Source organism: Natrix helvetica (genome assembly GCF_964273705.1).
Source record: "Natrix helvetica genome assembly, chromosome: 15".
NCBI lineage: Eukaryota > Metazoa > Chordata > Lepidosauria > Squamata > Natricidae > Natrix > Natrix helvetica.
Genome location: NC_138565.1, coordinates 1,698,218 through 1,835,749, shown reverse-complemented (window position 1 = coordinate 1,835,749; position 137,532 = coordinate 1,698,218). Strand labels below are relative to the sequence as shown.

The window sequence follows — 137,532 nt, the reverse complement described above, 5'->3', positions numbered from 1 at the left end:
GCAGGTTTGCTAAATGTCCGTTTTGCAGGACTTCCGTTTTGGTCGTGTAAACTGGCTCTGCCAACGGTTGGCCATCATCTGATGCTGGGTGGAAATCCAGGTGAATTCCGAACCTGGCCCACCACATCTGCCCTGTTTAGATACAACTGGCGGTTGTGTAGAAAACAAATGAGTTCCTTACTATGGACCCAGAGAGAGAGAGAGAGAGAGAGAGAGAAAGAAGAAGGGTAAGCTCTAAAAGGAAAGAAAATGTCTCACGAAGAATTTATTTTTTAAAGTTGCTGCTGAGGCTGGAAAATCGGGGAAGGCAACGGTTTATTTATTTATTGAATTTATTTGCCTATGTGGTCGACACAGCTTTTGAATAACCATTGTCTCCATCCCCAATGGAAATGTTGAAGGGGTCTACGGCTGACAAGGGGCCCCCTCCTGCTTATAAAAGCGCTCTGGGGTACGATGCAGATTGAATCTGGAAGTCTGATGGGAAAGAACCAACTTAGGATAGGATTTCCTGCTTGAGGAGGGGGGTTGGACTAGAAGACCTCCAAGGTCCCTCCCGACTCCGTTATTCTGTCTGGGAAGCTGCCTCTTGTTGTGGAAAGGACAAGGCCGGGGCAGATGGCCCAACGGTCCAGCAGCACCTTGCTCTGAAAGCTGGCATGCTGAAAATGCTGTCTGTGCCAAGTCTACAGTTGACCCATTGTGTTTTTAGGAACGTCCCAACAGGACAAGCGAGTTTTCACGCTCTGTCGGGAACCCAAGCCAAATTCCTTCAGGAAGAGGCTCGGTTGTCCTTCGCGTGCTGGCGGGGAGTAGGGAGGAGGCCAGGATGGTGGCCGGAGAGGGCTGGGTTGCATCCTGCTGGACAGGCCCCAAAATACTCGCTTCTACCCTCCAGATCCACAGGCGGTGTTTCCATCAGACCTGGCATTAGGAGAACCTGGAGTGGTGCTGCCCTCTGCTGGGTGTTCCCTGCAAAACGCAGGCGGTGCTCACGCAGGGAGGGAGGGGGCAAGCGCAGGATTCCCCCCCCCCCTTTCCTCCCTCCTTTTTTTGAAAATCAAGAGCCTGGTTCCTGGACTTCAAAAGCGGGAGCCAAGAAAGCCCGATGTCGTTTGGGGACGAGGGATGGCAACCTTCAAGCACTGGGGGCAACCGCAACTCGCCTCCGCCTGGTCAGGGGTTAGGGGAATTATAGTCCAAAATGGCAGTTTGGGTAGTGGCTGAGACAACCAGGATCCAGGTCCCAAACCTCCAATCCTGGGTGCTCTTGGGATGACTTTAGGCTACTGACTGACCAGTATGTATGTGGGGGTTTATTTCAGATATCTAGGCTGACATTTGCATCTTAGGACTCTTGGGAAAACAGTGGAAAAGAAGGGGACCCCCAAACACCATCAAGTGGAGGGGAATGCCAGCCCACCTTTTCCCTGGGCTGACATAGACCCCTCCCATCAACCCATCCCAAGATCCATGCGTGTAGAGCTCTTTGGAGGCTAGGAAGGCCAGGGCGGTGCGAATTGGGAATCCGAATCCTTGCCTTGAGCCCTGCAGGGGGAAACGACGGAAACTCCTAAGTGGCATGTTCTCACAGCCGCCCTCCCTGGAGGAAAGATGTGAGCGACACACTGGTGGGATTAAAAGCCTCTTGTTCTGACCTCGGCTTCCCCCAAAAAGCAGGAGGCAGAGTCCTGATCCTGGCAAAACCCCTTTTATTAAACGAATGTGAATTCCTTGACCTTCAGCAAAGGCCTAGCAAACAGTCCTTCAAAGGAATATTTAGGACCACAGACCTTATCTAGCTTGGAAAGCTGCCAGGTAAATATTTCCCAAATGACGTGCTGTGAAAGGAAAAACTGGGCACAGTCTCTGAGATTCACTGAAATGAATCTAACAACTGAATAAACGAATTGTTTCCTGCAAAAGCCCCCTCCCCTTTCGCTCGTCTTTTATTTCCTATGGGAGGGGGCATTCACCGTCCACCTGTGGCTTTACTCCCCCAAGGCTCATGGAATGCTGTTCCCTTCCCACCAAAGGTGGTCCCTATTTCTCTACTTGCATTTTTTACGTGCTTTCGAACTTCTAGGTTGGCAGAAGCTGGGACAAGTCACGGGAGTTCACTCTGTGAACCATTCTGATCGACAGGCCACCGGGCCCCAATGTTTGAGGAAACAATTGGACAGTTCCTGGGTCTGGTTTGAAACTTCATTCCCAGACTTGGCTGAAGGGAAAGCAGCCAGAAGATCAACGTTCATCCTTTGATGTTGATTTCCCTTTTTGAGCCCCCTCCCCAAAAAGGAAGAGTTGAACTGACCCACGAAGCCCCCTGTCTTGCTAGCCAATGTGCCAGCTCTGGCTTGGGTGCACGGTTGAAGAAGTTGCTAAAATCCATCGGGCAACGAACCTATGGAGTTGGCAATCGGGCTGAACCGATGCTCCACAGGAGAGGGCAGGAGACGGGGGGTGAAACTGAGCTGGGGGAAGCAAAAGGCACATTGCGGGGTCCTGAACCTTCCTTTAGAGGTCAGGGGGCATTTTTGCTCCCACGTAACACCTCTGCCGCATTGTTTCAGGTGTTTCTCATCAGGCCTCCAACATCTGCACCATAATTTATTCCTTTGAGCTGAAGCCTAGAACGTGTTGGGAACGTTGAGGCTGGCACACATTTGCCCAGCCACATAAATCTTTTAAAATCTTTAACAGAATGCCCAGACAATGCTTACAACGGAGGAGATCAAAGTATGACTGTGTGAGGTTTTTTTTTACGGCGTGTATGTGTGCAGGAAGACGGTGATCTAGAAGGAAAGCAGAACTTATCAAAGAGATCAAGTGCTAGAATTAACTTATGTCCACAGGGGAACTTAAACTGCTGTCTGGGTCAAAGGCAGCATGTTGAAAGCACAGGAACCCCCCCTCCCCAAGCCCTCCCCCTCCCCAAAAGACAGCACCAAGAAGAAAAGAATTTGGGATTACATTTATCATCCTGGAAACATGAGTGGTTTTACATTCATACATTCAACCGTTTCCCCCCTCTGTATTTGGCAAAACTCTTCAACAAGGGCAGGAGATGCTTGGGAAACACTGGCCAGCTCCCCCCCTCCCCACAGCTGCCCTCACCCACCCACCCACCCACCCACCCCGTTTTCCTTCCCCCTCCAGCTTGCTCTTTCTTACAGCAGGTTTTGTGAGGTCGCTTGTGGCAAGAGAAGATGTTTTGATGCCTGGACCAAGGAAGATCTTGTCCCTCCTTCTGAAACTCTCCCCCCTCCCTCCCAGGAGGGCTATGAGGCTGGGGGCTGCCGTGGCCGATGAGAACAGGGCAGCCGCCTCATTCCGGACCCTCAGCACCACAATCAACACTCCACCATTGCAAGCGGTGTGTTCCATTGCCCACCCATTCTCGATATTATTCTTATTTTTTTTAAGGTGGCTGTGAAGAATGCTTCCCGTGCATTTTCTCCTGCCTTTTCTCTCCCGTTGGAGGAAAGAGGAACGCAGAGAGAAGATGGATAGCTGCCTTCCGATTCAGAAGTTAAGGCCTCTTTTTTGGTCCTGGGGGGCAGGGAAGGACACAGCTGGGGGCCGGAACGCAGCCATTAGCTTCCCAGGCTGGCAATGGCAGGATTCGCACCCCTAAAACTATAACTTGCCTTGTGGGCGGCTTCCAGAAAGCCTTTGTGTGTTTGTGTGTGTGTGTGTGTGTGTGTTGCAGATCCAACTGTGGCATTTGTGTTTTTGCTCTCTGTTATTGGCAGCATCAGGAAATATTCAGTCTGTGCTACAAGCACGGGAGAAAGGATGGTTTGTGTCTGGAGGTGGTTGTGAAGCTGCCATCTTGCCTCCCAACTGGGGAATTGCTTGACACAGGGTGCAATCCTAGTCTTTCCTTCCTTCCTTCCTTCCTTCCCTCCTTCCTTCCTTCCTTCCTTCCTTCCTTCCTTCCTTCCTTCCTTCCTTCCTTCATGGTCTCTCTCTCTCTTTCTGTCTCTCTTTCTCTTTCTCTCTCTCTCTCTCTTTCTCTTTCTCTCCTTCCTTCCTGTGTGGCAACTATTGTCACAGTTCCAACCCTTTGGCCAGCTCCTTCATGCTCGTCTGCCCAGCATTTACTTCGAAGGCCTCGTTTCTAATCATTTTGGGTGGGGGCTCTCCCCTCCCCTGGTCCTTTTGGCAACATATTCTGGACTATTCCCCTCCTCTTTTCGTGGTCAACAGCCAGGTGGTTGTCATCCTTTGAGGCTCTGCGTGAACCAGTCACCTGAAATGCAAGTCCTTTTTCCGAGGTTGTGAAATGGTCAAACGGCTCCTGGCTGGTGGGTGTTTTTATCCCCCTCTGGTATCAATGGGGGTTTGGGCTGGTGGTGGGTGGGAGCTATCACAGCCTCTGCTCACCTGGGATGGCCTTCACCCTAGGTGTGAGCATCTCCGATTTGGCTACTTGGGCCAAATTCTCTGCAGAATCTCTCTTTCTTTGGACCCAATAAAACAGTGTTTCTCAAACTTGGCGACTTTAAGTCCTGTGGACTTCAACTCCCAGAATCCCCCAGCCAGCATAGCTGGCTGGGGAATTCTGGGAGTTGAAGTCCACAGGACTTAAAGTCGCCAAGTTTGAGAAACACTGCAATAAAATCTCTCTCTCTTTTTTTGTAAGCACCAGCTTCTCTCCTCATTCTCTCGCCTCCCCCCATCTCCTCCCGTAGAACCACAGAAGTTGAGCTGATCAAAGAGAGTTCTGGGAAGTAACGGGTTTCTTTATCTCCAAAATCCTGGCGTGTCCCCCTCTGCACCAAACTGGCTGATTCAGGAGGACTCCGTTTCTGTCCTACACACTTATGGAGATCCACCTGCACGATGGAAATCGTTGCTCAACTGGAGCGAGCTTTCTCTTCAGAAACCAAATGGTGGACCCTCCTGGGTTTGTTTGTTTGTTTTGGGATTATCTAGGCCACGTGCAAATGACCTGTCCTGTCCTCTTTACCCCTGAAATACCTTGACGTCCTTCAAGCCTTGGGAGAAGTTTCTGGCAGGTCTGTTTGTTCAGCCGTTGGGGCAGAGGTCCTCTCCAGGTGGGAGCGAAGAGGGCGAGAATGTTTCCCGATGGACGTTTGCTGCTTACGATGGAATCGCTGTACGGAAACCAGAACAACCAGGCCAAGAAGTTGGGTGAAACTTCTTAGGAGCCTTCGGGTGGTATCTGGAGGAAGACGCCTGCTTCTGGAGGTGGGAGACTTCCAGGTGGAGGCAGCAGTTTCAGGGCCCAACTTCTGCAGGTGACTTTAATGGATCCATTTCAGGATTTCTGCCTTGCGGAGTGTCCAACCACGGCCTGTCCCTCAAGTGTCTTTAGGCGTGAGCAACACAGCTCCCCTTCCGGTCAAGCTCATCTTCAGACAGGCTGATGTGCAGGCAGGTTTCATCGATGCTCAAGAAGGCTCGTGAGGCATCCCAGTTCTCAGCTGCTTCCACCCACGGATGGCCTTCTGTTGGGCGCCCAAGACTCTCCTGGCCTTGGGTTTTGGCACGGGCCCTAGACGTCTGGCTTCCTCCCAGTGTCCTGGCTTCAGATTCAGGCCTAGAGAAGAGGCCTGGGCTTCTGTGCACCGAGGGTTCAGGGGCGGCCCTGCAAGACGCCCCAATCTTCTCTGTCTCCGAGCAGGGAGAAATGGTTTTACTTGACCTCCTCCGCAGGGATGGTGGAGGTGGGTTCAGCTTGGGGATGAACATCTGCAACCTGTCAAGTGAGAATGGAAAGCGGGTCAGAGTCAAGACCAGTCATGGTTGGGCGTGGAACCTCAACCGGAGAAGGAAGCCATTTGTAGTTGGGTTGGGTTGGGTCAAGCAGAGCAGAACCAGACCAACTTACCTTTCCTTCAGCATCACAGCGTCTGGACCACTGCAAGTGGGTTGTGTGCTTCCGTTGGAGGCTCTGCACTCTTCCGCCTCAGATCCCTCCACGCTGCGGAGACCGTCAGGCGCTTCTAGGACTGCCAGATGTTCCTCTTTCTCCAGCCTGCTGGACAGTCCGCTCCCCAACCCCAAATTGGTCAGATTCTGGTGGGATTCATAAGAAGCCAGATGCGTCGTGGGGCTTCCCACTAGGCTGGCTGGTGTTGAGGTGGAAGACAAGTTGATTTCCAGACTGTAGCGGTCCTTCAGGCTGAGGGACAGAGGATGCTCCGAGCTCAGGCTCTGCAGAGAACGATCGACTGGAGACGAAGGAGGAAGGCCTGGTTCAGAGACACCTGGAGCCCGGGAGGTTTTGTGCCATATTGTAAGAAGGCGTTACTCTGGGATAACCAGGTTTGTTCTGACCCGATCTCTGGTGGCTTCCCTTCCTTGCACTTCTGCTCCCACCCATCTTTCTTCCTTCCGCCTCCTGAGCCCCTCAGTGCTCTTGCTCCCAAGGAGCAGGTGGCAAGGGAGACCCCGCCGCCTCACCTGCACCCATCCCTTGCTCACCTGGATGCCCCATCTGCACCTTGATCTCCAGCTCCTTCAGTTGCCTCACCAGCAAGGAGACGTGTTGAAGGAGGTCGCGGTTGGTCAGGAGCAGCTGGTGGACACGCGCCTGGGCCTCCATGCGGGCCGTGCTCTCGGCGGACAACTGGTCCTCCAGGAGCTGCACCTGTTGGGAACAGGATGTGCATCTTGCGTGCCGGGCATCTCCTTGCTGCCCCAGCAGACCATGCCCAGAGGCGGCAGGTTCTAATCAGGGACGTCTGATTAGAACCTGGAGCTCGCTTTGCAGTTTGGACAGGTGGAAGTTTTATATACTGTCTGCCGTGACGTCCACGTCAGGAGGACGCTCGAACGCAGGAGTCCCTGCAGACTCTGCTCCGACCGCCCTTGGGGGACCCCGGTTGGACTGGCAGCTCCCACAGAACCACTGTTGCCAGTAGTTCCACAAGCCAACCGGGTGGGCTGCCTGGAAGCCTCCTTCAGGGGGGACCCAAGGGAATTGCGGTTATAACTGAGGAGCAGAGCTTTTCCAGAGGAAAAAGAGGATGGGTGCCCAGGCCTGGGAACTTTTGCACCCAGGACAGAGAAGGCTTACCTGTGCGACAGCCACCTGTGTCTGCTGTTGCTGCTGGAAGAGCTGGTGTTGGAGCAGCTGCAGGCAGTGCTGGGAGGCGAGTGGGGTGGTCGAGGCAGAGGAAGAGGGGCTCCCTGTGCTGCCGAGGGGCTGGGCACAGGAGGGCCGGAGGCTACCATTCTCCTTTTCCTGGAAGCCAAAAGAGACCGGAAATAGGGGCTGCTCCTTTCTCTCCTCCACCTTCCCAGGAAGCCCCACGGATCCAGCTTTCCTGATTCCTTTTCATGGCTGTCCTCAAGGAGTCACCCACCTGGCTCTCCCTCGCCTTGGGGCTGAGCCCATTTTTCAGCTCTCCCAGGTCAGGCACGGAGAAAGGCAGCTCACAGACCCCGCAGCCGGGCAGGCACACGCTTACTGACCCGGCCAAGCCAAGGTCTCGGTCAGCCAAGGCTGGTTCCAGTGGTTGGAGACCTTTGGGGAACACAACCAAGGCAGAAAAAGTAAGACCCAGCTGGCATTCTGCCTTTGGGGAACTATGGATCGCCTTGAAACGGGGGGCGGGGGGGGACTGTCTTTAAGCTAATTGGTTCTCCAGAGAACCCCTTCCCAGCCTAGGAAAGAGCAGGAGGAGGAACCTGGAGTAGATTCGGACTGGGTTACTTTGAAACTCCCTACAAAAGAGAACTGGACTGCTTATCTACCCTTCATCTAGACAGGTTGACCTTGGGTAACAAGCTAACTTAGGTGTGTCTCGACTTATCTGCTGCAGGCAATTTAATTTCTGGATGGATCAAAGGGCATCCTGCAGCCATTGGAATTTTCTTTTTGTTTGCAGTGGGAGAGGCCTGGCAGACATTATTTTCCCATCTCTAATCCTCCATTTTTAGGAAGCCCAAGATGATGAGATGAGTCCCCTTTACCTTCTCCAGATTTACGGTCCAGGGAAGGTGCCCTCAATGCCTCACCTTCTATCTGAGCGTCATCGGCAGAGTTGTTGCTGGCCCCGTCTGCTTCACCATCTGCATTTTGGAGGGCATGCTGTAGGCTCAATTTATGGCACACCTCGAAAGCTTGGCCCACCGTCCGCACCACACGCATCGCCTGGGTCTGCGGGGAGATAATCGGGTTAGCCGGAGCCACGACTTGGCACCAGGTAGCCCAGCTTGGCCCAGCTTGGCTTGCCTTCTTCTTGGACTTGAAAACGTTGCAGCGAAAGGAGTTATTGGTGCCGTCCCGGGCGATGTAGCTGAAGATCTTGAGGTCTTGGGAGTCATGGGAGACATAGAAGATCCTGAGGGAAGGTGGGACCAGAGAGAGGGGTACAAAATCATCTTAAGGCAAATCTCATCTCCTCCGTGCTCCACCTTGGCAACCTCAAAATGTGAGGACTTTAACTCATCATCAGTGGTTGGGGAATCCTGGCAGTTGAATTCTACCCGACTTCAAGCTGCCATGGTTGAGAGCAACTCAACAACTCAACATTCATAAACTCTAGCACAGTATGGTCCCTTATCCTCCAGAGCAGGGGTCCCCAAACGTGGCAACTTTAAGACTTGTGGACTTCAACTTCCAGAATTCTGGGAGTTGAAGTCCACAAGTCTTAAAGTTGCCAAGTTTGAAGACCTCTGCTCCAGAGTTTCTGGAGGGGTTGATGCCTGGTCTTCCTGGATGTGGATGGCTGAAACCACAGATATCCTTGAATCAGGGAATATAACACCCAACGATTCAATGGTCCCTTACAGATGTGTGCAATTCCTTCCTTCCCCATGGAAGATGGAGGCAGATGTATAGGCGTGGCTGTTTGGTCCCAAATTAAGTGTTGTGTTGTTACAGATAGTCCTCAACTTATGGCAGTGTCATGCCTGCAAGTCATCTTTTCTTTTTGGACTTCAAGCCTGCCAGATTTTCTACTGTGGGAAAATGGGATGGGGGATTAGATGGAATTGGGTGATATGTAGCCATAATAACCTTCTTCTTCTTAGAAAGCCAAGGTCATCTTTGTCTCTGCACCTGGCCGGAACTGGATGGGTGGAAGCTGCCAGCGTGGCAGTGGGAGATTGGACCATGGGGTGGACTTGTGGGTATTGGGGCAAGACCTTGAACTTTCAACTGGGTGGGGAAACCGGGAAGCTTTCAGATTCGGGTTTTCCCAGATGTGCCAACATGGCTCTCTTCATAAATTGGAACTTTGAGGAACTTCTAGCCTTGGAGTGTTATTTATTTGAGGATGCCATTTGGAACCCTGGCCGACAGTTTGTTCAGTGACTGCTGCAGTGGCACTAAAAAATAGGGACTTAGGCCTGGGCACCGCGATGGGCACGGAGAGGCAAAAGAAGAAGGGCGTTGTTGCCGGAGGCTCACCGATAGACGGGGTCGTGCATCACCATGACTTTGCCTTCATCCCAGGTCCATTCCTTCCTCTGGAAAGGAGATTGAGAGGAGAGGCAGCGTTAGCAGGGCCAACTGCTTTGGGCTTGGAAGCCAGGCAGCAGCCATTATTCTCCGGGAGCCGAGGGGGCAAGAGACCCCCTTGGCAAGATGGGATGATGGGAGCCCATGTAAGAGCCAAGTGTGGGCTTTGCTTCCTCCTCTGCCAAGGGAGACAGGGGTCAGCTGACAAACCAGAGGTCCAGGGTCTCTCTTGGAAGAAGGGAATTCCCTGAAATTCGCCCTTCCCACCCCAGCAGTCTGGATGCCCCCGGGGCTCTGCCCCTCTGATCCCTGGGCTCCCCAAGGCCAGGCCACCCACCTTTGGCTTCTTCCTCAGCAACACCTTCACCCCGTCCACCGAGACCACGATGTTCACTTTCCTCTTCTTCACGTTCTTCGCCTTAAACTCATACTGGGGGGGGGGAGAGAGAGAGAGAATTGCCATCAACCGCCTGGGCACAGGGAAATCCTCGGATTGCGGCCTTAAGCAGGACCAGGAGATTTCCATTTGCTAAGCGAGGCTCCTGTGAAGAGATGCGCCAGCCCTGCCTCCCCCCCCCTCTCTCCATTTTACGACTTTCTTTGCCACGAGTGCTAAACAAATCTCTGCCGTCCTCAAGTGAATCATGCAGTCCTTAAGTGAATCCTGACTCCCCCTGCCCCCCCCCAATCACTTTGCTCTTTGGAAGTCAGTCGGGCAGCGTTCCTGAAAGTTGGCGTGTGGCTAAATTTCTCATCACTCGGTAAAAATCTACTTCTCTGGATTTCAACCTCAGGAAATCTCTGCAATAAACACCAGCAAAGGCAACTCCGAAGAAGGTCACATCCTGGCTTAGCATGCTGGGCAAACCAGCCAGCTTCCATGCTGTGAGGTTGCTTCCTTATTCCGCAGGCACCCCAGTGCCCACACTTTGCTGGCAGCTCTGCACATGCGCACGCTGGGAACAGGCTCCAGCTGTTCCTCTGCGCCACTGAAGTCTGACTCCGAAGGCAGCTGATAACTGTCAGACGGCCCTGGCCTCCTCTCTGCCTCCGACACAGAGCCCTCACCCGAGCCTTCCCCAGGCTCCAGGACTGGCCTAGGTTCCTCCCCACTGTCCGAATCGGCTGCCTACTCCACTGGCCACTGACACGGGCCACAACACCTCTGTTTTTAGCTTTACTTCTTTTTCCTTTTCTAAACTATTTACTGCTACAAAGAGGAAGACAAATATCACCAAAGAAAAACACATCCATACACGGAAGACCCTGGGCGTGAGCTCTTTGGCGGAAGGAGAGGTTTGAAAGGTGTATGTGGAGGGGAGGGGTCTGGCAGGTGGGCTGCGGGTTTTCCTTTGCTCCTAAACGAGGGGGATTTTAGGGGAGCCCCCTGCCTCATTAGGGCTCCAAGTCACGTCTGCTCCGGCTCTACTCCCTTGCTCAGCCCTGTTTCAAAGTCGTCCTATTGATTTTAGTATTTAGTATCTTTGTATTCAGGGCAGTTTGTTGGTTGGGGGAATGGAGAAAAGCAGACCGTAAATAAATCAAGAACTGCAGTGAGATTCAAAGGGGAAAAAGCCTCCTGGAAATCCTGCTTTTCACAAGTAAGGTCGTTGCCTCGGCTGGCACCAGGATGGCACATTGTTGGCAAAGTCCGTGGTGGAGATGCAGAGAACGGCTGTGCCAGACGGAGGACGTGATTTGGAGGGTGGGTGGCGTCGCCAGGAAAGAGGAGGGGGAGAACTCTGCGGGAACAGGCGCCCTCTCTTCCCCTCTGCTTCCTATTCCAGGCCAGTCAGAAGAGCTGCTACGGCGGACATGAAGTCAGGAGATGTGGCTTTGGGGTTTGCGGGGAGAAGGAGGCTTAATTTCGGCTCAGAAAGCTTGACGACTCCAGGCGGCTCATAATAATCCGAAGGGAGTCTTAAAAACACATTCAAATTCAGGCTTAGCTTGGCTTTAATGACAGCGTGGCCCTGGCATAAGCAGCTCTTCTCCGCCACATTTGCATTCCGCCCGATTCTTCCCCTTTTTCCTTTCCTGGTCTGTTCTTCTCCTCCAAGGGAGGGTTTCACTCAGAAAACCTCCGCCTTTGATCTGTGCTCTGCAGGCTTCCCAGCCTTCCCAGTTTTGTGGGGGTGGCACAGCATCTGCACCAGGAGAAAAAATGTTTAGCCTCGTGGCTGGGCATGTATTCCTCCCCCCCCCCCAGCCCGTTCCCTTGACAGCTTCTGCCAAAGGTCTTTGCAAAAGATTGGCTTGAAAGCGGGGAAATCACGGATTTGTTCGGCCGTTCGGTGGCACGTCCAAAGAGTGGGTGCCATCGATCGTGCAACCACATAACACCCGGGTTTTTGAAGGCAGTAATGGAATGCGGTGGCTCAGGGGCTAAGACGCTGAGCTTGTCGATCAGAAAGGTCAGCAGTCCGGCAGTTCGAATCCCCAGCGCCGCGTAACGGAGTGAGCTCCCGTGACTTGTCCCAGCTTCTGCCAACCTAGCCGTTCGAAAGCACGTAAAAATGCAAGTAGAAAAATAGGGACCCCCTTTGGTGGGAAGGGAACAGCGTTCCATGCTCCTTTGGCGTTGAATCATACCGGTCATATGACCACGGAGACGTCTTCGGACAGCGCCGGCTCTTCGGCTTTGAAACGGAGATGAGCAGCGCCCCCTAGAGTCGGGAACAACTAGCACATACATATGAGGGGAAGGGGAACCAACCTGAAGGCAGTGGAGACTGCGCTTACAGGATCCAATCTGGGTTGGTCCCCGGGACCAGAAGTTTTGTCTTCTGAGCTTTCGTAGGCAGCTGTATTGGCACTTTGAGGCTGGCTGCAGGAATCGTTTTGGTCTTGTGTTATAGGAAGGTAGTTGGGGACGGTTGCATTCTCTCCCATCCTTTGGCCTGTTCCGCTTCCCCCTCTCCAGGCTTAATCGTTGGTTTCTGTGTGGGTGGCATCTCAACTGGAGTTTGGTTTGCATTCTTTTTCACCCCTCCTCAAGTATTACTTCTGGCAAAACAGGTTCTTCCCCACAGAACGCACAAGAGAGAGAGATTAAAATTCTTGATTTCGCTCTCCCTACAGTGAAAAGTCTGTTCTTCTGTTTCTTCAGCTCAGCCGGAAGGTGATGTATGAATCAAGGGAGGAAGCACAAGCCATAATAAATCTGCTGGTTGAAAGATTCATAGGGCACCTTCTGCCTGCTAGGAAAGCCGGCCAGATGCCTCCGACAGAATCACAGGATAAGGAGACACTCGGGCTGAAGATCTCTTCCATGGTCATCATCGTTGTCTTCCTCCTCCTCCTCCCTGAGGATCCAGGGAGGAAAGGAGAGCAACCCTCCATCTGAAACATAGGCCACAGTTCCCCACCTCCTCCCGCCCTTCCCTCCATTCCCTGCCTTTCCTTGCCTCTGTCTTCCTTCTGTTCGAGAGACAACCGTGGGCTCGGGAGCGAAGACAGCGGGAGCCTGGCCAAGCAGAAGGTGGCATGTCTGCTTCTTGGAGAGGAAGGCGGGAGTGGCATTTGAAGGAGGGGAGGGATTTGGGAACAAGAGAACATCGTGTCTTCCACCCCACCCTCCCTTCTGACAGAAAAGGCTTCTGAGAGTCTTGGGGCGTGGGAAGGGGGCGCAGGGAAGAGGCAAGAGAGGAGGGGCGGGGTGGGGTCTGCCCCGACTCACCCGGATTCTTCTCATGGCAGCCACAATCTCCATACGGCTGTTGGGTCTTGGCACATCCAAGCTTCCAATGTACTACAAGGGGAGAGAGAGAGGGATGCCATTTACCCCAGTGCAAACATGCTTGATTTTTAAAAACAGCAAGAAATACCATTTTTAAGCATGAAATTCCACCCCGAATCTCGTCCCCTCATCTGCTTCTGCATTTGGGCTCAGAAAACTTTTTGCCAAAGCCCAGGAAGGGGCTTTGGTGCCCTTAGGGGGCCCTTCTCTTCCCTCAGGATTTGCCAGGCAACTGGGCTTTGGCGCCTCAGTCCCCAATTTTGCTTGCCACTCAAGAGCAGAATTCCAAGGTCCCGCAGAAGAGCTGGGCTCCAATTATTTTCCCCCACCAGCCTGACCATTGATGGGTCGTGTAGTGCTGCATATTACGGGAGCGGCACAGGAAGGGCAAACTCAGAAATGAGCCATTGCAAAACGCTTCCGCTGTGCTAAAACCAAGAGATCCCTGGCCTGCCGGCTTGCAAATCATCAGGATGGGAACAAAATTCAAAGAGATAATGAACGATTAAAAAATGAAAGAAAAAGAAAGATGAGCAGTTTGCTCCACGTTTGAGGCAATTAACAAAGCTTGGATGCTTCCAAATGTAAACAACTAATAATTGACACCTGCAAGTGGTAAATTCAGACGCTATTTTTAAATCCTCTCCCCTCAAATGGTTCTAATTAAAGACCAAAAAGAGCTACATGCCAGGAAATCTGCTTCTTTTTTCCCCCCTTTTCTTTCCTTCATCTCTGGAGTGCTAACTCGGTGTATTTTTATCTCCTGAAGGTTTAAAATGGGGAGCACATCCAGGCCTCCCTGGTGATGTTTTGCTGAGTCCCCCCCCCCTTCCCCGTCTCTTGGGCTTCTTGTAGCTGTAGGCCCTCCTTGGCCATTTGACCACTGAGAAATGAGGGGCTTGGGCGCTTTTCTTTTTGTTGGGAACAGAGGCAGGGAGGGTCAGTGGGATTCCCAGGATTTAAGGGCAGTGTTTGTTTGTTTGTTTGTCTTTTAAAGGAATTTAGGAAGTGAGAGGCTGAAAAGATTGAGCCTGACATTTAAAGCATCTCTCCCTCCCTCCCTCCCTCCCTCCCTCCCTCTCTCTCTCTCTCTCTCTCTCTCTCTCTCTCTCTCTCTCACACACACACACACACACACACGTGCCCACTCCCTCTGCCCTCCAAAATGGCCACTACTCCCCCTTTCTGTCCTTCGGCTCACTACAGAAGACCATCCAGGCAGAAAACCATATTTTTATTTTTAATGTTGCCTTTGCTATGTTTGTGTTGTATTTGTGCTGATAAATAAATAAAGGGAGACTAGTATAGATCGATTTCAAGCTATTTAGCTCTCATCAGCTAGCCATACCCTTACTGGGATTCGAACCTGGGCTGTATTACATATTAGACAGATGTATTAACCACTAAGCCACAGGCTCTCCTCCATATTTGGTTATACCAGGGGTTGTAACACAAATACATTCCTATTTCCCTGGCTCAGCTGGTAAGGGAGGAGAGCTTGTGGCTTAGTGGTTAATACATCTGCCTAATATGTAATACAGCCCAGGTTCGAATCCCAGTAAGGGTATGGCTAGCTGATGAGAGCTAAATAGCTTGAAATAGATCTATACTAGTCTCCCTTTATTTATTTATCAGCACAAATACAACACATAAATATATAAATATATATTTAAATTTCCCCCTGGATATATAGATTCTACGGTGTTTAATTTTTGCAGTAGATTTTTCTCGTCAGAGAATCCACTCCCTTTCCATTTGAGCTGATGAAGAGATCTGTGCCAACAGGAAGCCTCCACATTTTTGTTTCAGCCAAAGAGCCAAGCAAGTGCCCAGATCCAAGGCAGCTGACCTCCTCATGCAGCAAATAAGTGAAAGAGGTCAATTTTGCAAGGGTGAGGTGGGGGAGGAGGCGGTTTCCCCTCCCATTTAGGCTGCTAATTAATTCCGTGGGAAACTGTCCAACTCATTTAAACTCTGAAATCTAAGGACATTAGAATAATGGTTTTAAAAAGCATCCAGCAGGACAAACCAGTTTATGCAAAGCCAGAGCAAGCCTATGGGGTGGACCCGTTTGGTTTTCTCTGACCCCTTCCTGGTCCCTAAAATTTCTTGGCTCCACCCCAGGGGAGTAAGACCAACATTGGCTAGTCCAGGGGTGGGTGGGTGGGTGGGGCCCCTTAACCAGGTTTTTGCCCTTATACATCCTCCTCCTGGGAAGGGCAAGATAAGGAGGGGAGGGAGGAATGTGGCACGTTTTCCAATCTGACCAGAGCATCATGGGGGTGGTTTTTTTGCCACACCTAGGCATGGAGGCTCGGAGGGAAGTGGCTGCTAGAGAACCTGATGCCCAGAGGGTAGACTGTGGCTGCAGAGGGAGGCTGGCTTTCTTTCTTTCTTTCTTTCTTTCTTTCTTTCTTTCTTTCTTTCTTTCTTTCTTTCTCTCTTTCTTTCTTTCTTTCTTCTTTCTTTTTGGCCATTTTTTTATTACATACCATTTTAAGTATACATTCACATCATCGTTATTATTCTTCACATCTTATACATTTATTATTCCATTTAATAGGTTATAGCATACAGTTTGGGTTGCTTTATTTACCATCTTTTCCACTTGTTGTAACACCACTTCTTTTCTCCCTCCCTCCCTTCTCCCTTCCTTCCTCCTCTCCTTCCCCTTCCTTCTTTCCTTACCTTTCTCCTACTCTTCCTCTTCCCCTTCCACCCTCCTCTCTTTCTCTTTCTCTCCCTTCCCCCCTCCTCTCCTTCCCTCTTTCTTCTTTCCCTCCTCTTCCTCCCATTCAGAGAGGCGCCATTTCAAACTCCGCTGCCTTTGCGGCGCAGCAGTGACCAAGCAACTTTGCCCCCTCCTCACCCGGCTTTCGCCAGATGCAGCCGGCCGGCTAGCTGCCCGCAGGCGGATCCAGCTAAGTGCCAGGCCAGCTGGCCGCGGCCCGAGAGACGGTGCCCTGCGGCCGGAGCTCCCCTCCCTTGGCCCCGGCTGCCAGGACTCGGAGTGGACCGAGCTGCGCCGGCGGGACGATCCAGGCGCGGCCGGGAAGGAGTCGGGCGGTGGCAGGGCTGCCCAGGCGGGATGCCCTCCCCGATGCCAGTCGCTCACCTTGGCCTGGAAGTGGATGCCGTGCTGGAAGGCTTCCTCGTTGTGCAACGGGAGCCGCGCGTCGCCAGTCTCCTCCACCAGGTTGTAGCGGTTCTGGAGCTTCCCGGGCATCTTGCGGCGGCGGACGAGGCTCCCCAAGGCTTGCCCGGCGCCAACGCATCGCCGCCCCGGCTCTGCCCTGCCCGGCCAGCCGCTCTGCCGTTCCCGCGCGCCCCGGCAGCGGCGGGCTGTGCTAGGAACGCGGCGCTCGGCCGGCCAGGAGACAGGGCGAGCCAGGCGGCAGTGGCTCCTCCCGGGGGCCGCCCGTGTGATGCGCTACGTCGGGGCGGAGCGAGGCGGGAAGGGGGAGAGGCGGCCGGACCCCGGGAAGACGCTGGGGGCGCCCCTTTCCGCCAGTGCGGAGACCCCAGGGCGCGGCGCTGTCCAAGGTACCAGCCCAGGGGGTCCTCGTCCCACCCCGGCTGGGGGTCTCAAGGAGAACTAGAGGGGGGGGCGAGCAAGACCTCAGCCTCCCCCCATGACCTTTCTGGGGTACGTCCTTTCCCCCCCACTCTTTGCCTCTTACAGTGATTTTTTTTTCAGTGAAATGTTTTAAAAGCAGCTCAAAATTACAGTTAAACTTTCCATTGGAAAATGGAAAAAATTCCCTCAGAGGGAGAGGTAATTAAAAAAAATGGACTGTGCAGAAATGATCAGATTAACGTTTGGCAATTAAAGAGAAGGAAGAATCAGGGCATTATAAGAGATGGGGGAAAACTTTAAAAAAAAATTAAAAAACGCTTGCTCCTGGGGAGGAAAGCTATGGCAAATCTAGACAGCAGACTAAAAAGCAGAGACATCACCCTGCCAACATCAATGCATACAGTCAAGGCTATGGTTTTTCCAGTTGCAAAGGATGGCTGTGAAGGTTGGACCATAAGGAAGGCTGAGCACCAAAGAATGGAGGCCTTTGAACTCTGGTGCTGGAGAAGAAGACTCCTGCATTGAGTCCCTTGGACTGCAAGGCCATCCAAGCAGTCAGTCCTAGAGGAGATCAACCCTGGCTGCTCTTTAGAAGGCCGGATCCTGAAGAGGAAACTCAAAGACTTTGGCCACCTAATGAGAAGGAAGAAGGACTCCCTGGAGAAGAGCCTCATGCTGGGAACGATGGAGGGCAAAAGAAGAAGAAGGGGACGGCAGAGGAGGAGGCGGCTGGATGGAGTCAGTGAAGCAGTTGGCATGAGCGTAAATGGACTCCAGAGGATGAGAGAGGACAGGAAGGCCTGGAGGAACTTTGTCCATGGGGTCGCAACTAACCACCACAAAATTTACAATTTCTGTTTCAGACAAGAAGTTTTTTCTTTCAGGATAGGAAGTCAAAAGTAAGTGACCCCCCCCCTTTAATACCACCCACCCCCCATGTTGGGGGCCTCAGAGCTCATCCTCTCATTGCTTTTCCCCAGGAATGGACCCAGGCTGTGTATCCAGAAGCCCCTCCCCCAGGCTTCCCCGTTAAACTTGTTTGTTGTAATACACAAACTGAGCTCATGAGTTTGCACATCCCTCCTGAGAGTGTCTCTCACTTTGTGGTCGATTGTGTCATAAACCTCAACTCCTCTGACCAGAAGTTGAATTCCTCTTTTCTCTTGTTCCTTCTTTCATTTCTCAACTCCTTCCTGGGGGGCCTCACGGATGAAAAGGGGGCCTTCAATGAAAACGCCCTCACAATTCTGCTAGAAATTTCCCCTCTTGGACCCCTTACTTGTAGGTCAGTCCTGGGGAGCCAAGAAACATCCAGAACAATTTTGCATGGAAACTAACATTTTCCTCCTTTTCATTTTAGCCCTTGGAAGTGAAAATTGTCTTGACCAGAGAGGGTTGTTGTTGTTTTCCCATCCAAGCATTTTTGCTTTAATTGTGGGTCTGTTGAATCTGCAAAACCAACCCAGGAAGTATAATTTCCTGGGTTATAATTTATAATGACCTATAATTTAAAGTACATCACATGTTGTTTATGTTTTCTACAGGTGTGAGACTTAATGTGTTTAGTCTAGTTTAGTTAGACTTAAAAGTTCAGCGGTTCGAATCCCTAGCGCCGCGTAACGGAGTGAGCTCCCGTTATTTGTCCTAGCTTCTGCCAACTTAGCAGTTTGAAAGGACGTAAAAAAGGCAAGTAGAAAAATAGGCACCACCTTTGGTGGGAAGGGAACAGCGTTCCGTGCGTCTTCGGCGTTGAGTCATGCCAGCCACATGACCACGGAGACGTCTTTGGACACTTCTGGCTCTTTGGCTTTGAAACAGAGATGAGTACTGCCCCCTAGAGTCGGGAACGACTGGCACAGATGTGCGAGGGGAACCTTTACCTTTAGATACAATACCGACACAAAACTATCAGGGGCGGCCTTTGCAAGACACAATTAGCCTGATTTCGGAATTAAGCCAGGCATGGAATTTGCACCCTTACCACTAATCAAGCTTGTTGTGCAAACAAAGCTGGGGACTCTTGAGCTGACCTGGGAAAGCAGGGTGAAGGCAGCTTAGAGGAAAGGGCAGTTTCTCTCTTTTGCCCTCCCTCCAGCCTGATTCTGGTTTCACACAATGCCCTGCTTCTTCCCTGCCGTGGAGGCTTTTCCGGGTTCCGGTTTGACCCTCCTTGTTAATTATTGGAGGGCGGGGGAGGGAACGAGAGAGCTGGGGAAGGCCCAGCCGTTTGGGTGTCTCTGCTGCAGCACCATCTACAGGGCTTCCCGGCTCCTGGAGCCGCTTCCAGGCCTGACAGATAATTCACAGGGATGGTGGGAATATCTTTATTGGTGAATTGAATTTCTCTCTCCCTTGGGTGTGCAAGTGGAAGCCCCTAAACCCTGTTGCCTGCAGAGGTGGGTGGGTGGCTCAGTGTGACGGGTCCAAGGCCCAGATGCGAGAGGTGCCGTTGACCCCTTGCCAAGCACGTTGCAAGCTGGCCCCTTCCCAAGATGCGGGCTTGGGGGTTGAAGAGAAGGGGAGATGATAGCCACTGAAAGAAAAGAATATGGATGCCCAAACTAAGTTGCAGAAAATATGACATTGACAACAGAGTGGTCAATGCCAGGAATACTCTACCCGACTGTTGTTACACCCTGAAACCCCCATAACATCAACCTTAAACTGTCTACCGTGGACCTCACCCCATTCCTAAGGGGTCCATAAAGGGGGCCTGCATAAGCGCACCTACCGTCCCTGTCCGACTGTCCCCATTTATTTGTACCCATTTCCTGTGTTCATGTCCATGTTTATACTTACCCCTGTTATCTTGTACATGTGTGACAAACTACATAAAATGAATGAATAAATAAAGTAAGTTGTCCGGTGTGGGTGAGTGGGACCTTCTAAGCAGAGAACAGAGATGGGGCTGAGATTGTGGTCCACGTGCGAAATGCCCCCACCTTCACTAAACAAACTGGGTGGTTGAGGCCAGGCCTTCTCCCAGCTTAATCTCCAACAAAAGTTGGGGGGGGGAGAAGAAGGGGGAGCAACCCCTTTGGAGCTGCCGCACCGTCTGTTACCCCCCCTTCTCAGGGAGATGGTGGCCACCTCAGTCGTGCCAAGGGCGACAAGGGGCAATGCCAGCACCCCCACTAGGGTCTCTGCCCCTCGCCCACTGCACGGCCAAGAGCGGGCTCGGACAGAACCCCCGGTCGTCTTGCGAGGCTGCGGGCATCGGGGCGAGGACATTTCGGGAGCCGAAACTGCTGCCACAACCGAGGGCAAAGCGGCTGCCCCAGCTGCGAGCCCAAAGCGGGGCGAGCGGGCGGAGCGCGGGGCGGCGCGTTCGCCTCGTCCGGGCAACCAAGGGCGACGCCGGCCGGGGCGCGGGGCAGCTCCGGGGAGCATGCTCAGTCCCTGCCGGCGCCCGGTGGCGACGGGAGCGCAACGGCCGCAGGAGAAGCCGGAGCCGTGAGAGCCGCTGGGATGGAGCCGCCGCCGCCCGCAGCCCAAGCCGCCGCCCCCGCCCGCGCCCTCCGGGGAGCCCGGGCCGCGTCCTCGCCACGGAGAGGCCCGAGCGCAGCGCAGCGGGGTCCGGCCGCGGGGCGAGGAGGAGGAGGCGGCGGGGGCAGCGCGCAGGAGCCACCCGGCGGGGTCGCGCCCGCAATCCCGCCCCGCTCCCGCCCGCGCCCCCGCCGCAGCGCCAGCTCGGTGACGGTGGACAGCTCCAAGGCGCGCACCTCGCTCGAGGCGCTCAAGCTCAGCCTGCGCGCCCTGCGCTGGAAGGAGGTAGGCGCCGCGCAGAGGCGGAGGAGCGCAGGGAGCGCGGGCCGCTGGCCTTTGCCTTCCCCGGGAGGACGGGAGTGCAGAGGGAGGGTCTCCTCGGAAGGGGCTCGTCGGAGCGCTCCTGCGCCCTGGGCTGCTTTGCCTGCGATGGGAGCGGTAGTCCCCATCCTCTGGAGGGGCTACTTGGGGAAGGCTCTCCCCCTCCCCGCTGAAGCCTTCAGGGACCCTCCCCCTCCATCCCTGCTGCTCCCATCCCTCCTTTTCCTTCCCAGCGTCCACGGAGCTCTTTGTGACATCACGGGGTGGTGCCAAGAAGGCCTTGGTGATGTTGGCAACCAGGGCTGCAGGCAAGGCTTGGCACAGGGCTGGTGGGGGGAGGGGGGTTCCTGGGCTTCTTTGGCTGAGTGCCCTCTGCCCAGGCGACCTTGTGGTCATGCCAAGAACTCAACCATTAGAGCAGCGCATGGCCGGAATCCCAGCAGGTGTCAGTCTCGCCCAGTCAGTGGACTCTTTTGGGTGGGTGGGCTTGGCTTCAAACGAGGGCTGCTTTTTGAGCCCCAGTAGCTGGCTCTAAGGGGGACATGGTGAATCAGTGGCTAAGCTTGTCAATCAGAAAGGTCGGCGGTTCGAATCCCTAGCACCGCGTAACGGAGTGAGCTCCTGTGACTTGTCCCAGCTTCTGCCAACCTAGCAGTTCGAAAGCGTGTAGAAAATGCAAGTAGAAAAATAGGGACCACCTTTGGTGTGAAGGGAACAGCACTCCTGCTGGCCACATGACCACAGAGACGTCTTTGGACAGCGCTGGCTCTTTGGCTTTGAAACGGAGATGAGCAGCGCCCTCTAGAGTCAGGAACGACTAGTATGCATGTGTGAGGGAAACCTTTGCCTTTAGCTGGCCCTGGGTTGCCCAGATTCCCCAATCCTGTCCTTTTCGTCTTTCCTTAAAAGGGGCCTTCCAGGGAGCCAGCCACAGCCTTTCTCAGAATCCCTCAATGGAGCCCCGAGAGAAAGAAAAATGGAGGTTTGGGGGTTCAAGCACTCCTAGACCCAAAGCAGACAGGCTGCTTCACCCAATTTCCCCAAGCTCTTTAGGAAGGGGGGGGGGAGAATAATAATCCAGGTGTCATTAGGCAGAATCAGAAAACCCGAGCCGCAATATCAGCATTTGGCAGTGAAGAATCCTGGCCCTTGCCAGCCAAAACTCCTTTCTGTAATGTTGGAGAGCGAAGCAGAGATAAATCTGGCTAAAGCAGGATTTTGTGCTAGCACGATGGGTGAGGGACTGGAGAGGTGCCAGGAAAAGAAGACAGGGTGTCTTTGTGCTAATCCCAGAGGTGGCACTTCTGAGAAGTTCTCCCCCCCCCCCCCGAACAAATCCAAACCCTTTTTGCAACAAGGTGACACCTTCATTCTCCACTGGGTTTTGCAGGGTCTTATCAAGGAATTAGCATAATTAGCTCAGAGACACACACCCCCCCTACTGCTTAACTCTCAGATCCAGGGCTCTGTGGCCAGGAGGGGGGGCTCGTGCCTTGTGGAAGGCAACTTGTCAGCATCACTTGCACAAATTCTCCCTTGACCCCATGTGTTACTTTGAGAAACTCATTTCTTTTTATTTTTTATTTTATTTTGTCAAGTATGCATTAAATAACAGATATAAGTATAGACATGATTGTGAATGCATGAAATGAATACGAATACAAGGGAATGTTAGGACAGGGACGGTAGGTCTCTCTTTTTGTCTGGGTGTGTTTGCGCTTTTACCATGGAAGGAAGAAGGAAAATAATCTCTGTGTGCCCAACTCACAAATCAAAGAGAGTAGGAACCAAGATAGGGAAAACAAAGAAAGGCCAATCCTGTGGAGCTGCACCCCTGCAGATAGAGGACTCTTCACCACACTCATCTGTTTTCCAGGCCCCCTCCCCGCCCCCGGGCCAGGGTCTTTTCCCTGGCAGCCTCTCCCAACTTGGTGTCCTTCAGGTGTGTTGAGGTACTGACTTCCGTGCCCATTGGGAAGGATGGGAGGTGGGGCTGAACACAGTTGGAAGGCAGCATGTTGGAGGCACGAGACACCCCCCCCCCCAATTGCATTCCAGTTGCCCATGGAGCAGAGGAAGATTTAACAGATTAACAGAGTTGGAAGGGATCACACAGATCATCTAGTCCAACCCCATGCCCAAGCAGCAGACCGTACATTTGCCTCTACCTAGGATTGAACTCACAACCTCCTGATCGTGAGGTGATAGCTCCACCTCTAGGCCACAGAGAATATTGGGAGCAGAGTTGCGCTGTTCCTGGAGCATCTCCCCTGCCCACCCAGCCCACCCCCCAGTCTCAAGGCATCAGGCAGCGAGTCACAGATCCCCCTTCTCTGTGGCTGCTGTTGTCAGTTGTGGGTGTCACCGTTCCCCATTAAGCAGGGGAGAATGAAAGCCTGCCCAATTAGTGTGTTAATGAATTGTTTTCTCTCTCTCTTTCCTGGCTGTTGATGAAACTGAGGTTTTTGATGCTTTTCTTTCATTAGGAAAAGAAAGGAAGGAGAGGAACAATGTCACAGCAATCTCTCTGAAATAACTCCCTCTTCCTTACACCATCTTTGCCCAAGAAGAGGTTATTGTCTTTGGGGAGCCAAGAACTTGGTCCTTAACACCAATGAGACCAAGGAGCTTATAGTGGACTATAGAAGGAATGGATCAGATGCCCAGCCCTTGCTTATCCATGGAGACTGAGTGGAGCAACAGTTTTCAGTTTCTGGGTATTGTCATAAAAAGAGGACCTGACCTGGGCCGCTCACATTGCAGCCCTGGTCAAAAGGGCCCAGGAGAGATGATACTACTTGGGCAACCTTTTTTTAAACTATTACCATCTGGCAGGCGGTACAGGACAATAAAAACAAGGGCAAATAGGCTGAAAAACAGCTTCTATCCCAGGGCAGTAACCATATTGAATTCTACGGTACAGTGCAAGATGAATGCAATATTGGGCTTTCAATTGTATAGCATGTGAAGGATGTGTGTTTGTGTTTTTATTTCTATAGGTCTAATGTACACTGAAGATGTCATTTAATTTCATTGGTACAGTGTGCAATGACAATAAAGTAAACTAAACTAAGAATTTTGCCTGTACGCCCAGGGGACTCTGGCTAAATGGTCTCTTTTTGTCCCCTTCTCTTCTGCCGACTTCAGTTTCCATTTGGCCGCCGCTTGCCCTGCGACATCTACTGGCACGCTGTCTCCTTTCACGACAATGTCATTTATTCGGGACAAGTCAACAAATTTCCAGGTAACTGACTTGGGACGAGAACTGGGGTTGGTTTTTGTCTTTGCAAAAATGATGCAAGAATGCCCAGCCCGCCCTTGGCTGTCGCTGGGATTTTCTGCAAACGCTGCAGAGTTCCAATGTCTGTTGGCCTCCCTTAGCCTGTGATCAGCTCCTTCATCAAAAATAGGAATGTTTAATCTAGTCTAAACATAATTTAGTATTTAGTCTAGTCAAAAATAGTCTAAAAGCCAATTGTCAGCCGTTCTCTCACAACCCTTGACTTACGCCTGCGATGAACTTCCTGCTGATGGTTTTCAAGAGGGGAGGGAGTATTTCTTATAATGTTTTAAATACCAATGCAGGAAAATATTTGCAGCTCAGGGTCGAACTGTGGGGTTCTTGGTGCTCTCTCTGCTTGGCTGTTTTCTTGAAGACATTTCATGACCCAACTAGGTAACATCATCAGTGCTAAAAGGGATTTTCTGAGAGGAGGAGGAGAAGGAGAACTGTGGGGTCCTTGGTGCTCTCTCTGCTTGGCTGTTTTCTTGAAGACATTTCATGACCCAACTAAGTAACATCATCCGTGCTGGAAGGGAGTGGGCGAGCGCTAGAACAGAGAGTAAACACCACTCCCTTCTAGCATTGATGATGTTACCTAGTTGGGTCATGAAACGTCTGCAAGAAAACAGCCAGGCTCAGAGACATCAAGAGCACCTGTCAATGTTTTAAATGCACATCACTGAATTGTGTCCCCCTCTCTAGTCTTTTGGTTCTTAGTTTTGGTGGTGGAAGCATATTTTAATGGAACAAACCGGAACACTATGGTTGCGGAGTTGATTTCTGGGTGAAAGCCATGCCTCAATAAATCACGGGCTCTAATAAACATTTGCTGTTACTTGGTTTTGCTGAAAAAAACCTAATCATTCCTCAGTGGACAGTCAAAGTCATCCTGTCTCTTCATTCTGCCAAGAGAGATTTCTCCGATGGGCCATTTTATTTTAAGCACTGAGGAATTTAAGACAACCTTTCCTTGAAATTGGGGCTATTAAACTTCTTAATGCTCCCTGATTTACCATTAATCTCTTCCTGAATCCCGCTAAGGAAGAGCCACGATTCTGGCTCGTCGCTGTTCCTTCCTCTGCTTTATTGTGCTATACAAGTATCTATAAAAAGTCCTTCCCTGGCATCCAATTGGCAAAAAAAAAGCAGCTCCTTCCAAGTGTAATTAAATTTGGGGGCTGTTTTCTCCCCTGGCTGCGAAGTGTGAGCCACTCGGTCTGAAGAAAACCTTCAGCAGAGAACAAGTCCCATTCTTGGGTACTTTGAAAAGCAGGGGAATATTTGAATATCACACAGACCGATCAATAAATGATAAATTGGGCTGTGCGCGTTTCCACCCTGGTGGCACAAAACTTGCAAATTAAGAAGCTCATTCTGCTGCGAAAGTTTAATCCCTGTTAAGTAGGTTTGGGACTCTTGCGTCAGAGAAATAAAATAGCTCTCCTACCCAATATGACGGGAGGGGCTGCAGCTCCACGACAGGAAACTTTTAACATCCAATATGTTTAATTTGTCATCATTAAGTCGATCAGCTTAATAGATCCTTTGGGCAGTTGGTGAGGCTACTTAGACAGGCCAACGATCGATAAAATAGTAAAATGGAATGAATAGGTTGGGCAGCAAGGAAGGGTCATCCGAGGATAGAGAAGCCCCAATCCATCTGTAAGGTAGAGATGGGAATGGTCCCTTGGAGGAGAGCATCTTGGCTCGCAGGGCCGTCTTCTCTGGCCCTTGGCTGGGCATCCTGGGCTGAGACACCTCAGTGGGCCTCTGCCCCTTGCCCATGCTTCCTCCTCTCCCCCACCAGGCATGACCGAAATGGCACGGAAGGTCAACCTGAGTCGTGCCATGAGGACGATGCAGGAGCTTTTCCCCGAAGAGTATAACTTCTACCCCCGTTCTTGGATTCTACCGGAGGAGTTCGTCATCTTTCTCACTGAGGTAGGTGAGGGTTGTTGTTTTTTTTTTTGACCTGGGTGCAAAGGGAAGGAGGCATTTTTCACCCGTAGGGATTAATGCCAGGGCACTGGGAGCCAGACTGGCTTGCTCTCTTCCTCTGGGCCCTCATATGACCCACACAAGTCATAGAAACCCTGCTCAGCTGTTGGGTTTCCTGGAGGAAGGTTTGCAAGGGTGGGGGGAGATGCACATGAAAGGAGTTTAAACCTGGATTGGGGCAAGCATGGGGCTGCTGGACTCCATTTTGGAATCGGGGAGCTGCTGCTGAAGCAGGAGACTCTCTCTAGTTCAGAAGAATGGGTGAGGGGCTTTAGGGTCTGGCATTCAAGCATCTGGACCAGCGTCTCCCAACCTCGGCCACTTCAAGAGGTATGTCAGGGTTCCAAATAGTATCCAAAAGTAAATCAGAACCCGAGGCAAAGGATTCTTCAAAGTTCCAATGTATTAAGAGAGCCATGTTGGCACATTTGGGAAAACCCGAAACTGAAAGCTTCCCGGTTTTCCCCACCCAGTTGAAAGTTCAAGATCTTGCCCCCACACCCACAAGTCCAATCTCCCACTGCCACACTGGCAGTTTCCACCCATCCAGCTCCGGTCAGATGCAGAGGTGCAGAGACAAAGGATGACCTTGGCTTTCTAGAAAGGATGTTGTTATGGCTACATAGCATCTAATTCCGTATAATCCCCCCCCTCCCGTTTTCCCACCATAGAAAATGCATCACAGAATATTAGAAAGTGTGGCAGGTCAAAGATCCAAAAAGGTGCTTTTTCCAAAGGCAACTGGACTTTTCCTTGAAGATGTTTCGCTTCTCATCCAAGAAGCTTCTTTGGCTCTTGCTGGATGAGAAGAAGCACAACGTCTTCAAGGAAAAACAAAGCAAGTCCAGTTTCCTCTTGGAAAAAGCTCCTCTGGGACATCAGGCACGGAGATCTTAGGCTGCCTAAGAAGGGGGTTAAATGGGATTTGCCCCAAAGCGGATTAAAACATAAGATTTGAGGGGGAGGGGAGGCCTGGAAGTGGGTAAAGGTTTTGCTCTCCTCTTCCTCCTGCTTCCCTGGCCAGGTCAACCTGATGAAGGAGAACAACCCCCGGTGGAAGCCCACCTTCATCGTGAAGCCGGACGGGGGCTGCCAGGGGGACGGGATCTACCTGGTAAAGGAGCCCACGGAGATCCGGCTGGTCGGCAACCTGCAGAGCCGGCCGGCCGTGGTCCAGGAGTACATGGCCAAGCCCTTCTTGATCGACAAGCTGAAGTTTGACATCCGCCTGTACGTCCTGCTCAAGTCCCTGGATCCCCTGGAGGTCCACGTGGCCAAGGACGGTCTGTGCCGCTTCTGCACGGAGGCCTACCAGGAGCCGGCCCTGAAGAACCTCCACCAGGTCTACATGCACCTGACCAACTATTCCCTCAACATCCACAGCAGGAATTTTGTCCACTCGGACAGCGGCAACACCGGCAGCAAACGGACGTTCTCCAGCATCCTGGCCAAGCTGGCTTACAGCGGCGTCAACATCCGGAAAGTTTGGTCCGATATCATTTCCTTGGTCATCAAGACCGTCCTCGCCATCGTGCCTGAGCTGAAGGTCTTTCACCAGTCCGATATCCCCGCGGGAAAACCGGGGCCTTCCTGCTTCCAGGTGAGCCTCCAAGGGAGGCCGTGCCAAACCCACTAGGCGCCCCGAGTGCAGTCTATGAACTGTAGAGGTTCCTATCGATGTACTCAAGTCATCTTCCTCGGGGGTTGTGATGGAGAACCTTTTCGGCACCGAGGGTCCAAACCGAAACGTGCCTGTAGGTGCTCCCCAGCCAGCTGCTCTTCGGGTTTCCAGCACAAAGTCTTCACGAGGCCCAGAGCACCAGAAGAACAGATGGGTGGTGAGCGCAGGCCTGTTTTTTGACCATTTTCCAGCTGTTTTCAAGGCCATTTTCCAGCCGTTTTCAAGGCCGTTTTCCCATTTTCTGGGCCGTTTTCAGGCCATTTTCCAGCTGTTTTCCAGCCTTTTTCTGGGCAGAAAACATGGGTTAGGGTTAGTGTGCTGGAGTGCCAGAAAAATGACAGGAAAACAGCCCATAAAATGGCTCAAAACCCAGCCTGTTTTGGGTGCATTTTTGTCCCATTTTGGGAGCCGTTTTTGGGGCATTTTCTTGGGCACAAAGACCAGCCAAGCAATCATAAGAGCATCTGATGATGGCTCTGCATTCCACCTCTGGCACCCATGCTATACGTTCGCCATCATGGCCCTAGGGTAACTCTGGGCACCTTGCAATATCAAAAAATAGAAGTATGTAAATAAAATACTACCAAAGTATAAAAATACAATTGCTGAAAGATGGGGAGGGAGGGAGGGAGTAGGGTAAGCGGGAGGGCAGGTGGGATATGATGTTCATCTATCAATCACCCCTCCCCCCAGGTGAAGCCCCTCCTTTGGACCCCCAGGCCAGCTGGCAGAACAGGCAAATCTTTTGCCTCTTGCAGAAGGTGGGGGTTGAGTGGCCCTTACTAAGTTGTGGGTCAGGTGGGAGGGCCACTGCTTTCCTTAGCTCTCTCAGCCTTAGGGGGTCTGAGGTTGTTGTGCAAACTGACTTGTGCTGCACAAGTTTGGGAAGGTGGGGGTCTGCCCCTTTGTGTTTTCTGCCCGCAGAGCAAAGAGTTGCAACCAGGAGGAAAACTAGCTGTCAGGGTTCCAAATAGCATCCAAAATTGAATCAGAGTCCAAGGCAAAGGATTCCTCAAAGTTCCCATTTATTAAGAGAGCCATGTTGGAACATCTGGGGAAACCCGAATCTGAAAGCTTCCGGGTTTTCCCCACCCAGTTCAAGATCTTGCCCCCAAACCCACAAGTCCATCCCATGCTCCAATCTCCCACTGCCACGCTGGTATCTTCCACCCATCCAGTTCAGGAGAGTTGCAGAGACAAAGGATGACCTTGGCTTTCTAGAAAGAATTTTGTTATGGCTGCATAGCATCTAACTCCATACGATCCACCCTCAGTGCCCAGATCTTTGGGGGGAACACTCCCGCAGGACCCCTTGCCTTCTGGGAGTCAAGCTGAGCAAAAGGCCAGGGATTTGGGATGGTCCTTTCCACCGTCTCAGGTCCCTTCCGGGTGTTGCACTCTTGGGAGTCCGAAGGGGAGCTTGGAAATGGTTTCACTCTGTTCTTTGGTTTCTGGGAAAGATCGGTGCCTCCCTCTCTCCTCTTCCCAAGATTTTAGGATTTGACATCCTGTTGATGAAGAACCTGAAGCCCATTTTGCTGGAGGTCAACGCCAATCCAAGTATGAAGATCGAACACGAACAAGAGGTGAGCATCAGGTCCGGCCACCTTCCAGCCTCTTTCTCTTCCTGGGAGGATAGCTGGGCTCCACACTGCTAGCTGCCCCCTCCCTCAAATAGCCCTGGAGAAGAACAGTAACTCACACTCAGAGGGTTAATATTGTGGTTGTTTATTATTAATTGTGTAAAACAATATATTCCCCTTCTTCAGCTGTCCCCACGCCCACCCCCACCCCCGAGTCCCCAGTCCTGCTTCTGACAATGCCACTCAGGTGAAAAGTCTGGAGAAGTTGTCACCTTCCCGGCTTCTTTGAGGGCAGAGCCGGGCGTGGGAATTACGGCCTCACTTAATATTGCTTGTATTATATGAATCAGCATTCAACTAAGGGGGCTGTTATGTGTGCCTGTGTTGTTGTTTTTTCTATTTCTTTTTAAGGCACTTTTTCCTTTTTAAATATATTTTTATTATTTTCATATAAATATATTGAACACTGTGTGATTGTCACTTGCCATAAAAACCAAAGTGGAAAACAGATAACATATATGCTACTTACACAGTGCTAATCTTGCACAATTGTTGTTGGCCATCACATTCATTCGAAGACAATGATGCATAGATAGTATCTCATTGCAGGCACACCTAACCTATATATTTTTTTGTATTCCGACTTCCACCTCATGCTTCTAACCATTGATATAATCTGTTCCATGTGTCGTAATATTCCGTCTCTCCTTTAATGTCAGTCTATCCATTTCTGCACAGACTCTTATTCTTTTTAATGTCTGTGGTTTCTTTTATTTTTATTTTGTCTTTTTAGTATTTTGACCTTTGCGTTCAGGAAAAAAGTCCTAAATAAAAAAACCTCCGGCTTGAAGGAGAAAGCTTTTGAGAGTGTCTGCTGTGATCAGCTTCTCTTCTGGATTTTCAAGGTTTCTCCGGGAGTCACGCAATACATCCCCAGTCCGGTTGATGAAGAAGTCAAGGTGGCCGTTATCCGTGACACCCTCCGATTGGTGGATCCCCACAAGAAGAAGAAAAAGAAGCAGAAGCAGCAGAAGCAGCAGGAGGAAGAGGAGGAGGAGGAGGAGGAGGAGCTGACAGAACAGCCTTTGTAAGTGCGATCTGATTCCCAGTGTGGAGCCTTCACCACTTAAGCATTGGGGCTCCCAAAGCTTTGGGGCAGAGACGCTGAAACCTTTGCCCTCCAGCTTGCAATCTTGGCCACATTGCGTTTTCTTTCGGTTGCACCCCGCCAAGCATTATGTCGCCCTAGTCTTTCCTTACCCCCAAAGAGGGCAGAAAAGTTGGGCTTTGCCAAGAAAGAACAGGACACCTCACTCACTCTGGGGGCAAAGTCATTGGAATGCTGCATTATGTCACCCTAGGGATTTTCTCACCCCATAGAGGGCAAAAAAGTCAGGAGAGAGGCTTGGGAGGGGTGTGTAGAAAGGATCTGGCAGTGCTTCCCTGATGATTCTCACTCATTTGGGGGGATGGCACTCTAGCCAAAGTAGCCTCTGGTCAGAGCTTGACATGACAGGTCAGGTGGTGCTGGCAGGCAGGAGCAGGCAAGCGGACTGGGGTCCTGGACCACCAGGCAGCTCCTGGGAAGGTCGTAGGGACATTATGATGAAGTCGCCCTTCATTCAGCCACCTGTTTTTGGAAGACACCTGGTTGCTACCTGCGTTGCTCCCCTTGAGGGAAGCCAGCTTTGGCGTCCTTGACTAAGACAGCAGCGTCCTTGAGTTAAGGAGCTCGCCTTATTAGGGGGGGGTCAGAATGCAGCGTTCTGTGGCCCTAGACCTTTCCTGCCCCCTGGCTGGCATGGTGCCAGGCGAGAAGGCAAAAAGGCCAGGCTTTCGTTAGAAAGGAGAGACGATGCCATGCAGTTTGGAAGCATTGTGTTCCCCCATCCTCTGCCTGCCACAGGTCTTGCGATGTGCAAGGAGTCGCCATTGATGCCCCTCACAGGGTGGCAAAAATCTTCACATGCCATTCTGGCACCGGCATGCCCTTTGTTCTCCAAATTTAGGGCCATTCCCTAAAGCCGGGAAGCCAGGAGACATCCATCTCCCAGTAGAAACCCATCTGTGTTTTTTTCCCCTCTGTTTTCGAAGACTGCTGAGAAGCAAGCTGGCCGCCCTTGCAGACAAAAGCAATCACACTTAAATATTTACAACCAGCTGCCAATAGGAAGCCTCTCAGTGGTGGAGAGGAGACACACAAACAGAGGCACATAACACAACACAGCCCGTTTCAGGACTGTGGAGAATCTCCTGTGATTTATTTTCCGATCACCAATAACCGAGGTGGGGAGGCTGGCAGGAGGTGGCTGGTCCTGCTGTCAGGATTAAAGCAGCTAAATTAAGGCCATCTTTCTTTCATTTTAAAAAACACATTTTATTTTAAAGACGTACACACATTGACAAAAACATACACCAAGTCTACAAACAACATCGGAACTGTACGTCCCTTCTTACAGCAGATTTCTATCGGTGTATCTTTACAAATATTATTTCCCTCTCAATATATTCTAATTTTACGCTAGTGATCTTTTTATTTGTGAATGCCCCAACACTGGAAGTCTTTAAGAAGATGTTGGATAGCTATTTGTCTGAAACGGTATAGGGTTTCCTGCCTATGCAGGGGGTTGGACTAGAAGACCTCCAAGGTCCCTTCCAACTCTACTATTGTATTGTATTGTATTGTATTGTATTTCTTACTCTTTTGCTTAACAGTCTATATTTGGTCATTCGTATCAGACAGTCGTCATTCTTCTTCTAATATATATATATATCTTTTTCTACTTCTGTATATCCTACTTTTCCTACATTCTTATCACTGTTTCTTAATTCTTCTATAAAGCAAATTACCTTTCCCAAATTCTTATTTCCTAGTTCTATCATCTAACCACTTGCACCATTTACCCCCCAAAGTAAAAATAATCTGTTTCCTCCTTTCCTTGAATTTCCTTGGTCAATTTCTCCATCTCTGCACATGACCTGCCTTTGGCTGGTATCAACCTTCATCAAGGAGCAAAATATACTCCACCCTGCAGATCTCACATTTTCATTGCACATGGGATGTTTGAGCTGTGGGGATGCGTGTGACATGGTCATAGGAAAGCATTTCCCAAAGCCCCCGAGGGCAGGAGAAGAAGCAACAATGGATGGAAACTCATCAAGGAGAGAAGCAACCTGGAACTATGGAGAAATTCCCTGGCCGTGGAACTTTTAGGAGTCAATATTGCACCACTGACTTCCAGAAAGACCCTTAGAAGGGGATTTCCACCAGCCGCCTCCCAACCATCTCCCCTACTGTTGAACACAGTGTGTTAGTGAGCTAGAACCTTCATGTTCAAGAGCAGTTTACCTTTGAAGGCAAGGAGGGCTGTTCTTGCTTCCCCAAATCTCCATTGGACGGTTTAGAGAGCAATTTAAAACTCCTGCCTGATTCTTTCAGAGTTATTCGGTGAGTCATTGACTCCAGCAAGATGGAAAAGTGGGCAGGGGGCCAAAGATAGCTGGGTTTGCTTGGGTTTTAGCATTTGTTTGATTAAAACAAATGTCCCCCCCACCCCATTTATTGCCGAGAATGAACCCCCCTCTCCTGCTTTGGCAGGGTTTCATCGCTTCTGCGGTTTCTCTCCCTGACGTTTGCAGAGCTCAGATGGCCCAAAGCAAGCCATAAAACCAAACTTGTCTTTTCGTCTTCGTTTAGACACTAAAGCTGATAACGATGCCCCTGCCTCTTCCATTTCAAGCGTAATTTATTCCATGGGTCTGAGCAGGGAGGGTGTGTGTGGGGTGGGGGGGCTGCCCCTTGCCATCCATGAGCTGAATCATCTTGGGGCTCCTGTGGGGGGTCCATCAGCTCAACCCCAGGATGATGATTTTGCTCCTGGTTTGCAGCTCAGTGGGAATGGGTCAGAAACCAGGGTGGCTCCCGCTCCAGGGGATCGGCCCTCCCTGCCTGCCCAGGAAGGTCCTTGGCTAGATTAGAAGGATTTTGAAAGAGATCCATGGATCCGCTAAGGGGAGTTGACTCTGTCAACCGCTTAGAGAGGGCTGGAAAGCATTATCAAGCGGTATATAAGTCTAAGCGCTATTGCTATTGCTCACATTCACCTTTTGGGAGGTCAGTTGTAACTTTAATGGTCATTAAGTGACCAGTCCTAAGTCGAGGATTGCCTATCGGTCAATAAGCCCTCCCTGAAACTCTCCTCCTCTGTCCGGAGGGCTCTGGACCTCCGCGGAGAGCAGAATCTCCTGCCTGGGAAGAGGGCCGCTCGCCGACGGCTTTGGGGCTTATCCGCTGCTCTCCGGGTCCCTAGGTCCCGGCTGTAAATCTCCTCGCTCAGCCTTTAATTAGCAGCTGGAACTGTAGCCGAGGGAGCGAAGGGAGCAGCACATTAGCATAAAGATTAAGTGCCCTAAGAAGGAACAGAGAGGATCTGGTGCAGATAGCAGGGAAGCATTAATAAATTAGTAATCATGTATAAAAGATAAGCCATCCTTGGGATGTTGAAACGCTGGGCTCAAATTGAAATTTTTGCTCTCTCCGTGGCGATGATGCTTCCCAGATAGGCAGCCTTTCCTTCTTCCTCCCAAGCCGGTTCATCATTTCTCCAGGCTGATCCCGCCTGGGTGAAAGGCGCAGAATTAGGGAAATAAACGTGTGGAAATCAAGCTTTTTAAGCTAGGTCGCCCCGAGAAGGCTTCTAGCTTGCCAGTTGCATCATGGATGCAAGACTCGACCTTCTCTGAGGCTGCTCTCTGCCTCCACTTCCCAGCCTTGGTGGCTTCTTCTCTTGCTGGTCTTGGTGGTTTCCTAAAATGGGGCTGCAATTTGGCAAAATCTAGAGCAGGGGTCTCCAACTGTGGCCACTTTAAGCCTGGAGGACTTCAACTCCCAGAATTCAAAGCAAAGCTGGCTGGGGAATTCTGGGAGTTGAAGCCCGCCAGGCTTAAAGTGGCCAAGGTTGGAGTCCCCTGATGTAGAGAGTTGGGGGCTCCCTGCCTGCCACAAATGTGGAGGGTGGGATTTCTGTTGGCCCTGGTGGTCTTGTTGGGCCCCTCCGACTCTGGGGGTCATTTGATCATCCATTTGCTATTGATTTTACCATCAAGGTTTGAGCATGAACAAAGAGTGCAGAATTTTAGGAAGTGGCTTTTAAAAGGTGGAATTCAGTGTAAAAAGAGAACTGATGGGCACCTGGCACGATGATGCCCGGAACTGTATGCCAGTCCGCACAGGACTTTTCGTGCCCTTTGGGTGACGGAGATGGGCACCCAGGAAGATTCCATGCCTCTTCATTTGGGGCTGTTGCCTTGTTTTCACTGCTGGGGTCCCACGGGGCAGAGGAGGCTCGCCCTGGCACCTCCAGCTCCACATTGCATGAATATCCTTCCCTTTGGGGTCTCCCTCTTGAACTGCAGAGCTGAACCCGTGGAACTGCCAGCCCAGGAGAAGGAGACCTTCTTCCAGGAGGAGCTGGAGAACAAGCCCGAGCTGGGGGAGAGCCCCCCGCCGGAAGCCAAGCTCCCCACCGCCTGCCTGAAGGAAGTCTTCCCCAAGTACGCCAAGCAATTCAGCTACCTGCGGCTGGTGGAAAGGATTGCCGCCCTCTTCATCCGCTTCCTGGGGGTGAAGGGGACCACCAAGCTGGGGCCCACCGGCTTCCGGATGTTTATAAGGTGAGGGGAGGGGGTTTCCAGGCAGAGCAAATGAGAGCCCTCCATCCAGTGGTGAAATTCAATTTTTTTAACCAACAGTTCTGTGGGCGTGGCTTGGTGGGCGTGCAAAATCCCCATTCCCTCCCCACTCTGGGGCCAACCAGAGGTGGCATTTGCCAGTTCTCCGAACTACTCAAAATTTCCGCTACCGGCTCTCTAGAACCTGTCAGAACCTGCTGGATTTCACCCCTGCTTCCATCCCATAGTAAAATTCCTCTTCCTCCCCCCCCCCCCCCCAGGAACAGCAAGATCAGCAACAGCTGCTTCAGTATGGCTGCGGGAGACATTCTGTACATCGACATCACCCGCCGGGGGATCGGACCCAGTGTGGATCAGCGGGAGGCTGGTGAGTCCAGCTGGACAAAGCAAGCTCCCTCTGACCGGTTCCTCCCCCCATGGGAGACGGAGACCAAGCAGAGACTGGGCCCGGACCCCGCCTGGCCATGCCAGGATCTGTCCTTCCCCCACCGGGGGGGGGGTTAGCCGTAACCCCCACCTTTGTCCCCCCACCCTTGGCCCCAGCAGCTGCTGTGCAAAGGGAAGGGAAGGCATGCCAAGGTCCGTCCTCTTGGTCTTCAAAGTTGGTAGGGGGTCAGCGATTGGGGGCCACCCTTGCAATCATCTCCCATAATCCCCAGCCATCCTTCCCAGGTCCTGGAAAGCTGGCCTGACTGCCCCTTTCCTTTGGCCTTTGAGACTTGGACCTCCGGGTTTCCTCGACCCTGATGAGGCATGGATTGCAAAGACCATCGGGCTGTCCGGGGTGGGGTGGAGGGGAAGGGGGAGAAGAGGAGGTGTTGGAGCCAGACAAAGCCAGACATGGGAAACAGAGGCCAAGGAGCCCCCAGATCTCAGCCCTGGAGGGAATCACCTTGGGGGGGAGGAGGGGGGCTTGGCAGCCACTGGGCCAGGTGAGCAGAAGGGCAGTTTTCGGGTTTTGCGAGTCCTGCCGAGTGAAATGAACACGCAATTAGCGGGAGAGGAAGTGTCGTTTCCCCCGCCGTTTATGGCTTCGGATGAGACCCACCATCTGCTCCATTGTTCAGTCTGGAGGAGCTCCTGGATTTCTTTTGTTTGGTCCCGTTTTTTCCTTCCCCGAGTTCGGTTGGGCTTGCGTCTTAAATTGCTGTGGGTGAGCAGAATCCGTGGTGGTTGTGGGATGTTGCCAGCACAGATTTCTTGTGGGTGTGTATTTTTGTTTTGCTGACGGAAGTGACATTAAGGAGAAGAGGCGAAGGAGCGCTGAGGAGCAGAATTCGGTTTCTTCACCCACTCGGGGGCCTTCCTCCGAACCAAAATAACTGGAGGGGGGGTTTCTTCTTCCTCTTTTGGGTCACCTGCTTTCGGTTCCCCACCTCAAAATTCTCCGCAGGTGTCTGGTGCAAGTACCGACTGGGTCCTCCCTGTGGAGCCTCTGAGCTCAGGGACCGTGGCTCACCTGCTGGGACTCTTGAGGACTAGAAGAGAAGCTCTATCTCTCTGCAGCAGGTAGATTTTCTCCACCCTGCAAAAAAAAAAAAACCACAACGTTTGCAGGTGTTATTTGATTCCTCTGGAGTTAAAATAGGGAAAACTGGACACCTACCTTTAAAAGAAGGGACACGGTGGCTCAGTGGCTAAGACACTGAGCTTGTCGATCAGAAAGGTTGGCAGTTCGGCGGTTCGAATCCCTACCGCCGTGTAATGGAGTGAGCTCCCGTTACTTGTCCCAGCTTCTGCCAACCTAGCAGTTCGAAAGCACATAAAAATGCAAGTAAAAAAACAGGGACCACCTTTGGTGAGAAGGGAACAGCGTTCCGTGCACCTTCGGCGTTGAGTCATGCCGGCCACATGACCACGGAGACGTCTTCGGACAGCTTTGGGCTTTGAAACGGAGATGAGCACCGCCCCCTAGAGTCAGGAACGACTAGCACCTATGTGCAAGGGGAACCTTTACCTTACCTTTAAAACACCTGCTTGGGGGTGAGAAAGATAAAAGACAGTGCGTAGTGACATAGGCACAAGGTGGCATCCCTGGCCTGTCAGTGAAAGCCTCCAAGCCTTGCAACGAACTCAATAGAGGTCCATCCTGCCCAGCCAGCAGCTGGTCATCTGTTCTGACCATCCTTCTGGGCCTGGATACAGATTCTCTCTCTGCTAAGCATCCCTAAATATTAGCCTGATATTTGGATACCCAAATTGCAATGCAAAATCCTCATCAAAATCATTTTCTCCCCCGCTGGCCTCAGTGGGCACAATTGGCGTGGCCGCCCCCTCCCACCTTTAAAGAGCAAACGTTCAGGTTTTTCCGTTGATCGATTTGGAATGATTTTGTCTCATCTCTGCTTTGGGGAAAGAAGAAACAGAAGGGGAAAACGCCGAAGAAATGCAGAGTGTGGGAAAGAAGCTGCTTGCGTGGACGCAGGGAATGAAAATTAAGATGAGGAATTTAGGCAGCGCTAAGGGGAAGCCGAGCCAAAGAGCGAGGTGAAAGAAGGCACGCTGTCAATCATCGCAATGCTAATAATAATAATGAGGATGAGGAGGATGGCGAAGGTGCTCGAGACCCCGGCAGTAAGAAATAATCCACAGCCGAGGGTGAAGTCCAATGAGAAAAGCAGAGTTTGGATGGATGCGCAGAATAATATCCATTTGGGGGGGGGAAGCCTTTTTTGCCAAGGGGAGACCAGCCCCCTCCCCTTTTCATGGGTAGGAGGGGGGGTCTCCTCTCTGAGGTTTTAATATGCAATCTGGATTACACAGAAGCGTCTCAACAGGAAGCCCCCCGTGCTCCTTGCCTGTCTGGTACCCTGAGTTAATTGTCAGGTTTTATTAAAAATTGTAATGGATGGGATTTATTTTAATATCCCCCAAGCTGCTCTCTGTGCCAGGCGATGGAAATGAGGCTGCGTCCAGCTCCAGGGATGCAGGGGGGGGAAAGGCCCCTTTCCATGCCAGAGGCAGTAAGAGAGAAGATCCGCGGGAAGCAGAGAGGGGGAGGGGGCTCTGCGGATGGCAAGGGGGAGGGTCTGATTTATTTACCCTTCCGAGGAGCTGGCCGGGCACCCTAAGAAGCCAAACTCCAACGCTTGCCCTGAGCTAAACCCTCCAAAGCCCCTCTCTGCACGCCAGGACGGAAGGAGAGCCCAGCAGATGGGCCCAGAGTGATGCCAGCTGCTGCCCACCTGGCCATGAAGGGCTTGGGCAAAGAGACCGCAGCGCTTCCTGAACAATCCCCTTTTCTGGGCTGGTGCCATGCCTGGGATCTAGTTAGCCCACTCTGGGGACTGGCCGCCAAGCCTGGGGGCCAGTGCAGCTATAGGGGGTGTATGGAAGGGGCAGCGGCCAGCCTGCCAGAAGCTTCAGTGCTTGGCGATGGTCCATCTTTGGACCATCTTCATCTCCAAGTGTGTGGAACTTCTAGCCGATGCTGGAGGCCTCGCATGGGCTGGTTGTTGGCCTCCTCGGTGTCCTCAATCAGCTCAAGCTCCCCCTTGCTCACCTGCCCTCTTCCTCCTCCTTCCCAGGGATGAGCCTGCAAGCCTTTGTGGAGGCCATTTGCTTCCTAGCCCAGAGGAGGTACAAGTCCCTCTCGCTGCACGAGCAGGTGGAGCTTCTCCTGGACTACTGCGAGTACAACTTGGCTGCCCTGGACGAGAAGCGGCTGGGCTGCAGCCGAAGCCTCTCCAGTACCCAAGCCACCCTGGTCACCTGCCCGCAAGACCAGCTGCAGCTCAGCCCGGCCACGCCCGCCTCGGCAGAAGTTTGTCGACTGCAGGAGCTCCCAGCCCTGAAAAGAGCATGAAGGTCCCGCCGGCCTGTGCCGCAGGAGGGGCAGCCGTGCCCAGCCCTCCCTTTAGAGACATTTGGGGGGGAGGGGGGGCTGCGTGGCTTGACTGATACTCCTCATTCAAACTCCTTCTTGGCGTGGCCTGTTGGCACACCATCAGAAGGGAGAGGCAGGGGATCCTGGATCAAAGGACATCTTCTGCAGCCCCACAGAGGCATCTCCAGTGAGGAGCCGCCTTGCCCGAGGGAGCCCAGTCTCCAGGGGCTGGGGGAGGGGGGGAAAAGGTTTGGCAGGAGGGGGCGAGGTCACAAGATTGGTGGTGCACAAAGTGGTAGAAAAGGGTGAAGAGCAAAACGTACAGTGAACTAAAATCCTATTTATCTATGCCAGCTGCTTTCCAAGCATTGTCTTCATTGGGAAGGGGCTAGGGGTTTTGTGTGTGTGTGTCAGAGAGAGGCAGCATAGGGATGCTTGTCTTGCACAGAGGGGGAATCCCCTGCCCAGATGTGGAGCCCCATCCTGATGTGGAGCTGCTACTGAAAAGAAACAAGGGGAGAGGGCTTTTCCCGTTGAGTGGTGGTGGAGACCCCCTCTCCTGTCCCTCCGCTCAACAGCAAACAGGAACCCTTCTCCAAAGGCTGACCAGGTGGCAAGATTTGGTGTTGGTCCTCCTTACCAAGGCATCCTGGGGGGGGGGTGTCTCCCCCCCCCACCTCCCAGGCAGAGTTTTTGGAAAATGTCCCGAGGCTGAAAGCAGCTTCTTCAGAGCGTCTGGATGAAATCCCAGTCACTGGGGGTTTATGTCTCTCGTGGGAGTAAAGAAATCAATGGGCCTTTTGGGGAGGGGGGATTTCAGATCGGTAGGCGGGCTTCCTCCCTCACCTACCACGAAGCCTGCTTGAATCTCATGCCCTGTGGGTGCCTTGGCAACTCCAACCTGACCCAGGTGGCAGCCTCACCTCTGCCAGTCATTCAGGGACCCAGAATCCAGAGGGGGTTTTTTGCCCACTTTAGAGAAGGGACTCTGCCCCCTCCCCACGTCCCAAAAGAGATCCAGCCAAGGCTGCTTGGCCCTAAAAAAATCGGATCCGGAGGATATTTAGGGGAACTAAGGAAAGCTAATCAATGATGCGATTGGCAAAGAGATCAGATTTCAGAGTGAAGCTTTTGTGTTATGGAACAAAAGGTGATAATGAAACACTTTCATTAAGAAGGGAAATAAAACGGATATTGTTGCTAAACAACTTAATTCCTCGGAGGATTAAATAAAGGTATTCAATATTTACCATTGATTCGATTCCTGCAGATTGCAGCTTTTTTCCTTTTGTTTTTCTTTTTTTCTTGAAGCTTATTACTCTGTTCAGCCAGGTGCATGCGTTAGTTAGTTTGTGCTTTTTTCCAAAAAAAAAAACACACCCCTTACTAATATCAGAAATAATGTTCTTTTCCAAATGGAGCTTTCCGTTGACTTTCTAAATAAGTGTCAATCTCTATTTTCTGTGGCTTTATAAATAATTAGAGGAGGGAGGGGGAAAGAGCAACGGTAGGAAGGCATTTGGATAGACCTGCTAGCTAGAGAATTTGTGGGTTTATTTGATTTTTCAGCCTAAAACAATCAAAAGGGATAAGGCGTTTAAAAAAAAACACACACAGATTTAATTAGCTTAGCCGTTTCCTTCCTAAAATTAGACATTTTTTCCCCCCATTTCTGCAAATGGTGGTTCTCTATTTTAGCTCCAGGGTACCTGATAATACCTGGTATTTGTTTCGGGGGGGATTCAGAGATAAAAAGGAGCACAACTCCAGGTAAAGGTCTCCTTCCTCCCCTTTAAAGCCGGTCTCTCAATCGGCATGTGGAGGCAGGCAGTAAATGCATAATGCAGGAGGGCGTTAGTCATGCTTCATTTCTGACATGCAGTTTTCAACAGGGATAAAACGGTTCAGGGGGAGATGCAGTTAGCGGGTTTTGTTTTACGGACCTTGTTTCGAAAGAGAGAGAGAGTCAGGGATTAAAAGACGCCGAAAGGGACACTGAGAGCTGGAGAAAAACACCCAAATGCCTTATTCCCTGCCCCCCTTCTTGGGAATGTGGCAGCCCAGGTTTGCAGTGGAGGGGGTCCTCGACGTACAACCATATTTTCTGCTGCGGGGCCAGAAAAGCTCTTGAGTGAGCTTTGTCCCACTTTAAGACCTTTCTTGCCACGCTTGTCAAGTGCACCACTGCAGTCGTTAAGTGAGTGACACGGTTGCGGAGTGACTTTGCTTGCCAGAAGGTGGGGACCGCGTGACCCTGGGGAAGCTACAACCGTCATAAGTCCATGTCAGTTGCCAAGCGTTTGAGTTTCGATCACGGGACCCTGGGAAAACTGCAACCGCCATGTGAAAAACAGCCAGAGCTCACTTTTTTCACGGCTGTCGTAACTTCAAAGGGTCACTAAACAAATGAGTCGAGGACTCACTGTATTCGCAGTGACGCAAGGCCCCCCCTTCCCCTTGTCCTGGTTCATCCCCTGGCTTTACCAGTTGGGTTTCTGCTTGTCGGGGCAGCTGCTGCGGGAGCCCCGGAAGGGAAGGCGGCCTCCTCACACCCTCCCTGGCGGAGGTAACGCAGGAGGCAGGAAATTTGTCTTATTATCCGCCATTTGTACAGATAATCTGTATCGGCAATTACAGTAATTAGATCAGGTAGCTAATTGCCACCTCGTTTTGTCTCGGCGGAGGGGAAGAGACGAGACAGGCAGAGGGGAGATGATGTGGGCCCCCTCCAGCCGGGGAATCAGCTCCGGAGCCGGGCAGAGGTGGGCAATCCGTGGCTGCTCCCCCCCTCATCCCTTGGCCATATCTCCTCACCTGGCTTGCTCTGGTGGTGGTGTTGGGGGGGGGGAAACTCCTGCCTCCCCTTCTCCAGGTGCGTTCCTTCCCCCTCCTTCAGCAACGGACAGGGGGGGCGGAATGAGGGGCTTGTGCAGCATGGAAAAAGACCAACTTAAAAGGGTTGTGAATCTAAAGGGGCTGTCAGGAGTGGAACTAACACAAGGCTACTAACCTCCATGAATTTGGGACTCGGACCAGCCTCCTTGCCCTCCCTCGTCCTCGTCCTCCCCCTCCTTTTGAGCTTCCATTTCTAATTTTTCTCAGCTCCTCTGACAAGCCAGCGTGCTGGGGAAGAGCTCAAAGGCTCCGTCTCGGCTGCCCGAGAGCTGTCAAAATCTCAGCGCTGGGCTGGTACTCTTTTCAGCAACCTGCCACTAATGAAGCAGTTAAGGCAGAGCCCGTCTTCCAGACCCATTTGGGCTCCCTTCCCAGGAGAAACACATCAAGGCCAGGGCCCCTGTTGAGCCCACCTCCCACTCCCCAATTCTCCCCTTTCGCTGGAGTTGGCCATCTGGGCAACGATTTGCAAGGGCATCCCTTCTTTTAGGGCACCCCACTTTGCAAATTTAGAAATAGTTCTGGAACGGCTGTGGGCGAGCAGAGTCCGTCGTGATGGTGGGGGCGTCAGCCTGTTCTTGAGCAGTGTGGGGCAGTCCTGGTTTTTAAATTGGGGAGGGGGTCCTGGTCACACCCTACTTTAGCATTGCTTGCGTACAACTATAGGCAAACCTGGCTCTGCTTTAGCCTCTCCGCCACTCCCTGCAGGCCCCATCTTTACACCCTTAAAACCATGGTTGACCGAGGGGAGTAAAGGAAGAAACCTACAAGCACAGAGGGGAAGGTTGGAGACCCCACAGGCTCTGCTGTGGCCCTGTGCCTGCCTGCAGCTGCCCACCCTGGGAGGCCAGGTTTGCAGCCAGTGCACTAAAAAACCCAGCCCTCCCGGTTCCCCTCTGGGGCAGCTTCTCTTTGGACCGAAGAAACGCCTTCCTCCTTCCTTCCGACTGCCCAGCTCCTGCCCAGATTCCTTTGCCCTTCTGGAAGGGAATCTGCAGCCTTGCAAGAGACCTGGGAAAGAGCAGGAGGAAGAATTAGCACCTGGGCCTCATTAGTGGCACAATAATTAGCTCCCTTGAAGGGCGCCAGGAAGAAGCCGCCAAGATCTCCAGAAACCAGAACGCAGGGCAAGAGCCCAGTGGCACCTTATGTCCAAGGTCTGGGCATCACTGGCAAAGGCCATCTGGGTCTGGCCGTAGATCGGGGCTCTGCCTGTGCAGGCTGGAGGGGATGCCAAGACTGGGATGGCCAGCCTTGCTGCCATGCCCTGGAGGACGGTTGGCATCATTCAGGCCAGGTGCGCCAAAGCCTCAAGCTTTGGAAGTGGTGCAGGATTCTTCCCCTCCCTTGGCAAATGCTTTTTAGGGCGTGTAAGTTATTTCACAGTGTATTCGTGTGTCTCTGTGTGTGTGATTAAGCGACAACTCCTGTAATTGCTGGTTCCAGTTTGCTTCTTCCCTTTGGTAAGTTGTTGCCAAGGTAAAGATTTGGAAGACCGGAATGGGCGAACGAGGGCACTGTAACCCAGGGGCCACAACACGGCTGGGTGCTTTGAGAAACGAAATGAGGAAAGCTGTGATTGATGGGAGACACGTTGAAGAGAGGCACAGAAATGAAAGCTACATATATACTTCTGTCCCAAAAAAAAACACGAAAAGGTTTAAGACACAAACAGAGACTGTGGAAAAAGGGCAAGTGCCGGGGTAGGCGATACGACAGCAGAAACGTTAAAAGGAGGAGGGGTGTTTTGCCTGTAAGGCGGCCCTGCGATTTACTTAAGGCGTTGTGAAAAACTGACAATTGGAAGACTGCTCTTGATTGGTCCCTGTGTGAAGAAGTGAGCAAGAATGGAGGCAACACCTACAGGTCCATTAATTCGTTAAGGGTTGACACGGGAAAGAGGAAGAATTTCGAATGTTTAGAAGCCCAAGGCAGCTGTGTGCCAGGCAGGGTGGATGTGGGCTGCTCTGCCCGTCATTAAGAAGGGTTAAGAATGCGACCCTGCGTTGTACATTTGTGGGTTGCAAAAAAAAAGGTTAAAATAAACAGGCTTGAATTCCAGCAGGTTTTTGTGCAAGGGTGGAGTTGAAGGTGAGTTGCTGAATGCAGAAAGAGGGAAGCTTAGAGACGGTTTGAGTGTGGAGCAGAGAGGGCGACGTCTGTGATGTCCCCTTGGCTGCTAAATTTAGAAATAAATACCCAAGGAACGCTTGTGGCGGCTGGCAGAGCTGGCTGTGCATTTATATGAAGATGTTGCCGCTGCTCAGCTGAAGAACCCGAGTGATTTTCAGCCTATGTTAGCTTGTAGGAAGCAGCGAGGGGTCTGGGCCTGAAAATTGATGTACCCGAGACTGAGGTAATTGGGTTTTGACAGGGAAAATGGAGTGAGGGATTGCAGTTTAAACGTAAGTGGCAAGAAGCCAGGACGAGCGAGTGAATGCTGTGCCTCCCTAACATGTTGACTGAAGGTGGGGAAAGAGAAGGGGAGAGGCTCAGATGCCCAAACTCTGGTAGGAAAGGGAGGGTGGCTAGTCCACAAGGATTATTAACGAAATACGGAGGAGATCGGGTCAAGAATGGATGCAGGCAGTTCTCGACTTACGGCCACAATTGGGTCCAAATTCCCGTTCCTAAACAGGACAGTGGTGGAGTGGGTTTTGCCCCACTTTATGACTTTTCTTGCCCTGGTTGTTAAATGAACCACTGCCCAGTTAAGTGAGGAACACGGTTGTGGAGTGAATCCGGAACGGTCTGTAGTGCCGAGGGAATTAAGGAAGCCCAGGTCGAATGAGATGCCCAGGTGACTCAAAGGGGAGGGGCTGGCCTGGCATGAAACAGGGAGAAGAAATTAAGGGGGGGGTTGCAAGGAGCAGATAGCACAAATGAAGAGTGTAGCAAAAACCCCAATGTTCTTACCTCGTCTCTCTCTCTCTCTGCCCCTCCAATTCCTTGGCATTAGGTGGGCAAATCCTCCTCCTGCAGAATTTGGGGGCGCAGTTGACCCCAGGCAAACTTCAGCACTGCCCCTCCAACCCACCTACCCCCCACAAAGACAATTCACTTCTCAAGCAAACAGAAGGCACCCTACACGTGGGGGGAAAGCTTCAATAAAATAGCTAAATAAATCTTTAATATTTTTTCTAATTGCAAATGTACATAAATGGCACAGACACATCATGGTTCTCTTCTCTGGACACAAACTACGTTTTATGTACATTATTTGACAGCAAAACTGAAGGAAAGGACTCAGCAAGTCCTGCTTCGTATTATTATTATTATTATTCGTTATTATTTTACTAAACATACTTACAAAAATTATTTTATTATTATTATTGTCATTTTTTTTGCTTGGTTTCTTTTAGAAGAGGCTATAAAACACGGAGAGGGGTTTGAAGAGGGAACAAGAGGAACCCAGGACGCTTGGGGGGGGGCGCCAGAGAGGTATATTTGAAGACACAGTGCTGCTGTCCAGGGGGGAGGGGAGAAGGGAAAGGAGACCACATGGAGACAGAGCAACCTCAGGGAGTTCCATTTGGTTGATAAATCATTGTCCTTCGCCAACAGACCACCCACCCACCTTGGGGGCTTGGATGAAGCTTTTTATCTCCTATCTTCTTGATAGGGGGCAATAACTGGGTCCCTTCAAGTGCCAGAGCCACGCAGAGCCTTGTGGCATAGTATGGCAAGCGGTGGAGGAAATTGAGGGCTGGATGGGAAAAGCCACTACCCGCTGCTTTCCTTTCGCTCACCTTCTCCACCCTGATGCCCAGGTGCATGAGCTTACCTGCCAGGGGGAAGAGGAGGGGGATGCTTTGCCTTGGGGCCAAGGCAAATCCCTCCATGGTATCGTGCTGGGCAGAGATGGCCACCAAGGAGCTAGGGGGGAGCCCTGTGGCTTCCCCAACCCCAACGAGGGCTGTGATGGAGAGGGGTATGGGGCAAACTCTCTCCATGCCCAAACAGCCTGAAAGCAGAAGAGACTGTCGCCCTTGGTTAGAGGAGGACCAGACTCCCTGGTTAAAGATTCGACTAAAGCTTGGCACCGTTTGTTCTTGACCTGAGCAGGCTCTGGCACCAAAGGTGAGGTGCCCACCTTCCCGAGAGCCATTCATTGGGGTTTTACCCATCGGGTCTCATCCAGAACACCAGGCATGCAAGGGTCTTTGATTCAGCCCTCAGGAAATCAGTGCTGTTCCCACCCAGTTTGCTCGGCCCGGGTATCAAATTCGGAAAGGATGCTGCTGCCTTGGGAAAAAACCCCTTTGCCTTTTTGGTATCAACGTTCTCTTCCTCCAGAACATAGCAGGAACCACGAAGGAAAAGGGATTCTGGGCCACCAGACCACATTTGGGGTTTCAAAGGGGGCGTTTGGACAGAGCCAGCCCCGTTCCCCCCCCTCCCCACATGACTGTAACCCTTGGGCTCAGCTCCCCTAAACCAAAGCAACCGTTGTTTTTTTTTTTGTATTGTCAGGCAAAATAAAATAAAAAAATGGCACATTATATTCGATACTTTGAAAACAACTTTTCTCCATTTTACAAAGAGGAACCTGTACACGTTCTAAAGATCAGTGTATTATATAAGGATTAGTTGTAAAAAAATGAAAACCTTACAGATCGTAACAAGTTCATATGGCGGAAAGTTCGAGAACAGAGAAAAGGGGGATTTGCCCTCCACCACCCCGGGAACGGAAGGGCAGCGGAGGCCTCTCTCTCTCTCTCCGTTGGGGGGACGGAGCTGGGGTGCCCTCCCACCTGCCCAGCCTTGAGGGGTGAGGAAGTGAGGCCACCGGTCAAGCAGCCAGAGGCTGACCTGACCCCCAGATGACACAGGGGTGCCCTCCTGCCATCTTAGGCCTCTGGTGGGCGAGGCGAGAGGGCAGGCTCCAGCTTTTGTGACCTGGCATTTGGCAAATGTTCCCAGGGGCGTTGGAAGTCTCCAGCAGGACCAAGGGCAGCGCAATGGAAGATGCCCACTGACAAGATATGGCTGGCTGGGAAGGGCTTAGGAGGAATGCCCCACTCGGAGAGAAGATGGGCTCGACTCAACAGCTGTGGCTCTGGGATGGCAAGGCCCCTCAAGACCCCATGACACCTGGGAGCAGTTGGCAAGGAAAGGTGCCCGGTCCCCTGCTCCTTTGCCCAGGCTGTCTAAGACCCTGCCTGGGCACCATGCTCTAGGAAATCGGTGCTCCAGTTTGCATGCACCCTCCTTGGTGATGGGCACCCGCCTTACAAATGGTCACCTGGGGAAACAACTACTTGGAGGTATCCATTGGTGCATTGGTTCCTTCGTCCCAGAGAGAGAGAGAGAGGGAGGGAGGGAGAGAGAGAGAGAGAGAGAGAAAGAGGGGTGCAGAAAAGGAGTATGATTGTCTGTGGACATTCGGGCCCAGCTGGGATCACCAGGTGCAGGGGGGGGGAGTTGTTGTCAGTATTAAACTCCGGGTCTTCTGGGAAAGGGCCCGGGGCCAGAGTTTGCACGCAGCCGAGCTGGACGGCAGCGGAGAAGCGATTGGAGCAAGAGGGATTCAACGTCCGGCTTCTTCCACCTTCCTCCGTGGGGCGGCTGCCTCCTACAAACCTCGCACCCACACCCGTCTCACAACGGACCGCCCTGCCAAGGCGAGCCCACCAGCCCGGCTAGGGCTGCCCAGCGGTTCAGATTAGGGGAGGGGGGGCGGCACTTTTTCCGAGGGCGCGTCCTTGCTCGTTTACTCTCTTTTGTGCGGCCTCGTCGAGGTGGCAAGCTTCCCACGCAGGACCCACAAGACCCCCCCTGAAAAGAGGACGAGGACTCCAGAAAGCTCTGCTTTGGGCTTTGGGCCGTTTTATTCCTAACGCAGACTGTGGAAGAAAAAAGAAAGGGAGTTACCGGCCCTCGTACGGCAGGGAGGCTGTCAATCTTCGTCCTCTGGTGCTTCCCTGGCAGCCACCATGCAGGGACCTGCCATACATGGAGAAACAGGCTCTGCTACGCAGCGGTGACCCTCCCCGGACAGCTGGGGCACGAAAGGCCCCACCAAATAGACCCAAACCCCCCTTGTGATCAGCTTTCTAGAGAAATGGGGGTCCTCCCCATCTGTGGTGCTAGGAAGTTGAGGGGGCAGCCGTTACCCCGACACCCCTCCCCGGAGGCCCAGGCTGGCAAAGCGGGTGGTTCCTGCCTTTTGCGAACAGCGCCAGAGGTTTGGCTGCCTTGGCATCCCCTGGCACACTATTGCACTGTGCCCTGCTGTGCATTTGTTTCTTGGGCTTCAGAGTTTCCTTTAGTAGCAATTTCTCCCACTGTTCTTGTTTGGCACAGCAAAACAGCCCTTGTGCCCGTCCTTCCCTGGGACACCAGGACCTCCAAAATGCCCGGGTGGGCTCTCCCGTTGGCTCCTTGGGCAGGGCTGGGCAAGGGGGAGGAGGGGTCTTCTGCAGCTTTCACCTCCTTTTCCAACTTGTTGGGTCTCGCCAGCCTAAAGGTGACCAAAACAGGCCTTCTGATGCTGAGTTCATTTGGTGCGTTTGCAGAAGACGGCATGCCCAACCTGCCCCTGGCTGCATCGAACCGATGCTCTCTTCTGCCCTTTCCCTGTCATTTTTGGCCTCGTCTCCAGCCCTGGGGGCAAAAATGCTTGGGGGGCTAAGTGCTGGAAGAGGGGATCCGTGCTGATAAAAGTTGACCCCCAAATTAATTCTGCCAACTTAAACCGAGAGAGAGAGAGAGAAACATCTTTAAACAGAGTTTGAACTTTCTGGCTGGGGTTGAGGTTTTCTGGGTAGTGGGCATTCTTCAGGGACTCACACAGAGAATAACAAACACCACCTCTTCAGGGATGCCTCCTTCCCACAATGGAGCCCCTGAGCTGCCCCAATTTCTCCTCCGTTCCCTGATGAGGTCTGCTGGGGCTGGGAGGAGCTGCTGTGTCCCGGACGAAAGGGGGATGAAGCCCCTGGCACCGAACGAGCACTCGGAGGGACGTGGCGGTGCCTCGCAGGCAAATTCCAGGGTGGTGACAGTGCCAGGAGTGGTGACAGGTCAGGGAGAACTCGCTGGGCGCGTCATTAGTCCCTCCGCATTCCTGGAAGTGATCTGGCTTTGCTGCTGAAGCATCTTTTTTGGACAACTGGCTTCACTCCTGCTCAGTTGGAGGCTCCTGTGCAAATCAGCCCCATCGCTGGGCCAGGGGCCGCTGGTGAGGAGGGCTCGGGGTCCACTTGGCTTTCCCGCTGGAGGAGGTGGACAAGGGGAGTGCCAGGCCCGTGCCAGGTAGTTCGCCCCTCCTGGGCGCTTGACTTGGCTGTCCTCTCGCTCTCGCGCGCCCGCAGCAGCCGGTCCCTGGGTTAACAGCTGCTGCTGTTCCGGAATTCACCACTCTCGGTGATCTGCAATTTAGTCGGGTTGGTAGGGGAGATGCCATTGCGGGTTTGCGTGCTGTACCTCTCTTTCAGCTGCGTGAGGGCGCTCATGAGCCGGGCATTGGCCGCGTCCAAGGAGGCGATGCGTTTCTCCTGGGTGGCAAAAGAGAACACAGGCAGTCAGTGCAAAGGAAGCCCCTTGCCCAGATCGGAAAGAAGGACTTCTTTCTTTTTCTTTCTTCTACTTTTTCCCCAGCTGAAGTCTTTTTGCTACCTGGGATAAGACGCCATTTACCCTCTTTCTCCAAAAGTAAGACCTCCCCGGATAATAAGCCCAATCGGGCTTTGGAGCCCATGCGCTAAAATAAGCCCTCCCCCAAAATATTGCAACACAGCAGCAGCCCTGAGGTGACCACGCTCACCGCCTCCTGCACCTCAAAAATAATAAATCCCCCCCCGAAAATAAGGCCAAGCGCTTATTTTGGGAGTCTTAAGACGCTGTCTTATTTTCGGGGAAACACTTTACTTTCACAGCTTTGACCACAACACGATCCGTCTGGGACGGTTTATCTCCCAACCTTGGTGTCAACTTCAACTCCCAGAATTCCAGCATGCTACCTGGGGTGGGGTGAGGGGGGTTCTGGGAGTTGAAGTCCAGCCGGCTGGGCAATCCTGGAAGTCCACATTTTCCCAAGTCACCGAGGTAGAGAAAAGGGAAGGCGAAGAGGCCAGGAGGAGAGATGGCAAGGGGGACACGAAGCCCTTGCTTGAATTTGGGTTGAATTTTCTTCCTCTTTTCTAGGATTTCCAGCGCCTGACATTTTTGTTTCCCAAGAAGGCATCTGCGTTATTGATTTGCAACTAAGCAGCTTCCCTCCCTCCGCCCTTGACTGGCAGTCTTTTGAGAGGCTCTCCCAGGAAGGGACTCGTCCTCCAGCCTCGCCTCGGGCGGCTGATGAAGATCTTGGCTGTCTCTGCTTCCCGACCCTGAATCGATCCAGCCGGTGGACTAATTAATGGATGAGGAGCCCCCAGGCGGGCAGGGGGGGCTCTTGCTGAGGCCAGCAGACTCTCTGATTGCCTCTAATGGGCTGGGGCTGCAGAGAAGGGCCACCTCGGAGATACGAGGAGCCGGGCAAGTCCCTGGAGCTGCTCAGGTAGCATAGTGTACACCCCCCCCCCCAGCAGCACTCTGCCTGAGTGCCAGGGGAATCAATGCCTGTGCGGGCAAAAGCTCCACCTGACACTGGGGAAGTGAGATGCCAGGCGGCTCCTTCGTCTGACCTTCTTCCTCAGTTGTGGGGGAAGGAGCCCCCGGGGAGGAAGGGGGTGGAGAGTTGTGTGTGTGTCTTTCCCAAGGTGCCAAGAGGCAGGAATCCTTGGTAGGCAGGAGAAGAGGCCCCTCCCTGACTGTTCTCAGGATACATTTAGAGGATACATGCCAATGTAAGCAGATTTGTGCTCTAGTCTGGCAAGATTCTGGCCTCTTGGCAAGCAGCCCATAGGGAATTACTCTGAAGTAATTCCTCGTTTGTTTTGAGTTCCCTGCATTTAACACCCAACCTGTTTCTCCCTCCCATTCACCCCCGCCCCAAAGCGCAGACCCCTCCCCCACCTGCGCATCGATGATCTTCTGCTTGGAGTCCACAGCCGCCTGCATGTCCGAGTGGTCCTTCTTCAGCTCCTCCTCCACCGACATCAGCCTGGGGGTGGGAAAATGGGGTCCCCTCTCAATGGTACAGCCTTTCTCCCTTTCTTCCTTCCCCCCCTCCATTTTTGGACACCAATCTTTCGGTAAAGAAATTCTGGCTGCGCACCCAGGTCTAAATGCCAGACCTGCGTGGGCTACGCTTGTCGGAATGGTGCCCGCTGGAGGAATCCCTTGTGACTTTGGGGGGGGGGCACAGAACAAGGATGTCCCCCACACACACACACTTACCTGCTGATGATCCCCTTCATCTGTATTTCCTTGTCTTCTTGCTGCCGCCGCAGCCGTTCCTCGCTCTCCTCCAGACGCGCTTGGTACTCCAGCGCCAGCTTCTGCGTGCCCTCCTCCTGGCACCGGAAGCGCACTTCGTACTCCTCCAGCTTCTTGGCAGACTGGCGCAGCTTGTCCTGCAGCACTGCCACGTCTTGTTGATACTGGGGAGGGAGGAAAGGGGAAGGGAGGAAAGGCGGGGCTAGGCCAGCTGTGCCACAGCAGCCTCCCCGCCTGTCCTACCATCGGTGCAAGAAGGGAATGCAAGAACCCCACCCTCCCTTCTAGCACAGATGATGTTCCCTAGTTGGGTCATGAAACGTCTGCAAGTAAAACCACCAAGCTCAGAGAGCATCTTCCTCTTTTACCCCTTCCTCTTCCTCCCCCTCCTCTTTCTCTTCCTCCTCCTCTTCCACCCCTCCTCCTCCTCTTTCATTCCTCCCACCTGCCTCCCTTTTAGCACTGATGATGTTCCCTAGTTGGGTCATGAAACGCCTGCAAGTCGACCACCATGCTCAGAGAGCACCGGGGACCCCCTCAATTCAACCCTGAGCTAGAGATATTCTCCTTTCTTTGAAAGCAACGCCCCAGGCTTGGTGGAGCACCGCTGGGAGAATGGGGTGAGCGTGGTAGGGGAGAGGCAACTGCAGGACGGGGCAACGGAAGTGGGAGGGGGTGGAGGAAGTCCAAGGGGTGCATCCCCTCCCCCCGCTAGTTCAGAGCCTTGAGGCCGAGCGTGTCTCCATCTTCCCAGGAGCTCTGAAGGAAAGACTGGGGCGGTCGCCCCGTTACCTTCTCCTCTTGGCTGAGCTCCTCTTTACTCCGGAGCTTGCATTCCGGATCAGCATTTTCCTCTTCCAGAAACTGCACGTTCATGTTGAGGAGCCAGGCGGCCGTGCGGTCCAGCGCATTGGGGTTCACGGGAGAAGGGGCCTGCAACGAAGGCGCCGCATGGCGGAAAGAGGGCCTCAGGCGGGAGGCGAAGGGGACACGGCTCCCTTGGCGGAACAGAGGGGTCGAGAGTGGCCCTCTCCCTCTGGGGGATGCCCTTGTGTGGCTTCGGCCCTGCAGGGGCTCCTGGGCACGGAGGTTGGCACGCCTGGAGGCTGCCCGGGGTGGGAGGGCTGGGCTCGGCAGGTGAGCTTCTCACAGAGTCTCAGAGGCTTTGCTTTGGCTGAAGCAGAGACCCCCGTCAGATGTTCTGCTGGGGGGGCGGCGCTTAATATGCAGACAATTATCCAGCCACAGGTGAAGCCGAGGGCCCCAAGAAGAGAGGCCAATCGCAAGCCTTCCCACTAAGGGGAAGACCTGGGAGTGGGATATCAGTCTGGAGAAGACCCCAGTCCACAAAGCAGCCATCTTGGAGCCCCCAAAATGAGCCGTTCTGTCGAGGGGCAGCCTGGGCCTTAATCGGGCTCCATGCAGAAATTGGGGGGGGGGGGGGTTTGAAGGTGAACAAACAGCTACAAGATGTACGTAATTTACTGAAAAGAAAGGACAGAGGCGCTTCGGGGAGGGGTAAGCTCAGCTCCCCCCCCAGTGGTCCCAGGGCTGGGGGCAGATATGGCTCCTCCTGAGTGGGCAGGAGTAGAACAGAGAGATCTCAAATGGGCATTCTGTGTGCCGGGTGAGCGGCGGGCGGAGAGAGGCCAATGGAGACCCAGGAGATGGGGAAGGGGGTAGAAGCCAGGGTGTATCAGAGGAGCTGTGTGGGGCTCATGGCCTGGCCCGCCTCCCCACCACCCCTGGGCTGCCCCACTCACCTGCTTGTGCATGGTGCGCTGCTTCATTTCGGGGCTGTCTCCCTTGGAAGAGGAGGACTGCTGGCGCAGGCGGGCACCGCTGCCCGGCCAGTCTGGCGAGGAGGAAAGCAGGCCCCCGCTGGCCGGCCGGGGGTACTGCAAGGTGCTCAGCAGGGAGGGAGGGGTCCTGCCCCGAGTGATGGGCGGGGGCGGAGGTGGGGGTGGGGGCTGGTCTATCCGCCGCTGGGGGCCACTGCTGTTCTGCCGGGGCATCGTCGGCTGCCCACCCTTCTCGGCCACCAAGAGCTGCTGGCGGGCCAGTTCTCCGGCACGCCGGGCAAAGTCCTCCGGGACGCCACCGGGGTTGCCGAAGCCATGCTTGGTGGCCGCCGCCAAGTCTTCACTGTTGCTGTGGGAGCTGAGCGAGCTGTGGCCCTCGGAGCCCGAGTCGGCCAGTCCCCGGGGGGAGAGCGGCAAGCCGGCCGCCATCTGGTAGACGGGGTTCTGGAAGGAGAGGGGAGCCAGCAGCTGTGGCCGGCCAGGGGCGTTCTCGGAGTTGGGCGTCTGTGCAGAGCGGCGCACGGTGGCAGTGCCCGTGGCGCCGCTCGGTTGAGTCCGCGTGGCCCAGGCCTGCCCGGCGGAGGGGTGGCTCTCAGGGAGCGCTTCGGCGGCCCCCAGCCCACTGCCCCCGCCGTCCAAAAGGCGATTGTCCTGCAAGTCCACCATGGAGAGGCTCTTGCTGCCATTGGCCATCTGGACGTCGGGCTCATTGGCCTCCGAGTAGCTGGAGCTCCGGGCGGGCGACGGCTGAGCCCCCACAGACCTTGTGACAAAAAACAAGTCCTTGTTTTCAGCGGTTGGAGACGGTAAGCGTGTGAAATCTATCAGACTGTGGGGGAAATAAAAATGCATAAGGAGAAGAGGAAGGAGGAGGAGGAAGAGAAGAAGAAGACGACGGCAACAAAGAAGAAGAAGAAGAAAAGGAGAAACGGCAGCGAGACACACACACACACACAGAAACGTGCTACGCAGAGGACAGCAAGCAAGCAAGCGCATCCCGTCTGCCATGCTCAGGGGAAGGACATGCCGCTTTGCCCCCCCGCCCGCCTTTCTTCCCTGCCCTGTGGGGCACTGCGAGGCATCTGTTCTTGACAGCAGGGACCGTGTTTGTGTGTGTGTGTCCTGTGCAATTGAACTTTGCCTCCCCCCACCCGTCATCCTCAGCCCCTTCCACTTTAAGGTCCCATGCAGCACACGGGGGGGTGTCTCACCACGGCCAGGCCCGCCTGTCTCCCCCCCCCCCGCTGCCTCCCACGGCCAGGCCCGCCCGCTCTTACCCAGAGAGGTCACTCTCCAGGACCATCTTTTGCAGCCCCACTGAGATGCCGTTGCCGGCGTTTGGGGTGGAGGCGGCCGGGTCGCTGGTGACCGAGACCTGCACGCAGGACGGGTTGCTCAGAGCCATGTTGACGTCCCTGAGGAGGCGCGACAAGGGGCCCAGTTTGGCCGCCGTGTTCTGCAAGGGAGGAAACGGGTGAAGGCCTCCGGCCCCAGCCCTTCGGAGCAGGCCCAGCCGGGGGAGGAAGCTCTGCCGGGGCCCTTGGGGGCCGCTTCGGACGGGGGACTCGCTGCCCTTTGGCGGTGAGCCGGAGGGTTTCGGGGGGTTACCTGGTCCAGCTGGGCCACCACCTCCCAGAGCAGGGAGTGCAGAGTGGCCAGTTCCCGGCCCAGGTCAATGTAGCCCTCGAAGCCGGCCGTGTTGGAGAGGGTCTCCGGGTTGGAGATCTCCAGGAGGAAGCGCTGCATGTTGGTCCACTCGTGCTCCAGGAACTGGTTCATGAAGTACATGTACTCTTCCTTGCTCCCAAACCTGTGGCGAACCCGAGGCAGAGGAACCCGGCTGAGGCCTGGCAGGAAGAGGGCTCCCACCGCCAAGCTGGCAAAGCCGGGGCGCTTGGAGGAGCAGGGAAGAGGCCGCGGAAATGGGGAACCTGCGCCAGGCATGTGCCAGTCAAATGTCAAAGATAAACCCCGATCGCAGCAAGGGAGTGGGGGGGGGCACAGCCAGGCATACCCACCCGGTGCCCTGCCCTGAATTTTGGAGGCTGCATCTCTGCAGGTCTACGATCTTTCTTTCTCTCTTTTTCTTTCTTTCTCTCCCTTTCCCGCTCCCCTTTTCTTTCTGTCTCTTTCCCCCCTCTCTCTCCCTCTCTCTTTCTTTGTCTCTTTCTCTTTCTTCCTCCCTCCCTCTCTTTTTCTTTCTTTCTCTCCCTCTCTTTCTTTCTTTCTCTCTTTCCCTCTCTCATTCTCTGTCTCCCTCTCTCTTTGTCTCTTTTTCTTTGTCTCTTTCTCTTTCTTTCTCTCCCTCCCTCTTTGTCTCTTCCTCTTTCTTTCCCTTTCTCTTTCTTGCCAACTCCTTTTCTTTCTCTTTCTGTCTTTTTCTTTCTTTCTCTCTCTTTCTCTTTCTTTCTTCCCCCTTCTCTTGTTCTTTTTCTTTTTTAAGGATAAGCAGCTCAGAACTAGCCAGGAAAGCCAGTGGAGGGATTTGTTTCCAGCAAAGCTCTGGGCTTAAGTAGCAAGCTGGCTGGGATCTGTGTCACTCCCCCCCTCCTCCCACCCAGTTGATTCTCCTGCTTTCAGAGGCTTTAAAAAATTCATAACTGGGGTGGGTGGGTGGGCGGAAGTGTGTGTGCAGAAGGCTGGGGAGGGAGAGGAGTTCTTCCCTTTTAGACCAAACCCTGAGGAGCAGAGAACCAAAGGCAGCTGCTTGGGAATCTTGACACTTTCAGGTTTCTAGTCCCTATGATCTCACGAGGTGAAATTGACAGTGGCAAAGTGGCCACTCAATGACCTTTCTCTCCCCACCCCCCAACTCCAAATCAGCTGGTCAACCCAGAGGAGCCTTACTTGGCAAAATTGGCCAGGTTTTGGGTGACCTTGGCAATGAGGGTCAGCGTCCGGGCAGTGCGGTCGTCCGGATACTCCTGGAGCAGGTTGAAGAGGGAGGGCGACATGATGGCCGGGCAGAGGAAGCGGAGGAAGAGGGAGGCGCTGATCAGGCGCTCGCTGATGTCCGGCCGGCCGCGGCTGCTGCACTCTTGGCGCCAGGAGGCAAAGACCTCCTTCAGCTCGCGGGGGAAGACGCTGCGGAGAGAGAGAGGGAGGGAGGGCGGCTCTAGGGGGGCTTCGGGGGAGGAATGGCTGCCCCCTGGGCACCTCTCCCGGAATAAAGCAGCGTCGCAAAGCATGGCTGGCTGAGCCTTGGGGCAGCCAGCAGCCTTGGGGCCTGGACAAAGCAGCCGTCCCGGGACTCTGCCTGCCCTCCAGCCTCTCGGGGGTCCCAGGCACGAAGCAAACTCCTGGCTGCCTCTCCCCCCCACCCCCACCCCCCAAGCCAACTCTGGCAGCGCAGCCCACCTACCAGTAGGAGTTGATGATCTTGCAAAAGGCCAGTTCGCAGCACATCTTCAGGTTGCTCTGGTGCTCCAGGAGATCCGAGGAAGAACACTTGCTGGGATCCACCTCGCAGTTTTCGTCCGATTCGTACAGCGCCTTGATGAACTCGCCTGCCAGCCGCGGGAAAGAGGAAGGAAAAAACAACGGAAGCCGATGAATCCCCCATCCCAGATTCCGGGGGAACCCAAGGAATGGAACTTAAGGTTTCCTTCCCTCCACCCTGGGGCAAATCAAGTCACTGGTCCTCATGGCTGCCAGTCTAGAGAGGGGAATAGGGGAGGGAGGTAAAGACGCAGCAGAGCTCCTTCCGGTGACAGCCCCCTCCCCGTGCCCAAAACCACACGGCTCCATTTCATGTCACCCCTGCCTGTCCCTGACCCCCTCAGAAATCGGCTCAGAGGGAGCAGATCCCAAGGAAGGTGGGCAGAGCATCAGCCGAGGGCCACCTGCCTTCTGCTGACTCCCGGCTGGGAACAGCCCAGAAGGCTAGGAGAAGATCTGGTTTGCATGGGGAAGGGCTGCCGAGCCCCCCTGTCCTCAATGCCTCTCGGCTGGGGCTAGAAAGCTAGCATCTCAGGGGGAAAGTCCCCGCAGGCAGCAATTCAGCTCTGCAAAGGATGGGACCGGAGAAGCTCCACCTCCTGTGAGGCCAGGTTCCACAGCTGCTGCCCTAAAGCTTGGGGAAGCCCTTATGGGGGGCGGGAAGAGGGCACCATCCCCCCCCCCGCCTTACCTAAGGCATCCTGCAGGTACTTCTGGCCCACCAACTTCAGGTACTCCTCAATGGCTTTGGTGGCCAGCGTGTTTTCTCGGAAGATCAGGTGCTCGTTCTCCCCGCAGCGGTCGACCTCGGACATCATGAGGTCCGTCAGGAAGTCCTGGGAAGGAGAAGGTCCATCGGGGTGGGAAAGTGCCCGGGGCTGGTGGGCGGCAGGGGCACAGAGGGCACTGCCTACTCCCAACCCCATTCACCCCCTACCTCTCTCTCTCTCTCTCTCCTCCACCTGCTCCTCCCCAAGTAATTCTGCAGGGACAGCAGGGGGGGGGGGTCCGCACAGCAACGCTTTCCCCCTTGGGGGCTCTGAGCTTTGCAGACTCGGCAGATTTTACAAGGAGCAGCAAAGTTATTAGGACCGAGAGGGGTGATGAGCCCTGAAAGCGTCAGAGTGCGGCTTCCCTAGGCCCCTGGTTTGCCCCCGCTCCCCCCAGGCCGCCTCTTTCCCTGCTTCAGCAAATGCCAGCCGTTTCCCCCAAATGCCCCAGCCCCCCCCCCCAGGACAGGGGGCAGCCTGCTTCTCTGGAGGTAGCAGCCCCTCTCCAAGGCTCGGTGGGGCAGTGCCATGCCCGAGAACACCTTAAGGACCGTGGGGGGGGGGGAAGGAATCCTGTCATTGAGCCACATGGAACTCCGGTGCCCATCAGCCTAATCCATGCCTTGGCTCCGATAGCTTACTTAGTAAGCCTTACTATGTCAAGCTCTCCCCTTGAAGCCATGTGGAGCCCCCACGTGCTAAGGCAGTCAAACTGAGCAGCAAACACAGTGCAGTTTGTGTGCGTTTCACCTCCAGCTGGCAGGGGGGGCACAGGGACTCTGCAGCGGCTTCAGGACTCCCAGGTGAAGGGGCCCCAATAGGGACCCCCAAAATGGCTCCCTCGGGGACCAGATGGAGGCGGGGGGGGATACAGGTGCTAACTCCCTGGCCACCACTCACGCTTCACAGATGACTCCTGAAAGGAGGACCTTGACTGTGCTCATAAAATTGATTAAAGCCGTAATTACCTGGACTAACAGCTCTTGCAAGAAATATTACCCAATCCCCCTCCTCGCTCTGAGAGGAGGGGGCTCAGCGGAAGGCAGCCACTGGGGCCGGTGGGATTTACAACTGGTCAGCAAACTCCAGCGCTCTTCGAGGTGTATACAAGGCGGAGGGGTCCTTGTAAGGGATGGCTACACAATCCATCCGTGGGGAGGGGTCCTGAGAACGCGCCTGCCTCTGGTTGCCCCTCCTGCAAACGCCCAGGGCCACTGCCAGGGCTTCCTCGCTTGGAAGTGGAGCCTGGCAGAATTGGCAGGGCGGCTGAGAGCAGAGACAATCCAGCAGCTCTCAAGAAATCCAGAGGACCCCTCTCTCCCAGCATCCCCTCCCACCGGGGCTGATGGGCTGCCTCATCCTTCCTCAGGGTGGAAATGGGGGGGGGGGGAAGGGTTGTCCCAGGAACAGCAGTCCAGGTAGCACACTGTAAGGAAGTGGGGAACAGGGACTCCGGGTGCTGAGGCCTGCCAGCGGCCAGCAGAGCTGGTGGCAGATTCAGAGAGTGAGGAGGTTGGGGAGGAAGATGGGCCAGTCCTGGAGTCTGGGGAAGGCTCGGATGAGGGCTCTGTGTCGGAGGCAGAGAGGGGGCCAGGGCCATATGCCAGTTATCAGCTGCCTTCAGAGTCAGACATCAGTGAGGCAGAAGAACAGCTGGAGTCTGTTCCCAGTGTGCCCATGCGCAGAGCTGCCTGAAGGCAAGAACAATTAAGACAAAATGGGCAACTCAGGAGTAAGGCTTGGAGCGATTGGCCCCTCGCATAAGACATAAAAGAAAAGCGATCGGGAGGTGAGCTTTTGCAGGAAGCAAATTAGTTCATCTAGTTGGTTCAAGCTTTGAAAAGTTTTGTTTGACTCTGTGCTAAGTCTAGCCTTGCTCTGCATTTGGCAATTAGGTCTCTGGCAGCATTCCCAGGGAGATAAAGGTGGGTGTTTGTCAACATTCCCCTGAAAGACTGTGGCAACTCGAGCAGACATCTGTCGGAATCTTCACAGCCTGTTTGTGAAGCCCTGCGGACTGTGAATGACCATGATTCACAGCAGTCTAAATAAAAGAGGGTACATCCTCCATCTTTTATGGGTACAACAGTTCTGTGACAATTTAATTCAACCCCGCGAAGTCAAAATGATTCAGGGGACATGATGGTTTGTAGACGCCAAGGATCAGTCGCCCAAGCTGGGCCAGAGCTGGCTTCGCCTCCTCTTAGGGCGTGGGCCCCGTTCCCCATAGGAGCGGGTGAAGCCTCCCCATCCTTACCTTGGCTTTTCCCGTGCTCTGCAGGATGTGGATCAAGGCCGAGGCCATCTCCTCCTTGTTCTTGACGCTGAGCATCGGCTCCAGCACGGAGCAGAGGACCATGTAGTTGTTGGTGACATACTCCGCAAACTCCTTGTACGTTTCCATGGGGAGCACGCTCATGCTCTGATAGCGCGACTTGATGCGGATCATGGGCCCCCCGGATTTGCCCTTGCTGGGGTTGGGCGTCACCACCGGGTACCACTTCTCCACAAACTGGCGTCCCGTGACGGAGCCGGCCGGGATGCTGACCATCCCGATGAAGTTGGTCTTGTCTTTCTTCTTCTTCTTGTCCGTCTCCTTGTACAAGTGGACGGCGATGCTCCGCAAGGGAGGGAGGTTGTTGAACTCAAAGTGCTCCCCCCAGAAGACATTGTCCGTTTTCAGCTTGCAGGTGGTGCGGGCGTAGAGCGCCTCGTCCAGACAGAGTTCGCACAGGTAGCGCTTCTTTGCGGGCAGTTCTTTGGCTTCAATAATCCACAGCTGGAGCATGTTCTCCACTCGCCGACTGTTGTCCTGGGAAGGAGATGCAGAAGAAGTGACTATGGGCTTACATACTCTGCATAGATACGCCAAGGGATCTTTGCACCCTTGAGAATTTGTATCCATGTTCCAAACGAAACAACTTCTGGAATATTCAGATACATCAGAGGAACGTCCCCAATTGGGTCAAGACACTTGTGCAAATAATGCCATTTGCATCAATTATAGATAGATAGACTAAACTGACACCAACGGTGTACATTTGTATTTAACAGACGTTTGCATTTAACAGGCATTTGTATTTAATGGACTCTTAGATTTAACAGACAGGAACCTTTTCCAAGGCGGTCAATGAACTGACATTCTACCAGGCCACGAGGTCTATTATCTTTGCTAGCCTTCTCCTTTAAAGGAAGTTGGAAGATTGGGGAGAACAAACAAGGGACATCTTGCCAAAGACCTTCCCCCAACACTACCTTGTTCGGGTGCACGGCTCGTCGCAGATTCTCCATCCATTTGTCGCGTTCTGCTGCAGACCGGCAGGAAAAGCACTTGCTCCCAGACGCCGTTGTCACCTGCGAGAGGAGAGAGAGCGCGCGCGCGAGAGAGAGAGCTGATGGCCGTGGGAGTCTCCGCCCAGGCAAGAGAGAAAGAGCAAGCCCCTCAGATCCTCATCGGTTGGATACGGACATCAAGCTTGGGCCAATGGGATCCAATGTTCAGGAGCACACTCAAAAAGCAGCCACCTTTCCCTAGTCTACTCTCATGAAGTTGATACTGAGGTAGACTGCCTCTGACTGTGGAGGTTTTATCCTTAATCTTTTATGAGTGCATCATAAACTCAAGCAAGACTCACAACGAGCCCAGCCCTCTGCTTTCCATCCACCAGTGCTCCTCTTCCCTCCCGTCCCCCCTCCCTCTCCCTCTCCCCAGCATGCCCCTCACCTCGAAGCAGAAATCCTGGCCAAGGATGCTGCTGTGCACTGGCTTAATGACCACTTCCTCCTCCATGCTGAGATCCAGGGCTTCCACCGCGCTACCAGGACTGAGCAGTGATTCGTGGGAACGCGACTCCTTCAGCCTCGGCATTAGATGGGATCTGGGGGGTGGGGGAGAAGAGGAGAAAGGGGACTGAGAAGAGCCTCCAGCACTCAGCATCTCCAGCATCTGCAAACCAAAGAGCCACAAAGAGCCCCCCCCAAAACAGCTGCACCGCCCCAAACCCCCCCCTCCCCCAAGAGCAGAGAAGGAACAGTCGATGTGGGAATTACTCTAATACGGTGCTTAATCGATCCGTATCTGTTCATTGATTCAAACAGTCGCAAGTGGGACTAAAGTACGCAGACAGGAAAAGGCAGGCAGAGGTATGGATGTTTCTATCCACATCTCTATGCGGGTGGATTGAGGGCAAATATTTGTCTCAAAACAAGAGCCTGGCATGCATCATCCTGGAGACTCATCCCTCCTCCTCCTTCCCACCGGAGGGAAGGAAGGCCTCTTCCAGGAGATGCATCCTTTAAACCTGGGAGCTACGGAAGCAGGGAAGGGAAGGCAGCTATTTGGCCCCAACTGCAACGTGCCAATTCATTGATGAAGCATTCCTGGTGAGGAGGAAACGGAGGGGCTCCCTGGCTGACGCCCCAAACAGCAGCCTTTTGCACCCCACCAGGGGTGGCTGGCATGCACCTGGCACCGAGAAGTGCAGAATTGCCGCCGCTTGCCAGGAACGGAGGGCTCGGCCTCTGGACGGGACGTCAGCAAGACAGGGCATCATTCAAACTCCTGCGATTCTCCAATCAACCCTGATTTAACCCACTCCCCTCCTGCTGGGCTCTCTGCGGGGGCCGGGGGGGCTGGCCAGCTTCCTCCTCTGGTGCCCCGAAGAACAGCCAGGGAGTGAGAGGGAGCAGGGACCGTCCTGTAGCTCAGCAGCAAAGCCCAGGCGGTCACAGAAGCAGCCCAAGAGGGAGGAGAGACAGTGGCCAGCAAGACAAGAGGTCCCCCCCTCGCCCCGCCCCGGCTTCCTCTCTGACATGCATGAGTGAAAAGCCCCCCCTTCCACCAGCCCCCGTCTCCTCACCCAGACAGATGTCCCGCTGCACCGCATCGCCTCTCGGGGTGCCCGCCTGCCCAACATCTGCCCCCACGGAAGACGGGGAAGCTTCTCCTTCCCCAACACACAGCCCAAGCGGGCCTCTGTCCCCCTCCCGCCGCACCCCTCCTTGTGACCCCCTTCTCGCCTCTCTCGGCACTGCCTGGGCGGCAAAGACGCTGGGCAATGGCAGCCCGGTGGTGCTGGCGCTGATTGGCCGCTCTGTAGCTGGGGAAAGGAGCGACATCTGCTGTTAATGTCAACATCCACACACTGGCAAGACGGGCCCCCTCCCAGGGCTGGCCGGGATGCGCTCTTCATGGCCCCTAGCCCTGTGTGTGTGTGTGTGTGTGAGAGAGAGAGAGAGAGAGAGAGAGAGAACAGAGAGGTTGGAGGCTGCCAAGGGGGGGGGAGATGGAGGGGATGCCCGGAGGAAGTGGGCAAAGAGTAAGGAGGAAAGTCTGGCGCAGAACGAACCTCTGGGCCAAAGAGTTACAACTCCACTCATCCAAAGCAGGGAAGGGGACGGAAAGGGGACAGGAAGGACAAAAGGAGACTCTCCCCACTGCCAAAGAAGAGAGGAACTGCCCACGAAATGGACGACGGCTGAAGGAGGGGCTGGAATTGGTAGGGAAGGAGGTGTGGAGGGGTTGGAGACAACTGGCGGGGAAGGGGCATGACCCCCAAGGAGTACCAGGCACTCTGAGTGAGAGGGGAGGGGGGGAAGGGTCGCCCTGCCTGCTCCTCCCCCCTCCCCCTGCAGCCCCAGGGTGGAGGCTCTGTCTGCGAAAGGAAAGGCAGTGCTTGTGACTGCAGGATTCACTCTGCCTCTGGCTTCCACGGCTTTCTTTTTTTAAAAAAATGGGATTAGAAAACCCGGGGAAGGAAGGAAGGAAGGAAGGAAGGAAGGAAGGAAGGAAGGAAGGAAGGAAGGAAGGAAGGAAGGAAGGAAGGAAGGAAGCCTCTCATCCGCTATTAGCCATGAGAGCAGAAAAGGGATTTATTGGCTGGCACACCTGCCTCGCAGCTTTCCAGAGGTGGCAACTGGATGAGTTGAGTGAGGTAGGCTGGCTTTAAAAGCCCCACAAACCCCTGGGTGGTGGTCCGAGCCCCTCTGCCCCTCTTGAAGCTGCCCCCAAAAGCCCCCTCCGTGGGCTCTCATACCGGCCACAGGTATGCCAGCCCAGCCCATCTTTGCCTCCCCCAAAGAGCCTAACTCTCCTTGGCAGCCTCTGGTGGTGCTTCCTCCCTCCGTGCCCGGCCTCTCCCTGGCATGGGGAGGGGGCTTCCTGCGTTTTGCGGAGGCACCACAGCCTAGCCAGAAAAGCCCCCCCCCCCCTCAAGCCCCCTCGAGGCCTCCAGAAAGAGCAGAAGGGGGGCTAAAGATGTCCCAAGATAATTCGAGGCCCCAAACATCTGGCCAGCCGTTCGATCCCAGAAAGGCTTGCAGCCTCCTCACACCCTTTGCAAGCTGGCTCGGGTGCCACCACAGCCTCTGGAATGTGCTGACCGAGGCAGGCAGGCGGGCAGGCGGGAGTGTTCTCCCATCTCCAGGGCAAGGAATTCTGCTGCCCCAACCAGTTCAGCCAGTTCCTACCGGTGGCAGGAAACGGCCCTTTGGCAAACCAAGGAGAGGTGGAGGCAGCTACCCAAGTCTTTCTACCTACTGCACCACCTGTGCCGCTACGGGCCACAGTGCCAATGGGCACCATTAAGGCAGGAGACCAAAGCATCTCGACAGAAGAAGGGGGACCTTCTGGGCTCAGTTTCTGTCCAGCCAGGGAGGGCATCACCCTCTGGTGATGTATTTTAGGGGGGTTACTGCCTGGGAAGTGCCAGGAGGGACTTTTCCAGCTGTGGCCCTCCAAAATAGAGAGCTGTGGGGCAGCCCGGCCTCCCTGGCACACAGCCCTCTTCAAACCCAGGGCCATTTTTTCGGGGGGGGGAAGGGGGGAGAAACTAAGAGGAGAGACCCAATAGAGGTTCACCAAATATGCACAGCAAGGGGGGGGGGGGGAAGAGAGAGAAGGAGGGGAATGTGCTTGTCCCACTACTGTAATAGAAGCAAATAGAATTAGCTTGTGGAACTCCTTGCCACAAGACTGCTCTTAGGTCAGACACTGCGTAGGGGTGGGAAAAATGGAAGAGAAGGACTCCTCCCCCTCCTCCCCAGAGCAGCCAAGGGCAACCTTTTCCAAGGCTCCCAGATGTTGAGAGGCAGAGAAACGGTCACCTGGGCAGGGAAGGCCGCCAAGAAGTGGTCGGCAGCCTCCGTTCCCACAACCTCTGCTTCCTCAAGAGCGAGGGAATTTTTTTTAAAAGCCTGGACAGCCGGAGAGCAGCAGTGACCACTCATTTCCAGCACAGTGTTGACTTCCCAGGCAGCGCAGAAACCTTGGCTGGCGTTCAGCCTGGCTAGCCGGGAACATGGCTGGATGCCCATGCGATGTGCATATGTGTGCATGCGTGTACTTATTCACAGGAGCTCCAAAAACTGTCACAAAACTGGGAAAAGATACAGAAAAATCTGATGAGATCCGGGTGCTCTAGTCCCCCCCCCCCCGTCCCCTCCTTGGCCTCTCTCCTGCTGCTGCTTTCAATCGGAAAATGTGGGTCTCCTCCTCTTTTTAAAGCCAGGAACCCACGTTAAGGCAAAGAATCAGAAATATTTATATCTGCCTCTGAATTTTGGAACTGATTGGGAGAACCAGTCCACCCTTCAAGGATATTGGCAGAGAAAGAAAGAAAGAAAGAAAGAGAGAGAGAGAGAGAGAGAGAGAGAGAGAGAGAGAAAGAAAGAAAGAAAGAAAGAAAGAAAGAAAGAAAGAAAGAAAGAAAGAAAGAAAGAAAGAAAGAAAGAAAGAAAGGAATATTTTCAGATCTCTACCTTCACTTCACAAACCATTTTCAGCCTCCTTATCTGGCATTCACCCAGGAAAGGATTTCAGCTCTTAATGCCCGGCTGGCACGTTGGAGAAGATTGACCCGGTCACACTCTGGGTGGGGCTCCAAGAGAGGCCTGGTGAGGTGGGGCTTGGAAACCCCTCAGATTCGGTCTGCCAGTGAAACTGGGCAGTGAGGCTGGCAGCTGCTTCCCTCTCGCCTCTGACCAGGAAAGCCGTTTCCAGAGGAGATTAATTTCTCCTGGCCACTCTGTGCCATGCCAGTTGGGTGGGCAAGGGCAAAAGCCAGAAGGGAGCAGAAGGCACCCTGGCTGGCGGGTGGCCCCTCCCAGATGCCATCCTGGCCTGGTCCCTCTGGCTAATCTGTGGGGGTGGGGGGCAGAAAAGGGAGGTGGGGAATGGAGCAAAGTCTGACTGCAGCCAGCCAGGGGAGACAAAACCTTTTGGAGAAGCAGGAGCTGAAGGCGGATGGAGCTGCTGGCTTTTATCTCCCTGTTACGTATCAGAGAGTCTGAGACCAACTTACCCAAACGGGGTGGGTCCTTCTCCTCCCCATGGGGCTCTTATGGGGCAGGGGGCACAAGAGAGAGAGAGGCAGCCTCCCCTGGCATCCAAGCAGCAATAATTCCGTTCTATGCTGGCCTTTCCTCTTGCATAAATGGGATGGACCCCCCAAATGCCCTCCATTCAGCACCCACCTTCCTCGGCCCCCACCCCATAACAGCCCCAGTCAAGAATCTCCGCTCAATTCCCTTTCGCTCCCAGATCGACCTTTTCACGAAAGCATCTCACAAACATATTTGCTTCCTGTCAAACTTCACACACAGAGACGCATTTTCTCTCCAACTCCCCAAGTCATCCTGAATCTTCTTGAATAATTTCAGGTAGCCTGCTTTTCCCCACCCCCACACCCCTCTATCTCTCTCTCTCTTTTTTAATCAATAGCTGACAGACTCGTCAAATTACTTTGGGGACCAACAAAGCAATTTTTAAGCAGGCGGGAGCCCCTGGTAGAACCGTCAAGCGAAGAGTGTTCTTGGCGAGGGGCTGAGAACGGCGACTCGACAGCACGATACTTTTGTAAACTAGATATTAATTTATCATTAATGAATCGCCATGGAGCAATGACACAGATTACTCAAAGTTCCTGGCCCTCCCCTTGCAAAAATGAATTGCCCGGAAAACAGAGGCAGGCAAGGGGAAGGGGCAAAAGAAGCGGGAAGAAGGGAAGCTGCCGCAGCCCAGCTTATTGTGTTTCATCAAAAAATGTGGAAGTGTACTACCATACATGGTGGTCGTGCCAAAAAGCCAAAACATACTGGCAGAATATCCAAAAGTGGTTGATAAAGAGATAACCGAAGAGGGAATAGAATTCACACCGGAACTATTTCTCTTGGGAATTATATACAAGAAATGCAACAAGGGGCTTATCTTTTTAGCTACACATTTCATCACGGCAGCCAAGAATGGTCTTTGCCCAAATTGGAAAAACAGGGAAACTCCACACGAAGGGGGAATAATGAGGAAAATCTTGATCTGCGCTGAAATGGATAAATGGACGTGGGGATTGAAGAATAAAGATGAATCAGAATATTGTAGGATAAATTTTATCAACGATTGGGATATGAAAGGGGAAGGCCTAAATAGGCATGAGCCAAGATTCATAGAATGGAGACTAGAATTATGTAGGAAATGATAAATACGAGAATCAACAAGATAAACGCAAATCGACATGGCTGGAAATAGGTTACTTTTTTCCTCTTTGTAAATACGATATGGATCAAATGTTAAAAAAAAACAAAAACAGGGTAGATACAACGTACAACTGAATATCTTAGCACGTATGGCATAGATCCTGCCAGGACCGTTTACGCTGTGTCCAAAGTTTTAATTTATGTTTAATTAAAAAACTATTTTAAAAAGCGTGGAAGAAATATAACAGCTAGATTCCCCCCCCCCAGACAACTGTCAATCTAAGGCCGAGGGGTCACTTTAATAAGAGGTGGGGGGAGAGACATTCGGGGGTCCCCAGAAAACCAAGTGGAGCCCCTGTTTCTCAAAGAGCAATTTAACTGACCAATTTCTTCCTATCTGTTTTTTTTTCCTTCATAAAACAAACAAAATTTTACAAACCAAACCAAAAGAGTTGTGTTTCCCTTCTACTTGATGCGTATTTAAGTATTTTTAATCACTTTGTTTCCTTTCTTTTTTGCAAGACACATAAATCACTCGGCTCAGAACCAACTGGGGTTTTTATACTTTACCGGCTTTGCGACAATTCAAATCGAGACAGGCAAAACAACACACAAACACCCAGAAAAACTGCAGTGCCGCACAACCTTTTCGCCTCCCGAGGGACTGTGGAGGGAAAAGTTTGATTGCAAAAGACGGCAGTTTGGCGGCCAGTGCCTGCCTGGGCGCCATTCGCGAGGGCAGGGGGGGAGATTTCAAGAGACCCAGCCTTCTATCCTGGAGTCTTCAGACCACACTACGCAAGCACCTCTGAAGGGGGAGGCCATTGTTCGAAGAACCTGCCCTGACTGTGTGGCACCGGGAAGACCAAAAATCCCATTGCATTCATGCGTGAGGTCCCTCTCTATGGCCCTGGACCGTTTCCAAGATGAAGAACCACCCAAGAAGTATGTCTCGGGGTGCAGCGGTCAGCGAGAGGAGCAGAAGCGTTTCCTGGGGCTGGATAGGAAGATGACTTCAACTGCACTATTAACCCTCCCATGTTTCTGCCCTCTCCAGATGCAAAACGTCCCTTCGCAGCTGTGGACAAGCAAAGCGGCTCACTCAGGAGCTTCACATCCGCTTTCCTGCGAGGGGAGGAGCTGCAGTACGAGAGCCTCGAGTCCTTGGCCGGCCATGTCACCCAAATCTGCAGGCCAGGAATATCTGGAAGCCCTCAGCAAGGAGGAGAGAAATCGCCTTTAGCTTTCCGGAGCTTTGCTTCCTAACAGGCTGAAAGATGGCGAACCCCGACATGGGGGCCAGGCTGGGCAGACGGTGCCCGGCCTCCCTCTGTCCCCCCACCCCCCCAAAAAACATCCATCCTAAATGCTGCGGGATTTGCATTCAATTTGAACATCCCAGACAGAATGTTCTTCTTCCTTCCAAAGACTTTATTCCACACACTCTCACCACAAGCAAAGTGACCTAGTTTTTCAACCATTGTTTGCAAAAATCTGGTTCTGGAACATGAGGGTCATTTTGTTTTCCCTTCTGCCCCCCCCCCTGCATCTGCCCCCCCCCCCTTTTTATCCCTGGACAGCAAAACAGGAGCCATCTCTGGAAGCTTGGAAACAATTGAAGCGTTTGTCATGGGTTTTTTTTTTTAAAAAAAATCAGAGATAAGGGGAGAAGGAGAGAGAGAGGGAGGGAGGGAGAGGAGACAAGTCACTGATGAACCCCTAATATTTTTGGAGCAATGCAGATCAGTGACTGGGAGCGATGCTGGTGGGAATGTTGAGCTCTTGACCCCTGACCTATTGTGAAGTCCAATCTTGGGAAGGGGGGGCAAAGAGAAAAGCAGTGGCCAAGTGGCCTCCAAAATCCCCTCCCCCAAGAGATCCGGAGGCCTCAGAAGGTAGAAATGCCAACAAATGCAGCTTTATAGCCAGTAAGGCTGCATGGGCTCCCATGCCCATCTGCAAAGGGGCAAGGTCTGCCTCTCCCCTGCCCCCTTGCTAACCTCCAGGGTTTCCCGCCCAGGAGGCTGGCTTGGCTTCCTCCAGCTGGGGCCCCCTTGCCCCATCCCTTATCTGCAAGCCTTGCGGGGGCTGCCTTGTTCCTGGTGGAGAAAGACCCAGGGAGGGAGGGGAGGAGGGAGGGAGGGAGGAAAAGACCCTGGGCGCACCCTCGTCCTCAGCCAGAGCTCCACTCACCGGCCAAGTCCCGAGTCTGTTTTGGAGGAAAACAACTTCACAGTCTGAGGGATCCCCTGCCATGCTGGGAGCTTCCAGAAGCCCCCCTGGAGGGGAGGCTGGGAGACACTCACCCCCTCCCACCCCCAAACAGGAAGTGAGCCCGCGAGTCCTCGGCCCACCTCCTTGTATGGTGCCAGCGCTTGGCCTCTGCGCACGAGGGGCTGGCTCCCAGCCCAGCCACTTCTGGCCTCGGGAAACTCTTCCTGGGAAGGACAGACTCCGGCTGGCCCATTTATTTGGGAGAGGGTGGGTTTCCACTCCAGTGGGAAGCAAGGGAGATGGGTTCAGGTGGAGGGGCAGCGAAGGCTTCCTCCAGCCCCAGCTGGGTCAGCCGTTCAAAGGCAGAGGAGCCCAGGAACTGCCTCCGTCCCCCTCTGGGCCATGCGGGAGACCCAAAATTCAGAGAGAGGCTTTCTCCAGCCTACAAAAAGGAATTGCAGCCTCTTGGTCCCTCAGAGTGGGGACAAAAAACCCCACGGTAACTGCTTCAAAACCATCCCATCCTGCAATGCTGAATTTTTGTCCAGAGTCTTGGTGGGCTTCCCCACTTTGGAGCGTGGAAGCAGCAGCAGCAGCTCCTGCAACTGCTTTAACTGGAGGTCTAGATGACCTCCACGGTCCCCTCCCTCTCCCAATTCCATGCTCAACCTGACCAGACCCAGGCGACAACCTCCTCCATGAGATCTGGCACCCCAGACGCCCACAGATTGTGGGGGCTCACAGAGAAGGCAGCTGGAGGAGAAGTCCAGAGACGGGACTTCCCGCTGAGGCTTTGAAAGCAGCCTTATCGCCTTCTCCTTCCCAGCAGGTGGGAACTCCTCCGCCTGGACTTTGTCCCCAGAGATAAAACTTCTGCTTTGCAGAAAAAGGAAGGGAAGCAGTGGCCTTTTTAGGAGTGGGGAGTGGGGCGGAGTTGCAAAGGGGCACCACTGTTGACCTTCAACCAGCTCACTACTCAGATAGACTATTCTGGCACACAACAGATTGATTGTTTAGACACTGATAACGCAACTTCCAGGGATGTCGAAACAACCAAAAATGATAGAAAGAGGCATTTGGGTAAAAGGCGAAGTCTGATTTTCACGGGGCTGCCCGTGGGGAGCCGTTTTTGCTCTGTCAGACGGCCTTCAACTCCATTCAGCCACGGAGGCAGCCTTCGCTTAGGCAGGGGTGTCCAAACTTGGCAACTTTAAGATTTGTGGACTTCAACTCCCAGAATTCCCCAGCCAGCTGGCTGGGGAATTCTGAGAGTTGAAGTCCACAAGTCTTAAAGTTGCCAAGTTTGGACACCCCTGGCTTAGGGCTTCCTGGGATGCAGCCTCCGCTGAGCCCCTGGCCTTGGGTGAAACCCACCCAGCACCATGTCTCTGGGTCGCTCTGTCTGCCCGGCCCCCTCCTCCAACCCACCCCACCCCCCACTTCGCAAGAGCCCAGTTCCACCTCGGGGGACCAACGCAGCCAAGTGAGGCGCAGCTGATCTTCTCTAACTCCCGGAGATTCTTTCACGCCAACAAGTTCCCCCTCCCTCCAAATGGAGCAAGCCTGGAGCTACTGCTTCGGAGGGTGCGCTCGGAAGAGGCGAGAACAAATCCAACGGCTGGGACTCGCCTGCCTTTATGGCTCCAACTACCAGACTATTGATCCTTCCGGCTCCTTGGCTAGGAGAGGGAATCGCGAGGTGGGCTCTTTTTCCACCCCCAGGAGAGCAGGGAATTGGGAAGGGGGGGAGAGGTGGGGAAGGGAAACAACAGGCTAAATCAATCCACCAAAGGAGAGGAGCAGAAAACCCACGGAAGGGATCTGCAGTTGCCCATCGCCAGCTCTCTGGGCGCTTCCTGACTGCAAGACCAGCAAAGGGGGTCTTTTCCAGGGGCAGGTTCTGCACCTCCTCCCTGGTACCCATCAGTCGCCCAGCGAAGGCTCCCCTTTAGGACCCCCCCCCTCCCAGAGCTGCCTCAGTGATCCCAGAGGGTGGCACAGAGAGGCAGGGGGGGAAGGCAACCCAGGAGGTTTGCGAGGATGCTGTGCCCCCTCCCCTCCGTCAGACATCTTCCGCAGCCATCCCACCACAGGAGCCCCCTCCCCCCCAGGCTCACCATCTCCTGCTCGACAAAGGCCCCCCTGCCTTTGAGTGGACACTGAGGATGATGAAGTCATTTGCTTATCCCTCTTTTTGGCACGGCTGCCTGGTCCCCCTTCTCTGCCGTAAATCTCTCTCGGCAGCCCACTTCAACCTCACCGCCCACCTGCTGTGCTCCGCCAGGGGGTCCCCCAGCCCCCTTTCGCCCCTCCCCACCTGGCATCTCCTGCTAGCCACCCCGGAGCCCCAAGAAAAGCCGTACCTGGGGTCAGGAATCGACGGTTTGCCAACGCTGTGGGAAAAGAGGGACCTGCCGAGGGAGGGAGGGAGGGAGAGGCGTGTCCCTCCTCTCCAACACCTGTTTTTGAAGCAGGTGAAAAATCTGTTCGGGATGCTTCACCCAGGAAAGGCTGAGGCCCCTGACCTCCCTGGGCTGACTCAGATGGCCGAGAGCCACCAGTCAGGGTGGGGGTGCGGAGCAGGGCAAAAAGTGGGACACAACAACAACAACAACACCAGCACACAAATGCAAGGCGGGCTCTGCCGCTGGGCAAACTGGCAGAGTTGCTTTAATGCTGCAGGCCTGCCAGTTGAAGCAGATCTGGTGAGCAGCTGGCCCAGACCAGGCGGAGGCCCCGAATGGGACGGCAAGGATCTCTCTCTCTCTCTCCTCTCTCTCTCTCTCTCTCTCTCTCTCTCTCTCTCTCTCCTCCACCCCAACCACCACTTTGTGCATTAGAAAAACGTGCTAAGGGGTGGGGGCTTTGCTTTGAACAGCCGCAGAAGTCTGGCCACTGGGCCTGGGCAAAAAGCGACTCCTGTTGAACCTCTGCCTGCCTGCAGCTGTCAGGAAGCGCGGGGCTCTTTCATGCAAGCGGATTCCCCCTGCTGGGGCAGAGCGGGCTGGACAGCGCCCAGCGTTGCCCCGGGAACAGCGATCCCCCCTCCCCGTTAAAGCCTGGAAGCAGGACGCCGCAGCCAGCTGACCCCACCTCCCCTCCCCTCCCCCCCCCCCAGCGAAGGAGCGCCCACCCGCGTCTCGGGGTCCCTTCTCCAGTGCGGGGCTTGCAGGGCGCAGCTACCGCGCACCGGGCGGGCTCTCGGCTGCAACCGCCCAGGGCTCCGAGGGGAGGGCAGGAGAAGCGAGGGGGGGGGCGCTCCGCTCGGCCGCCGCAGCAGCAGCCCCCGCGAAGCAGCGCCTCACCTTGGCAGCCGATGCCGCCGCCGCCCTCCAGCATGGCGCTCCGGGCACCCCCGAGCTCGGCTGGCAGGCAAGCTGGGCAAGGGGCGCGCGGCGGAGGCCCCCAGCCCGTCCCCAGCTGCAGCCGCCTGGCCTGGCCTCGCCTCTCCGGCTTCCGCGGGAAGGGAGGAGACAAAGGCGCGCTGGGCTCGGCCCCTCGCTGCCCAGCTGCCCGCCCCCTCCCCGACCTTCCCCGGCTGGGAATCCCGACGGGAAGGGAGGGGAAGGGCGAGCCGGCGCGCGCTTCCCCACGGGGAGGGGGCTGCTAGGGCGGCGGAGCTCTCTGCAGATGCTCAGAGGCGCTCTGCCAGCTGGTGGGGGCATCGGAGCGTCCCGGCGACGGCTCTGCTCCTGACAGCTTCCCCCCTCCTTGCTCTGCGCCCCACCGCCTCGTTTCCAGGCCCCCTCCCCCAACTGCAAAGGAGCCTGAAGAGGCTGGAGGTAAGGAAGGGACCCTCTTCGGCTTCCACCTACAAGACCCCTCAGGGCACTTCGGCCTGAACCACCCGCTTAGAGAGGACCGGAGGGGGCTGGAGGCCCAATAGGCGGAGGGAGTTCCTGCCCAGAAAGCATCCTCCTGGGGGAGGGAGGCGACTGCCCCTCCATTCCCCCCCTCTAAAAGCCTGGAGGCCTTGAGCAAGGAAGTCCCCTGCTCTCCAGGTGCAGCTCTGGAGGGTGGCAGAGGGGCTTCTGGGGAGCATTCTGTAAAGTAAACCCCCCCAGAAAGGCATCTGTTTTCCCCCCCTCCTTCATCTTGCCCCTTCTGTAGAAGAGATGCCAACGCAGCCCAAAACATCCCCGAGACACAGATCCATCTCTTGCCCCGTTTGGCCCTGCGCAGGGCAGCCCGGATCTGGCTCTGGCAAATTCTGGCTCCTTTGTGTTTATCCAGGTTGGTGGGAGAGGCAGACGCCCATCTGCAGAGAGTTGGCAATGGGCAGAGACAGACTGCTGGAAGGTAAACAGCGTGGGCGAGTTTCGTGGCATCTGTGAAGTGGCAGATCCCAAACATGGCGGCAACGTGAGCGAGTTTCTGTTTTCCTTTCAGAAAAAGATGCTTTTGTGGCGATGGGGAGGGGACGGTGACTCATCCTTGTGCGAGAGAAAATGCACACTCCATACCAACAGCCTTGTCCTGCTGAAATGATGATGATGATGATGATGATGACTGATGATGACTGATCACACACAGTCATCACAGAGGTTTGGGCTGGACTTGGCATTTTGGTCCACCCATCATGTCCTTCCCCAAGATTCAAGCAGAGGTGGATGCCTGAAGGGGTCAAAATTAACATTATTGTCGCGGGATGTCAGCTCTTTCAAGCAAGGCTGCCTTTCGCAATTGACCGATGGTGCCTTTTGTCAATGCCAATGGTGCTGAAGTTGGTGCTGCAAATGTTTTGGGATTGCACCCAAGGCTCTTAGTGCAATTGGTCCAATCTTGGCTTTCTTTTGCCACGGTCGTTCATGGCTCCTTTCGCCTCTTGTGATCTTCTCCTCTGTGGTCTCCAGGGACTCCCACGGGAGTCCACCTATCCAGACTCCCCCACCCCTCTTTCTTATCCAGGAGGGTTTCAGTCTGCAGTTTTTCTGCATCAGGTGCTTTTCCGTTTGAATTCCAAAGTCCCAGAGCTTCCTCGTTTTTAGTTTTTATTATTATTGTTGTTGTTATTATTAAAAGCATGCCTGCAAATTAAAAGTTAATGGAGCAGATTTAATGCTGATGTCAGGCAATCTTCCACCCAGGGCCGGTTCTGACTGCAGCCAACGGAGAGCTTGCTTTGGCAGAGATGCAGACTCTGGATCGTGGGCCCAAATAGATTCTGCTGGGGCAGGCAGGGTGATCTCTGCACCCCCTGAGAAAAGCCATTGGAGTCCCTGTCCTTGCAACAAAATCCCCCAGGAAGGTGCCCAGAGGTCTGCTTTTAGCCCCTTCGGTGCCCTCCCTGCTTCTGCCCCAGTCGGAGAGAACTTTGATCCAGAAAAGTGACAACCCCTGCTGGCTTTCGGCTCAAGGAACAGGCCAGGATGTGATTCCCCTCAGATGAAAATTATAGGGCCCGTCTGCGGTCAGTGTGATGTGGGCACCGGCCGAGGCTAAATACGGCTGACTGGCCTGGGGACGGCCCCGGTGTGGCATTTCCTCCCCCAAAAGCTCTCCGGGGCAAGGCCTGCGCAAAGAGACGGACTCCGAATTTGGATTGCTTGGAAAGGAAAGGACCGGGAGGTTTCAGATGGGACCGGAGTGGGGGGGGGGGGGGAGGTCGAGCAATCCACCTGGGATCGGCAGCCATGTCTTCACCCAGGGATCTGCCCCATTTCAGTTTTTTTTTTTTTTTGCACAATCTCAATTTCCTTGAAGTGCATCCTTCCTTGCAAACACAATTTCAACTCATTTTTGTGCATGGCAGGCAAAGGACCTGATGGCGACCATTTCTAAATATTCCAAAAAGTTTGAGTGTTGAGCCAAGGATGCCCCCTCCCACCTCACATTCTGCACTGTTTTCCTAGCCTTCTAAGCCCCCCCCCAAGAAATACCACACTGGCTGGGGAGTAAGAGGGCCTGCCCTTCTCAACACAGGGGGAGCAGACCTCAGAGGCTTCTGCAGAGCCAGCTGTGCACCCACTCAGGTGCCCCCCAGCCTCTGGGCCAGATGTGCCCTTCCTGGGCTTCCCCAGGGCTCTGCCTACCTGGAAAAGGCAGCAGACCTGCTCCCACGCAGGAGGATAAATCTCTCGGACCGCCAGATCAGCACATTATCTCTCCCACAACTCCTGGCTGGGAGGCATCTTCGCTTCACTTGTCAACTTGCTAAAACGGACAGCCTCCCCGGCAAGCCAAAAAAGGCGGGGCACGGTTGGCTTTCCTTCCCCCTGCCCTGCTCTGCAAGGGCCCCCATATCTTCCCTGGGTCCAGCACAGGGGCAGTTCAGCCCCACTTCCTGACGTCCTCCTTAGACAAGATCCTAGAATAAGCCGCGATGGCAGCCTCTCTACGACACGCTAAAATCCAAAAGACAGAGAGCTGGAGGTTATAGGGCACAAATAGTTGGGTACATACAGAATAGAATAGCAGAGTTGGAAGGGACCTTGGAGGTCTTCTAGCCCAACCCCCTGCCTAGGCAGGAAACCGTACACCATTTCAGACAAATGGCTATCCAACATCTTCTTAAAGACTTCCAGTGTTGGGGCATTCACAACTTCTGGAGGCAACTTCTGTTCCACTGATTAATTGTTCCCACTGTCAGGAAATTCCTCCTCCGTTCTAAGTTGCTTCTCTCCTTGATTAGTTTCCCCCCATTGCTTACAACCTTAAATGAATGTCTCTAGAACTTGGGCAACTTGCAGATGTGTGGACTTCAACTCCCAGAATTCCCCAGGCAAGCTTGAGAAACAGATAACTACATTACGGATCCTTCATAATCTGCACAGCTTCTCATTGGCTCTATTCACACACCCTGGCTACTGCATTAATCTGTTGGCTGGATTTGCATCACACACACACACACACACACACACACACACACACACACACACCAAAACAAAACAAAAATGAAAGTCAGCAAAGTTGGGCGATTCTGCAAATATAGCTCACCGGATTTGGAGTGTTTTGTGACCAGGGCAGCTGCTTTTGAAGCTATGTGGCAGATTGTTGGAAGGATTAAAACCGAGAAGGTGAGGTGGGAATTATTTACGCTTGTCTGGGCTTCCTCGGAAGAAAGGAGGGGGAGCCTGGGTCTTGAGTGCGGATGGCCTGAAGGGACGGCTGCTCCTGGACCATGCCAAGAGGCCTCGCTGGGCTACCTGGGCGGGCATCTCACATGTCAGAGGGTCAGCTCCATTGCTCCCAAAGCAGACCTGGCACATTGGTGGAAGGGGCTGCACTGAGGGGAGGAGAGCCCCCGGGGCAACCCGCAGGGTCTCCTTGGGGGGGCTCGGAGGTGCTTGTTTATTCTCACTGTTTCTTGCATCACCTGGCAGAGACGCAGCCAGGTAGCTGAAACCTGCACATAAATCTCCCACCCACCCATAAAGGCAGCCGGGCTAAGGCAGTCTCTGCTGCTGTGATCTGTGGGCTGTTGGGGGTGGGTGGAGGGAGGGTCTTTTGAGTAGCAAGGCTGAGGAGCCACCCCAGAACAAGCTCTGCCAGGCAAGACACCAAGGCCACAGGCAGGGCGAGCACAGTGCCAACAGACTGGCTGCCTTTGCACATGGAGGCTTTGTCGGACGTGCCCAAGAAGGAAAACAGAAGCCTGCTCGATTAGGATAAGAGCACCCCCACCCCACCAATCCTAACCAGCCACTCCTGTTCCTCTCCGGGGAGCCTGGCAGAGCAGTGTGGAGGCGACAGAGCAGCGAGCAAAACAAGCCATCCCTGGGGGGCAATCGAGTTACCAAGATTAAACGTGTCCCCTCATCACCAGCCATAATTAATTCGGGAGGGAGGCAGGCGAAGATCCACACTTCCACTTGCCCGGAAGTCCATTTCTAACTCCTGCTTTGGGGTCGTTTTTGACCCCTTGTAGGGGGACCGGAAGCCAGAGAAGTCCCCCTTCTTTTCTTTGCCGGTTCCTCTTGCCACACCTGTTGGCAACTCAGCACATCTGGAGGATGGTCTCCCTTGATGGCATCTCGCCCACATTAGACCGCCCTGGATCTATGGAAAGTGGGCAAAGAGCCTCCGGGCAACTGGGCACAACCACGCCACTGCCTACCGCCTGGTCCATCACCACTGCTAAATGGACTGCCCACCGGGGTAGGAAGTTCAAAGGATACTCTCAAGAAAATTGGGTGAATGTCCAGTTTGGATCCTCACGAAGAAAGGCACATATATATATGCGTCCCAGGGTAATGTTGCATAATCCAACCTGGGTCCCCGAGAATTTCCCCAAGGATGGGGCTCCAGCACGAGTCCAAAAGCTCGGAAGACTAATGAGCCTCTGGTCCTGCGGAGCAAGCCAGAATTGGATTCTGCGGTTTTAAACCTATTTATTCTCCAGATGGGAGTACCAGACCACCCTCTTTGTCTCTTGAGAAATCTATATGCGGGTCAAGAAGCAACAGTGAGAACTGGACATGGAACCACTGAGGGGTTCAAAATTGGGAAAGGAGTCCGGCAAGGCCGTATACTCTGTCGCCCTGCCTATTTATTTAACTTATATGCAGAGCACATCACGAGAAAGGCGGAGCTAGACGAATCAAAAATTGGGATTTAGATTGCCGGGAGAAATATCAACAACCTCACAAACTGGATGGAGTCACCGAAGCAGCCGGCGTGAGCTTCAATGGACTCCGGAGGATGGGAGAGGACAGGAAGGCCTGGAGCAACGTTGTCTATGGGGTCGCGATGGGTCGGACACGACTTCACAGCTAACAACAACAAGATTCTCCATTCTCCTTATAGGTGTTTCTGCTATATTTCTATGACTTGTTTTGCTCAGGGTCGGATGTTATATGTCTACAATTTGTAGGCGCTTCGGATACAAAGACCCCCCCCACACACAAGACAAATATATATGGCCCTGTGGAGGTGCCTTCTCCAAAACGTCGCTTCCTCCTATGACTCCAGCATTTGGGGAGAGGGGTGTCAACCCCCATCATTTCCAGCCCCTCTTAGCCCTAAACCTCTGAACGGGGCCAGGTTTTCCAAGCCTCCCAGTTGGCCCTGCTTGATTCTAGGAGAATTTTTCAAAGGCTGCAAAGCTCGGCAGCCGTGTGTGTGTGTGTGTGTGTGTGTGACCAGCCTGTTCAGCCTTCAAACCAAGCAGGTGGAGGCCTTCACCTCTGCACCTACTTAGCTTCAAACTCACGTCCTCCTCCGCTCAGGTCCAGCGAGGGCTTTCCAAGCACAGCGATGCCTCCAGGACATTGGCGTCAGGAATTCAGGAGTCATGGAGAAGAGGCAACTTCTCCAGGCAGAAATTTGAATATCTCCCTTCCGTAGGAGTCTTAAAAGGCACCTCCGAAGCTCCGAGGGGAATTTTAGGACTTTGACCCTCCCTTCTTGAAAAAGGAGAGGGAGGGGGAAGAGACTCAATTATTATCCAAGGTCAATGAGAGTTTGCATGAAAGAGGGTGATTTTTTTCCTCTCTTTTTTAATGAACGCCTTTTGACTTTGCCTCCCGAAAATACAGGTAGTTGTTAACCCAGAACATCTGCTCGGATCTGAAAGTAATTATCAGGAGGGGGGGAGGCCTTGAGTGAAAGGAAGGGAGAGGAGAGAGAAACACCTTCCTGCAAGGCTGGGCGATGTGCCCTGTTTTGACTGCAGTGTCAAATGCCCTAGCCGCCACCTGACGCTCAGCCCAGGGACCGGCTTGCCTTGGCATTTTGGGAGGAAGCGGTGCCTTCGTGTTAAGAGAGGCTTTTTTGCTTAAATTAGGGGTCTCCAAAGTTGGCAACTTTAAGACCTGTGGACTTCAACTCCCAGAATTCTCCAGCCAGCTGGGAGTCCACAGGTCTTAAAGTTGCCAACTTTGAAGACCTTAAATCCTCTCGTCTCCCACTTGTAAGGACCTGGAGCTGTGGCTCCTTTGGCCATTTGGTGGCCCATAGTGGACTCCGGTGCCACTGACCAGATGGCCTCTGCTTCCAAACCAGAGTGAGGGCAAAGCTGTTGTGGGGGGGAGGAATGATCCGAGACGGGGAGTGTCCAGTTTCTCCTTCCTACCGCTTCCTTCCTTTTCCAAGACTTTTTCCCTGCCTCGTTTCTTTTCATCTCCAATTATGATCTCACTCTCTGATTTTTTTCCTTCTCCGTGCAAAGCCTCCCTCCCCGCCCGGCCCAACACCTTCCCCAGCAGAATCATCCAAAGGCACATTTTTCAGCCTTCCCAGCCGGCTGCTTTGGAGCACGTGCGCGAAGTGTTATTACAAGAACGGACTCGATATTGCACCCCTGTTGAGCTGGAGGGTACATTAAATTTCCTGGATGACTGCATCTTAAAAACTGGTGGTAATTTAGGGTTCATGATGTGAGCCAATAAGAGGGAGGGGGAGGAACAGGCACAGGTGAGCCGAGCTGGAAGAGGGCTCAGTGTCTTCCAACACCCCAAGACTTCGGCTGCAGAAAGCGGCACCTCTTCGCCCCCAGCATCGTTTGTGGTTTAAAGCAGCCCCCCATCCCTGAGCTGGTGAAAAAGACCACACACCCCTCCCATCTCTTTTGTCCAGCAAAATGAAACTTCCAAGGCCATTTGGGGAGGAGCATGTGACCTCCATCCCCAGATCCCCACTTGGCCTCCACACCTGTATCTCAACCTCGCCCCCACTCCCTCCCTCCCTCCCTCCCTCCCTCCCTCCCTTCCTTCCTTCCTTCCTTCCTTCCTTCCTTGGGGTTGGATTAGAAGACTTCCAAGGTCCCAACTCTGTGATTCTGCTATTTCTTCCTTCCCTCCTTCCTTCCTTCCTTCCTTCCTTCCTTCCTTCCTTCCTTCCTTCTGTTTTGTCCTTCTCCCTCAACATCAAAGCAAGAAGGGGCACGGATGGATGGACACACACACACACACACACACACACACACACATCCCTGCTGCATTTGTGCAATGCATTTTGCTGTCACCCTTGCTTCTGCAAATTATAGGCTATAAAGAATTAACGGCCGATTATAAATCAATTTACTGTGCTGGGAAACAACACAAGGAAGTATTTTGCATGGGGCAGCTTTTCAAAAGAAAACTAATTAGCTGGGTTCATGTTTTAATCTTAGGAAAATTAGAGGAGGATTGGAGAATTTTTGCCTGCTAAGGCAGCTGGGGGAGGGAGTGGAGGGGGGGAGAGAGATGCATTTGTATGCACTGGCACCGGCCCAATATTTTGCAACCAGAATGCACAAAAACGATTCAAGAGACCAACCCAGGCAGCACAAGCCTCTAGTTCTCACTGATGGGATAAATGAGCATAAATATCGGCCTCCAGACCCCGACTTGGTCAGGAAAGAAGACGGAACGGACGAAGGGGAAGCCTCTGGGCTGGATAAATGAGCATCGTCACATCTTTTAGAAATCTGACTGATTTGGGGTCTGTTTCCAAAACAGGACAAGCGGCATTAAGTGAAGACCCTGCAGATCTATTGGCTTCAAAAATGGGAACTTTGCTCCACAGGGTCACTCTGTAGAAGAGCCAGAGCTCCGAATCCATAAGGACTAGTTTCTTGGTTCTCCGAAACAACACTTAGAAAGAGTTGCGGAGCTGGGCAAGGCCTTGGCAGGAGCCACAGGACAAGGAGGACAGACAGACATCCTCTTTGGGGGACGTGGGACTGCAAGCATCAGGTGGGGAAGCAGGAAAGAGAAGCGCCTTCTGCCAGTTCCAAGGGGGTGGGGGGACGCAAAGCCTTCTGCCCTTGGTCGAAGAAATGTTCCCTTGTCTCATGAAATTGCAGCCAGCGACAGGGAGGGGCCGAAGCACAAGGCTCCATTTTCGTAATTAAGCAGGACGTCCAAAGCTGCTCCTGGCTCACGCGGAGAAAGGTCAGGAACGGCCACCATCCATCCTGCCGCTAATTGCGAGACGCACAGAGGCAATTAGCCCAACGTTCCCGCACAGGCTGCCCAGGGCAGCCTCTCCGTCTTCCCTGCACGGCCACCGGCCCAGCCGAAGTGGACAGCCGGCTTCTCGGGGCCCCAGGGAGGGCTTGCGGGGACCTGGCTATATTGAGGAGGCGGGGAAGTTTAGAAGGGGAAAGCTTTTTTTTTCCCCTTTTTAAAAATATTTTTATTTTCTCTTTCAAGTTCATTCACAAATATATACTCTTATAATGGCTATGAACATTTATCTATTCATCATTCATCTTTACCGTTGTTTTCTTACAAATATATAGAATACAGTTTGGGTCACCCCATGCCTTCCTCTTCTTTTGCAACAACCTTGCTCCTTCTCTCTTCTCCACCTCTCTTCTTCTTTCCTCCTCTCCTTCCTCCTTTCTTCTTCCCCCCTCTTTTCCCCTCTCCTCCTCTCTTCTCCTCCTTCCCCTCTCTCCTACTCTCAATTCCCCTCCCTTACTCCCTCTGCTTTACCCTTTCTTCCTTTCCCTCCTCATCCTCCCTCCTTTGCGTTGTTACCCGAAGGGGAAAGATTTCTCATCACTGGCTTGGCATGTTGCAGGAGACCAGCAGGGGAAGGGAGGGGTGCCAGGCACTGCCCAGTGTCCAGAGAGTGCCAGGAAGCAAACTGCCCCTTGGCCATCCTTCCTGAATGGTTCTTAACCCCATCAGGACCTTGGACAGTGCAGGCAGCAGAAGAGCCAGCCCAGGCTGGCAGGACCTGCTGGGTCTTTGAGAAGAGGCTGCCTGGGCATAAACCAGAATGCACCCCATTCCCCACCACCCTTAGCTCAGCCTCTCCGGGGCGCCTGCCAGCCTTCCAAACTACGACTCCCAGAGAGAAGGGGAGGTGAGCACCATTTGCAGCAAAGGAGTAGCCAGGTCTGCTTTGGGTCTGTGGGGGTGCCCTCGGGGGTGGGGAACAGCACAGCACAGGGGTGGCTGCCCTCATCTTCCCTGCTGGGACATGGGAAGAGGATGAAACGCACTCTAGAGTCAGACGCCCAAGAATTCCCGTTTTGTTTTGCCCCCCACACACAATCCCACCCCTAGGAAAGGGAGACCCTGGGTCAAGCGAGGGAGGAGAGCTCGGCCTCCTGACTTCTTCATCCTGAGCCATCTCGACCCTGAGCCCAACCCCGGCTGCCTTTAGATCCGATCGACCGGAGGTCACGGCTTCATTTTCCTGCAGAAACTTTTTCAGTGACTCCTTCACCCCGACAGCAGGGGCCAAAGTGCCAGGACTTCACCAAGCCTCCCTCCCTCCCTCCCTCCAGGCAGCCAGCTTTGTTCCAGCAAAGGCCACTGAGCCTGCTGGCGCTTACAAATCAGCCCCACCCGCCCAGCCCTGCCTCCCTCCTTGGCACATTCAGCCACACGAGCAGAGGGTGGCTGTGAATTGCCAGAAAAGGGGGGTGGGGGCTTGTTAAAAACTGCCTCCAACTCTGAGCCGACAATAGGGACACCTGCGTTCCCATCGGTCCTCGCTTCTGTGCTGTGAAGCGGTCCAAGAGGAGACACAAAAGAGACCAGGGACATTTGCCATTGCATAGGGGAGGAGGAGGAGGAGGAGGAGGAGGAGGAGGAGGAGGAGGAGGAGGAGGAGGAGGAGGAGGAAATTCCTATCCGCCCCCCCCCCCCCCCGATTCAGACAGTCAGCAAAGTTTGGAAACTATTGACAGATGTCATTGTAAGGTGTGTGTGTGTGTGTGAATTTTATTTCAACCCAGCATGAAGTGCCTGCCTTCCCTCCGGCAGAGCCGGTCCGCCCTCCTCACCTTGCTTGACAATCGTCTTTTAAGACGGTCATTAATTCAAGACCAGCAATTAACTCTCCGCTTGCAGAAGCTCCGCACTGGTGAGTTCCGTGAAGGCAGCAGATTTGCAGACACCCCGCAAGGTGAACGGAGGCGCAGCCCCCAAGGCAGAGGAGGGAACCTTAAGTACCCCCCTGACCACCACCCCGCTTTCCCTCTGGACCCTGGGGCCACCCCACCTGCCTTGCGGGGGGGAAGCTGCAGGCCTGGCACACTTCAGATAATAGGGGGGGGAGGGCAACCTCTTGCATGCCGGTCCCTGTTCTCTCTTCCCTCCCGGCAGGACCTCCTCCGTGGGGCAGCGGTGACCCTTCTGCACAGCCAGACCAGGAGTGGCTAGGCTCTTATTGCTTACACAGGCAGGCAGCCGCTCTGCAGAAACCCACGCAGGCCCTTTCTCAGCTCCTGCGCAGGGGCTGCTCCCCTGGAAGGGACCAGGGATTGGTGAGGGTCCCTTTCTCTCAACCAGCCCTTCCTGGACCCTCTGCCTGGGATTGCCCCCCAGGGAAATGTCTGTGAATCGGATGAATCTGTGCAAATGCCCACCTCTTTACGTCCTTCCCTCCCTGGCTGTTAAAAAAACCCCATTGGCTGGAGAAGGGGAAAGTTTAGGGGGGGGGCATCGTGGCCTGCTTTTGGTTACCCCCCCCACTCTTTTTCTTTCCAAGACACGTTTAGCCCTGGCAAAGGAAGCCACGCCGAAAGAGAGAGAGAAAGGGAAGGCTTAGGGGGAGACTGGCGGGGGGTGGGGAGGAGGAGAGGAAAATGGCAGAGTTTCCTAATAATTAAGAACCTTTTCCTTTCAAATTAAATCTCAGCATACCCAGAATCCCAGCTTCCCTGGAAGAGATCAATACTTTAATTTAAAGCACTTGGCTGAATTACACACTCACTCGTCTCGAAGGAAGCAGGAAAAGAAGAGAGTTTGGGGAAGACGTTACAGGCAGAATGTTTACAGCTAGATATTTAAAATCTATCTATCTATCTATCTATCTATCTATCTATCTATCTATCTATCTTTCTTTCTTTCTATCTATCTACCTTCCTACCTACCTACCTACCTACACTGCCATTCCGTCTACCTACATGCCAACCAACCATCTATCACTCTATCTATATATCCTATTTCTATCTATCTATCATCTATCTATCTATCTATCATCTATCTATCTATCTATCTATCTATCATCTATCTATCTATCTATCTATCTATCTATCTATCATCTATCTATCTCACTTGCATTCTGAGAGAGAGCGGCCCTTCCGCACTGATCTTCCTGTGTTATTTCTTCACCTGTCCAATTGTTGCTGTGCCTAATTCTGCAAGCTGCACAAAGTGGGCTGGGCAGGACTGGCACACAATTTGCAAGTCAATAACGCAAAGCCAGTCGCACAACGACAGCAGAGGGACCCTTGTCTTTTGCACAGCACCCAGGCCTGTGACCCGAGGAGCCTTCAATGTTAACATCTGACCCTGGGCGAGCGCAGGGGCAGCAGGGAAGGCTGAACGGGGAAGGGGGGGTAGGATTCTGTCCTCCGCATTATCCCATTATCCCCAACCTGATGGATTGGCTAAACTCGAATTTTAAAAACGCTGCTGATAAGGGTTTCCTCCTTTTCTTGCTCCGTTGATTGCTGTGGATTATGGGTCTTTTGGCCTCCCTCCACTGGTCACCAGGGAATGATTTTGGCCAGGTTCAGGGAAGCCTCTTGGGACCTTGAGCTGAGGAATAGGTGCAAATACTGAAGGCAAATAAGGGCAGGACGGGCCCTGAATCCAGAAGCCTCAATGGCTGCCAAGGCTTTATTAGGGGGATCCAGGAAAGGCGGGCGCCCCCTCCTGGCAAGCGGGGGGCTCAAAGAAGAGAGATGCTACATCAGCTGCCCCACTCGGTGCCCTCCAAGGACCACAATTATGGGAGGCAGCCTCAAAGCATCTACAGGACAACAGCTGAAAACACAGGGAATAAAACCAACAAGTGGCATCTGGATTTCAAACCACCACCACCACCACCACGTTTTCTGGGTGCTGCAGGAGAGCCAACGTCCCTTCGGGGCAGGGTCAGCCAGCCCGTGCCAGGGCAGGATGGTGCCAAGCCAAGCGAGGCATCCTGGCAGGAGCCTCATCCACCCCCTTGGGGGAGTTCTCCAGGGTCCTGATTTCAGCAGCCTCCTATGCAAGTTTTGGCTTTGACTTGCCCAGGATCGCTTTGGCCCCCCCGAAGGGCCATTTTATTTTTTCCCACTGGGCCTCTCTAACCAAAACCGCCCCTCGGCCTGCTCCTGTCCCTTCTGGAGAGATAAGCCAAAAGGAGGGATCTCCACATGGCCCAGAAGCCAGGATGGCTGTGAGGATCTTCCCGAGACAGCCATGGTCTATCTGGCTGGTTGGCACTGAAGGCTAGTGGGCCATTTAGTTCCCCTAGGAGATAAATCTGGAGCAGCTTCTGATCTCGTCCCTGTTTGAATGGCGCCTTCCCAAAATATGTCACTTTGGCATAATCGGAACAAAAGGGTGGCGAGAATGAATGGATTTATGGGGAGGGGGAAGGCTCTGAGCTTACTCTGGCTTCAATGGGGGCTACAGCATCTCTCTTGTGAAAACTCCCAATTAAGAGCCCGCTTCTTTCTTCCGCTCAGTCCGCAGCTGATGCCTGTAGTCCACAGCCAAAATCAGCGCCACGCTGGGGCTGGTTAACAAGCAGCCTTGCTTAAAGACCCTTCCGCTCACTCTTCATGATTGATGGGGGGCTGGCTGGCCAAGCATCCCCCTCCAACTGTCCCCCCATTGCCTACAAAAACCTGACAGACTGTCTGGTCACACACACACACCACAGAACAAGCCAAGCAGGAGAGACCTACAAACAGCCCCCTGGCTGAGTTAGAATCCGTTCCCACTCCTCATTAAATAGCCTTTCATTGCAGGAGAAAATATCCACAGCACAATCAAATTTAAAGGGATGGGGTGCTAGTCCCCTCGGGGGTGGGGCCTTCAAACCACTCTCTTCCGCTGGCTTAAAATTCTAGGGTCGACTAGATGATCTCTAGGTCTCCTCCAAGTAGCCTATTCCACAGTTTTCTACCTCTGGGACACACTTCCCAGGAATTCCTGTGCTGGAGACTGAAAAGGCAGATTTTTAACCAGCGCTCCTTTCCTGATATAGGGAGTCATTTCAAGCAGTTGAGGGCTTTGCATGGCACACCCATTCCTGCCCCCTCCTCTTGCCCAGCAGACAGAGAATACCGGACCCCCCCCCCCAGGTCTGCCCACCAAGCCAAGAATCCCTCCGCAGTTTCCGAGTTGAAAAGGAGGCGACGCAAACATATATTGTTAAGTTTCACAACAAACATACAAATCCCAGCTGGCTTCAGACCTTTGACTCTCTTTGCAACACCCGTAAACCCCAACTTGTGCCCCCCACCCCAATTGCAAAATGACATTGATGCCTGGTCCTTTTGAGAGTGATCCAGATGCCGTATTTGGGGGGGGGGGTGTAGGAGGAAGTGCTCAAGCCCCCTCAACAAGATGGAGTCTGCCAGCACCCTTGGAAAGGATCGGGCCAAGGAAGAAGGCGGCCGAGGGGGGGGGCAATGGGGGTGCGGAGGGAGGGGAAACTTCTCGTCTCAAGAACGTTTGCATCACTGGCATCTGCCTCCCCCCTCCCCCTCCCCAAATCGGGGCTGCTTGCAAAGGATGAAAGGAGCCGTCCATCAGGGGTGTGGTCCAGGCAAGCAGGGACGGAGCCAGGAGGCCAGCCGATGGATGGCTGGATGGCTGGACGGTAAACAGGAAGTAAAGGGGGGAGGGGGAGAAAGATGAGGGCCAAGACAGCCAGACCCTCCCCGGGCAGAACCAGCTAGAGAAACTGAGGGGCCCACTTTGGCCCCTTCAGGTATCCAAGGGTAGCCTCTCCTGTCCAAATCCTTCCCCCTCCCCCTTTTTTTAAAAAGAAAGGTGAAATACAATGAGGGTCTCTGCAAGGACCCCCCCCCTGCCCCTCCCTTGCCATCATCCCCATCGCTCCGGCCTTCTGCTTTGCACACCACAGCAGCTCCCGCCTCACAATCACCACGCGGGCCAAGAGATCTCGGTTTGCACCAGCTGCTGTGCCCAGTGGCTGCCCATGGTGGCAAGGTTATGGACACCCCGCCCCGATGCCAGTTGGACCACCCTCCGTCTCTGGGGGCAGCTGAGGAAGTGATGCCCCCCCCACCCTCCCAAAAGCAGGCACAGGTGCTTAAAAGGAACCAGTGCCAATGTGCCCCCCCCCCAGGAGACAAATGCCCAGCTAGTCATGTCTGGAGAGGAAGGGGCTGGGCAGGTGGACGAGGACGTGTGCCCATCTGGAAGGCCATCACTGCAGTGGGGAAGGGGGGAGGGCTGCAGCCCACTCCTCGTCGTCGCCAGGAGGCTTGTGCAGGCGAGCCCCTCCTCTGTCCCCTCCCCATTTCCACAGAAATTAGAAAATTAGGTCACCCGTGACAAACCGCAGCAGCAGCAGCAGCGAAAGCAAATCACCAGCAAAAGATCCCTTCGGAGTTGGGAGGGGTGTGGCACCCTGGCATCTCCACGGATCACCCGGACACTGCCACGCGCCTCTCCTCTACACGGCTCCCACCAGGTCCCCCCTCCCCTGCTCGGCGGCTCTCCTGCCCCCCCCCCCCCGGGCTCAGTGTCGGTGGGTGGGGGAGGCTCCATTGACATGGGAGAAATCCTCTCTTCCCTCCACCCAGGTAGCCCCCCCCCAACACCCTTCAAAGGCAAGAGAGGGGGAAACCTCCCTTCTCCCCGGACCACGCAAAGCCCCATCCTCCCCTTCCTCTCCGGCCAGCAGCCCCTGCACCATTCCCTTGCTGCCACGGGAGGAAACGGGCTGCAAGCGGTGGGGGGGGGGCTGTGCCGCCCCCTCCCTGCAGAAGAGCCGCGAGCGCTGCCTCCCTCCCCCCGCTCCCCTCCGGGGACCCCTCCGTCCGGGCGCTCACCTCTCATGGTCGGCGCTCCTGAAGCCCGGGAGGACGTGGCGGAAGCTGCTGTGCCGGTCGAGCTTGGACTGGCTCTTGGTCCGCTTGATGGAGCCCTTCAGCTGCCGGCTGAGGAAGCCCTGCGGGGAAGGAGGCAGAGGCAGACGGGCGTCAGCGGGCGGGCCGGGCCGGGCGGGGGGCAGGCGGCGGTGCCCGGTGCAGAGAGCCGCCCAGCATCCGGCAGCCGAGCGGCGAGTGAGCCGGGCGGCGGGGCGACGTCGGCGCGAGACTCCCCGAAGCCTCCGTTGCCTTGGCAACCACCCGCTCGCAGGAGGAGGAGGGGGGGGGAACGCAGCGCTGCAAGCCGAGCGTGTTGCAACGGCTGGCACATCAGCACCGGGCGGGGGGGGGGGGGAGGCGGCTGTCGGGAAAGGGGGCCTCCCCCCTCCCTCCATAGCACGATGCCCGGGACTCTTTGCCCCGTGGCATTCGAGCCAGCCCAGAAAGCCTGGCCCATCCTGGGCACCAGGGTCCCTTTTGCACCCCTCTTGTTTCCTACTTGGCACCCCTTGGCATTTGGCCTTCCTCCCCCATCCTGCCTTCTCCCAACCCTGAAGGTGCAACCTGGACCATTATCCTTGGCTGCACTTTTGGGACGCTCAGGAGCATTTCCCCTGCGCATCGAAAACCTTAGCCAGCTTCCTGTCCGGGGCCCTCCATCGCCGGGGGCCCAGAGCCTCCTTTTAACCCAGTTTTTGTTTCCTTTCCACCTTGTTTTTCAGCCATGCCTACTCAGTTTTCTTCCCCGAAGTTCGTATGGTCTTTATGTTCTCAATCATTTGCAAACCGGCCAGAGTGTCAGGTGGACTAGAAACTTGATCAATCATCACCACCACCACCATCCACAGCCCTGTTCTGGACAACCGAGAAAAGCCGGTTTGTTCCAGGTCTAGAACTCCATCCGGGGCTGAAAATGGCTCTCGCCTGTTGAATCACAGCACCTGATGCAGCCACAGCCCTTGTGTGCCTCCGGATGAGACACCTGGCAGCTCCGTGGGCCAGGAGGCCAAGGAAGGGGAGGCCCCACCTGTCCGCGACCCCTCCCCAGCCCCTAAAATGACCCCCATCCAAATTTCAGAAGGGGAAAGAGAAGCGCAAGGGAGTTCTGGTACCTGTCCTGCCCAAGGAAAGTCGCTTTTCCCAGCTACGCACAAGGTCCAGCCATTCCCTGGTGGATGGATGGCTTTGGCCTAGGAAATGCCCACATTTATCTCACTTGCTCAAAGCCTCTGGCTGGAGATGGAGGCCCACCCCTTGTCCTGGTTGCCAAGCTGTCTTGGCATGCTTTGGGGCTGCCTCACCTGGTCTGCAGCCAGCAGGGCACCAGGGTGTTGGCACAGTTGGTTGTGCCAGGAAGAGACGAGGCTGCCAGCCCCAAGCCCCTCGTTGCTTGGAGTTCAGGGCAGAAAGGGCAAGGAACACAAACCAGGACCCTGCCCGGCTCTCTCCAACGCCTGCCCACCTCAGAGTTGTGGCGGTGGGCACACCTGCCCCAAAGGGATGCCCACCATATGCTCTGTATCCTCCAAGGCTGCCAGGACAGGGAGAGGAATCCTGGCAGGTGCCCTCGGCTAGGATGGAAGGTAAATCAGACGGCATGGGACACACTGCAAGCGCCAGACCTCCCAGCGCCATGCTATTGTTCATGGGAGGAAGGACAAAATATTCCGTGTTATCTACCTGCCTCTCCCAGCGGAGGTAATTATACCTTCCTTATCACCATGGCTACAGATACCTTAGAAAATTATACACCGGCCCTGCCTGGCGGGAGAAGGATGTTGTTAAGGGGAGGCAGGGAGGGATTCTGCTCCGCATCAGCACTCCTGGTGCCCGGCCTCAGGCAGCCCACCTCCCTTTGCTCTGACCCGACCCCTTCAACGGCAGAGACGCAGTCCGTGACCCCCTTACGCACGCCCCATCCCGGCCCCCTGACAGTGACGGCTGCTCACCAGCAGGAAGCGGCGGCCGACGGGGCAGAGGCGCCAGCCTGGTGGCCCCAGATCCCTCTCCTCAAAGGTGAACCAGGACCGTGTGTTGGAGCCTCCATGGTTAGAGGCAGTGTACCAGGTGCTGAGGGTTAATTGGAGCCCCGAGCCCTGAGATTCTTGGCTCTTATCAGGAGGGGACCTTGTTGGATGCGCCTTCAATGTCTTTGCTCTCCTGTTCCCTCCCCAGTCTGGGAGCCCCCTCCACGGCCTTACGACACCCAGATGCTCGGTGGAGGTTGCGCACAATTGCTTCAAAAACAGGTAAGGAATGCGGGCGGGCAGGTGGGCCAAAGGAGCCCCTGTACCAGTACGGGGGCTGCTGCTCCCAGCTGCCACCAGTACAGCCGTACTGGGCCGTACCACCCGGAGGCCACCACTGCCTTCTATCTCTAAGCAAACCGCTCTTCCTTTCTTCTCTTCTCCACCTTGGGCATCCCTCAGTTGTGCCGTCTCGGCTGGCAGCCCTTCTGCAGCCCCGGAGCAACTCCGAGGGGGACCCCGTGTGGGTAAACGGCCCTCAGCGTGGCTGGGAGGCCGCCCAGACAAAGCGCCAAGGCTCTGCAGAAGGCGCCCTCCGATGGGCCCGAGATGAAAAAGAGCCCCTGAGCCTTTTCCGAATCAATCTAGAAATTCTCCTGTTTGAGCCTCTCCGGTGCTTGGCAGGAGACGCACGAGATTTATTCTCCAACAGAGAGCAGTAGATCCCAATCAAAAGCTGGCATTTGAAACCCCAGACACTGCGTGCGGGAGAAGGCGAGAATCTGTGGAGAGCAGAGGAGATAATCATCGCCGGCTGACAGGAATTTATTCCCCTTCCTATAAATCTACACTTCCAGCCCACTTTCACCAGGCACCATCGGCCTGGCGCTCGTGCCCTCCTGATCAGTGATGGATCACCGCTGTGCCAGCCTGGCCTGGTGCTTTTCAAAGGTCGGCTGGCATCCTCCCTCCGTGTCAGCACCTGGCAAGAGGCCACGAGCCACCCAGCCTTTGCTTGGCCTCCTAAGAGGCATCTTCAGACGAGGGTCTCGGTTGGAGGCCTGGAACAAATCCCCACTTCTGGAGTTTGGCTGCCGATAAAGCAGCCGGGGAACATTGGGGGAATCTCTGGAAGGTCTCAAGCATTTCCTTGCAAAACCTCTCTCTGTTTCAGTAGGGACTAGAAACTTGGTGAACAGCACATGCCGAGATTTCCACAGATTGCGAGAAAAAGCGGTTCAGGCTGGGCTTCCTTCAGATGTGGCCGGAGGGTCCGGAGACCCTCGAGTGAATCATGCGCAGAGCAGGGCCTGATTTGGATGAGGTCTTAGTGCTCTCTCCAACCTGATGATGAGACACTTCCTGGCCTCCTGTCATCCCCTTCTCTCTGATCGGAGAACTGAGGAAGCAGAAACAATCTGACTAAGACTGCCAGATAATCGCATGGCTTAAAATCGAACCAGCAGCTACCCCAAAATAAACTGCGGCAGGGACGCTCCTCTTTTCCCCTCTGGCCTCCCTGGTCCCTCATCCATCCACCTGTCCCCAACATATCTTAGTCAGGGGAGGGGGGCAGGCTGGTGTGGCCAGTTGCTGGCCCCTCTCAGCAACGGTCAAGGGGGAGCAACGTCCAAGAGCTGACCGCTGCTTTGGCTGCTCTGGTGCTGATGCTGGGGGCCTTTGCTGCCCCCGGCCCTCTCGCCAAGGATGAGGCTGGCTGCTCCTCCACTTGAAAGGACAGGGCTCAGCCGAGACAGCCCCCTCTGACCCGGCCGGGGAGAGAGACCTGGGTGGGCAAGAGTTTCGCCCCTGCCTCTCCTCTGCTGGGAAGGATAATTTTCCACCCTAAAGCCTCTTTTCCAAGCCCTCCGCAGCCAGGGGGCCACCATTGCCAAAAGGCTGAGAGGGGGGGACATGCCCACTGCCATGCCAGCCCGGGCCCTTTGGCTCCCTGACCAGTCCGTCCGTTTTCAGAACGCGCCAAAAGGCCCGGCCCGGCAGAGAAACGGAATCCGGTCACCATGGCAACGGGAGTTGGAAATAGCAGATGGAAATCAATGTCACCTCCCCGGCTGCTGCGGCTGCCGCCGTTGAGGTGGCAGGGAGAGGAAGCAGGCTGGCAGCAGCGGGCACGGCCTATGCGCTGGGCAGGAGGCCGAAGGACGGGCATGGCAGGCAGATGATTGCCACAACTAAGAGGGAGCTGCCGGGGCTGGCAAAGGGGCAGGAACAGAGAAGGGAAGGGGGCCGAGGTCTCTGACATGGAGGAATCGGGACTCTTTATCCCCTGGAACTCACTGTCACAAGAGGCAAAGGACAGCACTAACCTGCTCCTTCCGGAGGAAAAGTCACCACCTAGCGCTGCCCCCGATTGGCCCAACGTGCTTAATCTCCAACCCAAAAGCGTAGCCGAATAGAACGAGGGTGCAGAGCCAGAACTAAAGCTGCCCCCTTAGAGTTCGAAGCAAAGGGTAAACTGAGGCTCAAGAGATACCTGAAATGCCAACCTCCCCCAGCAGAAGCCGGCATGGTCATTTGAGGCAGCCTCACTGGCCTGGGAAAAAATCCCATCGTCTCTCAGATACCATCTAGACCAGGGGTCTCCAACCTTTCGGACCTCAGGAACCACTAAATTCATAATTTTAAATCCCGCAGACCACTAATAGGATCTGCCTAATGATCTGCTGGGTGGGCCTGGCTAGGTGATCATGTGACTGGGTGGGCATGGCCAACTTAATGCCACTCACGTCAAGGGGGGCCTTGCCAGCCCCTCCCTGCCTGCCCGCCCGGGGTCCTTAGGGCCCCAACAGGAAGCAGTTGCTGGAGCTAAGCAGCCACCACGAAAAAGAGTTGGCAAAAGAGCTCAGTTCAAATTCTGACCAAGAAGGAGGCTCAGCAGAAGCACCTCCCTGAGGACTAGGAGCATAGGCTTTACAAGCAGGGGGAAGACCTGCGGGAGTGCAAGGCCAGGTACCGGCGCCTGGAGGCTCTGCAGGCTGATATGGTCAGCCAGTTCCAGGCCATGATGCAGTCCCACTGGAACGAGGCCCTCCGGCTCTTTGCCACCAGCGGCTCTTCCCTCCAGCCTTCGCCCAAAGCCCCCCACCAGGAGGTTGAAACAGACCCCAAGTTGGAATTTTTGTCCCCTTCCGACCCCCACCAAAAGACCCCGAAGGGGGAGACTCTCTGCAGCCACACAAGCGTTCATTGCACGTATCCGTCCCAGGGGGGCCGTAGTTTGAGGACCCTTCATTTAGTGCCATATAAAAAATGCAAATAATTTTTCTGAGGACCACCAACATTTTCTTGCAGGCCCCCCAATTGGTGAACGCTGATCTAGAGAGCCCTGAATCCACCTTCCAAACACTCCTGCATTTTCAGACCCATAATGCACAGCAGAGAGTGACTTGGATGGAGGAGGCTGAGATAGGATTTCATCGGATAGGTTGCTGGCCCTCGTGGGCCCCCAGCCTCCCTTAGGAAGGGGGAGCAGATCTGCCTGTCCTTCCTCCCCTCCCCTCGCATTGACTGAGCCCCCCTGGTTGATCCCCCAAAACGATTTGCATATAATTTGCTGCTGGCACTGGGTAGCTACGGACAGTTTAATGATCGTCATTTTCCTGTTTGTATATCATGGAAGGTAATGCGGCTTTTTTTCTCCTTAAAATTCAGTACCCATAAGAGGGTTTTTTATTCTTTGTTTTCTTAAAAAAAAAAACAGGCAGGGAGAAGGGGAATCATCCACAGACCCAAATTATAGTAATTTTCCCTTTTGGTTCAAGCGGTTTAGTAAACAATTAGGTTTCAATTAAAGACCGAGGGCTCCCACCGCGGAGAAGGGAGTTCGCTCGGGCTGCTCTCCTCCAGCAAGCATGAAAAACCTCTTGAAGAAAAGGACACCATTAAAATATAATTTACTCAGAGGCGGAGGGTGGGGGAGGGGGAGCTTAATGGCAGGAATTGGTCTGCAGGAGCAGAGGGGGAGGGGCAGAGATCCAAAGGACCTCCGTTTGGACCTCGCTTGCATGCAACCTCCAGCTTCCCCATCCCAGCGCTTGAGATGTTTCTAGGAAGTGAAGTTGGGGCAGGGGGGTGGGCATGTGGGTGGAGGAGAGAAGGACACCATGGGGCCAGGAGATTGCGGGCATGGGAAGTGCCAGGTCTGCTTCTTTGCAGGCATCCGTGCAGGGCTTGGGTACCTGCACCCTCTGGATGTGGCTGGGAAGGGCCGCGCTGGGCATCGGCCCCTCCCATGAGGCCCACAGCCTGCCCACGACAGCCTGACCCGTGCCCACAAAACATCACTTACAGAACACTTTTCCTTTTTTTTCTTAAAGGCAGTTTGCTTGATCAAGCGGAAGCGGATAAAAATAAAAGCGATTTGTGGTTAAGCCATAGCAGAATTCCTTCCTTCGTTCTGAAGGGCAGCACCCCCCCCCCCATGCCAGGCAAAAAGGAACAGCTGTTTGTCTTCAAGGAAGCAGCCTCCCCCAACCCCAACCCACACCCCTGACCGAGCAGAAATAATAGCTGGACAAATGTGCCCCCCCCCCCAGCTGCGAAAGAGACGGAAGGGACGGGCTCTGTTTTCCCATTAAAATCTCCCTCCAGCCACTCTTTGATGGAAGGTTTCTTTGAATGAAAAACCATGAAAAAATCAGGGCCACGGAAGGGAGGCAGGCGGGGAAGGAAGCTTCTGCTCCCCCCACCCCCCCACCCCCACACCCCGGAGCAGGGACGAACTCAATAAAGGATTGCTTTTATCCTTTACTTTGGGATAAATTTGGATAAATTACTTTTGATGCGGGAGTCTTGCATGAACAGCTGGTCAAAACTTCAGTGCTGGCTTTATACAGCTCAAGGGACTCCGCCTTGGGAGGCCAGGAGCCAATCACCACTCAGAGGCGTGGCCTCCCAGGGCGTTTATAAAGCCCCGCCCGCTCACATCCTCCTGCAGCGCTAAATACATTCTCCTATGGAACTCCGTGCCACTGGAAAAGGCCATGCAAGAGAGATGTGCTGGTTCCACCCACCCCAACCTGAGGGGATGCAGAACATGCGCAGAGGGCAGAAAGAAGGACTCACCGTGACTCGGAACGGGGTGGTGGCTGCCAGATCCATGCTGGGATTCTTCTCCAGTCCCCCACCCGGCATGCCACGTCTCTGCCCAGTTCTTTCCGGTGGGGACTCTGCAAATGACACAAAGAAGGAAAGAGGATTGAGTGGGGGAGAGAGAAAGGGGTGCTTAAGAATGACAGTGCCCCCCCCCATTCTCCACCGCCCACCCCCACCCATTCTTTTCCACCAAGGAAGGGTTACAATGGATTCACGCCCGCCAGTGAGAAGGACAATCCCAGGTTTTCACTCCTTCCCCACACACAATCTTGGGGGAACAGAAAAGTCCCCCCCTTAAGTCATCCGTCCAAGGGCATGATGGGAAACACGATGGGCTCAAGGCGTCACCCAGGAAGAGACGGATTCCGTATGCCAGCAGAGAAGGGAAAGGAAGAGGCATCCCTGTGCAACTCAAAAGTACAAAAGACAGCAAGTCAAAGTCACTCAGCTGCTCAGACCCTGCCTGTCAGGCCCTTTGGCCTGTCACACTTTCTATTATTCTGCATTTTCTATTGGGGGAAAATGGGAGGGGGGAATCGTATGGAGTTAGATGCTATGTAGCCATAACAACATTCTTTCTAGAAAGCCAAGGTCATCCTTTGTCTCTGCACCTCTGCACCTGACCGGAACTCGATGGGTGGAAGCTGCCCGCAGGGCAGTGGGAGATGGGACCGTGGGATGGACTCGTGTGTGTGTGTGGGGGGGTCAAGATCTTGAACTTTCAACTAGGTGGGGAAAACCAGGAAGCTTTCAGTTTCGGGTTTTCCCAGATGTGCCAACATGGCTCTCTTAATAAAATGGAACTTTGAGGAATCCTTTGCCTCGGACTCTGATTTACTTTTGGATGCTATTTGGACATTGCCCTCAGGGCTTTGGGTCCAGCAAAACCACCCTCCCAAAACGGCCCCCAATGCGTTCTTCTCCCCAGTTAGGTCTCTGCTCGTTGAAGGGCTGCCAGGTCACACGATGCTTAAACGTTCCTAACTGTTGGTGAAGAGACTCAGGCAGAAAATAAGCCCATCTCTGCAGGCTGGAAGTAGGCAGGAACGTGGAAGAATCAAAGATGACACTTCTGCCACATAAAGCGAAGAAACCCAGAGCCGGCCTTCCGACTGTTTCCCCGCATTTAATGACTCACTGCCATTTCCAGAAAACCAGGCCCTTCACTCAGCCAGGGCTCCAAAATTCTCCACGGCTCAATTGCCTGGACTTCAGAGTTTCCAATTATCTTCCCCACGGCTCTTTTTCTCTCTCTCAATGGACGCGAAGAAAAACCATTTCCTTCCACCGTCAACATCGCTGGCGGTTGGCACCAAATAGGATTTAGATCCGTCACAGATGAAATTGATGCAGAAACGTTTTTTATGAGAATCTCTTTTTCCCGTTTTACCTTGGCACATTGATCCTGGGTGAAGGAGGAAGAGGAGAGGAGAGGAGGAGAGGGCGGGGAGCACCTCTTCCGGCTACCTCGTTTTATTCAAAGCTTCCGGGTGCTGCAGTGCACAAAAACTGGTGCCATGCATTTATTTGGTTATTAAATTTATATGCCACCCATCTCGATGTCAAATGGCTCCAGGTAGCTTTTAAAAACATTTTTTTAATCAGGAGTCACCAACCTTTCGGACCTCAGGGTATTCATAATTTTAAATCCTATGCAGCACTAATAGGATCTGCCTATTGACCAGCTAGGTGGCCATGTGACTGGGTGGGCGTGGCCAACTCGGTGTCACTCATGTTGAGGGACACCTTGCCAGCCTCTCCTCATCCCTTCCCTCCCAGCCCCTCCTCGCCTGCCCACCCGGGCTCCTTAGGGCCCCAATAGGAAGCAGTGGTTGGAGTTAACAGCATCATAAGAAAGAATTGGCAAAACAGCTCAGTTCAAATTGGATCTGGCCGAGAAGGAGCCTCAGCAGAAGTACCTCACTGAGGACTAGGAGCATGGGCTTTCCAAGCAGACGGAAGACCTGCAGGAGTGCAGGGTGCCAGTGCCTGGAGGCTCAGCGGGCTGAGATGGTCAGCCAGTTCCAGGCCATGATGCAGTCCCACTGGAACGAGACCCTCTGGCTCTTTGCCACCAGTGGCTCTTCCCTCCAGACTTCACCCAAAAAACCCCACCAGGAGGCCGAAGCAGATCCCAAGTGGGAATTTCTGCCCCCCTCCGACCCCCACAAAAAGACCCCGAAGGGGGAGACTCTCTGCAGCCACACAAGCGTCCATTGCACGTATCCGTCCCAGGATGCATAGATTGAGGACCCCTGATTTAGTGCAATATAAAAAAGGCAAATAATTTTTCTGCAGACCAAAATTTTCTCACGGACCCCCAGTGGGTGACCGCTGTTGTCAATCATAGTTGGGTGCTCTCAGACTCCTTCTGACATTGGCCACCCTTGGAGTCCCTCCTTCTGCCACCTCTTATATGAAAGTAAGTCTTACTCGTCTCCAATAAACGCAAAGCAGCCGTTATTTGTCATCAAGACGTGCTTTGTATTCGGAAAAGCTACCGGAATACCCAAGGGGAGAAGTCAAGCGCTGGGTGGCTGCATGCGGATTCCTGCTCTATTCCAAGGGGTTTTTGAGAGGGTTGCTAATCCCCCACAGCGCTCACGTGGTTCCGTGTACGTGGCACTGTTAGCCGGGTACCCAAGCGACTCTCTGGCCTCTCAAAAGGCATCGCGGGGAGAGCTCCCCGCTCAGAAATTGCGTCCCGGCTGTGCCACTTGAAAGTGAGTGCGTCAATCTGCCCGTGTGCAGGAGAGGCTCTGTCGGGCTCAGAGGCAGAAGCAGCAGCGCAAAGGGGACCCGGATCCAATTCCTGCCCCTGAGCCCACTCGCGAGTGGGAGAGACTTTGCCTGTCCCAGCAGGCCTTAATCCACTCAGCCCAAACGGTGAAATCTGCCAGTTTCCCGAGGCTCCGGGGGTCATTATGGAGGTTTCCATAGCTGGAATAACAGAGGTGTACATGGAGTGAGGCTATGCACCACCATGGATGTCCCGAGCATCAGAATTTCCCAGGGGGACAAATGAAGCCGCAACGGTGCTATGAAATCTGGAGAAGGGTCTGCTTCCTTCATAGGATGGGCGGGAAGTGATGGCTTGTAGGAAGGACACCTACCTCTAATACCCAGGGGGGGGGGCAGAGAGAGGGTCAGCACTTGCAACTGAGGCTTTGCTTCCGCTTTGCCCCCCCCCCCCAGTTCTTATGCACTTCTGCAACAGCTGTCGGACACCACAGAGGTTCGCCAGCCATGGGCAAGCAGTCCTATTTTGCAGGGGCATCTGTTGGTGTCCAGCCCCATCCTCTGGCCAGGAGGCTCATAGACGGAGTGGCTAGATTGGGGTTGGACTAGAAGACCTCCAAGGTCCCTTCCCACTCTGCTACTCTGTTAAACCTACATTGATTTCTTGAGTGCAAAGTAGCAGCCATATATCCAGGGCCTCTGCGCAGGCCTACGCAGATCGACTGAGGTTTCAAAACTCCAGGGGTTTTTTCCCCCTCCTGCTTCTTTGGGGGGGGGCATAACAGACCCCAGGAGCCCAGTGTGTCTCCCACCTCCTTTGTTCCCGAGGCTGCAGGTGCAAAAATGCACCCTCAGACACAGCAACATACAGTCGAGCTTTCCTGGCTAGAAACAAACATCCTTCAAACCTGGTTCCCAACATAAAACGACCAAAGCAAGATGCCCCTGTCCTTCCGCGTCTAGAAAAGCCAACCGCCATGGAGCACCAGGATGTCCCAGCTGCAGCAACACCCAATTTAACAACAATGCTTAGCATTTGGGAGCATGGCCTTGGTTTCTCAAGGCAAGTCCACAACGCTTGGGAAGGAGTGTGTCAGGCAGCTGCCTTGCGAACCTCCATGTCCAGAGGCAGTCTACCTTGGATTCCAAGCTACTGCAAAGGAGCCAGCAAAGATCTAAAGAGGACCCAGCCCTCCCCCTTCCTTTCCCTGCTGAGTGGGGGGGGGCGTTCTCAGGTGGCATTTTTGAGCTGTGTTTCCCCCCCCCCCCTGAGGAATGGGAGCCTTTTCATCTGGGAAGAAGCCCTTGGCTATTTCCTCTTTGGGATTAGCAAGATCTTTAACTTCGTATCTTTTTTTCCCCTCCCTCCCTTCTTCTGCTGCTTAAGAGCCAGGCAACATTTTACAAACTTGGCTAAACGCCACAAAGCAAACAGACCATTAGAAAGAAAAAAAGAAGAAGCAAAATAGTTTCCAGAAACACAAACAAACTGCAAAAGAAGCATGCATGTCTGGAGAAGAGAAAGGAGCAGAAAAGAAGACCCTGAGAAAGGTTTGCTGGTTTCTCTGCCCCCCCCCCCCCAGGTCTTGCTCAGCCTAGGAGGGGCAGGAGTCTGATGGGAGCTCAGGCATCAATTCTGCCCCCCCCCCCCCCCCGGGTAGACCAAGGCTTTTGACCTGCAAACCAGCAAAGGCCTGGCTTCCAAGAATTGGAAAATTCTGCCTTGCAGCTCCAGCAGATTCGCCTCCCCTGACCCACGGGTTTCCCCACCCCACCACGGGAATCAGCTTCCCACAGAGGCTGTCTGTCCCTCCGGGCCCTAGAGAAGCCCATGGAGGCCTGGGGAAGGCAAGGGGAGGGACGCCCAACATCCACCGAGTGCTCCCTGCTCCACAGATGCCCCTGCAGGCTGACTCACCGAAGGGAAGCAGCAGTGCCCGTCAGAAGCCCACGTGCCATGACGCGCTGGGCAGCTCCCAAGGGAGCCTCGTGGCGGGAGAGCGTGACCTCATTGGGTGAAGGAAGAAGGGGTTCCTCTGGGCCAACTCTGGAAGGCCAGGGGGGAAGGCAGGAAAGGCCTCGGCCTTGGGGGGGCTTCCTGGATTAAGCTCAGAGGGACCCCCCCTCTGAGGAAGAGGAGGCGAGAAAGGCTGGGGGCAGGAGCCCAAAGACACAGAGGCACCCCAGTTCTCTCCCAAGGCCGCCCGGCCAATGAAAACTGTCCTTTCCCGTCATCTGATCCCTCCCTTCTGGGCAGAACACCCTCCGATCCCTTGAAAGGGGGCGGGGCTTCTGCAGGACCAGGTGGAACTGGATTTACCTGTCCTGCCTTGGCCACGCCCCCACCCACCGAGGGAGCTGCTGCCTCACCTGGAGTGAGTTCAGGTATTTCCCTGGCCTGGGAAGTTCTGGGCGGCAAACGCAACCAATGGAAAGGGAAAAGGGGAGTTTTGCGTTTGTGCAGGTGATGTGGAAGGGATTGGGGCTTGGCTCACTTACAGGAGCCGACGGCAGAGGGGAGGGGAAGGCAAGAGGCCTGAACCCGTTTCCCCTTCCTTGCAGGGTCACAGCCTTCAACCTCACCTTCTTTGCACCTACAGTTATCAAGGCCAGGACATTTAATCTGCCCCATTGCTCTTTGGGCAGAATAAATGTCAGCCTCTCTCTCGCTATTTGCTTTCGGCTGCCATTGAAACGGGGAAGGGGGGGGGCTGCATTTGGGAGGGGAAGTTTAAGTACAGGAGAGATTGTAAAAAGGGAGTTTTGGTCTCACCGTCTACTGCGCATGCTGGAGACTAGCGCTTGGTGTCGGTCAAGGCCAACCGTCCTGCATACCAACCTGATGATGCTCCTTGAAGATGGAACTCACATGACGCCTAAGGGATTTGCAGATTGGACACTGGGATGAGGGTTACCAGGGGGAGGGGGTTTGGTCACATATTGATTTGTATGATTTCGCGCGCTTTTGCCTCAGATCTTGCTTTGCTTAGCTGCTATCTTTTCATAACCAGTAAAAGTCCTCTTAATTCTGCAAAACGGAGTTAAGTGGTTTCTTTCTTGGTTACTGACGGAGGCCGCCTTGACAGTATTGGCCAGCCTCTGGAGACATACAAGCTGTCCCTAACCTTACAGATGTCAATCAGCCAGAGGGGGGGGTTGTCTCTCTTCCTTGGCCCATTTGCCCTCCTTTAAAGACCACCCAGGGACCCCTCCCAGCATGGCTGGTGTGGCTTCTCCCTCCATTTGGGTTCCTGCCTATGCAAGTGCCATCCCGGTCCACGGCAGGTGTGTGCGTGCCTTTTCACTCAAACGCTTCTCGCAGGTGCTGATTTAGCAAACAAAAACAGACACACAACCATCTAAACTTTGCTTCTGGTTTGGAAGGCAAAATGCAAACAAATCCCTCTCCCAAGTCAAGTTCAGACAGGCGGAGCAACCCTGTCAGTAGGCCACACCTGGGAAGGTTTTGTTTACCTTCCCAGCATCATCATGAAACCGAGCGCTCTGTTTACGTTTCCTAAAAGGATCCGGGTGGCCTCCTTTCCTCCTCCTCCTCCTCCTCTGTCAAAAGGCCATCTGCTGGGAACAGGCTTCCCTCGTCCCAAAACCACCTGCTTTGCGCCAGCTAATTCCTCCTTCCTGGAATGCAGGCGGCCCAGCCGAGCGCTCCAGATTCCAGAGGAAATGAGGCCTCTGCCTCACCAGAGGGCACCAGCACCCTTCTTCTGACTCACGCATGGAAGCCGGTGGGCACCTGCTCTGGGCTGGCACAAGGGTGGAGATCGGAGGGGCCAGGATTCTCCCCCTCAGCCCACCCTGGGCAGCACATTTCACCATCAAGCCTTTCCCGATGACAAGGGGGGCAGGCTTTGGACAGCAAGGCCCATCAGGCTGGGTCCTTGGGACGTCTGGGGGGTTTGTAGTTTGGGTGTCCCGGTTGGAAAGGCAGAAGGCCGTTGGTGAACTTCAGGGAGTCTTACCAGGGAATCTCCTGCCTTCGGCCACATTGCCTATTCTCAGACACCCTGGCACCGCTTGACCTGCAAGCTGGACTCCTGGACACTGAAGATGGGGAAGGTTCAGGCCAGGGCAGCCCAGAGGCTCTGCTCTCCAAGCAACTCAGGGTGTGCAAGCTGAGTTTGGAAGACCCCCACCCCACCCCAACGAAGGGGGTCCCGGCCAGCTCACCCCCTGCCGTTTGGCTGGCTCCCTCTGAGGCCTTCTCCATCGCGGGACGCAATCCTGCTCACTTACAGATGGCAAAGGGGAAGGAGAAAGAACCCGGCCGAAGTCCCAAACGCTTCACTCAGTTGCCATGGATACCGTTCAATCATCAGAGATGAATGCTACTGGTTGCTGTGGCAACCCAAAGGCCCAGGAAGCAGCATCCCAAGGCAAGGGATGGGGAGGAGGCAGTCTATGGGACTCCCTGCTTCAAGACGAAAGCGAGGGGGCTGGAAGGAGAGCTAGCTCTGCCCACTGTAAGCCCTTCTTTTGGCTCCCAAAGAGAGCAGAGAGAGATCCAGAATACCTCTAAAAAAACCAAAAAGCATTGAGTATATCAAGACGCCCCAAACATTGTAATCGGCCGCAGATTTCTGAAGCCGGGCCAAGGGAAGGAAGAGTCCTGCATTAAAAGCCATCAGCTCTCCCTTCCCCTCTTCCATTCGACTGCAGACAAATCTCCCTGGCTCTGTTTCTGTTATAGCGGTACTTAAATACAGAGGGTCAGTCCAGATGCCCTCACTAGTCCCCATCGTGTCCCCCTTTTTTTCCCTGATGAGGCCCGGCTGGAGGAGTTGTAAGGAGCACCCAAAAGGAGCCTCTTTCCTGCACTATCTCAGGAGCCTAGAAATAAAAGTGCCTGCCCTCTCACAGTGCCCTCCACCCCCCACTTGCAGCCTCTGCGCACACAGACACACACACACACACACACACACACACACACACAAGAGCCACTGGCCATTCAGAGAAGCCTCTCTGGGACTGCGCTGTCTCTCCCGAACGCCGGAAGCAATGCCTTGTCCAGACAAAACAGCCTAGCTTATCTGCAGAGCCTCTGAAAACCAGAAACTCCCCAAGAACAGCAGAAACAACTCCGGAAAAGGCTTGCCAAGGAAACAAACGCAGCAGAGAGCCGGAAAACACATCCTGCCAAATATTTATCCAGAAGGGAAAGCTGTTTTATTCTTTCTCTTCTCTTCCTCCTCCTCCTCCTCCTCCTCCTGCTGGCGGCATTTGGAAAGCACCAAAGTGGGCCATTGTGATTAGAGAAGTAACGGGAATTAACTCCTTTTCTGGGTTTGAAGCAGAGAGCGAAACTGCAACTGGACCGTCTGGTTCGGTTTGGGCCTAACAGGCCAACCCCCCCCCAAAGCGCAAAAGGGAAGGCGTTGCCCCAGGGCCTCTTTCGAGAGCTCTCGGACAGCCACGGATGAACCCCTAAATACCCCAGCCCTTCTCTGGAGGAGGCCAAAGGTCATCGGTCCAGCATCACCCGGGGTGACAGAGGATTCGGGCGACCCAGGGCATCGCATCTACACTGCAGTTCAGGGGGGGCTCAGTGGCTTTGCAGGAGGCCCACAAAGTGTGGGGAAGCCCTGGCTAAACAAGGTGGCAGCTGGGTCCCAGGAAAAGGCCACGAAAGCCAGGAGAGAAACGGGGCGGAGAGAAAGAAGAGAAAACTCTCCTTCATGGGTGCACTTGACTGGAAAGAGCACTTGGGGTCCTGGAAGGGAAGAAAAGCAGCCGCAGCTCAGCTTATTTTTAACGTTGCATCTGGGTCAGCGGCTGCCTGGAGTCGAATGAGGGGAGGGTGGAGGGGAGGAGCAGGGGAGGAGGGAAAGAAGGGAGGAAGGGGAAAAGAGAAGGGAAGGGAAGGAAGGAAGGAAGAAGAATTGACAGATGCTGAAATCAAGGAAGGAAGGAAGGGAGGGGGAAGGGGGAAGGGAAAGTGGAAAAGAGGAGAGGAGAAAAGAAGAGAAAAGAAGAGAGAAGATGGGAATCCATCCCCTCCTAAAGCTCACTTAGAAAAGCCTCTTGGGGGCCATCAGGGGCCCCTCACCACCTACAAACCCCCAAGGGCCAAAGTGAGGAAACAGGAGGGGGGCATTAAAGCTCTCTTGCTGCTCTTGGATCCAGGCAGGTGCAGAAAACGCCCCCTGGCCCCGAAGTCTGAATCTTCTCTCTCCCCACCCTCCCAGGGATCCGACTCCCTCCAGCGGGTGGGAGCCCCCTCCTCACCTGGGCTCCGTCCTCCTCGCCCCCTCCTCAAAGGGGCCTCCAGCCAGGGCTGACCCCCACCACGGGCGCCTGAAGTCGGGGAGCGCTGCTCTTCCTTGGCCAGCGGGGTCTGCGCGGGCCCCCAGGAGGAGCCCCCTCAGCCCAGGAAGCTGCGAGGCCGCCCGCAGAGCCCCGCACGTCGCCGCGCCCGCTCCAGCCAGGGGCTGAAGAGCTCCGGTCATCCGGAATAACGAGGAGGCCGGGCTCTGCCCAGCGCTGCCCTCTGCACAAGGACGCTGCCCTCCCCGCACCGCCAGGGCCACCCGAGGGCAGGAGACCCTCCGCAGGGGACCCACCGGCCGCCCTCCCACCCACCCACCCCGGAGCCCCTTTCCCGGAGCCTCCCGCCAGCCCCGCTTCGCCCTCCCGCCTCCCTGCCAAAGTTCCCCGCGACTCTGCCAACTTCGCCCCCGGCCCGGCCGAGGGTGGGTGGGGGGGCTTACCCCGGTGGAAGGGTCTGCTGCGACTCCGCGACCGGCTCCGCTGCCCCTGCAGCCGCGACCTCCGGAGCAGCCGGTAGTAGTACGAGGGTCTTCCGCCACTTTTCCGGCCGTTCATCGACATCTCTCTCTGCCCCCGCGGCCGCTTCCCCCGCTCTCCGCGCGAAGGGGCTCAGGAGGCTCCGCGGAAGGGAGCGCCGAAGCCACGGGAGCCGTCCGGGAGTCCCCGAAGCGCCGGCGACAGCCCAGCCATGCAGGGAGCCGCGGAGGAGAAAGCCCCGCCGCCTTCTCCGCCTTCCCTGCCCTCCGCCCCCCCGGACGCCCAGCTTGGAACTGGAAAAGGCAGGCGGGCGGCTTGGAGGGCGGGGGGAGAAGGGAGAAAGCCCTGGCCTGGATTCCGGCCGCGGCAGAAGGGCGCTGGGGAGGCAGCCTCTCCCCCCACGACCCTCCCCTGCTCCCACGGAGAGCCTCCCCAGGCCACTTGCCCCTCTCAAAAGACCCTCCTAGCAAACCCTCAGCTTTCAGTGCCCACCCCCAACAGGGCCACCTGGAATGCTCCTGTGGGCATCTGCCCAGCTTCCTCCAGCCTTTGCCAGGGAAGAGGTGCCTTTTATTCCTCAAGTCATCCCCCCCCCCCCAAAGGTGGCACGCAGGGGATGGCCAAGAGGGCAGGGAGGGAGGGAGGCTGCCATGGCCAAGACACAGCAAGGCCTTTGCTGGACCAGGCTGGGCAGTGAAGCCGGCGGGTGGTCAGGCCAGGTGCCTGGAGAAGAAGCCCAAAGCAGGGGCACAATGACAGGGCAGTGCCCTGCCTTCGTTTTTCCCCAAGCGGCAGCTGCTTTAAGTAGGCTGCTTCTGAACACGGAGGTTCCATCTGCAGCTCCAGGGGGGGGAGCACCGGCAGGTGTCTCCCAAGAGGCAGGAGGAAGCCCTTCTGCCGCTGCTCCTCCCTGGGCGCTGGCATTGCCCTCTCTGAGTAGTCCATGCCAGGTTTTCAGCTGCGCTGAAAGAATCCCGAGAAAGTTTTCTGGAGGCTGGGGAGCGCATGGCGCATGGCTGCATCCAGGTCAAGCCGTCCATCCTGCTTGGCTGGGCCCCTGGCTGGCAGCCAGAGTGCCGGGAGGAAGCAGCTGCCCAAGGAGGGCCTGGCCAGGGAGCCCCCAGCTGCTGCCACCCGAGTTGGGAAGGGTCAGGAGGGGGGAGGGAAAGTTTCTTTAAGAAACTTCAGCCTCCTAAATTGCAGCAGAGGCTGATCAGAAGAACTCCTCCTCCTAAGGCAGCAGCCCATAATAGTCCTTCCCCCACCCTCCCAGGCCTTCCATTGCAGGAGCAGTGTGGTCTCTTGCAGGGGGGGGAGCTTTACACTCCAGCCCACCCCCAGGAAGGGTTCCCCAGCCAGCATGATGTCTGGCCAAGGGTCCTCCCTAAGCCTTGTGGGGCTCCCATCCATCCCAGCTTCCCCTTAAGAGCGGGGTTCAGGTTGAGGGGGGGGGGGGGCTTTTAACGCAACTGCTCTAAAAACCTTCATGGGGCAGAAGGGGGGAAAAAGGGGGAGAAGCCCTTTCTCTAAAGCTCCCCAAAAATGTAACTTTGAAAACCTGCCTTTCCAACACACAAACACACATACACACAGAGGCTTGGGTATGCCTTAGATTTGTGGTTTGAGGGATGCACAAGTGATCACCCCAACATGTGCATCCCTCGGCTTCTTGGGTATGGCAGCCCCCCCCCCCCGTTTTAAAAGGGGGAGTGGGATGGAGGACCAGACGCCCTTCTGCCAGACTGCTCCTTCTCAACCTTCTGAATGTGCTCGGGCCTCCCTTGGAAGCAGAGCGCAACATTAAAGGGGGATTTCTGGGGGGGGGGGAATTGGCAGAGGGAGGGGGAAGCAGCAGAAGGGGGCCCCCGAGCTTGGAAAAATGATGCCGGGGCCTCTCCAGACCCCGAAGCCCTGGCCTGCCAGCCTCCTTGAGGGGGGTCCCTGCAAGGCTGAAGACCCTGCTAGGCAGACCTTTGGCTCTACCCCTCCTGCCCCATGGTGGACGGTGGAGGAAGCAAAGACATGTATGGCTGTGAATGCTGGAGACCCCATTGCCCCCCCCCCCACACAGTGCGGAAATCTGCGCAACAGAGGGCTGAAACTCACGCAATTGCAATGCCCTCCCTGTCCAAGGGGGGAGAGCCAAGGCCAACAGGCTGAAGGGCTTCTGAAGCCCCCTCCCCAAAACTGGCTCTCTGTAGCTGCCTGGGGGGCCCCTCCCCCCCCGCTTCATCCTAGTCTCCCCCACCCAACCACGTTCTCCCAAGGATGCTCTGAAGCTTGGAAAGAGCAGCATCTGGTATAAATATCCAGCGTAAACGTTTCTTCCCCCCCACCCACCCAAAGACCGCACAACAGACCTGCCCCCACTTTCCCCCACCCCCCATTTTGATCTGGCATCCCATAAAAGAGAAGAAAACCCTCATCTGTGAGCAATTAGTCTTCTGGCAGAGGCCAGTTGCTGCTAGTATGAAAGGAAACACTTTAAGGAAGTTTGTTATGGCGGACTGGCCCAGACAGAGGAGGAGGAGGAGGAGGAGGAGGAAGGAGGGGGGGCTGGGTCCTCTGTTTCCCATCTGGACTGGGGCACAAGCCCCCTTTTTACCTCCCTGAGTGAAAGCAGATGTTCCTCTTTGCCCCCATCCCTTTTCCCAGAGTTTTGGATGGAGCCCTTTAAATGAGCCGAAGGACAGAAAGAGGGAGTAGTGAGCTCCCTCCCATATTTGGACATACCAGGGGTTGTAACACAAATACATACATACATACATTCATACATACATACATACATACATACATACATACTGTCAAATATTTATCAGCACAAATACAACATATATATACACACACATACACATATATACATATACATATATACATACATACATACATACATACATACATACTGTCAAATATTTATCAGCACAAATACAACATATATATACACACACACATACACATATATACATATACATATATACATACATACGCACACACACACACACACACACATATATAGACACACATACATATGTGTGTGTGTGTATACGTATATGACTCTTATAATACACAAAGTCCCATCTTAAAGGGATTTAAGGCATTCTAGACCAGCTTCTGCCTCTGAAGAACCTACAGGCACCTTTCGGGGGGTAGACTGCCTCTGAATGTGGAAGTTTCACAAAGAAAGCAGGAGCGCAAGAAAAGTTTGGAAGCGAAGGAGAATTGGAGGAGGAAAGGTGCCTGCTCTTGGGGGGGGGAGAGAAATGTCGGTGGGTGGGCATTAGTTTTGTCCCAGCAGGTTTGTTTGCAGGCCGCCTGAGGGAGGGTCTGCGTTTCCCCCCAAGGCTTTCGAGCGGCCATTGGCCAAACACCAATAAACTTGTTTTACACAGTGAATAAGCAACTCTGGCAGCCGATAAATCGCAAAAGTAATGTTACACACGGGGTTTTTTTTCCCCACTGTCTGCAGAGTCACACTTTACCGCTTGAGCATTTGTGCAAAACAAGCCCAGCTTTCATTGCTAATAAAACATGGCATTAATTATGCGGCAGAAGAAACGGGAATATCTTGACATGGCAACCTGCCAGCTCTCCCCACCCCCACCCCCGCTCCCCCATTTGTTCATTCACAGATTTCTTTGTCTTAACAGCAATGGAGAGAGATGTGTTTTCGGGACCCAGCCAATATCTGAAATATTATTCCAAGAAAGAAAGAAAAGAAAGAAAGAAAGAAAGAAAGAAAGAAAGAAAGAAAGAAAGAAAGAAAGAAAGAAAGAAAGAAGAAGGAAAGAAGGAAAGGAGAGAGAGAGAGAAAGAAAAAGATAGAAAAAGAAAAGAAAGAGTGAGAAAGAGAAACAGAAAGAAACAAAAGAGAAAGAAAGAGAAAGAAAGAGATAGAGAAAGAAAGAACAGAGACAGAGAGAGAAAGAAAGAAATGGGGGAGAGAGAGAGAAAGAGAAAAAGAAAGAAAGAAAGAAAGAAAGAGCTATTATTATTTGCAGATGCATTAAGTGTTCCTAATAAGAGTGCAGAACTAAAAATTTGAAAGGGGGGGGGGGTCTGTTGTTTTTTAAAGCAGTTTCAAAGTCAACACTCCCCTCCCCTCATTTCACATGCCTGTCAGGCACGGCTCTGATACAATTCTGAATGAAGAGACAGAACCATCGGCTGGCACGAGAGGTGTCAGCTGCAGATAATCATAGTTTATCGCAGTGGATCCTCGGGATCAGTGGTGATCCTATGCAGATCTAGTCAGGACTTCAAGGGAATTTACAACAAGGGAAGAGTTTAAGAGGCAGTCACCAACGGGGGAAGGGCATGGCCCTTGGTTCTTGCTGTGTTTTGCATCCAAGATCTACAGGAAAGGATGCTGCATCGGGGAGGATCTGAATAGTTGTCCCAAGTGCTTCCAAAATGCGGCCATCGGATACTCAGAGGTAGACTGCTCTTGACATCAGGGCTCATTTGAGTCAGCTTTTGGTGACCCGGTCTAAGCCTTCTTCATCTACCAGGCACCTCTTGGCTTTGGCTTTGCCAAGTTCGGGGTATGTGTTTCTCCTCAGCTGGTGGCTGGGTGTTGTAAAGCCCCCTGGGAGTGGGGGCTACACTGTAAAGAGGGTTTTGAGGAGGGCTGGAAAGACCAAGGGAAAAAGAAGGATGGACTTAGGAGATAGAATGATAGGGTTGGAAGGGACCTTAGAGGTCTTCTAGTCCAACCCCTGCTCCAGCAAGAGACCCTGCACCATTAGAGCTTCTTCTCGTTCTGTTGCTGCCAACAGGCTGACCGGGGTGACCTCTGCGCGGCCACATTGGGGGCTTGGGTCCAGCCAGACCCCCTGGCAGTTCTTTCGTTCGTCCTCCTGGGATTAGCCTGGAAGGTCACTGCTCAAGACTGAAGAAGAGGGTGAAGAATTCAGCCGCGGAGGAGATCGAATGGGAGGGAGGCGCATTCCTTGCGGATCAGATAACCCCAAGGGAGCTGCGAAGGGAAAGCTGGCTGCAGTGAAGGCAGTTGAGGTTAGAGGGCAGAAAAGCTCCCCAGCCAGACTACTGCCCCTGAGGCCAATGAGCAGGGACCCTCCAGGGCCTGGAACGCCTGCCTTCCTTCCTTCCTTCCTTCCTTCCTTCCTTCCTTCCTTCCTTCCTTCCTTCCTTCCTTCCTTCCTTCCTTCCCTCCCTCCGGAAAGATTGAATATCTGGAGAATCGCCTACAGAAACCACCAAACTTTAGATGTTTCTAAACGGGACAAAATCAGAAGGAAGGAGGACAAAGAGGGCCCAGGACTCCTTCTTGTTGGGAAGACAAGAACTGAGAGGAAAAGAAGGAAAGGCGGAGGGAGGAGAGGAAGAAGGAGACGTCTGTCATGCAACGTGTGTGTGTGTGTGTGTGTGAGGGGGGGGTTGCCCACTCCTGCTGGCTCTTTTGAAAGGTTGGGGGGGGGATCAGTGCTACAGAATCTTCTTTAAGAGGAGCGTGTTTGCATGTGCCTAGATGTGTGTGTGTGTGTGTGTGTGTGTGCATCCATGGGCCCTTAGCAGCTGCAAAATTTCTTTTCACACATTGTGTGTTGTTGCCAGCAGCTGAGTTTTTCTTCGGGGGGGGGCATGCTGTGTGCTTGCCATCAAACAAACTGGGGGGGGGAGGGGACAGCTGTTTGGGGGGAGGAGGGAGGGAGGGAAGTGCCCACAGTGGTGCCAGGCTGAACAGCAGGGGGGGTGGAGGAATCCACACGTGCCCCCAAGAAATTACCAGATTTAGACCCGGTGTTCGGGCTTTGGAGAGAGAAGTTTCCAAGAAATGAGAGCCCCATTTCTGCCCCCAGGGACTTTCTCCAAGGAGCTCTGGAGTGTCAGGGAGGAGAGGGGGGGCTCACAAATGGGAAGCAGCCAACTGTCAAGTGACGCAGGAGGAGACACAGCTGGTAGCAGAGGGCAAAGAACGTGTTCTTGGCCCCAGATTCTGCTGGGCACAGGACCCAGGGTGACCCTCCAGAGCAAAAGGGGCCCCTCAATGCACCTTGACACACAGGAGCCCCCGCCCCCCCCAAAAAAATCCCCCACACCCACTTAGGGGCCTGGGATGGCTTGCTATGCTATGTACACTCAGCTCAAGGTCTGCTCTCTTGCACCAACCCAGGAAATGGGTGGATTCAGCCTCCCACCCACCCACCCCCAGTTAAAGAAGGACGTGTAAATGCAGGCTGTCAGCTTCAGCATCTCTCCCCCTGCACACACACACACACACACACAAACGCACACCACAAGTTTCTGGGCCCAGATGGATCTGCCTAAAATAGAAGGCTGGGAGACCACGTAAGAGGAGGACAGAGGAGAGCCGGGCTCTGCAAAAGGCATTTTCTCCCCAGCCTTTTGGTCCTCGGCCGAGATGGCAGCGGCTCCTGCTTGCCTTCCTCCCACACCCAGCTTCCTTTGCCAATCTCCCCTCTTCTCCAGCTCCTCCTCCCTCCCAGCGGCCCACCAGCCCTTCCCCTTCGGCAGGAGCCCTGGAGGACAATCCGGGACATGGCTGCCCCTCCAGCCCAGCCTTTTGGCACAAGGAAACTGCCCCCGTCCCTTACGGAGGATGGCAGCTTGCAAATCCTAGGGGCCTTTTCCCGAATCCCCCCAATCTCTGTGAAAACCCCTGTCAATCAGCTGCTACCATTCCAGCACGTTCCTGGTCCTCTCTTGCAATTCCCACTCAAGGTTTCTCGTCCCGCCTTCAGATGCTGGAATTGGAGAGCCAAGCTTCCCTCCCCCGCGCTGCACTTCCCAAGGCCTCCACTCACTCCTCCTCTCCATGGCAATCTATCACCTCCTCTAATGAAGCCTGCGGTTCAAGGGCAGTCTACCTGGGAGGAGGGGATGGAGCCAGTCCAGCTCTTGCTGGCTCACCCCCCGCTGACCAGAGTGCTCTTTCTCCCTTCCCTCCTCCAGCCACGGCCGGACAAGAGAGATTTCATCCAAGCCCACCAAACCTTCCCAGCCAAAGTCGGCTCCTAGCACAACATGCGGCTGGGTTTCCTTTGGGCCCTCTGGGGGCCACACTCAAGCGCCACGCATGTCCCTCCTCCCAACTGGCCCTCCTGGACCCTCTCTGCCACTCTCACAAAGCTCACCTCCGCCCCAAAGCCCGTCTTAGCAGAAGAGTGGGTGTCACGGATCCCCCCTGTGAAGACGAAGCTCACATCATGTGCATGGAAATTATATGCCTGCCTCATTTTTGCATTTGTTGCAAAAGATGTAAAAAAAAAACACCATTTTTATATACATTTCCATCAAATACCAGCATTCTCCCTTGTGCAGACCTCCAAGGGGAGGGAGGGAAGGAAGGAAGGAGTTGGAATAGAGGAAGGCAGGAAAGGGAGAGAGGGCAGGTGAAAGGAAGGAAGGAAGGAAAGGAGATAAACAAGGAGATGTGGAAATTATTCTGAGCAAAGCCCAGGCTGGGGGGGCTCGGTAGCCTGTTCCCTGCCCCCATCTAGGTGGGAGGACCCTGAAGGTCGGAGCCCCTTACCCCGAGAACTGTCCTCTTGGTCCAATGGGTGATGTGGCTCCATGGCTTCCAGAAAGGCAGCTGTCCGGCCGGGGAGGGTGGAGGGAGCCTCAGCAGGCCAAAGCAGACCCCTCTCCGGGACTCATCCTGGGCTCAACCAGCCGATCCAGCTGATTTACGAGCTCCGGCCAGCTCCGCAAGGGGACACGTCTCTTCCTTGGCATGGCACAGCCGGGCAGCTCTCCTGGTCTGGCAGGTGACCTTTGGGTCTGGCTGGCCCTTGTCCAGCTCTGAGGCCGGAGAGGCATCTCTGGCCCTCCCTGCCCCAAGTCCTACCCTCTTCCCAGGGATGGGAAGAAAGCGGCAAGGCTGCCCAGGAGCAGAGCTGCCAGGGGGGGCTGAAGAGGGGGAGGTCTAAGCGGGAGGGTGGGCCAGGGCAGCCTCCAAGCCCCCTTCTTGCATGACACAAAAGCCGAGGGAGCTACAGGCAAAGAGTGCTGTGGGCGAAGGAGGATTTGGCCTCTGCCCAGGAGGGCGCCAGTGCCTGGGAGAAGACCGCTGCTGCTGCTGCCCCTCGCCTCTCAGGACGCCAGAGGCCCCCCTCCTCCAGCTCAGAGGGTCTGCAACGCCCAGCGTCCTGTTGAGATCTGTCCACCACCAGGCCAGGAAGGAGCCGAGATTCCCACACTCCCAGCCGGCGAAGCCTCGGTCCCTCTGCGCCTCCTTCCTGCAGCTCCGGCTCCTTTAGCAAACTGCGCTGCTGCCACTGCTCCGCGGTGGCGGCGGCTGCTGCTTCTCCTGACGTCGTCCGCGTGGGCTTCAGAGCCCTTGCCAGGAGCTGCGCACGTTGCCGCCTGCTCTTGGCACCCGGACGGCTCCAGAGGCTCCTGCCAGCCTCGTCCCTCCTCTGTGGGGGCGGCGGAGGAAGAGGGCGGCCTCTGGGCTCTCTCTCTGCCCCGATGGAGGGTCCAGCTTGGCAGAGGGATGCAGAAGGGTCTGCGGGGGCCAGTCAGGGGAGGGCAAAGAGCGGGGCTCTCACAGCCACGTGGGCCCGTTTGGGGGGCTTGGAGCCAAAGTGGAAACGGAGACTCAGCTTGGCTCTCTCTCTCTCTCTCTCTCTCCTTCACTGACCGGATATTCCACAAAGCTGCTAAAGACACTTCTGTCAAAGGGCCCCCCGGGGAGGCAAATCCCACACAAGCCGGCTTCCCATTAAGCCACGATTGGCACGAGGAGGACTTCGCTGGAGAAGACTCGGCTCAGCCTTTGCAGATGAGCGTCTAGGTTGCCAACCGTCTCCTCCAAGCGCAAGGAGCTGCAATCCATCGGCCGAGGAAGGCGGTCTGGGCGTCCTTCTGGAATTCCAAGAGCTGGCGCAGAACTTCCCGGTTCAGAGCAGTCTACCTGGGTGGATGGATACCCCCAAGTGCTGGTGCCCAGCTTTCCAGCAGCTCCGGATGCCTGGCGGGACGAGGGAGCTTCTGCCCCCTTCCCCCATGCAGGAGTAGAGAAAGAGAGTGGAGGTCAGCCTGCCAGGTGGCTTCATACAGGCGGCCTAATTGGGATTAACCAGCCGTGTCTTTGGCTCTGGCGGAGAAAGAGAGCCGCCTGTGCCCCTTCAACGTGGCAGCCATGGCCTGCTGGGGGCAGAGGAAGCCGTTAGAAGCAGGAAAGGAAATTAACTGGGAGGCTGCAGAGAGGCACGAAGGGGGCAGGGAAGGACCTCAGCCACCCTCCCAGCTGACCCTTCCGCAAATCCCCGGCCTCCCCCTCTCGCCCCCTGCCCAGTTGGCACAGGGCCCGCTTGCCCTGCTGTGTCCTGGCCTATCCCCCTTCGGTCTTCTCAAGTCCCACGGATGTGTCCCCCCCAGGAGCCCCCTCCTCTTCCTCTGCCTCCTCCTCCTCCTCCTCTCTCTCTGCCACTGCGGTGGAGGGTGGCCCAGGGCAGGGCGGGCTGCCAATGCTTCCTTCTCCCTCACGGCCTCCCCGAGCAATGGAAGGTTCTGAAGTGGAAAGGGGTGGGTGGGCACATCCTGGGAAAGGCTGAGAAGCCCCCTTCCCCCCCCCCCCCGAGGCCTTCGACTTGCAGGAGGCAAAAAGCCCTCCGTGCGCAGGTTGCTTAGCAATGCTGTGTGGGAAGAGTTTGGCTCGCTGGAGGGTTGCGGAGAAGGCAGTGCCTAACCGTTGGCAGTGCTGCCCACCCCCCTCAGCCGTGGGATGAAGGGGCAGCAGAAGAGGCGGCTTTGGAGGGCGAGGGGGGGAAGGAGGGGGAGGTTTCCCATGCTGGCATTTGGCCAAACCCCCCACGGCCCCCTCCCTTCGCTGCCTGCCCAAGGCTGCTGTGCCCGTTTCATCTGTCACAATCCGGGCTTTGTCCCTCGGCCAGCCCATCTCAGGAGGCAGGAAAACCAGCTTCTGCGTTGTGGGGGGGAGCCTCACAGTTGGACTCACGTTCAACACAGACCAGGAGGGAGCGGAGGAGCCAGGGGAGGGAGGCGGCAGCAGAGGGGGCCGAAAGGGGGCCGGACGGAGGGCAGCAGCCACCAACACCACCGCCTGGGCTCTCGGCAGGCAGCCGGCTCTTCCCGCGCTTACGTTCAGGTGCCGGATGGAGAGCAGGAGAAAAACCTGGCCACCTTTCCCATCTTGGAAGCCTCTCCCTGAGGAAGGGCTGCCTTGACCCCAGCTGAGCGAGCGGTGACCCTTCCAAAGGTAGACTGCCTTGGTTGTGGAGGCTCTCTCTGTCTCTCTCTCTCTCTCCAAGGTGAGCTTTGGCTGGCTTGCACCGTTCCATGGAAGGGGTGTGAGTGCCCTCTGCTGGGGTGCCGGCACGGAGGAGCGTCTTGCCAAGGACTGAAAGGGAACTGCTGCATCTGTTACATCTTAAGACTTGGTTTCCATTCAGAGACGCCAGACAAGCCCCAGGGTCCCTTCTTCTCCTCCTCCTTGTTTCTCTGTCTTCTAATTCTTCTTCTGCTGCTCCTCCTTCCCCTCCTCCCCCTCCTCTTTCTTCTCCTTCTCCTCCTCCTCCTCCTCCTCCTCCTCCTCTTCTCCTTCTCCTCCTCCTTCTTCTTCTAATTCTCCTCCTCCTCCTTCTTCTAATTCTCCTTCTCCTTCTAATTCTCCTTCTTCTCTTTCTTCTCCTCCTCCTCCTTCTCCTCCTCCTTCTTCTTCTAATTCTCCTCCTCCTCCTCCTTCTTCTAATTCTCCTTCTCCTTCTAATTCTCCTTCTTCTCTTTCTTCTCCTCCTCCTCCTTCTCCTCCTCCTTCTTCTTCTTCTAATTCTCCTCCTCCTCCTCCTTCTTCTAATTCTCCTTCTTCTCTTTCTTCTCCTCCTCCTTCTTCTAATTCTCCTCCTCCTCCTCCTTGCTTTTCCCTCAGGACAACGTTTTGCAAACACCCATCTTAAAATAAGGAAGAGGTTTAGTTACCAACCACAAACAATCAAGAAATCCAAGTTGGGGGAAGTCTACTTTTCCACCGACCGCTAGAGGGCACAGCTGAAGCGGAATTGGACTTTGTCTTCTCCCCCCCCCCCCCCCCATCCCCAAAGCCATACTGGATGTTGGCTTTCATTAGCCACTTTCGAAGAGACTAGAATCATTTGAAATGTGGATTTACTGTTACGTATAAACTAGGTTGACAAAGTCAGAAAGGAGGAGCTGATAAGCCACCCGGGAAAACCATCAAAACCATTAAAAAGTGAAAGATGGAATCTTTTGTTATTTTTTAAAATATTTTTATTTTTTTTTAACGCAAATAATGCTGGTACATATACATCTAAATACACAAAAGAAGAAGAAAGAAGAGGAAGATTGGGAAGGACAGGAAGAAGAGGGGAGAGGGCATGAAGGGGAAGAGGTAGAGGCGTAGGGGAGAGGAAGGGGAAGAAGAAAAGGGAAAGGAGAGGAGGAAGGAAGGAAGGAAGGAAGGAAGGAAGGAAGGAAGGAAGGAAGTAGAGAAGGGAGGGGAGGGAGGGAGAAAAAGAAAGGAAAGTAGAGTGGCAGAAAAACAAAACAGACGTATGGGATGGTGAGCAAAGCAATCCCAAACATACATTTTAATTTTTTATATGAAAAAATGAATGCTTAAAAGTGTTAAAATGCGATAGGAATAGTAACTATGAGAATGCGTACTTTTAAATGTGTGTATGAGACTAAAAAATTTTAAAAAAACTTTTTGCAAAAAAAATAAATACAAAAAAAAGAAAGAAAAAGGAAAAAAACAAACTAATATTACAGTGCACTTCCGCCCCCCAGAGACCCTCTTTTCCCCCCTTTTAATTTCTTTGTGTGTGGGGGGGGAATGCCAGGAACAACTGCAGAGACCTTAATTCCCTGCCAAGGAGAATCTACACCCCGGTCTCGCGATGACTCACAGGGCCTATAAAAACAGCCACCCTCACCTTTCCGAATCGTTTGGTGAGTTTTGCTGCCTGTCCCAAATGTCAGCTACCAAAACAAAACCGTTCTCTGCAAAAGGGACCGGTCTCAACACGCCCACGTCAAATACCTGGCAGGCTTTCTCTGGCAATTTTTGGGGGCTTTAGAAACTCTCACAAAGTGGCAGCCAAGAACACCAGGACCCGGGACAATGGGTTTCTGCCAAGCGTGAAGGCTTCACCTGGCCTCACCTGGAACTCAGGTAGCAAGCTGGGGAGCGAAAGGGGGCAGAAGGCTGGGCAGGGCTAAACTCTGGAGACGGATGGATGGCTGGGAACCCAGAAGGGGGGAAGCCCTGGGGTAGGACAAAGGGCAGGGCAGGGGCCTGGGGAGCAGTCCTACAAGTGGGCAGGGTCTTGCTTCCTGCCCTTCAGATCCTCCATCTGAGCCACCCCAAAGCTGCCCATCAAACGCCCCTTAAAACCTCTCTAACCTGGCTTTAGCCTGGCAGCCTTGCCCTCCCCAGAGCCTGGCATTCTCAGCTTGGCTGCTTCAGAACGTGGAAGCTCCACATCTCATGGTCACTGCTTCTGGGGGTGGAAGGGACCCTCCTTCTTCCGGCACCCCATACCCCCCCTCTAAAGAAAGGCTGAGTCCGTCTCAAAGGATCCAGAGGTCCAGTTTCCTCCCAGGGACAGAGTCCTCCATGCCAGCTTGACCTGGTCTTTTTTTTTCCCCCATTCAAAGTTTTTTTATTTTTTAATACAAATTATACGTATTATAGGAACAAAGCGTTTTCCTGGTCTTTTCTTTCATGTCTTGTCAATGGCATAGTCCTTTTTACATCATAGCTTCATTTCCTCTTTCAGCCAAATTATTCTCTTCCATTATTTTCCATCTTTATAGTTATTTTTTTCCTTAATACATAAGCGATCTCTTCCATTGCCCCTTCAAAATTACACCCAACTTTCTTTTCTTATTTTACTCCGTTGGTCTATTTTGCAATAAACAGCATCAAATCCTCTCATTCAATTTAAGCCTAGAGAGCGTTTTACGTTTTTTCTACCATTAATGATATACGATCATTTCTTTAGTTCTTAATTAGTTACGTAACCATAACAATCTTACTCCTATTCTCTTTCGTCTACTAATGTAACTCTTTTTTTCCCCTTTCTTCCTCTTTTAACCGTTTTCTCATGGCCTCCCCAGATTTAATCCTTTTCTTTCTTCTCTCCCTAACTTCTTCTTTTATTTGTCCCTATGTTTGTAGCTTGACCTGATCTTGAGGCACCCCTGAAATACTAATAAACCCAGGAAGATCGTGGCCTGCTCAGCTCCCCTTGGGGGGTGGATGGATGTCACCCCCCCTTCTCTTCCGAGGTTCACCGTGTTGGTTGCAGGTGACAGGAGGCTTTGCCCAACAGAAGGACTGAAGATTCCTGATGGGGAAGAAGCTACCCAAAAAAGTCACGCTGATCCACCAAGGAGTCAGAATGAGTCCTCTTATCTGCCCTGCAGCCTCTCCCTCTCCCTGGCCAGCCTGGACTTGAAACCCCAGCTTCCTCCTCTATCTGGAGCTGCAATCCTGAGGAAGCCGTGGGGCTGAGGGGACTGGCAGATAATCGCCCCCCCCCCATTTCCTGATTGCCACTTTCTGGATTCCAGAAGAAGTCTGCACTTCTCTGCTAGCAGCCGGAGCAGAGGCTCCACCGAGGTCTGAGCAGCTGCTCTTCCCTCCTGGGCCACCCGTTTTATTTCTTTATTTTTTCTTTTATAAAAGTTTTTATTTTTATTTTAGAATATAAACAGACAAAACAAAGCAAAGCAAAAACATAAAATCACCTTCCATTACGAACAGTGGGTCGATTGGTTACAAGACTTTGGTGCATTCTTTCCGTAGTCATCACTTACCATTTATATAAAATCACCTATTATCAAATCAAAAATATTTAAATGCCTTATTGTTATTATGTCTCATTTGCTTGACTATCACCGTTATTTCTTCATTTTAAACCAGATATAGTAGATATTGGGTTCATTTATATTATAACAATTCATGACATTATCCTAAACGTCTTCAACAATAAAGTCTTTTTGTATTATATTCTACACCATTCCATTATTCTTGTATTTACAACATTCTCTGATATCTTTCATTTCCATGCTCTTTTTTATCTAACCACTGATAAAATAAGTCCCATAGCCTATAAAATTGTTTATCTTCTTGCTCTCTAATTTCAAATGTCAATTTACTCATTTCAGCACATTCCATTATTTTGTGAATATCTAATAGCCACCCGTTTTATTTCTGTGGAAGGCCAGAAGAGCAGGAGGGGTTCAGGGGCACAGACGCCCCTCGCAGGGGTCCCAGGAGCCTCGCAAAGACACTCCTTGCAGGCCTGACTTCAAAGGAAAGCCTGAGAATTCAGGTGCAAACCGCCCCCCCCCCCCAAACTTTGCTCTCGGCTCAAAAGGTTTGCAGCTTCTGGCCTCCTTCCCCCTTTTGTCCACTGGGGCCAAACAAAGACAACCAAGGACTGGGGGGAAAGTAGAGAGAAACTTCTTTCCCTTTCCTTTCCTTTTCCTTTCTCTTCCTTTTTCTTCTTCTCTTTTTTCTCTTCTGCACCCACGCACACAGCACATGTACCCAGCAGACCTTCCCGCAAGTTCCCACTCAGCCACTTGTGGGGTTTGTGTTTTTTAACAGGAACGGCTTGTTTGCAACTGCCCACCGCTGGCTCTTTCGTCAGGAAGGTCCTCTTTCTTCACCTCTGATTCCCCATTTTGTCTGCCTCCCATTGCAGCCCTTTGGCACAGCCAACGTCTCTTCAAGAACCCCGGAAAGTGCTCCCAAGGGCAAGCGAAGCCCTCCCTTGGGGAGCTTTGGGGTGGAAAAGCGGAGACCTGCTTTTAAAACCACCCCCAGCAAAAGAACAGATAACTGCGGGAAGAACGGTCCAAATCCTCTCCTGCCCTCCACTGGAAATGATACGTCTGGATTGGTTTTCCTCCTGTAGTTTGGGAGCAAGACGGGCAAAGTTTCGAGGATGATTTGGTTCCCTGTTACCAGGGAAGTCCGTTGCCTCCTCAGGACAGAAACACAGGAATGACCTGTGGCTTCATGGTGGACTATCAGGCAAGCTCCAAGGGTGGGAAAACCATACGTTGACTGTGGCTTGGTCCTCCCAGCAGCGCCTTCACGTTCGGCAGCTTCAGGCATAAAACGAAGCGTCTTTGTGACCTTAAAAGTGAGGACTTCCTCGCCTCCCCAAGGGGAAGATGCAGAGGCCCTTCTGGTGTGACTGTTTCCTTTGATTGATTGATTGATTGATTGATTGTCACTTGCAAGGGAGCTGCCATTTCCGCCTTTCTTCAACCAGATACCACAGATACCACAAAGTCTATCCTTCCCCATTGGCCAACCTGTCTGCTCACCCAGCAGAGGAAAATCCTCCTCCTCCTCCTCCTCCTCCTCCTCCCACCGGAGGCAATGCCAACCTTTCAAACCTTTCAGGATGCCAGCCTGAAGGTGCTGCTGAGCCACAGTTAATTATTTGCAGGCGGGAGAATGAGGGACAAGCACCCACTCGCCCACGGCTGCCCACAGCCTGCTCCAGGGGAGAAAAAGCCCAGTGCGGCCTATGTCCAGCGGTGCCAGGCATCTGCCCAGCCCAGGGCGAGGACCACTAAGCGGAGCCAGCTCTTCCCCAGGAACTGTGGACTTCCCCACATGCTGCCTCTGACAAGGTTTGCTCTTGTTCTTTCTCCCCCTGCCTGGTAGGGTCCCAAAGCAGGGATTTGGTGTGCCAAGATTTCTCCTTCTCCCTCTCCCTCTCTCCTGCTTCTTTCTTCTCTTCACATATGGCAAGCTGCTTTTAAGGCGCCAGGCCATTCCCATCCGTTTGCCCTATGGGGCAACTGGATCTGTTAGTGCGGGTGAAATACGAGCCCCCCTCCCGTGCTTTCTCTCTCGCACACGTATCACCCTTTCTTGCCCCACCTTGCCCCTTTAGATTGTTTTTAACTATTAATTAGTTTGGGTTAATATACAGACTGTATGTTTACGTTGTTTGTCTGGGTTTTCGTGTTGTGCTTTGTTGTTGTTATATATGTGATGTCTGTACACCGCCCCGAGTCCCTGCGGGGAGAGGGGGCGGTTTATAAATTTAATAAACTCAAACTCAAACTCCAGGCCCGCAGCAAGATTTGGGATCCAGACCTTTGCGGTGGGGGTGACTTAAGCAGCAGATCGTGGGGGTGGGGTGGGGGAAACACACGACACTTTTGCTGGAGATGGCGAGAAGGACTGTGACGGTGGTTGGGGTGCAAAGTCCAGATGTTATTTTGTTTTACTGCAGGGAGGTGCAATAAACTAAAGATAACATTGGGGAATAATAGAATAATAGAGCAACAAAGGATGCTAGTTGCCCAGGGAGGCTAGAGGGTGATACGGCGGAGGGGGCAGAGCTCAAGGACGGGATGGGGAAGGTGAGCTGTGTAGACAAGCTCCTCCCCCCCCCCCCCCGAATCTGTGAGCAAAGCAGGTGGAGGTTCAAATCTCCCTCACTGCAAGGCCCACCAGGAAAGACGGAAAAGACCCCACAGGGCATTGCAGGGCTTCCTTTCTGCACAAGTAACACTGTCCTTATTAGCACAAATATGGTGCCAGCCAGACTTCATATGTGTGAAGGACGATTGGAGAACTAGATCAGCTTAACCAAAAATGGACCTTGGGAAGAAACTGGTCAGAAGGCAAAGCCGTACAGATCCCAGGGATTAAGCTGGGCAGAACTGCCCACTTGAGGGGGGGTCTGGCCAAACTTTGGCCCTTCCGTGGGGGGCAGGAGGGGCTCCTGGCCAGGAAGAGAGGGGCCTTGTCTCGTGTTCTCTCTGTGCGTATACGAGAGGCAGCTGAATTTCATCTTCCATCCTGCGTTGCATTATACTGGACTGATCCCAGCTTCAACAAAACCTCTTCAATGCAACTGAAGGGGGAGTTAATCCTGCAACAAGAGGCTTTGATGCTCCTGGTCAAACCGACCCTCGGGGCGCCCAGCTACCCTGCCGTGTCTGAGCCCCTTCCCCCTTCTGCTCTCGGGGCTGATATTTCGACTCTTCCTCCACCGACTGGGAACGTCCCCTTTGCGTCTCCTTACAGGCCGGGGTTCAACAAAATCAAAACGCTCAAAATTTCCACTACCAGTTCTCCAGAAACTGTCAGAACCTGCTGGATTTCAGCCCTGGGGGTGGGGACTTTGCATTGGATGAGGAAGCAGCACCGGGAGATGATGCTGGAGGCAACTATGCCTGGCGCTGTTTTGCATGGAAGGAACAATTAGCCACTGCCCATTATTTGCAACTGGATTCCGATCCCTCCCATTCACGGCTGATGGGAGCAGAGTTCTCCAGAAGGAGAGGGAAGGCGGGATGAGGTCAAGGCAGCCTTCTAGGGGAGGGGGAGGCTGGCTGCCTGGGAGCCCGGCTGGCTCTTCCTGCCAGAGACCACAGTTGGAGCAAAGAGCATAGGAAGGACAGGCAAACCTCCGCCTGGTTAGGCTATCAGAGTTGGCTCCGGCTTGGAGCCCGGGAACCAAAAGGTCACCTCCTAGGGGACGTGGCCTGAGCACAGCCCTGCGGGGAGAGGCCCAAAGCCTCCCGGCCCTCCCCAGCTCCCCACTCCAAGGAAGAGCCTAGCAGGTCAGGCCTCCCAGCGCAGCTCTGTGGGGGTCGCTCACAGGTAACCCCACAGCCCTTCCGGCAGCTGCGCCCCAAGGAAGAGAAGGCTCTCTTGCCCAGCAGCCAAGAATCGCACGGTCTTTTGAGAAGCTGCTCCCTCTCCCTGGCAGCTGCCAGAAGCCCCCACCCCACGGCTCCCCCCCCCCAGGCCTAAGGGTGTGGGCTCTCCTGTGACATTCTCTGCAGCCACAGGCATCCTGGGCTTTCAGAGGCTGAAAGGGCCTTTGTTTCTCTGCCATCTCAGCCTCTCCCGGAAGGCCTGGGGGCCAAGAGAGAAACAGGTTGAGCCTCCAAGCAGGACTCCAGCTCTGGAGAGGCTCTCAGAATCACACCTGCCCACAGGGGGTGAGGCAAGCGAACCTCCCAAAGTCCTCATTAAACGGGTCGTGCCACCAAACTTTCTTTAAATAAGAAACGTGCCTTCTTTTTTTTCTCTGTGCAAAAGGAGGAAAGACTAACCCAGTCCGGGGCTATAGAATAGAATGATAACAACAACTGGATGGTCTGCTGAGTTTGGTGTGTGTGTGTGTGTGTGTGTGTGTGTGTGTGTAGACCTGACGGAGGAGGCTGACGAAGCTACGTCTCGGAGGAAATGAGGAGGGGTCAGAAGAGGAAGGGGGCATCTGAGGGCCATAGGGGACCACTCAGTGCAAAGCTGAGCCCCCCCCCCTTTGCACCTCAGGCAGCCACTGGAACCCCCCCATCCCATCCCATTTGCAAAGAGAAGGCTTGGCGTTTGCAGGCTGGCCAAGCCGCCAGAGACGCACGCCCCCTCCCCAGGTTTGCCCGGAAGGAGCCATGCCAGCCTCTTTGGGCCACGTTAGGACTCCACAAATGCACTTTGTACCCTGCTTCCCCACTATTGATTTTTGAAAAAGGAGACCTCAAATAAACTCCTCCAAGCTTTCTTGCGTGCAACATTTCCCCAATAAAGGAAGCACTTTCCGCAAACGCTGCTGTTTTGTATCTTAGAAACATTTTAATGTCAGGATTAAGAGAACACACATTTCTTTTCTGTCTGCACTCCATCAGACCTGGATTAGAAGAGGGCAGAACCAGGAAGAGGTTCTCTGGCATTGTCAGGAGGACAACCTGCCCTTATTAAAAGGATTAAGATCTCACACACACTGCTAAACATTTTATAGGCATTCCACAAGCCTTTGAATCCTATACACACCCCAGGTGAGGCAGGGTATTCAAAACAGACCACAGGGGAATGGGGTGGGGAGAGAAAACTTTAAAAAGGAGCCTTCCCTACAGCACCATCTCTGGACTTTGGAAGCTCTTTGTGATGTGTGTGACAGTTTGCAGGTGAGATCCAGTGTTACAACCTCAGTGGCGAAGGTGAGTAGCCCTTTGTATAGCTGGCTGGTGGGTGGGTGGAGAAACCTTTCCAGAGACCCCCACCCAACACATCTTCCCCGGGCCGACTTTGGGGGCAGCGGGATCCTTTGGATATGGGAATGCTTTTCCTTCCCAAGCTTAAATAGCCGTTCAGAGATTGCTTGGAGAGCTTTGGAAAAGTTTATCACTCATAAAGTAACCCCAACTGTTGGTTTAGTCTGGTTGGGGCACAGCCCCCTCCCAGCCCAATGCTCAGTATTCAAAATAAGTAAATCAATCGCCTTCCTTCCTTCCCCACCACTCTCCTGAACATTTGAGCCTTTCCAAGCCATTGAGCTATCCGAGGACTGGGGATGGGGGGGGGGCTTTGCGGTGAAAGATTTCAGGCCTGAAATTGAGGGGTTCAAAAATCTGAAGTCACGGGGTTGTTGTTTTTTCCAGCTGTTGGCTTTTTCGGTTTTGAGGGACAAGGCAAGCGGGAAGGATGGGCTCTAGATGAGGATTAGGAAAGCAAACTCTGGTTGATCGCCGCTTCAGAAAGCGAATCATTTTAAGGCGAAGGAGGCCTGTTCCTTTCCTTTCCAAGACCCTCCTGTTCCTTCCTGCCGCCCCCGCCGAGGGATAAATGCAAGAAGCATCCCTCTCTGCTGCCTTGTCAAAACAGCATTTCTGAGCCAAAAGCAAACGGCTCCACCTTCCCTCTATTCCCGGGCTCAGAGTTACCAATGGGAATTGCATTCGCCAGTTTTCTGCAAGAAAAAAAGAAGGGAACGTGGCAGGGAGCCTCAGGACTGGAGTGAAAGAAGGAAACACTCCAAACACCCCGAGAGCCCAGGGCTCTTCGACTCCTAGGCTGCCCAACTTCTGCTTTTGACTGTTTCACTCTTGCTCGGCTTCCGTGCGAGGCGCCTTCCGAACGATGCATCCAGAAGGGGAGAACCTTCCCGGGACAACAAAACAGGGCTTGTTTTTGACCGAAAAGGCTGGAAGGGATTCCCTTTGTGCCAATCTGCCCAGTTCGGCAGAATCGAGCCCTGTCTGTTATTTCCCCCCTCTATTTTTGCAACCCAGAGAGGTCAACTTCTCCATACGGTGCGTATGTGGCTCTAAGATTATTTTACTTGTAGGTTGGGCTTGCCTGCCCTCTGGCTTAGTAGCCATTTCGGGTTTCTCCTCTGGTCCTTCGCCTGCTTTTGTGTTTCGGTTTTAAACGTGTTTAAGAAGTGGCTACGCCTGGCTTCTTGTCCTGCCTTCCTATCTTTGCCCACCCCGCTTGCTTTAGAAAAGCGGACTCTGTCCTCTCTGTCCTCTTTGTCCTGCTCCTCTTCTGAAGAGACAGGTTGAAGGTTCAAGGAAAGTTGTGTTGCTTCATGGACACCAGCGATGGGAACAGAGAATGGAGGGAACTTCGGTTCTTGCTCGTGGGGTATTAAGAGGCTGTGATGGAGAAAGGTGGCAAATCCTCCTGTTGCAGAAGGTGAGGCTGCCTGTTTTCACAGCCGGAAGGGGAATTCAGAGCATTATAAGAGTCTTAAAAGTTTGTAGATGGTTCCAGTTGCATTTGATTTACGGATCTGGGATTGGGGGGGGGTGGTGTTTTGAAATATCAACTTATCAAAACATGCAAATGTTTTCAGAATTGGGGTAGGAATTGGGATAGGTTTTCCTTTTTTAAAAAAATGGAGACAGTGAGTGGTTGGGGGAAAGACAGAGAATGCGGCATGTTTCCCTCTTAAAACCTGGGTTTAGATGTCAGAATGTATTTGCCTCATTGGTAAACATGAGCTGTTGTTGTTTCCCCCCCCCCCCCGGACAGGCTCTGCATAAGAGCAAGGCCTTGGGGGTTTCCACCGTGGGAACAGCTTCAAATGGCCTGAGGTGGGAAATTTTGATCTTTTGAAAGGAAACTTGACTAATAAAATGGCCCACTAGGAAAACTTTTTTAAAGTGAGGAAATGAAACCTGCTGATATGATTTAGTTCGATTTCTCCCTTCACTTCCCTGGCCCTCCTAGTTGTGGGCCTGCAGCCCACCGTCCTGCTGCTTGGAGAGGGGGCTGGCCCAAGGGACTTTCAGGGCTGGGGGCTAAGACAGACAGAAGGGGCTAATGAAAGCGACTCAGCCAAGGAGCTTCCATGCTCTTTAAGTGGGGGGCTAAAGCAAAGACCTTGGTGAGGGGGTGGCCCAGCCAGCCCTCAAAAGAAACACCTCTGGAGCCTTCCTGCTCGTTGCCTGGGGTCAGACAAGGCCAAGTAAAGGGGCCCAAGACTTGCTGGCCAATCAATTGATGGTGAGGGTCTTTTTATTACCAGGCTCTGGTTTGCCAGATATCTGGACGATCCAGGAGCGTTTTTATGGCCCTGAATTCTCAGCTGGTATTGCAGGCAGAGCTGACTCTGAAGGCCCCATTGCTTCCTCCCCCCCCCCCCCCCGGCTCTTGCCCCCAGGCCTAGAAGGGAGTCTGGAAAGGACCATGGTCCCCATTTCCCTGGCTGCTTCATCCTATTTCCCCCAGCAACTTGGGTGCACAACTGAAAAATGGCAGGCAAAAAATAGGCTTTTGCACTTGCCGTTTCTGCCCTTTGGAGCTGCTTCAGGAGGCCAAAAAAAAAAAAAGGGAAAACAAACCCAGAAATAATTTTGACTTCTGTCTCTGCTGCATTGAGTCATTCCCACTTAGTTGTTTGCTTGCATGCTGCTCTGATAATGCTACATTACAATAACAATGGCATTATTGCAGATCACCGTGGAAGGTACAGTGACTGCTACGCCCTTGTGTATTTTAAGCCAATATTTGCACACCTGAATTCCTGCCCCATTTGCTGTTATTTCCAGGGTCTGGAAGGCTCCAAGAGGAACTTGGGCACAGCTCCCTGACACCCCCCTCTAAGTCCTGGGCAATTAAGCCTCTGAGCCCCTCAAGGAATCAGTTTTTAGGGAGCCCCGGGGGCAGCTACTCCTAGAGGCAGATGCGTCCTTCTTGCCCATCTGACCAGAAGGGAAGATTTGCCACCATGAGAGCAGTTTGATTTGAGTTTGAGCAGCTGCCAAAAAAGCCAACACAGTTCTAGGCTGCATCAACAGAGGGATAGAATCGAGATCACGTGAAGGGTTAATACCACTTTATAAGGCCTTGGTAAGGCCACACTTGGAATACGGCATTCAGTTCTGGTCACCACTATGTAAAAAAGATGTGGAGACTCTAGAAAGAGTGCAGAGAAGAGCAACAAAGATGATTAGGGGACTAGAGACTAAAACATATGAAGAACGGTTGCAGGAACTGGGTATGTCTAGCTTAAGAGAAAGAAGGACTAGGGGAGACATGATAGCATTGTTCCAATATCTCAGGGGTTGCCACAAAGAAGAGGGAGTCAAACTATTCTCCAAGGCACCTGAGGGTAGAACAAGAAGCAATGGGTGGAAACTAATCAAGGAGAGAAGCAACTTAGAACGGAGGTGAAATTCCCTGACAGTGAGAACAATTAATCAGTGGAACAGAAGTTGCCTCCAGAAGTTGTGAATGCCCCAACACTGGAAGTCTTTAAGAAGATGTTGGATAGCCATTTGTCTGAAACGGTATAGGGTTTCCTGCCTAGGCAGGGGGTTGGACTAGAAGACCTCCAAGGTCCCTTCCAACTCTGCTATTGTATTGTATTGTATTGTATTGTATTGATTTGTATTGTATTGATTTGTTTGGGGGAGGCTGGATGAACCAAAACCTGAAAGTTGCTGAGAGAGACCTCAGGCGAGTCACATCCTGCCAGGAAATAACCTCAGAAGATCAAATAAAGAGTTCTGGTGAAAAACTCGTGATGCGAACAAAACAAAAGTCACCAACTTTGTCCATAAAATTCCGACTCGTCAAACTCTATTCAAAATAAAAAGAAGAAAAAGCACTGGAAACATTAAAAGGTGGAGGGGCAAGAGAGGCTCTGCAACATTTCTTTTATCACCAAATCATTTATATTCAAACGGAAGGGACCGTCAGCCGACTCAGGCGAGGTGCCTTGGTGTAAAAGCACGCCCGCCTTCCTTGAGAGGTTTCAAAGGCAGCCAAAAAACGATGTTTCCGTTTCTGCTTGTTTGGGGGAAAGCAGGTGGGGGGGGGAGGCCAGCCTTGCTCCTCACTCCCTGAGCATTCAGGTGTTCTTCCTTGGAAGGAGGGAAAATGGGGGACATTTTTCCAGGTGAATTTGAGCAGGGTTAGGGTTAGTCCAAATCCAACTCTCCCTTCCCAGCCCTCTGCCAAGAATCGACCCCATCTCTCTCCAGGAGAGGCACAAGGGGCGAGGGAGAAGGGCCCCAAGCTGGGCCCCAGGCAAGGGTGGGAGCATGGCTGGCCTCCTGGGATGGCTGAACCTGCCGGCTGGCACAACATTGGAGAGGAATGGATGCCCAAAGGTAGAGGAAGGAGACCCCTGAGCAAGGGATAGCATTACAAGGATGTGGCCGAAGGGTCCCAAACTCCCCACTTGGAGGGCCCCCAATCGATGGAGGGCTGGGCTGCCCAAGTGTAAGGGCCATATATATGCTCAAGGGGAGGCTTTTAGGGATGGCAACACGCTGCGTGGATATGACTGTTGGTACGTCGGCTACCAACAGAAATGTATAACCGACAATGACTTATTTTGGGCCAAAGACAAAGCCAAGAAGGTGGGCTCATGTTAGCGGCCTAAAGTTTGATCTGGACCCTTGGAGGATGGTGGAATGCCGCCCCCCGCCCCCGTAAGGTCAACTGGCAAGCCAAGGAAGGGAGGGAGGGAGGGAGAGGGGAGGGAGGGGGGAAGAAAGGGAGGGAAGGAGGGAGGGAGGGAGAGGGGAGGGAGGGGAGAAGGAAGGAAGGGAGGGAGGGAGAGGGGAGGGAGGGGGGAAGAAAGGGAGGGAAGGAGAGGGGAGGGAGGGGAGAAGGAAGGGAGGGAGGGAGGGGGGAGGGGAGGGAGGGGGGAAGGAAGGAAAGGAGGGAGGGTCTGGCTATGAAGCTCTTGGCCAAGGAGGCCCAAGGCAACCACAGCTCAGAACACTTTTGAATGGCAGTTTAGAATTGAGGGGTTCTAAAATGCCATCCATGGTCTAAGACCACTGCAGGGTCTCTGGGCATCCTTGGGCTTTCGCAGCAGGTGACCCGCTTTTTCCCAGGCTTGGGTTCAGGCTCGCCGCAGATAACCCCCCCCCCACCAAGCTTGTTGTAGATTTGGGGGGGTAAAACCAGGGAATCTCCCCCTCTTCTGGAAGGCCGCGAGAGCTTCTGCCGAGGCAAAGGGGCAGGGTGGGAAGGGGGATTCCCTGCCCCCATTGAGCAGCCACAAAGCGGAGCCTCTGGCCTGCCTGGGATCTCTCTGTTTGGCTCGAAGAGCAGCTGCCTCCCTCCCTCTCTCCTGGGGGAAGCCGAACATGTCCGGCCTCCCACCTCCTCTTCTTAAAATCAGCCAAGACTCCAGGCTGTCTTTTGCCTTCGGGAGAGAGAGATACTTGCGGTAGCTTGCCCTAGTGGTTGAGCGACCGACGTTGGGTTTTCCATAGGATCCCCTGAGCTAAGGAAAGGCTGCCTCGAGGGTCCCCCTGGTCAGGGACGCGGCAAAAGTGGCAGCCGGCGGGTTGTGTCTGTAGACCCCAAAGGTGGCTCCTGAGGCCGATCCTGGAAGGGGAGGTTCTCCCTGTGAAAGAGGAGGCACAGAAGAAAATGAGGGTGTGGTGGGGGGGGGAAGTTTCCAAAATCTTTTTGAAGGTGGAGCAGGGCAGAGCCGAGTGCCAGGCCCTTAAATGCAGCTGGAGGGAACAGATGGTGCCAGGGAGCCAGGCGTTCCAAGTAAGCACATCAAAGCTTGCCTCCGATGTTGATGGGGGCAGAGCGGAGCTTCCAGAGGCCAAAGCCAAAGTGTTGCTCAAATGTCCTCCGGTTTTGCCACAGCCTTCCTCAAGGCAGGGGAAGGTAATTGATCTGTGGGACTGCAGCTCCCATCCTCCCCAGCCAGTGAGACTTGGGATGTGTCGGGGATGGATGTTGAGGACAGCTGGTTTCAGGCTCCCAAGGGCAGGTGTCAGTCCTTGGGTGGGCAGAGCCTTTTCCGTTGTAAGGAAGCGAATCCACCGGGCGAATTTTCTGCCTTCGCTGGAGATGGGTCCCCTTGGAAGGCAGGCTGGGCTGCTCCCCCTCTCCCTCCCTGATCAGCAGCCGGGCTTCTGTCTGGGAATACAGGAAAGCAGCTGAGACTAACCCCCGGCTCTTTCTTTCCATCAAGGATGAACCTGTCTCAAGGGAAGGCCGTTCTCTTGTGGATATCCTTGCTCACTCTTTTCTCCCTGGCCTTTTTCATCTACCTGGACAGGTAAGAAAGCCGGAGGCCTTGAAATGCCAAATGGAGTTTACTGTTCTTGCAAGGAAGGTGCTCTACCAACTTCTTTTGCAATCTTTCTTTCTATTGCGCCCTATTTCCATCACCCGTTTAAAGCAGACTCATCCGGGAATGTCCTGTTCCCTTCCTTTGGAACCCAACAAGGAAGAGAATCAAGAATTCCCATCATTGCTAGCCAATAAATCTGGGGCAATCAAGCCCCTGGAGCAGCTGAGGCTTCACTAATGTGAGACAATGAACCCTACAGATCCAGAAGCTGGAAGAGACCTGGAGAAACCCAGACCTGGCACCCCCCATGGCGGAGACCGGGCACAAGGTGAGTTTTGTGGAGAGAAGCGCAAGGAGGACGGGTGGCCCCAATGCCTTCACTCAGAATCTCAGCCTGTGGCGCATCAGCACAGCTTTCTGGGGCAGGGGGGTGGAATCAGGCCTGCGTTTTGCACGCAGCATTTCAACAGCCGAGATCCGCTCCCAAAGGGTTTCCTAAAGCTACACACACACCGCCAACGTGAAAGCTCACACACTCCCGAACTCTTGATGGTGCAACGCCTTCCCTCTGACGTGTGCGCCTATGTTGGAGTGAAGGAACCAGGAGAAGTTCTCCTCCGCCAAATTGAAAGGCGGTTCGGTTGCAGCTTTTCCGTGATCCAACTCCTTAAACCAAAGACCGCCCCCCCCCCAGGTCAGCTACAGGGGTCATAACGGCCCCTCCAGCACGGAGACCGTGGGAGGAAGGGAAGGGGGGCGGTGTGTGTGTGTGTGTTTGTGTGTAAACAGAGGGGTTGCATAGCAGCCTCAGCGCTGCTTTCTCTCCAGAGAAGCCGCATGTCTCCTCCCGCTTGTCCCGAGACCGTCCAGATGTCTTGGACGAGAGTTCTGGGGCAATTCTCAGCCAATCCCCACATCAGGCTCGGCTTCTGGGAGCTCCAGCCCAACCTGCGCATTTGTAGGGCATCGCTGAAGGTTTCCAGAGCCGTAACGTCCCGCCCCACCTGGGCGTGGAGACAGCCGGGAGCTTCTGCAGAGCCCACGTGTCCTGCCCACGAAGAGAAAAGTGATTATTTGCACTGCAAGAGATTGTCAGGAGTTTTGTTTGTTCTCCTTTCAACAGGGATGAGAAAGAGACCTGGATGGAGAGCATCAGCTCCCAGTAAGTCCCTCGCCACGGTTGCTTTTGCTGGCTGCGGTTTGTTTGTGGCACTGCCTACTTCCCCAAATGAGTCACGGCTCTCCTTGCGATGCTTGCCAGGCAGAATGCGGGCATTTTACCTCCCCGGGATTTAGGGATCCAGCCTCAGCTGGCCTTTCTTGCAACTGCCCTCTGGTGCCTGTTGTGGCCCAGCGGGTCAGAACAGGTGCCCATGGGCATTCGGCTCCTTCCCCCTTTCCTTGATTGGGCCGCTGCATTTTGCCCTGGCACCCTGGACCTGGCATCAAAGAGCTGGAAAGAGAGCAAACCTTTGCCTTGCTCAGCGAGAGGCGGGTCTGAAGTAGTCCAGTGTGGAGGGGACCTGCAGCTCAGACAGGCAAGGGCTGTGGCAATGCCTGGGGCACGGGGGGTGGCCGGAAAGCGGGCAAGGCACACCGTGTCTCATTGGATGCTTTCACCCAGCGCTTTCAAGACAGCTGCTGATCTGCTTCTGCTTCTGCTGCTGGCTAACCCTCCTCCCGCTGGGATGTGGGCCAAGGCTCCTTCCGCCAGGAGCTGCCAGAGAGAGTGACAGGCACTCCCGATTCCCCTTTCCTGGGCATCTTCCTTACTTAAAGAATAAAAGTGGCCGATGGCCAGCTGCCCCTTATTTGCCTCGGGTGTACCCACTAACCCCTCTTCCACTCCCAGAGGGACTAGTAACTTTTTCACACAGCGGACTGTCACTGCGGAGCTTTGCGCAACAGGAAATGTTCTCCATAGCGGGCTTTCAAGCTTGGGAAACAGGTGCTGTGGAGAGTGCCAGGTTCTGGAAGGCAATAGCATAAGCTAGGTGCCAGGGAGGCACCCCACCCAGGTGATGCCAGGAAGCCCCGTTTTCAGGGGAGGAGCTTGCATAGAGGCTACACCTTCACTTCTTCCTGCAGGGTGACAGCAGAGTGCTGCTCCCCCTCCTCTGCTGGGCAGCAGCCTGGGGAGGGGGATCAGTCCCGTGTCCTGCCACGCCAGGCTCAGCCCTCAGGCTTGCTAAGGTCCACTCTCCCTCCCCCCCCCAAGCAGAGGGGCTGAACTCTTGCCCAGCAGGAGTCAAACAGACCCCCAGGTAGCCATGCCAGATTCCCACCTCCCCTGCAGTATAGTTTAACTCCTGACAGCCAAACGTGCCCCAAATTGTTTCCTTGGCATGACGAAGAATAAGAAATCTACACGTCAGGAATTGGAGCCAAAAGTGAGTGTGAAAGCATTCCTTTGACTGAAGGAAAGGAATAAAGTCGAGAAGAGAAGGGAAGCCTTTGTGGGTTTTAGGAACTCGGCTGCCTGATTGACGGCCGACGGTGACAGGGTCCTCTTGCATCTTCCTCATTCTGGTTCCCCAAAAAGGTGGCAGACCAAATGGGTCTGTGTGAAAGGCACACGCTGGCGTGTGGGCCTCTAGAGCTTCTCCACCACCCAATGTCACCGTTGTCCCAAAAGGTGCTTTTCCAAGACAGCTGGAGAACTGAAGAAGCTTCTTCGATGAGAAGCGAAACATTTTCAAGGAAAGGGGGGGAAAAAACCCAAGAAAGTCCAGTTGCCTTTTGGAAAAGCATCCCTGCTGGACCGCCTTCCGATTCCTTTCTCCTTTATTGCAGAGATGCTAATTCAACCAAGGAACCGAGAGGAATTCCGTTGAGCAGATGGTTTCACCCAAGGTGAGAAGTTCATTTGGAGTTGAAAGTCAGGCGGGGGCGGCATGGACTGGGCTTCCTCCAGACTTCCCCTTTTCCCCGTCAAAGCCAGAAGTCCCCGAGAGACGAGGGCTTTTTAACCTGCAGTGAGAAACTCCTTGGGGGAGGCTTCCAGGGGCTCAGGATCCCCCCAAGGAGCAAAGGTGCAGCTGCTGTGCGTCTCCCCAGCCGGAGCTCCTCCCGCCTGCAAACCCAGAGCTGAAGGCTAAGCAGGAGAGGAGGAGGAGGAGGAGGAGGAGGCCTTTTGCCCGTCTCCTGGGCAAAACCCCACCAGGATCCTTCGCCCCGAAGTGCCAGGCACCAGGAGAGGCTACTCAGCTGGAAGAGGCGACCGATGCTCGCCCCGATCGGCCTGGCCTGAAAGCCCAGCCGGCTGAAAACAGCCTGCTCACATGAAAGGCAGGAAAAGGAAGCCGAGAAAGGCTCCTGATTTGTTTTGCTTTCCATTAAATCCCGAGGAGGAGGAGGAGGAGGAGGAGGAGGAGGAGGAGGAGGAGGAGGAGGAGGAGGAGGAAGTTTCCCAAACATCTGGCTCCAATTAGCAGGCTGAAAGCTAAACTTTTAAACATCAGGCTGGAGAGCTGCAGCCAAGCCCCCCTCCCACTTCCTTCGGCCTGGAATTTCGGACCGGAGGCTCCCTGCCCTGACCAGCTTCCCCCCCCCATCTTTCTGGAAGGCTGCTTTGGAGGGGGGGCTGAGTGAGAGTCAGCTGATCCCAAGGTGACCAGGGAGTGACCCTCACGAGTCTTCTCTTTCTGCCCCGGGCAGCGCTCGGATGGAGGTGGCCACGCTGAGCCCGTGGTCAGCCCCCATTGTGTGGGACGGGACATTCGAAAGTGCCACCCTCCAGTATCACTACAGGAGGCAGAAGGTCACCATTGGACTGACCGTTTTCGCCATTGGGAAGTAAGTGCCTCGTCCAGCCTGATCTGGCTGAGGAGGAGACGGCCGGAGAGGCCCGTCCAAGGACTTCGGCCCCGATGGACCAAGGGCTGAATTGGGGGGGGGGCTAGAACCTGCAGCAACTGGGGGGGCCTCCTCATCTCAGCCGCCTTTGCTTTCCCCATCCAGGTACCTGGACAAATACTTGAAGGACTTCTTGGTTTCCGCCAACTCCTTCTTCATGGCGGGCCAGAAGGTCATCTTCTACATCATTGTCGATGACCTCTCCAAAGTGCCCCAGGTCAAGCTGGCCCCCCAGCGGACGCTGAAGCTCTTCCGGGCCAAGCAGCACGACCGCTGGCAGGACATCAGCATGATGAGGATGAAGACCATCGCGGACCTGATCGAAGAGAGCATCCGCTTCGAGGTGGACTTCCTCTTCTGCATGGACGTCGACCAGATCTTCCAGAGCCACTACGGGGTGGAGGCCCTGGACACGTCCGTGGCCCAGATCCATGCCTGGTTTTACAACCGTGGCAGGAGCCATTTCACCTACGAGAGGCGCCCCGAGTCGGCCGCCTACATCTCCTATGAAGAGGGGGACTACTACTACCACGCGGCGGTCTTTGGGGGCGTCCCGTTGCAGGTGCTGAACCTCACCCGCCAGTGCTACCAGGGCATTCTGCAGGACAAGGAGCGGAAGCTGGAGGCCATCTGGCATGACGAGAGCCACCTCAACAGGTACTTCCTGCTCAACAAGCCCACCAAGCTGCTCTCCCCGGAGTACTGCTGGGACTACAAGATCGGCCAGGACTACAACATCCATAACATAAAGTTGTCCTGGAAGCCCAAAGAATACGACCAGGTCAGAGACAACTCTTGACCTGCCCCAAGCCCTTGAGCGGACCAGAGCGGACCTGCAGCCATGGACACATGGGCTTCACTCCCTCACACACCCCCGCAGAAGAAGAGGGCACAACTGGGGGCACAGCTGGCAACGGAAGCGTCCAGCTGCCTTCGGCCACCTCCTACGGCCCCTCCTGCCCCCTTCGTTTCCCTCAACATGGGGCCTCTGCGAGTCCCTCTCTGTCCTTCTGCGTCATGCAGGACAACTCGTGGTGGGAGGTGGTGTGGCTCACTTCCTCTTGCTTTGAGAGAGAGTTTGCTCATCGAGACTTAAGCCTCTCTCTGACTTTCACCCCCCGGAACAAGGGAATGTAGACCAAACACCTCGGGCATCCCCCATTTGCACCGTTTTCTCCAACTTTGGGGTGATTGAAACTTTTCTGTTCCTCCTGGGTTTGCGAGACTGCCCTTCTCCCTTGGCAAGGCTTTTGTTGGGTACGCAAAGACCGTCCCTGGCGATCCCAAGATAGGGCAGCAGGGCAGGGCAGGATTTCACCCTGCACAGGAGGGGAAGTCAGGGGTGGGAAGCAAGAGGACGCACCCCCCACCCTCATACACACAGAAGAATCCAGGAGGTGGCCAATGTCTACGCAGCAGGCGGGGTCCACAGAGGAAGCCCCCAGGCCCTCTTCTCAGATCCTTCAGCTCTCAGATCTCCTGGGCTAACCTCCTCCGATGGGCTTCAGGGAGCCACGCTAAGCCGGTGGGTGAGGATCTCCCAGATTTCTCCTCCCCAAAGCTTCGTTTTCCAAAATGGGGATTTCCCCTCCCCTTCCTGTGGACTCAAATACGCAGGTAGAAGCACTCCAGGCGGGTATTTGTCCTTCTCCTGCATCCTCCAAGAACAAAACTCAGCCAAGTTGGCAGCCTGGAGCAAATGGAACAAAAGCTTTGGCTTTTGTTCCTGTGCTGCTCCAGAGGACGGGAGGGGCGCTTTGTCCTGCTTGCACCTGCCAAGGTGCCTGACTCCCCTGTTGTTTGTTGAAACACCTGCCTGCCAGCTCCCTTTCCGAGCTCATTTGCACAAGCCGCGTTCCGCTGTGCCTCCCCTGCATTGATGGGCTCTAAACTTAGATGTCAGCCCTCCGTCCGTTCTTTCCCTTTTGTAGTTTAAAGACGGGCTTCTCCTCGCCCTTGTGGGCACAAAGGTTTGGCTTGGCCTGCACGGGGACGCTGCTTCAAAACCGGCCGTATTTTGCAGGCCCAAGCGTGCCAGTGGCTGGCACGAGGGCCCTCCGCCTTGTTTCAGCACACCCAAATACACCCACTCTCGTCAACCGAGAGATTTATGAACTGTTTGTACCTGGTGCAAGGTTGATAAGCCTGGAAACCAGGCTCCCCAAACCGCCTGTGGAAATTGGTACCTTTGTTAATTTATTGCCTTGTAAACGACAAAACAATAAATTCAACATTTGTCTCGGCAAGTCTTTTGAAGTGGGGTTGAGCGGGGAGGAGGGTGGCTAGAACTTCCCAGGTCTCACCCTCAGAGGAAGAGGAGGAGGAAAGAGGAGGAGGAGGAGGAAGAGGCTGAAGTCAAAGCGGGTTTGAATTTCAACGGGGGGGGGGGAAGAAGTGAGTCACAGCTGCCTTCTGTGGGTCCCAGGCACCAGGGTGGGGAGCCCCCCCCCCACGAGGAAGGACAGCCGTTCCTGGAAGAAATGCATCCGGGTCCCCTTTTGCCTGCTTCCTGAGCTCTGAAAGACAGACCGGATGTGGAACCATTCACCCAGGGGAAGCCCTGGGCCTTTTGGCATCACCCAGCCTCGACTGCATCCCCCAATGAAAGACTCCAGCAGGAGCCAGTTGCAAAACGGTCTCTAGAGTCCAAGCCAAGCAAGCCATTTCTATGGCCTGGATTAAAATGCCAGCTGGAGAGCGGAGGTGAGAAGAGGAAGAGGAGGAGGAGGAAGCCTGCTTGGCCTCCAGTCTGCCTCCACTGACCCAGAGGAGGGGAGCGGAAGGTGCCTGGAGGATGCCCAGCTGCCAACGTCCAGCAGAGGGCTTTGCTACATGCAGCATAGCTGGTGAAAGGGCTCCACCTTGTGGCGGGCACAGGTCTATGCGGGTCTACCAGCACAAGGGCCCTGGGGCATCCAGACACACTTCACACAAACACACACACACAGAGTCAAGAGTGCAAAGGGCTGTTGTAGTTGAAGGAATTTTTGGGAAAAGCTCAAAAGTTATTTATTGATTTACAAAGACGGGTGATCTGTCCAGTGGTCCAGAACCCCCAGTCCCATTTTTAAACCCCCTTCTGGCACAGGGCCAAGTAGTCCCATCAAAGCCTTTATCAAAGGCAGCTGTGTTCCTAGCAGACAGCTAAGTGCTTTCCCATTGCCTTGCCTTGGGGCCCAGAGTAGACCAGGTAGCCTAGATTAGTTTAGGGGTCAATTTCATAATTTAAAATAGTATTTCTTGCTCTCTTCAAAATCAAGCGTTTTTGCATCCAGAAGAGCAAAAATCCTGATCCCGTGGTCAGAAAAATGGGTGTCTTGGAAGCTAAATTTTTTTGAGCCCAAATGCAAAAGCGAAAGGTGCAACTAATACCACAAGGTCACACCGTGCCAAGGTTGGGACTCTGCGGTACAGTACTGGCTATGGAGCTCGCAGACCTGATAACAAAGACGATGGACCTTGAGCTGCAAACCCCCACCTTCTACACAGACAGAAAGGGGGTGCTGGGCTACATTCACGATCAAAGCAGATGCTTCTACGTCTACGCAAGCAATAGAGTAGACAGGATCAGAAAATCCTCAAACCCCGAGCAGTGGCGGTTGTGCCAACAGATCAGAAGCCGGGCCTCCTGTTACCTTACGAATGGTAATAAAAAGGCGTTTCATAATAAAGATACAGAATAAACAACTTAAGAATGCGTTGAAAGGGGTTCTTTCTTTTTGTGTTCGCTATTCCTTCTTTGACCACAGGATGGCAGAGTTTTCTGTCTCTTGGCAGTAGCATCGAGGGCTTAGGATCAATGTTCCCTCTAAGCTGCGCCCCTGCGCACATAGCATGACAACACTGCGCGGCAGTTGCCAGTTCCCAGGACAATCATAAGGCTTTCTAAACACAGAATAATAACCATAAAACACATTTAAAAGGTTTATTTTCTTTTGTGGCTGCGATCCCGATATTGTCCACAGGAGGGAACACTTTTCTGTCCCTTAGCGTTAGCATTGAAGTCATCATAAGGCTTTCTAAATGGGTTACGGCTTTTGGATCAGGTTTCCCTCTTCTGTGCCTTTTCTGCAGCCCCTGGGCCTCCCCTTTCCCTAATAATATTAATAACGGGGCTTCTAATAATAAAGACACAGAAATATAACCATAAAATTCATTTAAAAGGTTTATTTTATTTTCAGCCTGCGATCCCGATATTATCCACAGGAGGGCACACTTTTCTGTCCCTTAGCGTTAGCATTGAAGTCATCATAAGGCTTTCTAAACACAGAATAATAACCATAAAATTCATTTAAAAGGTTTATTTTCTGCCTGCGATCCCGACATTGTCCACAGGAGGGCACACTTTTCTGTCCCTTAGCGTTAGCATTGAAGTCATCATAAGGCTTTCTAAACACAGAATAATAACCATAAAATTCATTTAAAAGGTTTATTTTATTTTCTGCCTGCGATCCCGACATTGTCCACAGGAGGGCACACTTTTCTGTCCCTTAGCGTTAGCATTGAAGTCATCATAAGGCTTTCTAAACACAGAATA

General features: G+C 54.0%; 4 protein-coding genes across 15 annotated transcripts; 2 read left to right on the top strand and 2 right to left on the bottom strand.

Moving 5' to 3' along the window:
- Nucleotides 1-4,925: 4,925 nt before the first annotated feature.
- Nucleotides 4,926-16,562, bottom strand: LOC309399407 (carboxyl-terminal PDZ ligand of neuronal nitric oxide synthase protein-like). Of its 2 annotated transcripts, none has more exons than XM_081967188.1 (11): nucleotides 16,297-16,562; nucleotides 13,122-13,193; nucleotides 9,780-9,872; nucleotides 9,392-9,450; nucleotides 8,213-8,321; nucleotides 7,996-8,137; nucleotides 7,341-7,501; nucleotides 7,052-7,219; nucleotides 6,457-6,622; nucleotides 5,861-6,203; nucleotides 4,926-5,728 (listed from the first exon to the last, which is right to left on the bottom strand). In XM_081967188.1, exons 1-11 carry the CDS (start codon nucleotides 16,405-16,407, stop codon nucleotides 5,341-5,343), a joined length of 1,812 nt encoding a protein of 603 aa, XP_081823314.1. In that variant the 5' UTR covers nucleotides 16,408-16,562; the 3' UTR covers nucleotides 4,926-5,340. The 2 variants fall into 2 exon arrangements, with proteins under 2 accessions (XP_081823314.1, XP_081823315.1); XM_081967189.1 differs by having other exon boundaries at nucleotides 5,861-6,239; nucleotides 16,297-16,560.
- A 94-nt stretch (nucleotides 16,563-16,656) lies between these two features.
- Nucleotides 16,657-40,052, top strand: TTLL11 (tubulin tyrosine ligase like 11). 4 transcript variants are annotated; one of them, XM_081967186.1, is made up of 9 exons: nucleotides 17,625-17,657; nucleotides 23,713-23,809; nucleotides 25,656-25,789; nucleotides 26,871-27,446; nucleotides 29,018-29,113; nucleotides 30,016-30,197; nucleotides 34,526-34,783; nucleotides 35,062-35,168; nucleotides 38,329-40,052. In XM_081967186.1, exons 3-9 carry the CDS (start codon nucleotides 25,658-25,660, stop codon nucleotides 38,604-38,606), a joined length of 1,629 nt encoding a protein of 542 aa, XP_081823312.1. In that variant the 5' UTR covers nucleotides 17,625-17,657; nucleotides 23,713-23,809; nucleotides 25,656-25,657; the 3' UTR covers nucleotides 38,607-40,052. The 4 variants fall into 4 exon arrangements, with proteins under 4 accessions (XP_081823310.1, XP_081823312.1, XP_081823313.1 ...); XM_081967185.1 differs by lacking the exon at nucleotides 17,625-17,657 and adding an exon at nucleotides 20,496-20,529; XM_081967184.1 differs by lacking the exon at nucleotides 25,656-25,789 and having other exon boundaries at nucleotides 16,657-17,657.
- Nucleotides 40,053-47,329: 7,277 nt separating this feature from the next.
- On the bottom strand, nucleotides 47,330-104,023 carry DAB2IP (DAB2 interacting protein). 6 transcript variants are annotated; one of them, XM_081967446.1, is made up of 17 exons: nucleotides 103,809-104,023; nucleotides 94,315-94,418; nucleotides 87,224-87,342; nucleotides 60,581-60,734; nucleotides 60,112-60,210; nucleotides 59,114-59,668; nucleotides 56,778-56,922; nucleotides 56,010-56,154; nucleotides 55,496-55,732; nucleotides 54,257-54,458; nucleotides 53,926-54,104; nucleotides 52,610-53,477; nucleotides 51,639-51,779; nucleotides 50,808-51,010; nucleotides 50,484-50,571; nucleotides 48,951-49,021; nucleotides 47,330-47,368 (listed from the first exon to the last, which is right to left on the bottom strand). In XM_081967446.1, exons 1-17 carry the CDS (start codon nucleotides 103,927-103,929, stop codon nucleotides 47,359-47,361), a joined length of 3,441 nt encoding a protein of 1,146 aa, XP_081823572.1. In that variant the 5' UTR covers nucleotides 103,930-104,023; the 3' UTR covers nucleotides 47,330-47,358. The 6 variants fall into 6 exon arrangements, with proteins under 6 accessions (XP_081823572.1, XP_081823570.1, XP_081823571.1 ...); XM_081967444.1 differs by having other exon boundaries at nucleotides 47,330-49,021; nucleotides 103,809-104,021; XM_081967445.1 differs by having other exon boundaries at nucleotides 47,330-49,021; nucleotides 52,610-53,411; nucleotides 103,809-104,021.
- A 19,470-nt stretch (nucleotides 104,024-123,493) lies between these two features.
- On the top strand, nucleotides 123,494-135,675 carry GLT6D1 (glycosyltransferase 6 domain containing 1). Of its 3 annotated transcripts, none has more exons than XM_081967007.1 (7): nucleotides 123,494-123,891; nucleotides 129,039-129,125; nucleotides 129,400-129,468; nucleotides 130,264-130,302; nucleotides 131,934-131,993; nucleotides 132,798-132,935; nucleotides 133,101-135,675. In XM_081967007.1, exons 1-7 carry the CDS (start codon nucleotides 123,719-123,721, stop codon nucleotides 133,792-133,794), a joined length of 1,260 nt encoding a protein of 419 aa, XP_081823133.1. In that variant the 5' UTR covers nucleotides 123,494-123,718; the 3' UTR covers nucleotides 133,795-135,675. The 3 variants fall into 3 exon arrangements, with proteins under 3 accessions (XP_081823133.1, XP_081823134.1, XP_081823135.1); XM_081967009.1 differs by lacking the exon at nucleotides 123,494-123,891 and adding an exon at nucleotides 124,175-124,276; XM_081967008.1 differs by lacking the exon at nucleotides 130,264-130,302.
- Nucleotides 135,676-137,532: the final 1,857 nt, after the last annotated feature.

Excerpts from the sequence above, each read along its gene's own strand:
- LOC309399407 (XM_081967189.1), bottom strand. The coding sequence starts at position 16,407 with ATGCCCGGGAAGCTCCAGAACCGCTACAACCTGGTGGAGGAGACTGGC. Across the intron at positions 8,138-8,212 it reads TTTTCAAGTCCAAGAAGAAG|ACCCAGGCGATGCGTGTGGT; the intron begins GCAAGCCAAGCT and ends ATCTCCCCGCAG. Across the intron at positions 6,623-7,051 it reads CACAGGTGGCTGTCGCACAG|GTGCAGCTCCTGGAGGACCA; the intron begins GTAAGCCTTCTC and ends TGTTCCCAACAG.
- TTLL11 (XM_081967184.1), top strand. The coding sequence starts at position 17,395 with ATGAGAAGGAAGAAGGACTCCCTGGAGAAGAGCCTCATGCTGGGAACG. Across the intron at positions 30,198-34,525 it reads GAGCTGACAGAACAGCCTTT|AGCTGAACCCGTGGAACTGC; the intron begins GTAAGTGCGATC and ends CTTGAACTGCAG. Across the intron at positions 34,784-35,061 it reads GGCTTCCGGATGTTTATAAG|GAACAGCAAGATCAGCAACA; the intron begins GTGAGGGGAGGG and ends CCCCCCCCCCAG.
- GLT6D1 (XM_081967007.1), top strand. The coding sequence starts at position 123,719 with ATGCATCCAGAAGGGGAGAACCTTCCCGGGACAACAAAACAGGGCTTG. Across the intron at positions 123,892-129,038 it reads GAGGTCAACTTCTCCATACG|GATGAACCTGTCTCAAGGGA; the intron begins GTGCGTATGTGG and ends CTTTCCATCAAG. Across the intron at positions 132,936-133,100 it reads ACCGTTTTCGCCATTGGGAA|GTACCTGGACAAATACTTGA; the intron begins GTAAGTGCCTCG and ends TTCCCCATCCAG.
- DAB2IP (XM_081967444.1), bottom strand. The coding sequence starts at position 103,929 with ATGTCGATGAACGGCCGGAAAAGTGGCGGAAGACCCTCGTACTACTAC. Across the intron at positions 51,011-51,638 it reads AGCTCAGCCAAGAGGAGAAG|TATCAACAAGACGTGGCAGT; the intron begins GTAACGGGGCGA and ends CTCCCTCCCCAG. Across the intron at positions 49,022-50,483 it reads AGAAGATCATCGATGCGCAG|GAGAAACGCATCGCCTCCTT; the intron begins GTGGGGGAGGGG and ends TTTGCCACCCAG.